At 44.1% G+C, this 114,934-nt stretch overlaps 1 protein-coding gene and 1 long non-coding RNA gene across 2 annotated transcripts; both read left to right on the top strand.

Moving 5' to 3' along the window:
* The first annotated feature begins 12,566 nt into the window (after positions 1-12,566).
* On the top strand, positions 12,567-94,923 carry LOC306826853 (cadherin-18-like). The gene is made up of 12 exons (XM_079348387.1): positions 12,567-12,722; positions 23,039-24,353; positions 53,349-53,643; positions 60,026-60,145; positions 74,289-74,456; positions 75,389-75,576; positions 78,607-78,860; positions 82,054-82,190; positions 85,402-85,526; positions 87,342-87,456; positions 93,001-93,264; positions 93,405-94,923. The coding sequence occupies exons 2-12, from the start codon at positions 23,508-23,510 to the stop codon at positions 94,067-94,069; spliced, it is 3,177 nt and encodes a 1,058-aa protein (XP_079204513.1). The 5' UTR covers positions 12,567-12,722; positions 23,039-23,507; the 3' UTR covers positions 94,070-94,923.
* A 15,574-nt stretch (positions 94,924-110,497) lies between these two features.
* LOC306826881 lies at positions 110,498-111,798 on the top strand. The gene is made up of 3 exons (XR_013779537.1): positions 110,498-111,154; positions 111,351-111,407; positions 111,503-111,798. It is a non-coding gene; the product is annotated as an uncharacterized lncRNA (long non-coding RNA).
* The last annotated feature ends 3,136 nt before the right edge of the window (positions 111,799-114,934 follow it).

Genomic DNA, 114,934 nt, shown 5'->3' with positions numbered 1-114,934 from the left:
ACAGTCGGGAGACCATTTGGTTCTTCCTTTGGAAATTGCCAAATCAATATCTGTCTATGTGCATCGAATCCATCTCTTCCTCTGCAGCAGCTGTGATGGAAAATAGATTTTGTTGATTGCTACGGCGTAAGAGATAGCTTCAGACTCTGAGGATGACCTTCACTCTATCAGCCCCGATCTCAGCGGTGACAATGGACAACAGAGATGGTCAATTCACTGCTCATTTCATTTTGATCTGGAAGGTAAATTATAGCCGCAGTATGATCGCTCCAATCAGAAGGTGTCAGGATGAGGGACAGATGGATATACGGGATGAGCAACGACTCTGGACTTAAATTGAAAGTGGAAAATCTATTTCCCAGCTGACTTCATTGAGGACTCGATGAAGAAGCACGAGGCGCTCAGCTGTGTCTTTGATGAAAAGGTGGAGGAGGGATCAAAAGTGTGTGTGTGTGTGTGTGTGTGTGTGTGTGTCTGGGAGGTGGATATGATAGATATAAAATCTGTGAGACATAGTGCATACTGTGTTCCTATCATCACTGAATGAGTTCCTTTTAGGATCCTGCTGCAGACGTTCTGATGTCCAGAAATAGTCTGGCTCTTTAAGGATTTAAGGTTGATTCTACCATGCTGTTTTTCATTAGAGGAAAATAGAGAAAAAGATCATGCCTCCAGGGAAGCAATTGTTTGCAATTGAGTGAGCAGTGACTCTTGTATATTTCTTTGATTCATTATTACAGTGAATTAGTCACCCCTAACTAAGCCTAGACTCTGTACTCATTTCCCTCGTATCACCAGTCATCTAAAGGTTACTGACGCCTGAATAATCCACAATCTGGAAGTTGGTCAAGGTCAGATATTTTGGTCCTCCTGTTAAAGGGACTGTAAATTTGTAACATGGCTGCTGTCAAGGACAAACACAAAGCATTGGATGGGACTATACCAGAGGGGAAACATCATCTCTAAGTATTCAAACAAGAATATTTAAAAGGCCAGCAGTTCTTAGGATTAGAGTTCGGGTTATTTTTATAAATCCATTATTTGATGACCAATATTAAAACTATGTTTAGAGGAATGTCGTTTAAAAATCCTGTCAGTTTGTGTTGGTGTGTGAAGGGTTAAAATAAAGAGCCCAATTTGTCATCTCATCAGAATGTTGTAACTCTGCTGTTGCTAGGCAGAAAATGCTTTAATTGGAGCAGCTGTGGCTCAGTTAGTGGAGTCATCATCTCTCAACAAGAAGATCGGGGGTTTGATCCCCAGCTCCTCCAAAAACATGTCCAATGTGTCCTTGGGCAAGACACTTAACCCCAAGCTGCTCCCACTGATTCTTCAGTGTATGAATGGATGAGTTAACACTGATGGACTCTTCACTCTGCAGCAGCCTCTACCATCAGTGTGTGAATGTGTATGAATGGATGAGTTAACACTGATGGACTCTTTACTCTGCAGCAGCCTCTACCATCAGTGTGTGAATGTGTATGAATGGATGAGTTCATACTGATGGACTCTTCACTCTGCAGCAGCCTCTACCATCAGTGTGTGAATGTGTATGAATGGATGAGTTCATACTGATGGACTCTTCACTCTGCAGCAGCCTCTACCATCAGTGTGTGAATGTGTGTGAATGGATGAGTTCATACTGATGGACTCTTTACTCTGCAGCAGCCTCTACCATCAGTGTGTGAATGTGTCTGAATGGATGAGTTCATACTGATGGATGCCTGCACACAATGTGACTAATGTGATTTAGACAACTCTCAGCTCCATAGTCCAGGCCGACCATGCATACAATTAAAAACAATCAGATGAAAAGCACAGTTTGAGGACAACAGTAATACATACAATATAACCAAGACATTCAAGGTATGAGGGGTAAATGGAACCAAAATTCAGTAATAAAAATGGATGTGATGAAATGTCAAAAACCTGATATTATAAAAGTTGAAGTGAAAAATCAGTTGACAAATGATCAAGCTATGTGATGAATTTGAAGTTGATTAGATAAAAACGGTGTTATGTGATTGATTTTGAGCCCACATATTTTTCACTTCTATATAGTATTTATCATTCACAACACAAACATGTATTTTATCATTCAAGGAAACTTACTGCAGATTAAAAGTAACAAAAATGAAAATGGATGTGATAAAATGTAACCTGAAGTGATAAGATGGAATGCAATGTGAAATTACATGACGTCATTTCACGCAAAGTGAAAAATGCTGCAATCTGAAATTACGAGTGATGATGTATATCATGGTTTGCAGCGCTGAATAATTGTTACTTCCGCTCTGAAGTGTCAATCATAAGCCACGCCCACTGAGGTCTATCCTCAAGTGCTCTCAACTTCCAGCCTGTAGCCACTGCATGTGTTTACACCCTTTGTGTTGTTAGCACGGTGTATTTTATATGGTTAAAACAGTGACAGGTCCACACCGGTACACGTTAAGTGTTTTATAGATAGACTGTGTTTGTGGGGACTTGGGACACGGAGCACAACAACTTGATCAAAGTGGGAGTTTTTCTGTCCTGCAATAATGGAGAAGAGCAAGAAACCTAGACAAATAGACTTTTCCACAAGTCGGTCTCAATGCACCCACAACACACAGCACACAAGCAGAGGATATGAAAATGAGGAACAAAAAGACAAAAGTTTATGACTGAGGGCGTTGGTAAAGTCCAATAATAATCTTTAACATACGTAACAGTCCTCTCCCAACCAACCACCTTACATGGTCTTTTCTTTGTCCTCTTCGTCTTCTCTCCTTGGTCTGAACACTGGTGTGCTCCGATGTTCTGTGTATGGTAACAAATGGAAACACACATCTGTTTCTGCCATCTCTCTGCATACACACTCGTCAGAGATGAAGCCCGTCTGCTGCAGCCAGCTGCTGCAGCCACCCTTCAGTGTGTGTGCTCTCCACCTGTTAAATCTGAAGAGTCTTTAAGTCTTTTGTGTGTGTGTGTGTGTGTGTGTGTGTGTGTGTGTGTGTGTGTGTGTGTGTGTGTGTGTGTGTGTACAAGGAAGCAGGAGGGCTTGTTTACAGATCAGTGAGAGTAAAAGACGATGGAGGAATTTGGGCCACTGAACAACGGATGAATAACACATATAGGGCAGATACACACACACACACACACACACACACACACACACACACACACATACACATACACAAAAGATGAGAGTGCCTTGGGAGGAAGAGGAGTGTGTGTGTGTGTGTGGGGGGGGGGGGGGGGGGGGGGTCTTTTAGGAGACAAAGAAGGACAGATTCACTTTGCAAATTCCCTGAGAAAGACAGACTTGTATACGCCAGCATACTAATAACATTTCACATTCACTCTTAATTCATGCATGGTTAAATGACATGGTAAAGCAAATATGAGCTTCAGCATCTTTTTTAATAAATTTGATTGAAAAGTTAAAAAAAGTTTTTTAGCATCATCTCCGCCCACAAACTCTGGAGTCATCCCAGATTCATTATATTTTACGCCCTCTACCTCTTTGAGAGCAAGAATAAAAAGGTTTCAAGAGTAACTCCTTTTTTTTTTTGAGAAAATATTTTTACACTGATAGCAAAAAAATGATATAGATATAGATTTGAGAGAAATAAAAAGTATTTTCAGAGAGATCTTTTTTTTCTCAGAAATAAAAATAATTTCTCTCAAAACGTTTTTTTATTTTTTGCTATTGGTATGAAAACTTTTTCTCTCAAACATTTTTTTTTTCTCTCTCAGATCATTTATTTTCTCACATGTAATGAAGACACAAAACTAGCTCCATAATATTGGGCCTTAAACATCTTGTTACAAAGGTCCTGTCATGATGAGTTCAGTGCTGAACTGAACATTGCTGTCAGCAGGGTGACGACACGTGATCACTTTCACTTATCATAAGTAGAAGTCGTGAGCTAACATAGTGTTCACATTGAGGTGCAGTCTTCCAGTAATGGGTAGATGGACTTGTGTGGTGCTTTTCTACTCTACTCATTGACACCTGTTCACACACAGTGATGAGTCCATGCAGGGTGGATTTGAACCAGGGCTGCCTCCGTACACGGCATGTCCACACCAACCCGCCTGCCTCCAGCACCAACGATATGACGAGTTGCTGTAAGCAGAGATTATATCTCACAAACCAGCCGCCTAAACCAAGACTGAATTTCAGACTGACTGGGCTCTGATGTGATCACAGCCATGTTATTGTTACCACACAACAAGAACTCCTGAGCTCCCAACCAGCACTTTACTGCCCAGAAAAAAAAGACAGATGGACTTAGGGCCTAACCCCTTAAATCCACCAGGTCCGTGTTCGCTCTGTCTCCGCTCCGTGATGTCAGCGGAGCTGATGGGGGCTTCCACTGTTGACGGACTCTCTACACAGCAGCCTCTACCATCAGTGTGTGAATGTGGAGGTGTAACCTTCGGTGTGAAAGTGCTTTGTCAGGTGACTAGAGCTTTACAAGCTCAAGTCCATTTTCCATTTGTTGAACAGGACTCGAGACGTGCTCTCATTTTAGCATCTTTTTCTTGAGCAACAAAAAAAAAAGAAAACTGTCAGAGAATCCTGGACTCTCTCTTCCTCACTGCCTGTTCCTCTCCCTGAGTCTCTCTCATCCCTCTCTCTGTTTGCTCTTCATCTTACCCACTCTGCTCCTCTTCGCTCATAAACCTTTCATCTCACACTCATTTCCCATATATGTGTTTGTCTGTGTGTGTGTGTGTGTGTGTGTGTGTGTGTGTGTGTGTGAAGAAGCTGTATATGTTTTAGCCTTCCTTCTGATTTGATCTACTGTCTGGGTTATCTTGACCCACAGTCTTCAGTGTAAATGGAGTATTTCTGTCATGAGCTCAAACCCTGCAGGCTGAGCTAGCTATAATACCAGTGAAGGTCTATGAAGTAAGCACCTGTTGAAGGTTCTGGTTAGAACATTATAAAGGTGACACTATGAGATGATCTCATCCTCCTAAGACAACACAAGGGAAATGATAACGATGTCGATAGTCAGGATTTCTGCTTTTTGAAGCATCACGCAGGCTGTAACGTAACACCTGAGACAGCTCGGGGCTTGGGTTATGTGCTTCGTATGTGCCTGACAAACGAGGTCGTGATCATCAGTCCTACAAAGCTGGTTATCAACCTGATCCATCAACTCAGGGTTACCAAGAGTGCGTTCAGGTAAAAGGGGCGGAGTTAGTGTCATTTAACCAATCACAATCATCACCACGTCTGCCATCAGCAGATCGTCATATCTACAAACATTATATTTACAAACACTACAAACTATATTAACGATATAAATAAGTTAAGACAAACAGGCTGCAAAGAGACACAGCTGCAGGAAGGACAAAAAAAGGAAAATGTGTGAGTAAAAACTGCAGCTTATATTTGTCCCATCGTTAGTTCACCTTAGAACTGACTCTAATAACTTCTTTCTTCTCTGAACTGAATGTGCTGCTCTGACTCTTTAAAGTGGAGTGTAGAAAAGCTTTTAGAAGTTACATGTAAACTGCAGCTTTGACCATCACAAACAGAGCAGCATGGACACATTCAACTTTAATGAAAATACAATTCAAAGCCACAAGAAAATATTTGTAATTTCTCATCTTCAACTAAAATGTTACGGTAGGATTGAAGCCAGTATCAGCGACTTCAGCTCCAGCGTGATATGAGCCAATGCAATACTGTCGATTTTTAAGTTGCCATGGTTTCCTGGACACAAACAAGCAGAGGTGTTCATGTTTCCTAGTGTAGATTGTTCCTAGTCTGTAGTGTGATTCCTTGCATCCTTGTGTCCTTCTATGTTGCCTGTAAGCTTGTTTCCTGTGTTACTTGTGTTTTCAGGTTCTTAGTTTGGTGTTTAATGTTTCTCAGTCTAGTTTTAAGTGTTTCCTGATTTATTTTGTAACATCTTGTTTAGGTTGTGTTTTCAGTGTCAGGTTTTACTTTGTGCTGCCCTCAGTGTTTCTGGTCTGGTGTTCTTTGCTCCTCTGTGTGTTTCCACCTGTCTGATTGTCCTCACCTGTGTCACCGGTCTCACTGTGTCTAGTCTGTGTGTTCATTCCCCTCTGTGTCATGTGTAGTCTGTGTGTCGTTTGTTTCCCTCTGCTCCCTGGATTTACTTTGTTTTGGATTTTCTAGATTTATTATTGACATTTTTGTTAATATTCTTTATTTTACCTGCATTGTCTTCTCCTCCCTGTTTTTCTGCTGTGTCTGTGACGCTGTCATTCAATTTCATAATATAATTAATTGAATATAGTTCAATTCAAGTTTGATAGATTTCAACTTGTCATTTCACCAACCAACCAACCAACCAACCAACCACTGGGAAACCAGGGCACTGCTGTGCCTTGAACACTAGTTAGTACCTGACATGAAAGAGATGCCTATCATGTTGCAGTGATATGTGTAGGCGGGTTTACACACAGCTGAAATGATCCTGACTCAAAGCATGGAAACACCTAATATGACATCTTTTATCCTGATAGTATTTTCTGTAATATCGCCCAGGCCGAAGCCTGCCGGCGTGTGTGTGTGTGTGTGTGTGTGTGTGTGTGTGTGTGTGTGTGTGTGTGTGTGTGTGTGTGTGTGTGTGTAATGTCAATTTTCTTCTATGTCACCTCTCCTATCATTGAAGCAGAATTCATCGTTGGGGTTTTCAGGAGTGAATACCTGACCAACGATTAGGTTGGGTTTTATAAAGTCAAATCTTTGTTGTCAAATTAACATTAATAATTAACTTTATTTAATTATTAATGTAAATCAATAATTTGTTCTTAAACTGAGTTTAATAAAACCTCGGGGCACCACCCTGTAAACAGGGAACAACCAAATATTATAAATATCAGTCTTGAAATTAATTAATTAAATACCAATATCATTAATAATTAATAATAATAATCTGTATTTAATTGAAGGTGTGAAATCCGAACACAAAGCCCTTTCACCCAGCCTGGTGAAAGGGCTTTGTGTCACAATGCAAACACACAGTAATCACAAACAACTGCTCTTTAAATTACAACAGAATTTATTTAACAAAGAAACATCAAGTTAATCAATGAAACTCAATCAAACAAACAACTGTTATAAACTAAACTACAGGTAACAAGGTATAACAAACAAGCGAGCGTGTGTGTGTGTGTGTGTGTGTGTGTGTGTCTTTAGTAATGATGTGGGGCTTGTTGTGTCGCTCAGTCCTCTGCATGGTTTATTTATATGTGTTTCTTTTGTCCCCGGAGTCTCCTGGCCAACTATTGTGACAAACAGCATGAAGTCTGAACCCACAGCTCACAGCCTCTAGCAGAGGAACATTATGAAAACCTGCTTCAACAGCAGCAGGACAGAAACAGTCCCAATAAGAAGTATGTGGGAGGATGCAGACAGCATGTCATTGGAGCTCTTTCACAGAGCTGAGCTCATGTTTGTGTTGCTTGATTAGAAAAAGAAAAGGATGATTCCACTTGTACCCTGAAAAATCAAACACATCCATCATGAGGCTGAATGATAACAAACAGCAGAGGACACATTCTGGAGATTTCAAATACTCATTCATACTGTACAGACACACCTGCAGCTTTTTATTTGATTTTTATATGAGCCTCACTTTGCTTCTATACGCCGACGACACTAAAGGCCTTTTCACGCTGAGTCCGTCTTTTAAATCCATCGTGGGAAAAAAGTGACGCACACACACCGCGCACACTGAGTCCCATATGTTTCATTTTTTCTCTTGTTCAAATGGCATTATGAGACAAAATGCCTCATATTTATCACCCAGAGTGATCGAGCAGTGAAGATGATTTTGTGGTTTCTTTATTTTTTTAAAGACAAAATACAAGGACAGGCCAACACACATCACAAATACACAACACACAGACAGTTTGCCAGAGATTACAAATGATGGTACAAAAATATAGTAATAAAATAGATTGCAGATTGTTTTACTGGATTAAAAAAACAGTGTCATGCCACCCCTGAAAACAAGACTGAGAGTCTTTCCTGGTGATCGTCCATTGTGTTTCAAGCACAGCTTTTAAGTTTCCATATGTCCTAAGAGGCAGGCAGATTTGTTGTGTTGATTAATTCTAAATTGCATGGCTCGGTGAAAAATGTAAAGAGCCTTACCTTCTCCCTCACAGGATGCAGGGATGTCCGGCTCCCTTAGTTTTGCTAACTAACAACTTCCTCCCTCGAGTCCTTCTTAAACTCTTCCCAGTGAAATTTGTTAAAGTAGTGAGGAGCTGCTGACGACGGTGGATGCTCTAAACACGCTGACACACATCTTCTTCAAGAAACAGAACAGCTCTTCCTGATGTCTGCAGGACGTTTGGGAGAACTTGTTGTTGACGTCACAGATGAGTCTAGGTGGGTCGGTGTGACCCTGATAACGATCATATCTTCTTGATGCAGAGCCTTTGGAAGTGACAGTTTGAGCATGACGCTGAACCAGGATGTGATGTTGAATCATGTCTCCTGCAGGATTCATCTGATGGATAAACGTCCTGTTCGTTTCCGCCACACTGACGACATTGACATATTTGCAGATAAAGCATAGGCTCAAAGTGATGAGCTGGAGGATATACATCTCTCCTAACAGAGTCTTCAGAGCGCTCTCCCATAATGCCAGTCCATCCAACGTTTCAGCAGCAGTAGTTCCGTCCGTAGGGATGTGGGTTGGGAAATGGAGGGTCGGACCAAATCTGTAAATTTGTCTGGTAGCTGGAGAGGCTTTGATAGTTCTTCAGTGTTTATCTCAGTTTCACACATATAAAACTAAAAGTGTGACTGCACATGCAAAGCAAGCAAATATATAAGTTATGAGCTTGACGTCTTTCATTCATCGGTCCTCTCTGGTTGTTCTCGTATTCTGTTGGTCCTTGTTTCTGTCTTTGTCTGCTGGGTTTTGTTCATGGGTGAATCATTTGAAACCCAGTAGAGACATATGAAGAGATCCTGTTTGTTTTGACTGAGAGTGCAGGACTGCTGCTGATCTTTGGCTGGGCTAAGTTTAGACAAGCGTCTGAGAGCATGAAGGAGTTTTGCACAACAAACTGAGATCTGATTAGAAGTGGACACTCGTATAACTGTCAGGTGTAAAACAGGCACTCTTGAGTTGAGTACATCATATGTGAACAGATGATCATCTCCAGTGCTGAATGCAGTTCCTTGTGTGGCCACTTGGGGCTGGCCTCTAAAGTGAGTAGATTCCCTTACAGACCAATGTGGAGACGTCAAACAGACAGCAGAATGAAACATGTTTGTAGCCTGGTACCAAGAACAGTTTGGGCTCTACAGCACATTTCCATGACAACTGTACAGGCCTGAGCTAAAAGCTCTGCAGTGTGACGCCTCCTCGTGTCAGAAACATCTCTGAACTGATATACAGACATGCATGCCGGATTAAAAGATTTGTTCATCTTATTTATGAATAAACATGACAAACTGAGCTCCAGCAGGTAAAGACAAACAAAGGATGTGTTTAAAGGCTTCATTAGTGGCTCCAGGTTTGTGTTGGAACCAGACGCTTGATGAGTATTTGTGTTGGGGATAGTGACTCGCGCTGGATGAAGGGTCTGACATCCTGAAGTGCAAAGTGATGAGAGGCTGATTGGAGACAGGTGAGGGACTATGGTGCCAACTCAGACATAGAGTCAGGCTGAAAAGTCAAGGACAAAGGGAAAGATGGACACATGGTGAAAACCTTAAACCTTAAACCTGTGACACACCCCGGATAGCCAACAGAGCTCGACTTGAAATGACACGACTGTCACAAGAATGGGATGAGGAGAAAATGTCCCCCCTTCTGAGTGTGTCTGACACCATGATATCTGGATAAATGTGCAACCAGTTTACTAAGAGGAAGGCTGGAGTATATTCACGGAGCCGCCAATCCGAAGGAGAGCTGTCACTCACCCTAAATCTTTCCTCTTTCAGCCTTCTCGTCTTCTGAACGTTTCAGCAACATCCAGATTTTCTCTCTCATAAATTATGCATAGAGGAAATAAAATGTTGGGATGTCAGGTTTGCCTAGGTCTCAAAAAGTAATGCATCCGGCATGTGCACACACTAAAGCAGTGAGAGAGGTAAAGTAAAGTAAAGCTGAAGGTAAAAATGACAGCAAAGGAAGGTCTTAAAGTTCAGGGAGTTTGACCTCAAAGAAAAAGGGTATTTATGAGTGACAACATGTCTGCACAACGATATGAATGCTGTGCTCTAACTTCATTATATGAATGCAACTGAATGTTTGATGTAATAGTGATTGGCTGTCAATACCAGTGAACATTTCACGTTCACATTCCTGCTGTCAGCAGAATGGAAGTTTGCGTGACATCCTGTTGGTTTTCAAATCTGGCCCTGGATCTCACTGAAGCTGCACGATAGAAGGTCCTTACCTACCGTGCTCCAGATCCCAGGACTCCAGGTTGTGATTGAGTCATAGATTTTTAGCCACAGATTTCCAGAATTGGAAAAAGTTGCTCAGAATAAAACTGGGAGCAGGTTAAACAGTCTGAGGACGGAAGTACCTGTGGTGTCTCTCCTTAAGACACCAGGGGGGCGGAGCCTGTCACTGAAGTACCTGTGGTGTCTCTCCTTAAGACACCAGGGGGGGCGGAGCCTGTCACTGAAGGACCTGTGGTGTCTCTCCTTAAGACACCGCGGGGGCGGAGCTTGTCACTGAAGGAGCTGCGGTAGCTCTCCTTAAGACACCACGGGGGCGGAGCCTGTCACTGAAGGACCTGTGGTGTCTCTAATTAAGACACCGGGGGGGGGCGGAGCCTGTCACTGAAGGACCTGTGGTGTCTCTCCTTAAGAGCCCAGGGGCAGCCCAGGACCTCAAAAGGGTCCAGATGGCAGCCCAGGAACTCCACAGGATCCAGAGGGCAGCCCAGGACCTCAAAAGGGTCCAGATGGCAGCCCAGGAACTCCACAGAGTCCAGAGGACTGCCCAGGACCTCCACAGGGTCCAAAAGGCAGCCCAGGTACTCTACATGGTCCAGAGGGCAGACCAGGACATCGGCAGGGTCCAGAGGGCAGCCCAGGACATCTACAGGGTCCATAGAGCAGGCCAGGACCTCCAAAGGGTCCAGATGGCAGCCCAGGAATTCTACAGGGTCCAGGGGGCAGCCCAGCACCTCCACATGGTTCAAAGCGCAGCCCAGGACCTCCACAGGGTCCAGGGGGCAGCCCAGCACCTCTACAGGGTTCAGAGGGCTGCCCAGGACCTCCACAGGGTCCAGGGGGCACCCCAGGGCCTCCACAGGGTCCAGGGGGCAGACCAGGTCCTCCACAGGGTCCAGATGGCAGCCCAGGAACTCCACAGGGTCCAGAGGGCAGCCCAGAACCTCTACAGGGTCCATAGAGCAGCCCAGGACCTCCACAGGGTCCAGAGGGCAGCCCACTAACTCCACAGGGTCCAGAGGGCAGCCCAGGACCTCAACAGGGTCTAGAGGGCAGCCCAGGACCTCAAAAGGGTCCAGAGGGCAGCCCAGGAACTCCACAGAGTCCAGGGGGCAGCCCAGGACCTCCACAGGGTTCAGGGGGCAGCCCATGACCTCTACAGGGTCCAGGGGGCAGCCCAGGACCTCTACAGGGTCCAGAGGGCAGCCCATGACTTCCACAGGGTCCAGAGGGCAGCCCAGGAACTCCACATGGTCAATGGGGCAGCCCAGCACCTCCACAGGGTTCAGAGCACAGCCCAGCACCTCCACAGGGTTCACAGGGCAGCCCAGGACCTCCACAGGGTCCAGGGGGCAGCCCAGGACCTCTACAGGGTCCAAGGGGCAGCCCTGGTCTCCTTCACCAGTTTGTTCAATCTGTTCCTGTCTGCAGCCGTGGTGCTCTCTTAAAGATAGCTGATGCCACCACTGAGTCACCAAGTCTTCAGGAGGTCTCCCTGCACTCTAATGGACCTGAGTCTCCTCAGCAGGTGAAGTCTGCTCTGGCCTTTCTTGTAGAGAGCCTGTGTGTTGTCAGTCCATTCTCATCAATAATTGTAATGAAGTTAAAACAATTAAACCAAACATGTCTGTCTGACTAAATGAACAGTACAAGTCCATGACTGACTCCACCTTAGCTCAATCAAAATGTCATTATGTCTCCTTCGGTTTATTAGTGTGTGTGTGTGTGTGTGTGTGTGTGTGTGTGTGTGTGTGCTAGCATACTGCACATACAATATATGTATGTGCATAAATGTGATACATATTTACAGTAGAGAAGAGAGGAGCTTGAACTGAGAGTTCAATCGATGTTAAAAGATATTTAGAAATAAGGAGGAAGGATGAGGGTGTAGAGAGAGAGAGACAGAGAGAGATAGACAGAGAGAGAGAGAGAGAGAGAGAGAGAGAGAGAGAGAGAGATGGAGAGACAGAGAGAGAGAGAGAGAGAGAGAGAGAGAGACAGAGAGGGACAGAGAGAGAGAGATGGAGAGAGAGAGAGATGGAGAGACAGAGCGAGGGACAGAGAGAGAGAGAGAGAGAGAGTGTCAGCCGGAACAGAGGTGCTCCTTTATTCCTCTCAGTGTTACAACCTCTGAGAGAGAGAGAGAGAGAGCGAGAGCGAGAGAGAGAAAATGACACACTTGCTTGTCCTCATTGGCGGAGCTGTAGAGAGAGCGGGCGAGTGAGGGAGCGAGCAGGATCCAGAGAGAAGGAGAAACTGATGAGAGCAGCGCAGAGTGAGGAGGGGGGAGTCCAAACTCGTTATATTGTATCTGCACAAGGTAAAGACCATCACTCCATCATCTCTCTCTTTGTTTTTCTCTCCTGTCTTTAAAACAGAACACAGCTTCTCTGTCTGTTCAAGATACGTGTGTGCACTCGGTGCAATAAGATATTTGTGTGTGTGTGAGAATGATTATACACACACTGAATGCTTTGTTAGTTTCGGTGTTTGTGTTTGAGTGTTTGTGTGTGTGTGTGTGTGTGTGTGTGGGTTTTGTGTGTTCACTGAGCTTCACACTCTGTATGAGTGTGGTTTCTGACCACACTGAACAGTCTTTATACGAGCACACATATGCTACCAGTAACACACACACACACACTCTCACTGACACTGCTCACGCCTAAATCAGACAGTGTGATGTTGACGTTTGACTCCAGGCGGGGCAGAGCTTGAAGGGAAATCATTTGCACACTGGACTTGATCAATTCTCTGCAGTCTTGCTGGTCGAGCAGGCAGCTGGATTAATGCAGATTGTGGAATCAGCCACCCTTATCTGTGGATTTTTATAAGCCTCTGAGAGGCTGATATTTTTAAGCTTTTCTGACACAGACGGGACTTCTGTGATGAGTGAAATGTGTAAATCCCTGGGTAAATCTACATTCGGCTTTTCGTGTGTAAATGTGGCCACTTTAGAGCGACTGAAAAGTTGAAGGGAGCTGAGGGAGTGCCCTGGATTAACATGATGTAGTTTTTTTGCCTCCCTATTCAGCTCATATCTGTTCAGTTTTAATTGGTATTTGTTTGTTTTGGAAACCTGCACGCTGGCCTCATATTACATTAATTTATTTTCTGTCGAGGGGTTTTGACGGGCTGCAGCTGATCAGATCTGCGCTGGGCTACTGTGGACAGGTTTTCAGTCAATCACTGGGCTGACCCAATTACACCTACGGGCGATTTAGAATCACCAATTAGTCTTTGGTGTGTAGGAGGAAGGTAGCAACACACACAGGCACAGAGAGAACAAACGTGCAAACTCTACACAAACAGATCCTGTCTTTTTATCTGTGTCTATTTGATCACCCAGCCGGGTGCTGCACCCACTTCAGGGTCACAGAGAACCCAGCCACGATCAGTTCTTTAAAGCCCCGTTTCCACTCAGTGGTCAGGTTTGGTTCAGTCCAGTTTGGTTTGGTAGGGCACAACCTGATCTTGATTGTGTTTCCACAGCCAACTCTACCCTTACATGTCACTAAATCAACGTTGTGTAAAATAGTGTAGACAGCCAAAAAAGAAGAAGAACGGGACACAGTAAATAAAAGTCAATGAATCCAATGAAGGTCTGCATCTCTCAGGTCATCCATGGGGTGTTTCTATGCGTCGACATTAGTCACAAAAAAGGCCTTGTAATTACTCTCTCCAAATTCACAACATATTTATGCATGGCGTTTTTTGTTTGTCCTTTATTACCGCTGTCACACAGGAAGTGAAGATTAATCACCAATCACCATCTAGCTTCAACTCTTTAAGGTTGGATCAGTGGACCCTTGGTACCCTAACAGAAGGGTAAAAAAGTAGGCCATTACAGGCCATGGATTATTTGGGTACCATTCCCAATTTTTGACGGTGAAAACACCAAGATCCATCCATCCATCTGTAATGTCTGACATCCCGAACTGATCTGAAGAGAAGCACTTGATGGGAACTGGGCTGAAGCATCAAATACCTATGCCTTGTCAGGACTCTCTGTGTCACAAACTGAGACACAGGTTACCCCATAGCATCTTTAAGAGACACACTAGGTTTTGTTATGACCAGTGAATGGAGGACCCAGAAACAGAGATTGATTGATTGGGAATGAGGTTTATTGCAGCAAATGGAGATGAAGATGGGTTGAAGATTTCAGAGGTTGGCAAAGTGAAGGGGAAGATGGCTGACCACAGCAGAGTGTAAGCATGGCTGGAAATCCAGAGAGCAGGTGGAGGCAGATGGATGAGCAGGAAGGCAGGTGGGTGAGTCGTGATCCAGTGTCTTGCCCAAGACACATCGAACATGTGGCTGCAGGAGCTGGGGAATCGAACCACCGACATTCCGGTTGAGAAACAACCAGGTCTAGTTGAGGCACAGCTTCCCCATTAAAGGAAAGCTACATTGCTGAAGCAAAGAAAAAACAGGATGAGAATCAAAAAAACTAAACTAGCAAAAGAAAGTTCTTTTTTTTTTAATCAAATAAATCTACCGCAGTAGATGAAACAAAGATCGGGCAATGAGTGGATGGAGAGCCAGGGTTTTTATATATATATATATATATATATACTTCTGAGTTGATGAGCTGATAGAGAGTAGGTGTGCTGGTCTGAGCTGGTGGATGGAATGAGCAACAATCTAGAGAGAGCCATGACAGGTAACAGTTTGTTTGATGGTCCAAAAGACACAGAACTTCACTTTGGACCAGGGCCACTGGTGTCATTTGACTAGCATCTTTATCATATAAAATAATGATTCAAATAAATTAAAACAGATTTTTTTCAGATTCATGTGGAACCTAGAGTTGGAATAGGATTGGGTAAACATTTGGACTTGATTCATTCAACCCACAGGCCACTGACTCCTGACCAATGACACATCTGTAGAGTTACAGACTGCACAGATGCTGACAAACTAAGTATCTCTTAACCTTTGAAAATGATCTCTTTAATTTAACATTGTGTAATAAATCAATTGATTTCTTCAATTAAATGTGCTGAAATAAATATACTTGTTATGCAATTGCAATGGTCATTCGATCTCTGGCCCCATCACTCCTCATTTAAGTGTCCCTGGGCAAATTATGCAACCATCAAAATGCTCCCAAAGTCATTGCTAGCAGTGTGTGAGTAGATGCCGAAGGGCAGGTTGGCACATATCAGCCTCTGCACCCGGTGTGAAGCGTGTGTGAAAGGGTTAATGTGACTTGTGATGTAAGGTACTTTGAAGACCAAAAGGGGACGATGTTAGCACATTTCATTGTTTCTATTTTTGTTAGGAGAGGAGGAAACCTCTCTCCAAGTAATGAACGGGACACTGAAGGAATAAAAAGCTTTCTTTGGAATAGGAAACACACTGAGCTAATGTTAGCGTGACAGGAACCTCGCCACACCCTGCAGAGAACAATGTTTTGACAACTTTATTAAAGGTGCTGTAACATAAAATACCACCTTGAAGGCGTGTGATAGACCACTGAAGCACATCTTAATTGAAGGTAATCTATTTTCAAATAAGAGTCCTGTTGTATTATTATAGTCATTCTATTTAAAGACACTATATTTAAACACCTAACAAATATTCAGAGGCCTTCAACGGGCTTAGATCTGGGATTCAGCTCCACATAGTCTTGACTGAATGTGGCACCCTGTATCTGGGGTTTGAAGGTAATAGTTCATATTCTGTGTTCAAACGTGGTTAGGATCAGAGGCGCTGCTGTTAGCCAACTGTAACATGTTTTTATCTTGGGTTGAAACATAAAGGCTCTGCATTGGTTGAACTACGATCTTTGATGTTCAAGTGTTGATGCAGTTTAGAAATAGTGGACGGACACATGTAGAATAGAATGAACTGGACACTTCGGGGCCACCGTATCATGTCTGTGCTCAGGCACGGTACACTTCCTTGGTCCTGGGCTGCTTGGAAGAGGTGGACACAACGAGATTCAAAATAAGACACAAAGTCAGTAAAGTAGCTGTCCTGTCTCTGTGTTGTTCTCAGATGTGCCTGGATTCAAACGATTCCTTTTTTTTAGGTGACAATGTTTTCAGTTTTATGTATCTGTTGGATTTGTTATTTCTACTGAAGGACCATTAAAGTCATTATAAAACGGTTTATACAGACTAACACATTCACAAAAGCCCCGTTTCCACACAGCAGTCCGGTACGGATCAGTACAGTTTGGTATAGTAGAAAATAGGAAAGACGCTTTGGGTGCAAATGGGTGAGTAATAGTAAAGCTCATGTAGTTGATGTATTGTCCAGAATTAAAAGTTTCCATTTCCATGCTGCTTTAACTTGTGTGTAGTATCTGGAGCCCTATGACGTGTTCACTTACTGTTAGCGTGTTCCTCCTCTCACAGCGAGGCGGTGCATGAGTGGTTTGAGAGGACTGCAGCAGCTTTTCACCTAAATGAGAGAGGTCATGAACGAGAGGTCAGTAAACTGAGAGACACACACACAGGTATTCTGGAAACATGTTTCCTTTAACTACATGTTTCAGTGATATGTCCATGAGAAAATGATTAGAAGTGTGTCCACCTCTGCATTGATATGCACCACGCTGAGTGCTTTCTAATACTACAACAGACAGTGAATCAGAGCTTTACGGGCTTGTCAGCATTTTGTCTGTTGTTGTGCTACAGCTGGCAGCATTAAAATATGAAATCTGCCTCACGACCTCTTGTCAAACACAACATCTGTTCTTTTGCTATGCGAACAGTCAGATAGAGTCAAATGACTGAATAAAACTGAGCAATGTAGGCGAATCATTGAGCCGTATCTCTTTGGGGTCATCCATGCATTTTGATAAAATCAGGGTTTTAATTATCCCTTTGATGCTTTAACAATTTAACAAATCACTTTGAAATTGACTTTGAGAAGTACTGATTTACTCTATCCTCACATTTGGTTTAAACTGTGTCAGAGACATTGGAGGGAGAAGGTTTATGTTGTTTGGGGGAACTTGTAGAGTGCAGCGTTTCCCACCTGGACAACTGCCCAGGTATACTTTCATGCAATCTCCCACACCCTGTACACTGTGAATAATCTTCCTCCTCCACAGGGTCATAACATTTTGAGGACCACTGCATTACGTTAATGTCTGTTTTTTTATATGTGAGTCCCGACCTGTGGACTGCTGACTTCACACCACTACACAAGCGCTACTACCCATAAAAAAGCCTGATTAAGAAGCTATGGACAGAAAGCAGAGTATTATAATAAAGCTGTTTTGGTCTTCCAGGAGGTCGTCCTTTGTTGGCGTGGTATCGATAAAGAGAACGATACAGCTTGATTTTTACTTGTATCGTATTGATGTTAAAAACTCTTGTATTGAACAACTCTACTCTTGACCCACAGTAGACCCAAGTAGGGAGAAAGATAAGACATCAAGGGGAGCACTGACACATCCAGGGGTCATAATGACATGAGGAATGGATAAAAAGTGGATTAATGGTTTGTTGAATTGATGTGTGATTGGGTGGATAGATGGTGGATTTGAAGGAAGGATGGATGGATGGATGGATGGATGGATGGATGGAAGGATGGATGGATGGATGGATGGAAGGATGGTTTGATGGATAGATGGATGGATGGATGGATGGATGGATGGATGGATGGATGGATGGATGGATGGAAGGATGGTTTGATGGATAGATGGATGGATGGATGGATGGATGGATGGATGGATGGATGGATGGATGGATGGAAGGATGGTTTGATGGATAGATGGATGGATGGATGGATGGATGGATGGATGGATGGATGGAAGGATGGATGGATGGAAGGATGGATGGATGGATGGATGGATGGATGGATGGATGGATAGATGGATGGATGGATGGATAGATGGTGGATTTGAAGGAAGGATGGATGGATGGATGGATGGATGGAAGGATGGTTTGATGGATAGATGGATGGATGGATGGATGGTTTGATGGATGGATGGATGGATGGATTGATGGATGGATGGATGGATGGATGGATGGATAGATGGATGGATGGATGGTTTGATGGATGGATGGATGGATGGATGGATGGATGGATTGATGGATGGATGGATGGATGGATGGATGGATGGATAGATGGATGGATGGATGGATGGATGGATGGATGGATGGATGGATGGTTTGATGGATGGATGGATGGATGGATGGATGGATGGATGGATGGATGGATAGATGGATGGATGGATGGATGGATGGTTTGATGGATGGATGGATGGATGGATGGTTTGATGGATAGATGGATGGATGGATGGATATAGGGGGAAAAAACAGAGAAAAATTAAAGTGAAAAAAGGAATCTCTTCAGTATTCAAAGCGCAGTCTTCAGTCAGAGATCCTCTGTGTATTTCCCTCCAATTAGCATCATAATTAGCCCCCTTGGATGCTAATCCGTGGCTAATTGGTTCTGATAGATCTCCATGAAGCAAAAGAAAGCGCAGTGCAGCCTTTGCCCTTGGGCTGATTCAGAAGGATAGTCAGACATTCTGTACTCTTTGTGGTTGTTTCAAGTGTTTGATCGATGGATAGAATCTTTTCAAATAAAGTGAAGCTAGAGAAACGTAAAACTCCAAAAGTTCACAATTCATCTGCAGTTGTATTGGTTTTATTTATTTCCACATCTCAGATATACTCTCAAGAAATCCAGGTTGGTTCACACATAAAATGTTCTGTTTGTACGGATTGATTCTCTAATTCTCGGTTCTCAGCTTTATGTAGTATACACTAACACACAGTTTGCTCTTTTTGTCCTTGTTATGTGACGTGCAGAGATGTAGGTTGTTGTATTTCGTTGAGTATTTAGAAGGCTGTAGATTAATTTTATATAGGTGAAGGTTTGGGGAAGCGAAAGGAAATGTTTCTGTCTTTAAATGACAAAAAAAAAAAACAGAAAGCTCATCCAAAACATGAAATGTCAGAAACACACTGTAACTATGGTTGAGTTTTTAAATCTTTAGCAGGAGTTTTTTCTGCCAACCCCATACTACCCACTTGTAGTCAGGGCGAGCTTATGTGTGAACGAAGCAGGTCAAGGTCAGTAAATCCATCGTGAGCACCCCCTCCCCATCCAACAGGGATGAATAGTTAATAAATAATGTGCTGATTCTCTGCTTACCTATCCTAGTTTTGGGATTCATTAACATGTATGTTAGCATAAACTGAAGCCAGGAACCATTTTCTGTTCCCTTTTCGTGTTGTCTAAGCATAGCAAACTGCATTCATTTCATAACATTCAGAATATGCTAATTATTATGTCTCACTGATGGCTTAATTTACAAGATCTGACCAGACATTGCAGATTAATGAATGCTCACCTGGCTGCATAGGTCAGCAAAGGTGACACTATATATGTCGTATGTTGAGGCAATATGCTGCTGGATTTTCTCAGCTGGAAGTTCACATGTGTTGGACATATAAGGAAGGATAAGGAAGAGTCTGTTGCTTCCAGCCTTAAAGCACAGGGAGTTGTGGGCCTTGCTGACAACCAATTGACTCAAAGTAAATGTTCTCACTCTGTCCTTAAAGTCCAAAGCTACAAGACTTTTTAAAACGTTTTCCTTGCTCCTTTTAAATTAATCATCCCCGGACATTAAACACACATGACTTATTGTCTTTTAGAGTTCATTAGGCCTCAAAGCATCAGAGTGAACGGAACGCACAGATCTAGCCCCTGAACAGTCAGACACTTTTATGTAATCGTACTTATCAAAGCGCTCGGTTCGTTCACAAAGGGAACATGTATAATGAGCTGGGACAGAGCAGCAGCCATTAAAAGGGGAATAGTATAAAATGTTGAAATTGGTAATATCTTTGAGAGATAAAATGTTCACTCGGAGAGATGGGAGAGCATGCTGATGAAGGGACGAGGAGACGTGGAGACGCTCCCTTAATCACATTTAATACATGTGCACATTCACTTTGTACCTGGCTTGTAATAGCCCCAAATGTTTTTTTTCTTCTCATTCTAAATCTAACAGTGTTCTCACAGATTACAGACAGCGTAGATAGAAAAGAGATCTCTGCAGAACTCCATCAATGATGAAACATTTATCCCCTGCATGACGTTGTAGGAGAGACGCAGGTACATCTGGCAGGTGAAGAGTTTTAGATTGAGGCGAATCCTGCAGGCATCTCGCACAAATTCAGTAGCAAGCCAAACAACGGGCTTTCTGGCTCGGATGTTCAGCTGCCACACAAACACATTCAGAGAGGCATTGGGGAATGAAGCTGGTGGTGGATCTTGTTCTTAAATTGCCTTTTCAGTTTTAAGTATGCAAATGAGGTTATTCTAACAATACCAAAAAAAAAAAAAAAAACGTGGAAAACATCACAGTGAAGTGAGATTTCATTAGAAGACCCCTAAGGTCAGTTTTACTGTAAATGATCAAGACTGTAAACACCTGTCCTTTAAATTTACAGAACATCACAGTACTTTCCTGATTTTGAAAGTTTGTTTACTTGAGACGTCTTTTACAGACTAAAACAGAGAAAAAGTCACATCGTGCTTAAAAAGTTCATAAACAGAAACAGGCTGAAGAAAAAAAGAGACTTAAGTCTTTTTCACTTAACATATGTAGATGGTTTCAGGAGGACTGCTCCTGACCCTCACAGTGGGAGACTATCTGACAGACAGGAGGGTTTCCTGAGGTAAGCTAAACATGGGGTGCCATGTAGCCTATCGGTTATGACGCACACCCCATGTGCAGAAGCAGTAGTCCTCTTCAATGCGCCCCCGTGTCTCTCACTCTCACCTCTCACATTCTCAGTCTCTCTCCAGCTGTCCTCTCCAAAGGCAGAAATGGACCAAAAAATGTAACTTTCATAAAACACATGATAGTTGGCGTAATCCCCGGACAAGGTTTCCTACTCTGAAAGAAAATATTCTGCTGATCCATACTGACATATCATGTAATAATGTTGGATGTCCATATTAAACCATTGCAAAGGTTCTTTAAAAACAGGATTTGGTTGGTTAAGAGAACTTGGCGAGACTTGGCCAGAAGATAACACCAGGTTCTGCAGTTGTATCAGAACACAGCACTGAGCACAGTTGTAGGACTGGCCCACTAAAAAGTCCACTCATATTTCCCGTCGACTGCCAACAGAGCCATAGACGTGTTTAATCAACATAAAATAAAAAAAATAAAAAACATGCAACAAATCAAAACAAAATCAAAACATCCAAGACAAATGCAAATAAAGTAGATACGAAGTCGTGGGGGTGTAAATGTGTGTGTGGTAGCATCAAGTGTGGCAGCTAAATGGAAAGTAGAAAAGAGTTAACAAAAGCAAAACTGAGGAGAGAGAAAAAAATGTGATTTATTGATTACCAGTTCTGATAGATGATTTTGTTTGGTGATAGAGAGATGAGTAGTGGGTTTCTGTGGTTATTTGTTCGGGTGATTTGTGTTGTTGTGTCTCTAAGTAAGCAAAGGGAGGGATTCTTGTTTCTATTGACTTCATGTTTTTATCTTGTGTACCTTTCTAATTAGCCTCCCCTCCGTCATCTCTTCTTGCCTTAACTATCTTCAGTGAACTTTTCTTTCCTGGTGCTTTGTTTGGACAGTGCTGTTGACCAGAAGTATGGAAACAGCAGGATACTCTGGAGGGGAAGTAACTCAAACTCACCTTTTTAGATTAGCCCATTCTGCATGACCACACATTGCTGACTGTTGTTGTTTTATTTTTAAGTAGTTGAATGTGTTTTGTTGTGTTGTTTTTATTCTTCTTGTAAGGTGACCTTGAGTGTCATGAAAGGCGCCTGTAAATAAAATGTATTATTATTATTATTAAATAACACAGCTTAAGAATTATTTATTTCAAATGTGCAATATACATAATCAAAATTAGAAGTGGAGAGTAAAAGAAAACCCATCTGTGTCATTTTGGACGGTGACAGAAACTGGCAATTAGTTCAGTGAAAACTCATGGGCTCAAGATGAATAGATGATGGACAGTTCTTAACTTTGACAGACATGAAAACATTTTTTAGAGGATCATTTATGTGAGAAGAAGAACTCTGTATCTGCTGGCTAATTCCTTCAATTTTAATGTAATCTGTCGATATTTGTTTCTTGTTTCTTGAAATGTTTCACTTTACTAAAATCTGTTGAACATAAGATGAAAGCAAAAAAAATATGGACATTGTATCACTGACATCACTCATTGGTTTCTGAAGCTCACTGCAGTTGGTAGAGTCCGTCATCTGTCAATGTCAGGGACTTGATTTTTAGCTAATGTCCAACGTGTCCTTGGAAAGACACTTAACCCCATGTTGCTCCCATTGCTTCGTCTGCGATGTGTGAATGTGTGTGAATGGGATTTGTTACTTCTTATGATCTCACTATATAGAGACCTCTATCAACAGTGTGTGAATTGTTTATGTAGTTACGATCAGGAGTGTGCAAACAACAATCCTTTTTCAGGGTGAAAGCATTGTTCCTGCAAGGGGGGGGGGGGGTGTTAGTTTGTTAGTTGTTCCCAAAAAGTCTGGATGTAAATGAATCAATCCAGGCAGAACACTGTATGTCTTGCTCGATGTTGTCTTTGTCTCTCTTTGATTTCATCAGATTTGGTTGGTTCCATAAATTCAAGATGTTTGACAGATTTTCTTTATTCTCTGTTTCAGGGAAAGAAGTCCTCTAATTATTCTCTGACCATCTGAGCTATGAGCTGGTGACCTTCTGCTTGAAAACATGAAGAACAAAGACTTGGGTTTTTGCCCATAGTGGATCCTTTATGTGCTGAGGAAGCACAGGATCACCATGGACTTTTCTCCAATAGAAGGACTTGTTCTCTGCTTTGACTCTCAGATAATTCTAATTCCTTTGTAGCTATGTGGATCATGTTGGGATTTAATGTCAAGAAGTTCAATGCAGTGAACCAGACTATGGAGGTCTTTTTGTTCATATTTCTAGAAGGAAACTATCCGCAATGATTCTTTGGATTGCATCATGTGGACCCTCCAGACTAACCTGCACTGTGAGGAGAACGGTGATCCCATGAGTCTGAGTGTACTTGTTGGACTAAATGCCCACGGCGGCATGAGAGCGTGGAAGTGAGAGAGAAAAAAAATTCTGCACCAATCTTTCTTTACAATGAGAGTTCCACCCGATGTGGCTGCAGTTTCTTGTCTTTGTCCTCTGGTTATCTTCCTATGTGTCGTCTCCCAGAGTTGTTGTGGGATCCGGGTAAGTCTGAACCCTCACATCACCTACCCAAACACCAGCCTGTACCCTCATCTGGGACCTAGAGCTCTGCCTAAAACAATCCTGCTCCCAAGCGCCAGTCCTGAAGAAGATACATCTCCACTGAGGTCCAGCCAGATCCCAAGCTCTCACCAGAACCTCTGGAGTAAGTCTCAGTTAAAACCTCGGGATCTAACCAGCAACCGCAGGTCCAACACAAACTCTCTGTCACAAATCCCCAAGACAAACTCAGACACAGGGCCCAAACCACAAGCTGTGCCCAAACAGAACTTGATTTCACAGCAAGGGCCGGCGAGAAATATCTCTAACAACCCAAAGCAATCTGCAGAACGGAAACCACGGATCAGATCCCAGCCAAGCCAAAAGCCTAAGACATTCCCAAAGTCTCCAGTAGGGACCAGACCTAACACTGAACCGGGGTCAGTTCCTGCAACTAAATTCACTTCACTATCCAGCCTTAACCACAAGTCCAACGCTTCTGGTTCTGTCAGATCCAGTATTGCCAGTCCCAGCCCAGCATCACTATTAAGACCTAAATCTAATGCCAAACTCAGATCTCCTTCACAAACAAACGCCAAGAAGATCACACACCCCAACTCAAAGTCACAAAGGAACCAGACTAAGTCAGCAGAGACCAACAAGGATCCCCCTCAGCGGCCCAGGAGAGGCTGGATCTGGAACCAGTTCTTTGTTCTGGAGGAACACATTGGACCTGAACCTCAGTACGTTGGAAAGGTAAAGAGTCCTCATTGTTGTTTGGCATGTTGGTCTGGGTTCAAACTTGAGTCATTACTCGACCAGAGACTTTTTCTGTGCCTCAGGGTGGAGGACTTTTTTTCTTTAATGTTTTGGTCTTTATCGTTAACACTGAAGAGAGAAGACAACAATACATTCTTAATTTTACTGATCAAGCTGTTTGCTCAAAAAACAAAAAACATTTCTCCTCAAAGCTTTTGTCAAAAGTTAAATGTTGTTTTTCCTGATGTTACATTTAAAAGCTAAATCATGAGGATTTAACAACATGAGCCCGATAGTCGTTTTACTGACCCTGAACTCATTGTTCCCGTATGAACTACAGGTTAGGATTCTTGGTTTTCAAATGGTCGGAGCGGGTTTGACTCCCGCTATTGGAATAGTTCCTTTGGGCAGTAGTAGCTCAGTCTGTAGGGACTTGGTTTGGAAAGGGTTTTGGGAGGGTCACTGGTTCAGATCCCAGTGCGGACCCAAGTGTGGAACTTGGTCTGTTAGCCGGACAGGTGCCAGGTCACTTCCTGAGCATTGCAGAGGTACCCTTGAGCAAGTATTAAACCCTCAACTGCTCAGGCGCTCTTAAAAGTGCAGTTGCCTCAGTCTGACATCTCTCCATTAGGCCAAAGGATCCTGCTTGTGCACGTGCAGCATGTCTCAGTGTCAAAGTAAATTCCCCTTTGAGAGATTTACACAGTATGAGTTAATCATAATGTGCCCTCGTTTAGTTAGCTAACCAGCTTTGATCAATGTTACTATGTTTGATTAACAGGACACGACACAAAGCAGAGGTGTGATTTCAACGGCTGCTTTCAGTGGAGCAGAAGCGAGACTTGACTCAGAGTTTTCAACCTGCAGATGGTCAAAGTTGCTGCATTTTGATTTAGTTTGGTTCACATGCTGACGTGCTTGTTGGCAGGCTGTTTGTGTTTTTGATGTTCATCAGATGTATGTTTAGGCAGCAGTGTTTCAATGAACAAGGCGTGACTGGTCATATATGGTTTGAATGGTTCTTATGGACCCCAGTGTTGATCCCTGTAATGGTGTACTGGTTCACTGTAGGGCTGTGTTCTAATGTAAAGACACAATCTGAGGTGTGCATATGATTGGAGAGGTAACTGAGCACTGGAAGCAGGATTTTGTCAAATGTTCCTCCATCAGGCTTAATGTGTATGCATAAAGGATCGTCCTGAAGGATTGCACCTGCATGTTGTCAGCTTCTACAAAGCACCCGACGAATAATCAAAACCTCTATGGGCCTTGTGCTCTATCTGTGTTGTTTTTACATTTGATTAATCTAAACAGGATGCTGCACACATGCTGCTTCACGCCGGTGCCTTCAGAAGGTTCATTATCCCGTTATTTTTATGATTATCAACCTTTTCTATAAGGAGCTCAAATAACTGGAAAGATGTGGATTTACATTTTTTTTTTAAAAGTGTTAAAAATTCTGCAGGAAGAAAGCAGACAGAAACCTCAGCGATCGTGAAAATCTGCCTAAGCCTATTAACTCATTCAGCTCCCTGCAGAAATCTGTTTCTTTGTGAATCTGAGGGTAGGACTCCGTCGCGCTCAAACCAAAGAAACGTGTGTTGGGCTTATCCCTGCAAATATCAGATTTCACATTATGTACTGGTAAAAAAGAAGAAGTTCAGAGCTGTAGGTGTCATGGAGTGACGGCTGAAAGTGTATCATCTGATAAACTATGACCTTTGTCTTTATATTCCTACACTGCTGCATGCTTTCACGATCGGCTGAGAGAAATCCTCGGACGTATTGTTGTGAAATGATCCCCTGAAATAACAGCCAAACTCTTTTGGGGGATAACACGCCAGCTCATGTTGGATTGCTGTTTTACGGATGGGAAGTCAATCTGATGCAGTCCACCCACAACTGTTCAGTGTGTGGGATAATCTGTGACATGCAAACCAAAGTATACAGTGAAAAGGAATGTATGTGGATAATGCAATCTAAAGGGGTTCTCTTACTGCAGATGGGACCGTATAATACATCCTCTCACACTGTTTCCTCTCCTGATGCTCTTACAGTGACTATAAAACCTCCATGTTTATGAGACCAGAAACCATGAAGACACAAAGAAAACACATGCAGCTCTTTAAAGTCATATGCTGAAGACGTGTCATCCGATTTATGTTGAAAATTATTTCTACAATACCTGTTCAATGTATTTACACACCAGCTTCTCTGTGCAGGTTGTGTGTATTTAAAGGATCCATTATGCTCATTAGGGGGCAGATTGTCTTTTTCTATGCCCCTGGGCAGAAACGTGTAATTCACAGCCACATGCAGTCCGAGTGGAGTAAAACTCCCCTTTAGAAACAGCTGCACTGTATAACTAATGAGGAACAATCAGGCAGACACTCAGTTTATAATCAGACGTGTCACTCCAACATTTGGCCAGCATCGGCAGCATCAGTGTTTACAATCAGCATGTGGGTTGAAATAATGAGCGGTGAAAGTATTGGGAGCCGTATTGAATAGCTCCAGATTTCCTTGTTTTACTTTTTACACTTTTTCTTTTTCTTTATTTGTTAGGGACAGTGCATATTAATGAACAGCTGTAGAAGATGCCAGATTATAGCAGAAGTGCTCGTCTCCATCTGTTGTCCCTGAGCAGGTATCAGAGAAAAATACATGAAGAAATAAAATACAAAAACAAAGGCACAAGTGACACAAGACAATCATAGAGGGTGAAGGTTAAAAGTGTCACAGACTTGGTGTTCTTTTATCCACTGTTTGAGGTGTTTTAAAGGTTGCATATGTTGGTGAGTCTTTTATTGTGAAAGGGAGAATATTAAAATATTTAGTTCCTTTAAATGACACATCAGTTTGTCTGTTGTGTGTCTGTGTGAGACCTCACAGTGACCGGCTGGTGCCGATCCCACCGGCAGACTTTATAAAGTCCTTCACAGGAGGAGGAGCCAGTCTGTAAAAGATTTAATATGTAAAACATGCATTTTTAAAATGAACAAAATGAAGTAAGTTATGTAAAAAGTGAAAACATTTTTATGGCCTTCTTAAAAAGAGGTTGTATTGGTTTAAATGTTGTGCCAGCAGAAAGTGACCATGTGGTTATACAGTATTCAAAATGTGAAACAAATCACGTGTAGGAACATTGGAGCAGCATTGATCAAGGTTCTTACCTGTCTATAATTGTTTATTATAACATTTACCGTCTTTGTTAACTGCTTGATGTGTTTTTTAAATGTTAATGTTGGGTCCAATGTGAGACCCAAATATTTAAACTCATTAACTCCAAGCTCAACACCATCCAGGTAAAGACGGGACAGCTGAAGGCTGGTTGGCTGTTCAGGAAGCATCACGCAGATCGTTTCACGTCAAGATGTGAATCTTTGACCCAGCTTTGCACTTGGGTCATTTGTGAAACTTCACGAGTATTTCTGAAACACTGGCATCGGCAGCATCCAGTTGAATGTTTACATTTGTACACACTTCTGGAAGGTCGTTTGTATAAACAGTAAATGAAATAGGTCCCATAATACTGCCTTGTGGGACCCCTGTTGGACAGTCAAGGTACGAGGATTTGGTACTAGAGATGGACGCGATTCAAACCACAGTAGTGCTTCCTGTGAAAAATTGTAACAAGTTAGTTGTGAGATCAGAACGTTATGATTGACGGTTTCAAAAGCTTTCTTGGGATCCAGGAATACAGTGCGGACACATGCATTCCTGTCAAGAAGGCTTTTGATTTATTCAACTCAAATGCAGTTTGCAGACTCTGTAGAATGATGGGTACAAACTCAAGCTGCATTGGATGCAGGGGTGTATGACCATTATTTAAGTCTGGATTCAGTTGTTTTGTCATTACAGGTCGGTGAGCTTCCATTTCTGTTTTATCACCAGATTTTAAACTTGGGATGATAAAGCACGACACTTTGTTTGAAGGATGAATGAAGCAAGTGTGTGAAATGAATGACTCTTTATACAATTATAAAACGTGTGTTGAGTGCAGACACATCTGTGGATCTGAGCGTTTGAGGGAGGTAATAATAATCATCACTGCAGGATTGAGATTATAAAGATTATGTTCACAGTTAGGGAAGGGAAACTGTTGTGCTATCCTGAATAGTTAACGATTTGTTCATTTCAGTGGTATACGTAGTTGAGGGATTTTACACAAGTACGTTGTAAAGTTTTATATCAAAATGATCAGCACCATTTTTGGGTTGCCGACCAATAGAATTATTATTATTACCCATATACCTTTGTTATTTCCTTTTGTATCTTGAATATGACTTTATTTCTACTTCATATCTCTGTCTGTCTGTGGTCAGATCTTTGATGCTTTACAGACATATACATATCTCTGTCTGTCTGTGGTCAGATCTTTGATGCTTTACATACATATCTCTGTCTGTCTGTGGTCAGATCTTTGATGCTTTACAGACATCTCTCTGTCATTAGTTGCATTCTTCATCTATCCAGGGCGGTGGGTTCCTTGTATGTTTTGGTTGTTTTCCCTCTCTCAGAAATGGTGACATTATTTCATTTAGTTTTAAACCAAATATTTCACAACCATCTTCTCTATGTCTCATAAGAGTTTCACTGCAGTCACTCTGTGAGAGCTGCGTCCACGCTTGGGATTTGGTTTTGTGGATTGTGAAATCTTGTTTTTGAGAGTTTTTTCGTGAGAACAAAAGATTCCTGTTGATAATCCCACTGAAAGATGAAGATGAGGAAGCCTATGAACAGCTGCTGTTTGCTCAGAGACACAGCAGAGAGCAACACAGAGAGAGCAGTGAGCTGTTGTCCCCTCCGGTGTGTGACAGGACAGAAACCAATCAGCCTTGTTCCCAGGCTTCTTCTATCTTTAATGATTGTTATTTAATCTATATATTTTCATATTCTTTAGAGAGAGAGGTGAGGCCGTGTTGCTTTACCACTTGCCTTAGTTTGATTTCATTACGACTTCATCTGCCTTGTTGTTGTATTGTGAAGTCAACACAAGGTTTATTCAGCTCTTGGGAAAACGACTTCTCCTGCGTTGTCTTCCCACCACCTCGCTCTGAATGTCCTTACGTCTCTTCAGCTTCTTGTCACTTCATCGTATTTGAACTCTTTTGGACATGATCAACATCATCTTATGTATTTTTGCTTTCACACATGAACACCTTATTAAAGATAATGCTCTCATGTCCACCCTATCCTGACATGACAGAAGCTTTTATAATGGAAGGTTATTGTTGAGCGTTAAAGCTTTTACAAACACGACGAAGACGCTGACCTGAAGACAGGAACAGGAAGTGACACGTGAAGAGGAAAAGAGAAAAGAAGCAGGAGGATTATGAGTTTGTGTGTGTGTGTGTGTGTGTGTGTGTGTGTGTGTGTGTGTGTGTGTGTGTGTGTGTGTGTACAGTAGGAACATGGTGAGTGGTTCTGGTTGGCCCATCCTATTGGTCAGCGGGGATGCATGAATGCATTGAAGCTGATGTGATTGGCTCTGACAGTGACATTACATGACATTGACACTGCTCTTTATGGAGGTGAGGACTGAGACCCCAGGGCTTCCACTGTGTGTGTGTGTGTGTGTGTGTGTGTGTGTGTGTGTGTTACATGGCTGGACACTGAAGGTGGAGACAGATGTGCTTAAGGTGCAAAAACACACACACACACACACACACACACACACACACACACACACACACACACACACACACACACACACACACACACACACACACACACACACACACAGACGGTCAGAGGGAGCTCCCCGGGGTGCACTGACTCATTGTTTTGAGGGTGCTGTGACAGCAGAGCTTTTTCTCTCTCAGATGAATCCTCGCTCTCTATTGATCGCTCTGAGCAGACCAACACGGAGGGTGAGGTGCTGGCCGGCACTCGCTTTAAAAACACATGGGCACACACACACACACACACACAGAGAGAGAGAAAGTCATATAGTGTGCACTGACGTTGACTGATGGAGCGAGCGATTCTGCTGAGGGGCAGGCTGCAGAGAAGCACAGGTGAGGTGAGGTGAGGGGAGAATATGTAGAAGAGGAGCGGAGGCTAAAAGAAGAAGAGTTGAAAGAAATCGAAGAGCTGGAAGGGTGCAAAGAATAAAACTACATCCTCAACGTTTTAAAGAAGAAGAAGAAATAATCTATCATGTGGAATCTGTGAGGAGAAAGGAGGAGATGCAAAGTTTACCTAACTTATAATATATAAATGATTTATCAACCTAGACCAACATTATAAACAAGGTCTGTGTGAATACTTGATTCTGATTGGCTGGAAGGTGTCACCTGGGTGTCCATTAATGCACTGCAGACAGTGGGCTATATAAGATGAGTAACCATGGCAACATAACACTAATCTTGTCTGGGGTTTTTTCAGGCCTATAAAACACACAGACGATGTGGAAATTTAATTTAAACTACCCTTTGTGCGAGCGTTCCCATTGGCTGATGGGCTTCACGTCCAACAGATCCATTGTGCTCACCGGCCTTTTGGTAACTAGTGTTGCACAGACTCCCCACCATCGCCCCCCTACATTTTCTTTTTCTTCTGAACACAGAGCTGTTTCGGTGTGGCTGCACCTGAAGAGGAAACAGAATGAAAGGTGAGAATTTATGAGGACAGGAGAAGGAGATATGAAGAGGAGTCTTGGGCTGACAACGAATAGCAAGGCGAGGAAAAGAAATGAGGATGAAAGGAGGGAGGATGAAAGGGGAAGCAAAGAAGGTGAGAGGAGAGTGAAGGTGATGTGAGGTGAAGAGAGAACAGTGGAGAAGAAATGATGAAAGGAGACGAGAGGGCAGGAAGCTCGGGGAGGAAGGAGGAAAGTTTAAAGCAGACTTGCAGGAAACGTGTGCGTTAAGCTTCCTTCAAGGCAGGAAATGTGAGACTGTTTCTGTGGATCGTGACTATGTGGCGCCTCACACCTTTTCCAAAGCCTAATCACGCTTTGTTTCAAACTCCATCCCCCCGTCTGTCTCACAGTTTTAACTTCCCTTTGCCTCTCACGCCAGGCTCAGCAGTGCCGGCGAATCAGTGGACACTGAATCACAGCTCCTTCACCTTTTCTGGGCAGCTCTCCCTGAAAACGCTGCCTGCTTTACTTTGACTTGATTTCATTATTTCCTCTGCTGAACGTGAAATCAGGAGGAGTTTTCTCAAGCTTTGTAAGGAGAAATAAAACACACTGACCTGACAATACGTAAGCTTCACCTTCTCCGTATACTAAACCTTCTGCTGCTTGAGACTGACCAGTGCCCAGTGTGACAACCTCTGAGCCCAGTCAGGCTCGTGTCCGTGCAAAGATAACCTGGCAGTGACATTGTGCACCCCATATGTAGAGTAGTTCTCTGTGCAGGTGGCTCACCTGGCTGCTTGGGGCCTTGGGGAGACAAAACTAAATCTCAAGAGAAAGACTCTTTGTAAGAAAAACAAGTTGTATTGATTTGTTGAGGATTTCATTGAGACGACTCAACCACTGAGCCGAAGCCGTACAACTTTACCAACTACCAAGCTGCATAAAGGCTTGAAGAGGTCAATACAAACTCTCTATATATTTGTTCATGAGCGCTGACAGGGAAGAGAGGGGCGTGTCCAACAACACATATATGACCATATTTGGTCAAGAAGTTGGAGACTAAAGGGATGGTGTAGAGTTTGCACACAGATCTGTAGGAGCATCAATGTTTGCTGTTCAGCCTAAAAGATCAATCCGAACCATTGCTCTTGAAAGGTGACGCCCATCATTGAGCTTCAAAATGTGAGGCCTGACGTCATGACGACGACGGCCATGTTTGATGCAGGAGGTGTGAATCCATAAAGATGCTTCATAACTTCTATGAGGAACATGATACAGTCTGCAGGTTCTACAAATAAAGTTGATGTCTGACACAGTATAAATATACATTTATCTAAAAGCCAACATGCATGGAGGTTCATGTCTGTCATTTAAACAATCACTTTGGTCCAAACACACTGTGAGGACAGACGGTTTAGCTGGTTTAATATTTCCTGTTGGGTTTCAGTGTCTCGTCAAACTGCAAGTACACGCTTCAAACTTCAAAGCAGGGCTAATCGTTCCTGGCCTCCGTGTTAAGAGCTCGCTGTAATTGTTCAGTCAAGAAGAAGAAATTGTCCTACTAATGGGTTCATTCATGATAACAGGGAGAGTCACTGCGAAAGTTCATGTAAATGCATTAAAATGAGAACAACAGTATAAGGAAACACATCCAGTTCACTCCACTATTAGCATCTCAGCAATTACACACACACACACACACACACACACACACACACACACACACACACACACACACACACACACACACACACACACACACACACACACACACACACACACACACACACACACACACACACACCCTCCCTACCTAATGTGGGGCGATCTCTTCACATGGCTGCAGTGCTCGAGAAGAATTGACCTTTCCATCAAGTGCTGTGCTGTAATTTGGAGTTAGTACAGCCGAGGATACAAAGGGTTTGTTCTCATCAGGATCTGCAGTGCACAGCGTCACATGCTTCAGTCGCTGGTTGTGGAGGAGGGCGAGGGACATCTGGTGTACTGGATTTAAAGGGGGGCAGTTTTCAAGCAGCCACTCAACTTCATTACAAGAACTGAAGAGTTGGCTCTAATTTCCTGAGACAGATTTTGAACCCTGAGGCCTGTGTCCACCTCGGGCTTTTTTCTGGGCAGAGAAGCTCTCAATTGGGCTGTGTGCTCAGGAGCACTGGCATGAAGTCTGTATGAAAAAAGTCTCTAAATGTCCTACAGGAGGTAGAGTCTGCAGTTATCAGACCTGCTGGTACCTACAGTCTCTAAATGTCCTACAGGAGGTAGAGTCTGCAGTTATCAGACCTGCTGGTACCTACAGTCTCTAAACTACAGGAGGTAGAGTCTTCAGTTATCAGACCTGCTGGTACCTACAGTCTCTAAACTACAGGAGGTAGAGTCTGCAGTTATCAGACCTGCTGGTACCTACAGTCTCTAAACTACAGGAGGTAGAGTCTACAGTTATCAGACCTGCTGGTACCTACAGTCTCTAAACTACAGGAGGTAGAGTCTGCAGTTATCAGACCTGCTGGTACCTACAGTCTCTAAATGTCCTACAGGAGGTAGAGTCTGCAGTTATCAGACCTGCTGGTACCTACAGTCTCTAAACTACAGGAGGTAGAGTCTGCAGTTATCAGACCTGCTGGTACCTACAGTCTCTAAACTACAGGAGGTAGAGTCTTCAGTTATCAGACCTGCTGGTACCTACAGTCTCTAAATGTCCTACAGGAGGTAGAGTCTGCAGTTATCAGACCTGCTGGTACCTACAGTCTCTAAACTACAGGAGGTAGAGTCTGCAGTTATCAGACCTGCTGGTACCTACAGTCTCTAAACTACAGGAGGTAGAGTCTGCAGTTATCAGACCTGCTGGTACCTACAGTCTCTAAACTACAGGAGGTAGAGTCTACAGTTATCAGACCTGCTGGTACCTACAGTCTCTAAATGTCCTACAGGAGGTAGAGTCTTCAGTTATCAGACCTGCTGGTACCTACAGTCTCTAAATGTCCTACAGGAGGTAGAGTCTGCAGTTATCAGACCTGCTGGTACCTACAGTCTCTAAACTACAGGAGGTAGAGTCTGCAGTTATCAGACCTGCTGGTACCTACAGTCTCTAAACTACAGGAGGTAGAGTCTTCAGTTATCAGACCTGCTGGTACCTACAGTCTCTAAACTACAGGAGGTAGAGTCTTCAGTTATCAGACCTGCTGGTACCTACAGTCTCTAAACTACAGGAGGTAGAGTCTGCAGTTATCAGACCTGCTGGTACCTACAGTCTCTAAATGTCCTACAGGAGGTAGAGTCTGCAGTTATCAGACCTGCTGGTACCTACAGTCTCTAAACTACAGGAGGTAGAGTCTGCAGTTATCAGACCTGCTGGTACCTACAGTCTCTAAATGTCCTACAGGAGGTAGAGTCTGCAGTTATCAGACCTGCTGGTACCTACAGTCTCTAAACTACAGGAGGTAGAGTCTGCAGTTATCAGACCTGCTGGTACCTACAGTCTCTAAATGTCCTACAGGAGGTAGAGTCTTCAGTTATCAGACCTGCTGGTACCTACAGTCTCTAAACTACAGGAGGTAGAGTCTTCAGTTATCAGATCATATCTTATTACTGCATGTCTATCTTTAAATGTACTAACCTCTCCTTTTTCTGGGAGCTCCTGAGCTCTCTTAGGTTCCTCTGGACATTTGGTGAGGATGGCCTGTCCAAACAACCAGCTGGGCTCTTGTAATATAACAATAAGTAAGGTCCTCTACCTGCTTTTTGTAAACATAACCGTGTTTACCTTCTCTTTTGTAATGTTTTTTTGTAAAGTGTCTTGAGATAACACCGGTTATAAATGAACACTATTCAAATAAAGATTGATTGATACAGAGAATCAGTCCAAACATTGATCCTTGAGGTACTACCTTTAGTCCAATACAGTTTGAACATGTTTCCTTTGTGAGAGATGTGATAATACTCCAAAGTTTCTCACAGGCTGACGCTTTCATTAGGTTAGGTTCTTTGTTATATTTGCTTTGTGTATCGATGGTTTTGCTTAATTCTCTAACATTTTAGTGTAAAAAAAGACTTTAATCTGCTCATGGGAAGCAGGTATCGTAGCAGTTAGTGCACACACACACACACACACACACACATCCACTTTATTACACAGCAGCATGTTCACTCCAGTGTTTAATCATGTTTTTTTTCCTGCTCTTTTGACAGCAGAGACATACGTAGTATAACAACGATCATCTCAAACTAAGAGTGCAGGATGACAGCAAGCAGCTGCAGAAACATGAAATTGACAATCTAAGAAATTTTAGTTTGAGTCTTCAAGAGCTGAAGAGCTAAACATGTTACCACCTCTCTTTGTCTGCCTCTCTTTCTGTTTCACCATGACGATCAAAATATCTTCAACATGGCAATGAATCTTGAAAAAGGCCCGAACCAAGAGGCCAAGCATCTGAATGGCCAATGACAGACAGAGTCAGTTTGCACAATGATCCTGGCGTGCATACCCAGCAGTAGAGCAACGTCATTACAGAGGATCAAACACACTGTGGTCCATCAGCTCTGTCTGAACCGCATCTCAAGAGATCATTTTAAATGTTTCTTTCTAAACCTATGGGGTCTGCGATGTGAAATATGTGTTCGGAGGCCAAATTAGACGTGACTATAACGAGTCAGCATACAGTTTACGAGAGGACAACACACGTCAAAGAACAACATGTTGTAGGGACAAGTCAGTGAGTTGGTACTGGGCCAACATGAGAATCCATCCATACCTTTTCTATACTGCTTTTCCTGTTCGGGGTCGCAGCGGTTTGGAGCCAATCCCAGCTCTCAATTGGGCGAGACACATGGTACACCCTGGACTGTTCGCCACTTAATCACAGGGCATTTCCAATAAGAATGCAGAGCAAAATAACTACCCTGAGACAGAGACAAAAGATTTAAAGACGGTCTGGATGGAGGGTAGAGTCAACAATTCAATTCACTTAGCAGATGTTTTTATCTATAGCGGAAGGATCTGTCAAGAACAGAGGGAGAAAAACAGGGAGGACGACGCAATTGCAGCAAACAAATGATTTCTTTAAACCAAAAGACCAAAACAACAAACTTACTGTTCAAAAAACCAAAATGATGAACAGTTAAAATCCAAAGAGACAGGGTACCCTACACTGACAAACTGCAATGAAGAGACTGAGGAAACACAGCGACTAAATAGGCAGGGTTAATTGGACACAGGTGAGACTAACGAGACAGGTGAGGACAATCAGGGTCATCAGACAGGACGGAAACATAAGGAACAAAGAACACAAGACCAGAACACTGAGGACAAGCACAAAGTAAAACCCAACACTGACACCACCAAAACCAGATCTACAAAATAAAACAGGAAACACTTAAAACTAGACTAAGAAACATTAAACACAAAACTAAGAACCTGGAAACACAAGTAACAGGAAGTCAAGCCCACAGACAACACAGAAGGACACAAGGATACAGGGATACACACTAAGGACTAAAGTAAACCACACCAGGAATCACAGACACACAGAACATGAGGGAAAGAACGAAAACCAAAACAAGACGAAATACAGAAACAAAACCAATCCATGACAGGATCTAGAAAAAAGGACACAATGATTTGCTTGAAGTCCGATTGGACACACAGCTGCTGACAGGAAGTGACCAGAGACAGTTCTTAAAAACTGTAACCAGCAAAGAAACCATCTTAAAAGTCACTGTTATCATACAAAACCATCGTCATTATTGCGATTCTGTTACAGACAGTAGTGCAGTCTCAGTGGAGTGGCCCCGCTTAAAGACGGAGGGATTTGGGTCAAACAGATCGTTTCTGGACAGGAACTCAAACCTTGATAAAAGACTGTGTGCTTGAGTATTTCTGACAGAAAGGGCAGAAGAGAAACTGGTCTGTAGTTTTCAATCTGGGCTGGGTTGAGTCTACAAACACATCTGGCAGATAACACTGATGAAAAGTCTAGCAGAGATGGTGCCTGGGGTTAAGACCTGACTCTGGAGGCTGTGGTTTATCATCCTTCTATCTAAGCACAAAAGGAGCCTGTGAGCTGGATGGAAGGAGCCACACGTTCTGTTACTGAACTCGTAGATTCAGCTTTTTGTGTTGTCATCTCTAAATAATATTCACATGCTTAGAGTGCACACTGTTGTATTTTAACTATTTACAGGACGAGGTTATTATTATCTCTTACATCACAACAGCATGACAGAGAGTCTGCTTATTACAGTGCACAGACTGAGAGCCTAGAACAATCTGAAGCACTGACCCCCAACATGAACTCTCTACAGTCAATGTATCGTCGGAGGGTTCAACAAAACAAAGGACTTCCAGAGTCAGACTTACAACACCTGTTCATTTAATGTAACAGCATACAGTACATGGGTATTTAGTCTGCAGAAACTCAGTCATGCATTAACAATGTGGCTTGAATTAAAAGTATTTATAAATATATAAAAAGCTCATTATAATATGAGTGAACATTCATGCCTGAGGAAACTGTAGCAACATGGCTCAGTAGCCATTAGAATATGAAATGAAGTCATAGCCTCAAAGGGCACCATTCATACTCAGTGTCAGTATGACCGTCTCCATTTTCTGGTCCTCTGATCACTCCAAGCTCTTCTTACACCGCAGGTCACTTTTACTCACAGCTGCTCACCTGCCTTCACTCAGCCAATCAGTGCTTTTCCACTCATCCTGCTCACTCTGCTAGATTATTATTTTTGCTTTCATGTACAGAAAGCCTTCACCCTTGGATTGACTGCCCAGTAGCAACTCTGCCAGCCTCTGACCACAGAGCCCGGTCCCTCTCCTGTCAGCATTGACTCCACCAGCTTTTTTGTGTTTCAGCGACTGTGTGTGTGAAAAATAGAAAAAAAGGATGAGCAATCAAGAAATGTTCCATTTAATACCGTGTGATTAACTTGTTTTCTTGTCTAAACCTTTCTGAACTTTTTAAACTGAAATTGTTGTATCAACCAAAGATAATCAGCTTAAACTGTGGTCAGTTAGTTTTAGAAACTTGTGGTAAACTAAAGGTAAAGGATTCATGCAAAACATTCACCCAGGCCAAAAGAGAGCAAAGCTGCTTCTTCAAGATAAAACCATTAAAAATTCAACATACTATTACAATGGAAAACAACGTTGAGAAGCTCATGTTGCTGATTTGAGCCTGATGTAATTATCACCAGGAGGAGGCTCAGAGGATGTGTATGTCATCCTGCTGTTAAAACCCTCTTCCCCATGTTCCTCTAACTCTAACATGTGTCTCATGTCTACAAACCCCCAATGATGAGAAAAGTCCATCCTCTCCGTCTTCTGCCTGCTCCACTGTTCAGGAAATGTGTGCTCAAACAGGCTGTTTGGAGAGTTTCCCTTCATGACCTCACAAAGGGCAGTAGCCCCTCCCCCAGGTGGGTGACACTCCCACAGCTAGGTGTTTGTTCTGCCCTCTGAGTCTGCCTTCTCACCGTAAACAATAGGACATGGAGCCAGAAAGCAGCGAGTACACCCGAGCCCTTCCAGAGAGGGGGCGTGGTCAGACACAGCTTGTTACGTTCAGAGCTGTCTAAGGCGCTCAGAAGCAACACAATTGATAAACTAAAAAATACAAACCGGGAGGGAAAAGATACAATTCAGGTAGGATTATAAACAAACTTATTTATTAACAAAGAACTCTTAACACAAAACAATCCGCTCAAAATGAGGGACGACAAGCTACTAAACTAAACGGACGATCCCACACACAGGACGACCGACTGCACGACACGGGCAGCAACCACCGCAGCACATCAGCAACGTGGAAGGCGAGAACACAGGAGAAAGAGACCACAGCAGCACACCAGCTCCTCCTTTATATCTCCCACCCTGATTGGGTGATTGCAACCCGCTGCGCGGCACCTCCGATGTGAACCTGCAACACAGACAGAGACACACACACACACTACGGCACGTAACACAGCTCATTTACATATTTAAAGCTACAGACACAGAAACAGCCTGTTCTGAGCAGGGCTGAAATAGAGGGGTTTATAGACATGATCACATACAGGATCAGAGTGGATTTACAACAACACACTTCACACACATGAAGTGAGGAAGAGGAGCTCTGACACTGATTTAACCTGAAGAGGAGGAGATGAGACGTTCATGAACTTACATCACACAAGTATAAAGTGATGGTGGTCTGGCGGCATCACAGGGATCTTCATGCATTAATTAGTCCCTCCAATTCTTTTCTCTGCATGTGACTGTCATATACTTTTCTGTTTTGATCAAGCTGTGGACGACCACAGCGAGCTAATTCTATTAAATAAAGAAAGGTTACTCTGTGGCTGTGGATCCACTCAGCACAGGTCTTCACCAGGAGGACTTCCTCTGTTTGTTTCTTTTAGCACAAAATACAGCCGTACAGCAGAGCGGCTGTCTATTAGTATCCATGGTGACCACCGTTTCCTGCCTGTGTCCCACAGTTTACCTCTTTATTTATACCTTCTGTCTTTACACTGAGAGCTCTCCAGAATAACAAGTGTGGCTCTCTTGCAGAGTGAAGTGTTTCAGAGAGGGACTGATTTGGGAAATGGCCTTCGTTTGAAGTGTTTGTTTTCAGCTCGGTCCACATCCCCTGACAAACAGTTCACAGAAATCTGAGCAAAGAGAAAGAGCCAAAGACTGGGCCACAGTTCAGGGCTTTATGCTGTACACAAATATAGGCTTATTGTATGAAAAATATCATCATAATCAGGACCTGTGCCAGATCTTGTTTGCCTGCCGGAACAAGATCTGGCACCTCCTTTTAATTGACTAAGCACCTCCTCAGTCATGATCAGACTTCCTAAAGGCCGGCCCACTTCCCAAACCTTAGTGACCACACACACAGTGATAAATAATCAGAGGTTTCACAGTTTTGGTCGTACAGTGTGCGGTGTGCGGCCACACGGCAACATCAACACACCACCCACGAACAGATCGGCCTAATTATCCTGCCGTGTGAACCAGCCTTCAATGAATTCAGAGATTTTGTTTCCTCATTGCATTTGGGTTCATGTTAACAGCATGCAAAGACACGCAGCTCCAGGGTGTTATAGTGAGCATATATCTTTAGAAAGCAGACATGTTTGTTCGTGTTTCAGAGCTCAGAGTCGTGTGCTCTGGTTGGTGATGGAGCCTTTTATTGGATGGAGTTGGTGTTGTTCTGAATGGAGTGTTTACTTCTGCAGGAGATGTGAGATGTGTGTGTGTTGTGTAGATGTTTTAGTGACGTTTCAGGAGCTTTTCATGCAAAACAGAAAACTTGTCATAACATGCATGTCACAGAGAAATGAAGCCATCTGTCGCAGACAAGAGATGGACCAGAAGTTTCTTTAGTGTGGCATCTGGTTTAGCTCACTACATGTGCAAACTTCAGAAGAATGAAAGAAGATTGTAAACAGTTTCCCATCTCTCTCAGCCGCTCAGTGTCTCCCCCTCCACCCTTCAATGATTCTTCATCTTTTTCAGGATTAATCTCAATGTCAAAGACACAAACTCGTCTCCTCCTCACTGTCCTGCTTTATTTCAATAAGGGCCGAGTGTGGGTGTGTGTGTGTGTGTGTGTGCGTGCGTGTGTGTGTGTGTGTGTGTAGCCCTGTGGCAAACATCAGTCCAAGCTATCCTGGGCCATTAGGCTGTCAAAGAATCTACATTTCCAAGGAGCAGTGAATGCATCATGTCTCAGTCTTTGTCTGTGCAGAGCGCTGACTCACGTCATGAGTGTCAGAGTGGATTTGTGAGGCCATCAGTGTATTTGTCTGCCGTCTTTATCTTTGTGTCTTTTCGCTCTGATGGTTGTTTCTTTTCACACTTCATCTTTTGTTCTCTCTGTAACTCCAGGATGTGATGCCTTTGTCGTTGGTTCGTATGTTTCGTTGCATATTTGAGAATATTTCATCAGCAGGAAATGATGTGATGCATCCTTGTTATTCACAGCCTTCAGATACACGTGTGTTGTTTCAAGGTGGACAGCAGGCTCGTCAGAGGGTTAACTCTGAGTTTAAGGTGGTTCAGATCACCATGGTAACTTATGCTGAACACCTGACCTGCTCTGCAGCCTGTAAGAAGCATCGTCTACTGACCAATCACACGTCTTGATGGAGGGCAGAGGAGGGAGACAGACTTTATCTTTCCCCAGTGATTACTGATATGAAATACACATCAGGGCTTCACTGATATCAAGACCACGCTGACAGAGACCAAGACGTACCCGAGACAGGGGTGCTTCAAGATCCAGGTGAGACCAAGACTATACCCCCCAATCACTTAGAGCCTAACACCGGGGAGGTTGTGTCCAAAACCAGGGGATACAAATCCAAACGAAATGAAGTGATGCCTTCATTTAGAAGGAAGGGCTGTCTTCACTTCTGATCACAAAAAGGAGGTTGAAAAAATAGTCTATCATGGTGGTCTCCACCCGTCCTCATTTTAAATCCAGTCTGAGACCGAGACCAGACTGATACCTTCTAGAAGTGGTCTTAACTGACCCAGTGGAGCAGGGTGCACGCACAGTCTGTGAAAACTGTCCGTTTCAAGATGGGTTTCAAGGTGGAGATGAAATTCAGAGCGCCAAGACAGAGAACATGTGTTATATTTTATTTATTCAACCAGGTAATTCACCCATTGAGATCAAGATCTCTTTCACAAGGGTGACCTGGGCCAGACCTCATTATAGTCCATGATTAAAAACAGACAACAAGTTAAGAGAAAACAGCAATTGCAAAGAACAGATCAGTTCACAGATAACGTGCAGCGTCGTGATGACAGCGTACAATCCAGACACACAGGCACTGTCTGCAGTGTTTGTCCTTTAAGATCGAGCCAAAGGCTTCAAGTGAAACGAGGTCGGCCATTTTCAAGTCGTTCTGGAGAAAGTTCCAGGTAGAGGCAGCAGCAAAACTGAACGCTCTTTATCCGAGCTCAGTGTGGACACGAGGAACAGACAGTTTAAAAACACGACAGGAAGACGAGGCCTATTGGCTCTGAAGGTACGAACACATAAGGAGGAACCAAACCAGGAAGAGCTTTGGAGATGAGATTGAGCCAGTGTAAAGACCGTCATGTACAGGTCAGAGTGGGAGGTGTCTGCAACCTGTAACAAATCTCAACGAACAGTGATACACACGGTCCAGTGACTGTAAACAGAGGCGCCCATGTAGAGCACATCGCCATAATCCAACAAAGGAAGGTAGACGAAACAAGACGTTTCCTCTCCCTGAGTGAAAAGCAGGATTTATTTCTGGAACAAAATCCAAACTTCACCTTGAGTTTGAAAGCCAGATTGGTGATGTGTGCTTTCAAAGACCCGGGTACTTTTAAAGCTCGCTTGTGTTTCCTTGGGAAGTTAAGATCAAAGGCACATTTGTTGGTACGTCACTTAAATGTAAAAAAAACATGAGCTTTATTTATCATTCCAACGTCTCTGATTGAGATCCATCATGTTTGTGCTCGTTCTGCTGTTGTTCTGATGCTAACTGTGTTTGACTCGTCAACACTTGAAGAGTCTTCTGCTTGAATTTCAAGAGATGAAAAGAAACTACACACTCTTATCTGTCCGCTCTTCATTGCAGCTTGCATTATTTCAAACGATCCCCTGAGGACGCTCCACGTTTCCTCCAGCTCAAGCTCTGAAGGGTTTATAATAATGAATATGATACAAAGCTGCAGGAAGTTAAAGTGAGGTCATTAACAACCTGAAGCACGGCGGTGACATTAAGAGGCAGAGAGCGAAGGAAACAGAAGAAAAGGTTTCAGGATGATCATCTTTAATGAGGCGATTACCAAGATCATTTACACTTACAGAGGAAGACTTCATAATGATATCAGAGTCTCAGCGGGGGGAGACTATTATCTGTTGGTAAATATAACTGTGTGTGTGTGTGTGGACGAGCTTGTGTATGTGTGCGTGTGTGTGTAACCCCATTTATACAACACAGTTTCTTCAAGGCAAGATATTGTTTTATGAAGAGCTATGAAAACAGAAAATAAACAAATGTCATTTAATGAGATAGACTTAAATGTTTGTTTGTTTTTAAAGATTTATTTTTGGGCATTTTTTAGCCTTTATGATTAGAGGAAGGGGGATAAGGGCGGAGACACAGGCTGGACGTGAACCCGGGCCGCCCACACAAGGACTATAGCCTCCATACATGGGAACGCACGCACTGCCCCCCTAATAGACTTAAATGCTGATATGAAATAAAGAGTGCAGGTCAACACAAACCCTACAGAGCAATTTGAAGGAGATGTCACATTGACATCAGTCCCTCTGTCGCCCTTTATTTGTTGAGGTGCACAGGTCGATAACACTGGCTTATGTCCTGACCACTGACAGTGCAGAACGCAGGTGGTTCAGAAGCAAGAAACATCTGACACCTGTCAGTGTTCATGTCCTGGTCATCAGCATGAAGGGTCACCACTGTGAGCGTCACACAACTTGTCTTAAACATAAAACCAAGATGTTGATTCTGAATCCACTGACCGGCTAACGGTTAGCTCGTCACTTTAAGACAATCCATTCAAATAAAGGGAGCAGCACTTTCTGACGCTGCCGCCAGCCAACCTTCTGCCCTACCGTGTACAAGCGCATAAATCCTCCACACACGTGGCTCGGAGCTCGACGGATCTTTAGCAGTGTTGTGTTAGCGAAAGTAAATAAAGCTTCACTACTCGATTAATAAAACAGCTCAGCTACACTGTAGAGACATTTGATCCAGAAAACAGTGACGTTTCCACCAAGCTGCTGAAAATGTAGTTTCAAGCTGAAGTCACTATTTGTAGTGATGTGAGTGCTGAGGCACTCTTCACCACAGGCGATGTCCATATTTGTTCTTAATGTTACTGTTAGCTGACATGAGCTGCTGAATATCACACCAAGGCTTTGCATATCATTTCCAGGTCCTTAATAACCTTTGAGCCTGCTGAAAGAGATCGTTCTTGATGCTGTGCATATCAGCCAGCTCAGGGTCTCTGAGTCCTTTCACTGAGATCTGTCTTTATGCAACCACTGCTGTCAGTGTCAAAGTGGAATTTTAATTGCATGAACAATCTCGACCTGGAAACATAAAGACACGCACGAGGGACTGTGCAGCATGATCCCGGTGCTACAGTAAAATAAGGTCAGTCAGACTCTGTGTGAGAGCAGAGAGAGGTGTTTTTTTAAAGTCCCAGTCAGTGACTGAATCTGTGTGCTTTAAAGCCGCTGCTGATCACCACATTTCACCATATGACCGCTTCATAATGAAAGCAACTCAACAGTGTAAAAGTTTGGACTTTTACCTTGAAAAACACAGCAGTTTAAAACTGTACAGCCACAGCAGGCTTCACGAGACAAGCACACCTCTCAGCAGGTCGACCTGTGGAAACGTTAATGTGTTCCAGTACGTAGCCTGTGTCAAAGCTCCGGAGACAGAAAGAGAGGACACCAAATGTTTCTGCTATTTGATCAAACTTGGAGAGGGGGGGATACAGGCTTCCCTGATAGATGTGACACAAATGACTTTCATTCACTGACACAAGGAGGAGGCGGGGTCAAAGGCATGCCTTGTACACTAGCATGACTAGCATGTGTTTGTTTCCCTACGCCGTGGTGACAGGAGGCTGTGCTGTCATGGCGTCGGAGCAGCCCTGCATGTCGTGTACTACGGCCCGCCTGACGACACGCAAGTGTGAACACAAAAAGACCTGAGCGGGATAATAAAACAATGACTCTCATCATTATCTGAATTGGAACACAGCAAACAAAGTATGAGTTTGAAAACAGCCGAAGAAACGAGGAAACACGTCGACGCTGTCAGAGAATCTGGATCTGTGCTCGTTTGTTTGTTGGAGCCTCCACTCATGGCTCCAAGCCACAAGTCCCTGGAAGAGACTGAATAATAAGAGCTGCAGCCGAGATGAAGGGCAGCTCTGCATCCCTTCACACACCTACTCAGCATATGTGTGTGTGTGTGTGTGTGTGTGTGTGTGTGTGTTAAAGAGATCAGTTAACTAATCGCACCCTGTTTAGGGAATACTATCTCTGCCAAGAATTTAGGAGTACTTCAGCCAGTTTGAGTGCACGCTTGTTTGTGTGTGCTTGATGTCTTGCCAAGCGAGTGTGTGTGTGTGTGTGTGTGTGTGTGTGTGTGTGTGTGTAAACAGCATGTGTGTTGTCTTCCATGATTGTGTGTTGTCTTGGTAAAGCCGCACAGTAGCCACAAATTAGAGTGACGTCTGACATGCTGGTGGCAGCTGATGTCTGTTTGATGAATCAGAATCAAAATCGTTTTTTATTGCCAAGAATATATAAAAAAAAAAAATTCTGATTCTGAAAAATTAAACATCATGATTTGCATTTATTTGTACTCACATAAGACACACACTCACAGCTGGGACCATCCTGTCTGTGCAGCACGAGCGTGTTTCTGCTTTTTAGAGGGGTCTCAGACGTGTGCTGTTCAAAAAGACCTGATTTTAGTTTCTGCTTTCAGCATTTCTTTTCTTTTTATTTCTCTTCTAATCTTAATCGTTTTCATCTTTTCCATAGAAATGATAAACCTAGCACTTACTTTGGGTGACATCCACCTGGAAACTCGACCACCTTGTTACTGAAGCTTGTGTTATTTTTAGTTGCACTGGTTTCTAACTAAAGGCTCTGCAAAAGGGTTTAGAGTCATATCACGGTGTGTGTGTTTTTTAAGGGCTCCGTGTAACACAACGCCTCTGCTGAACATCTTATGGCGATCGTCTTCCTCTCTCTTTGTGTGTGCTTGTGTGATCAGAGAAAACGCTCCACTTGTTTTCAAAGCGACCCCTACACCCTCCCCCTCCCTCTCTCCGTGAAGGAGTCACACTGAAGTCTCCTTCATCCAGGTGGAGGTAGAAATAAAGCAACAGGCTTTGAGAAGATCTCTCTCTCAGGTGGACACAGGAAGTGTGTGTCAGTTATTTTCATGCATGAAGTTTTTTTTGTTTTCAGTGTACGGTCACCATGACCTGTCGCTGTGGTTTCTATGGGGATGCTTATTCTGGCAAGTGAAAAAAGGGTTCTATGAACAGGACAGTGTTCAGGTTGCCTTGGCAGCAGAGGTCGTTTATTTTCTGTCCTTTACTGAATGTTTTTAACCATAACAGAAACATTTGAAGGCCGTCGTTCATTTTGATAGATAAGAAAACTGAGAGTGATCAGTTCATCATCCCACTATATATTCATTAGAAGCTTTAATCCACGGTGACGAACATCACAGAGAAAGAACAACACAGGCGAGGATCTAAAGAGGAGGAAACAACGTCAGGTGATGAGGTGATGACAGAAGGTGATCAGAGGAGCTGACAGGAAGGGCCTTGGATGGGTTACACCGGGTAACCCATCCAAGGCCCCAGGACCCGACGGCATCCCAGCAAGGGTGTTGAAGACCTGTGCCACAGAACTGGCTCCTATTGCCCACTCCCTCTTCTGTGAGTCATATCTGACTGCTACAATACCCCTCCTCTGGAAAAGCGCAACAATAATCCCGGTACCCAAGAAACCACGACCCTCCGACCTCAATCACTACCGCCCCATTGCCCTCACACCCATACTTATGAAATGCCTGGAAAAACTGCTGCTGAAGGTCATCCTCCCATTAGTGAAACCTCATCTGGACCCTCTCCAATTCGCCTACAGGGAAAAAAGGGGCACAGAGGACGCTGTGGCCTGCCTGCTACATCTTGTCCTCCAGCACCTCGATTCCAGAGGCACCTTCGCGAGGATCCTCTTCGTGGACTTCAGTTCCGCTTTCAATACAATCCAAAGGCACCTGCTCATCCAGAAGCTCCATAAACTCAACACTCCACCCATTCTGATCCACCTCCTGCACAACTTCCTCAGCGACAGACGGCAAGCTGTTCGGGTAGGCACATCTACATCACCCCCACTCATCACCAACACCGGAGCCCCCCAGGGCTGTGTGCTAAGCCCCTTCCTCTACACCCTGTACACCAACGACTGCACCAGCCCCTCTCCCACCACCACCTACCTCAAATACTCTGACGACACTGCCATCCTCGCCCTCTTATCAGACAGTGACTCCACTACAGACTACCACAACACTGTCACTCACTTCTCACACTGGTGTAAGCTTAACTTCCTCCATCTCAACGTAAACAAAACAAAAGAAATAATAATAGGCACCCCATCACCCCAGCCCCCCACCCTCATCAACAATGACACAGTTGAAACTGTTGACAGCTTTAGATACCTCGGACTCACACTAGACAACAATCTCACCTTCGACCAGCACACAACACACGACATTCAAAAAAGGAGCCACCAAAGACTGCACGCCATCCGGAAACTTAAAGGACTATATGTCGCCCCCCATCTCCTCCTCCTGTTGTACCAAAACATCGTCCAGCCCATCCTGCTCTACTGTTCCACCTGCTTCTTCAACATGCTCACTGTCAAAAACCGAACAAAACTCACCCGTGTCACAAACATTGCAGCCAAATTAATCGGTCTCCCCACTCCCACCCTGTCAGAACTCAACTCAAAGGCCATCACACGCATCGCACACACAATAGCACTGGACACCACCCACCCTCTCAACTGCCACCTCACCATCATGCCCTCCGGACGCAGGTACAGGTCCCTGCTGTGCAGAAAGGCGCGATACGGCAGAAGCCTGGTGCCTGCAGTCATCTCAGCCCTCAATAAAAATCCTCCTCAGTCCCAATCCCCGGTCCCCCCATAACCATATGCACCGTATGCCCTGTCACTGTATGCCCTGTCACTGTATGTTCTGTCACTGTATGTTCTGTCACTGTATGCCCTATCACTGTCTGTCCTGATGCTCCACATGTATGTCCTGTTGTCTCTCATGTATCTCCCTGTGCCTGTGTCCACCCCCTGTAGGCGTGCTGCCCTTAAAACTGTACACTGTGAAAAAGAATTTCCCCTCGGGGACAATGAAATAAAAAGTCTAAAAGTCTAAAAGTCTAGGTGATGACAGGAGGTGATCAGAGGTGATGACAGGAAGTGATCAGAGGTGATGACAGGAAGTGATCAGAGGTGATGACAGGAAGTGATCAGGGGCAGGATACAACATCAACAGCTGTTCTTGATAGTTCTAATCAGCATCAGAACCATCTGAAATATCACAATCATCATCTTTAAGATCTAGGTTCCGAAAGAGCTGAACTTTTACTTGAAGGGAGAGGGAGCAACATGTTCCTCATAAATATTTCATCCAGTCTCTGTGTAAATGTGTGTGTGAGTCCTGACTGTCTCCAGTGAGGGAGAAGCTGGAGTCCTGCTGGCTGTGTTGTTGTCAGAGCTGTGTTTACATGGACGGCTCCTCCCCTCGTGTATGACAGCTGTTTTAGTCAAAGACCAGAGAGAAGAAGAAGAACATATACTCTGATTATTTGGATGAAGAGGTTTTAGATCACAGTCATTCTGTGTGAGTTTACACATGAAGCTACAAGCTAAATAAAGAGCGCTTGCGAACATGCTAACTCAACAATGCAGGACACAGGTGACTGAAGCTGGAGAAAAGGACACATTTGTCAATTGTCATTTTGTTCAATGGTGCTTCATTATGGTGCGTACTGATTCCAGACTCCTTCGTGCAAACACGAGTGGAGAGGGGTTGGATGTGTGTCCCAGCTTAATATTTCCATTTCTCCAAGTGTGCAGTGAATGAGGGAAGCGGCTGACAACGACTCACAGTACCTAGCTTTAGCACACACACCACCCTCATGTTTCTACCACTAAACGCCGATTGACATTTGTTACGTCTATTCAAAACAATAACAACAACAACAAGGCCACTTGTATTATCTAGCTGAGGGTTCAAGCTGTGTATGCCAATGCTTATGTGACCTGAATCTTATCATAGACTAAGCTAACGGACTCCTTTTATAGGCCAACGATGGGGCAAGCTAAAGGTACCATAACTGTGCTAGCATACATATAACACAGTAACTATGTAGCTTGATCAGCACAACAAACTGTTGGCCACACTGAAATGATGGTGAGAGTACAAAGAGTGACCATAATAAGGAAAACGCATTGAGGGCAAAAATCAGCAAGTAAGAAAACCTTAGACTGTAAATCTAAATGGACGAAGCAACAGAGTCCCCCATGTGACGCTATAATGAGAAAATGTGTCCTTCTATCAATGCATATCAATGTATATTGTGTGTATAGAGTCTATGCACCGTGCAGCATAGACTCTATGCGTACATAAACGTCACCCTGCCTCCTAGGTGAATTCTCATTAGAATATCCTGCTTCAACCCCCATGTGTCCTTGAGTAAGACACTTAACCCCAAGCTTCCTCAAAGGCGTCTCCTTGGTCTGATGGTGACTTTACACAGCAGCCTCTGCCATCAGTGTGTGCATGTGTAGGCGTGACCTGAGTGTCAAAGTGCTGTGAGTAGTCAACAATAACATGAAAGCACTATACAAGCTCAAGCCCATTCACCGTCTACATACAAAGAGCAGGGTAGAACTATGCTGCAACAGTGTTTTCCTATAGGTGGGAACAACATGTTGACTTTGCACAAGCATTAAATCCATGTAGTGACCAAGAGTTTGTCTCCTCTACAGTAACAATGTGCAGACAGGAGATAGGGCTGCAGTGGGTGAGGTTACTTTAAGACATACGTCCTCCAAAGGGAGAACTGTACAGTCACTTCACCTGATCTCTCTAAACTTCCTCTCGTGCTCTGTGTCCTTCACTCTTACAGAACCTCATGCCGACCGTTTCAACATCAATAACTCCCCTTCATCCGTTTGTCCGATGAAATATCTCAATCATGTTTTTGGACGTCAGAAGTCACAAAACATGTGACAGAACAAAGAAACCAAACACGACAAACGTGTTTTAAATGTGATTCATAGACTTTTTTTCCCAGGCACACATTTCACCAGTTGAGAAGCACTCACTGTTTGTGGTTTGTTGAAACAGAGAGCGAGACAGGCATGTGGACACATACATTCACTTGAGACATACCCTGGTTATTCACGGCCCTTTTACCTTCTGATTTGATCAGACTGAGACTGAACAGCTCACTGCACTCATCTCTCTATCCAGTCCCACATCCCTCCTCCTCATCTGACCTTCACATTCCTTTAGGATCAGCGCACAGCCACGGGACACTGCCTGGGGACCAAGTCCAGGTCTGACGGCCGACTGCTCAAGGGCAAATGGCAGGAGAAAAACCCACTCGACCCTGAACTGAAAATGGTCTCCGCACTGTGTTGACAGCATGATGCACTGATGTTACATAAACAGGATGAAGTACGTCGAATCAGAGTGAAGCCGCCTTATCATGTCTCCACTCGGTACGGTTAGAGACGGAGCTTAGTGCAATGTGTCCTGGAAATCCCACAAGAAGGGAATTAACCTGTTTAAATTAATAAGCGTGGCTTCCTGCCCGCCCACGCTCTCTTTGATTCATATTTCACACCCTCGCGCTCTTTTGTTCCTCCTGCTGCAGAGACGTGAACATGGGGGGGGACCATTTCAGCCTCTCCTCTCCAGCTGCTGTGAGACTCACGCTTGTTTCCACGCTGCTGTATTTTTAACCTCCCCCTCTTTCGTTGTCTCCTCCTGTCTCTTCTTTTTGGTTTCAATGTTTTATTTTGTGCCAGGGCGATGGAATTTCTTTGTCTGCACGCCGCAGCGTGGTTGAAGCTCATACTGGCAGAGTCTTTCTCTCGCTGCAGCTTATTGTGTCATCTTGTCTCCTTCTGTTTCATTTCATGTTGCTGTCGGTGTTGAGCTTCGCCTCTTTTTCTTCTCTTCTGTGGTATCCTTTGCGCTCGCTGTGAGAGACATGCAGGTCGTTTGCATATTCAGCATGCTCCTGAAGGCCTCGTGATTATTAAAAATCCATGCTCTCAAAGAGGGAAGTTTTAGTCACCGGGGACCGGAACCTTTGAAGGATTTGTTTTTGTTGCTGAGTATTTTTTGAGTAAGCTAACAGCGTGCAGCTGTGCTAACTATTTCGACTCTGAATACCGACAAGTAAATGTAGCTCAAGTTCAGGTCCTCAGGATAAAGTTGACATAACCAAACAAAAGGCAAACATGTTGACCTACTCACCTTCACCTGATCAGGGAGAACATTGCAGGACTTACAAAGTCACAGGTGTTTAAGAAGGAAGCTTCACACTGCTTAAAAAACCTCATGATGTTCATAAATCTACAGAAACTTCAGTTTCATTTGAGGGGATCATGTGAAAAATGTGTCTGTGATCTGTGATGCATATTATATTAAAAACACAACAGGACAATTGATGCTCTTGCGAGGTATGAATATATGAGGGAGGGACATTTATCATTGCAATATCGTTTTGTATGTTTTTTAGCTTGCTTTGTTTTGTTCCCACCTTGGTATTGTTATGTTGTTGTAATCTGTGTGTGTGTGTGTGTGTGTGTGTGTGTGTGTGTGTGTGTGTGAGGACGGGTTGTGTGTGAGTTGACATAAAAAAAATGGTTTCCTTACTAATCATCATGACACCTATTGAAATAATGAAGAGATTTTTTTTTTAAATGAGAACCCACAATCCTGTTTTCAAATCTCACATCAAAACAGATGAAGGAGGAATTCTAAAGCCCGATTTAGACTGCCACAATATTTACGTTTCGCCTTCAGTCTGAATGTTGCAGAGGCGTGAGATGGGGACGACATGATGGCTCATTTGTGCGGTCTTTAGAGGATATAAGAGAAGTGATACGGGTTCAATGGAGGCAGCAGGAGAACTGTGTTTGTGTGCACGTCTGAGGACGAGGAGCTCCTGCTGTACCGTGAAGTCACAGACTGGGACACTAATATGAATCCTTCACTGTTTGAAAGTAGGAAGACCTGATGAGGGCTGAGCTTAGTTACGGTGTTTGCAGGGAAAAAGCAGCTGAAGACATTAAAAGATCCTGTGAGCGTTTTTACATATTTGAAAAAGTTGTTTAGACAAAACATTAAATATGTCCTCCATTAAAGGTTCTTCTGTTCTCGTGAGTCAGTCAGTGACGATGAGTTTATTTTTGGCAGGAGTAGCTCAGAATGTGAGGACGGTTTTAGCGAGTTGGTTGTCAGCAGATCGTCACATTTTACAGTGATATTTACAAAAAAGGCTGAAGTAAAACACATGACGCAAAACACAAAAAAAGTATCTGACAGTGAACACACAAACGAAGGCTTTTAGTGTCACTTAGACCACAAAACATCCGAATCTAATAACCGCTGTTTCTCCCCTTAAACTAATGATGAGGACCATAAATACGGAGTTAAAACCTCGACCACTGAGCCACAGCTGTATTTCTGTGGAGAAGACTTCAGCGCTTGGTTCAGTCTCATATCTGTACAGCTTTAATCATATATTTCAAATGAATCACAGCATGTCTGTCGCACTCTCCCACCTCCACTCTCACGGCTGTGGATCAGTGGTAGAACCGTCGTCTCTCAGCTGGAAGCTTTGGGGTTCGATCCCCAACTGCTGCAGCTACAGCTCAGCCCGCTGTAGTTACCACTGATGCTGTGTGAGTAGTAAGAAAAGTGCCACATTAAGTCATGTCCATCGATACAGAGATCTGATTGGTCAGTAAACAGGAGTTTCATACAGAATGATTTTGAACATTATTGGGATAAGTTACCGTGGTAATCTACCCCTAGTAAGAAGTCACCAAATCTATTATATTTGTGGGTCGAGTGATAAAGACTATCAATCAATCAATCAGTCAATCATTATTTGTATAGCGCCAAGTCATAACAATAGGTTTTATGTGGAGATACTTGACAAAAGAGCGTGTGGGACAATGTGCAGGGAGGATTTCTCCTTTGTTTTCATTATGTCAACACTTCCTTGCCGGAGCAGGCCGTGCATGGATGTCGACAGCGGTGGTTGTGGGGCCAACACAGTCTGATGGTCTGGGACGTCAGGTAGTCAGATGGCCTCGCTGAAGGTCTGCGGGAAGTCCGTCTACTCGAGTCCGCTAGCAGTAAACCGTCCCCACCAACACTCTCGAGGATCCGACAAGACCGTAGAGCTCAGGAGCTTCCAGGGAAAGATGTGGTCAGAAAGGAAGATTGATAGGCGGCGATATGCCCGTGCAACGCTCAGTTTTCACTTTGTCTTAGTGAAACGCAGGTTGGACTCCACGCTCATGAACGTGTAACTTGTTTCAGGGTCTTTTGTCCAGTCTGTCACACCCCGTCTCCCATCACTCCTGCTTCTCCTCTTCTGATTGGATGGCTGGTCCTCTCCTCACCATTAACTGACTACTCGTCCTGACACTATTAATCTGTATTACAATCTCGTCAGACGCTTCACCGCTCCCTTCCTCACTCACTCACTCTCTCTGTCCTTCTTCCATCTCCAGCTGCACTCCAACTCTGACAAGGCCGATGGTTCCGTGAGGTACATCCTTTCCGGTGAGGGGGCCGGGTCCATCTTCATCATTGACGAGACATCGGGTGACATTCACGCTGCCCAGAGCCTGGACCGAGAGAGGAAGTCTCAGTATGTGCTACATGCGAGGGCCATCGACAGGCGAACAAACCGCTCGCTGGAGGCGGAGTCAGAGTTCATCATCAAGGTTCAGGATGTCAACGACAACGCTCCGACATTTCCTGACGGACCATCTTCAGCATCCGTGCCTGAGATGTCTGACGTTGGTAAGCAGCGAGCCTTTAACACCTTTTCCTGACAAACTAACAGGAAGTTATCCCAAACACGAAGGTCAGCACGTGAGCCAGCATGAGCTGCTCGTAACGCCAACAAATAAAAAAAGGCTTTTGTGAATATTTTGTATGTTTTCTACGTTTGTAAATATATTAAAACCACAAAAAAACAAGTCTTGTAAAATTAGCAAAGAGATGAGAGGTTCTGCTTGATCCACGGGGGGGCGCCAAAACCGAGCTACTGAAAACTTTCCCGCAGGAGCTTTAAAAAGTAGCATCCAACATGAGTCAGTGAAAGCGACCTCTGTTTAGATCAGGGCTCTCCATTCATTCTTCATCTGAGAGCTACTTTGACAAAATGAAAGTGGCCAAGAGCTTCTTGAATCACATCAGCTGAATGAAGAAACTGTTTGTAAACTTCAATAATCCAATTATCAATAATCTTAAATTCTTCTTCACATATCACAGAGTCTGAAACATCACATCAGTGTCCAAGAAGACATGACAGCTTTACTCTTGTATTTACTGTCCTTGGTTTGATTTTTCAGTCAGCCTGGAAATGAGCTACTAGGAACCTGTTCACAAGCTGCCAGTAGCTTCTGAGCTACCTGTTGGAGACCCCTGGTCACCTCGAGTTCGCTCTGTTAGTGTCCCCACATTTTCTAAATCATAAAACCTCAGACTTCCTAAACATCAACTCTTCATTAAAAAGAAAATGCCATGCCATTTCTAAAGTTTGGCATGGCACCATCAATGAAGCAGAGGCAACCCTGAGACAACTGCACATGTGCAGTGATCCTGTCTCTGAAGACAATTATGTCAAGTTACTGTGAACTCAACAATACAGGCACCTGCTGAGAAGCTCGGCCCAGAGTGGAGAGGGCAAAAACTCAGCAAACAGCTGCAGAAGTTTTCTCTCTCTTCAACCGTCTCCCTCTGCATCTCTGATTCATCTTCATCTGCACTTTGCATCACTTAAACTGTTTCACACCCAGCAAGTCGGTGCTATGATCCGTCTCACAGCTCACAGGAACAATCTGACGACAGAGTGGGGCTCCAGTGTGATTTCACGCCGACGTCAACACTCCATAGAGAAGTGATGGTGCTGTGAGTACCACGAGACGTAACAACGAGGTGAGATTCAACATGGTGACACGCAGTCACTGCGTCTAAGAAAACTCCAACAAAACACATAATATCCGACACCACAGGCCGCACAACATAAATCGGAATACTTCTTGTAGTTCAAAATCCCCAGAGTCTCCAGAGAATCTCTCAGGTCGGTAATAGGAGGTCCAGAGGCTGTTAATGGCGGCGAAATCTCTACAACAGCTTCAGGCGGAGACGCGGCGACAACAGGAGCATCGCAGCCGTGCACAGTCAACTCTTGCATCATCCGAAACATCGAGTTGATCTGTGATCCGAAGCTGGACATCACGGATTCCTGCCTCTCAGCTAATTCTTTTACCGGATGGCAGCGGACGCTGATTTGATTGTCCTGATGGGCAATCCTTTCACCCTGCGCTTGGATAGCGCCACAAACAGGGTCTGAGTCGGCTGGGTCCATTTCTGGTCAGTTCGTACTGTCACGATCAGATTGAGGAGACCCAAGCACACAATTCATAAGCAAAGACAGTTTCAAATCCTTTTATTGAAGCAGGGGTTCGGTACACGGCAATCCAAAAACAACCCAGGCAAACAAATCCAAAACAATAGGCAAAAAACGAGGTCAGAACAAGACAGGGTCAGAATCAGAAAAGACAAAAAGTGCTGGAACGCTGAACAAATGAACAAGACGCACTGGCACAGAGTGAGGGGAACACAGACACTATATACTGAAAGGGGCTGTGGAGTTAATAAGACATAGTACAGTGTTTTATTGGAGTGTTGCAGGATCTCTTCCTGGATCCTGTAAGAGTCGTTCTTTCCTTAAAAAGGTGAGCTGGCACTTTTAAAAAACTGGAGGCCAGTGGCTTTGCTCTGTGCAGATTATAAAATCCTCTCTCCAGTCCTGTCCAATGGACTCAAGGACGCTCTGGAACAACTTATTGTGTTCAGGACAGGACTATGATGGACCATGTTTTTCTTGTGAGAGATGTTACTGAGTTGTCTGAAATCTGTAATATAAATGTTGGCATTGTGTGACTGGATCAAGCGTGGATCAGTTTTAATTGTTTTCTGCACTGAGGTCGTTAGGTTTTTTGTCATTGATATGTTTGTTGTACGAGGGTGCACAGTGTTTGGTGAAGATGGGGGCGGGGTTGAATCGGCCAATCCCTGTACGGCGAGGGATCAGACCAGGTTGTCCCATCTCTGGCCAGCTGTACAGCTTGGCAAAGGAGAAAGTGTGAGCCTGGTGAGTGGGGATTCAGATAATTGTTGGTTTTGTTGATATTGTGATTTGTCTTACACTTTTAGGAAATTATTTATTTATTTTATTATTATTTCTTTTCTTGACCTAAGTTGATAATGTGACGGTTTCATAATTTTTCAAAGTGGAAAATAAAAGGATTTTGAAAACCAAAACCTTTCCCACTGCCTGCTCCTATACTAAAAACCTCCATTAAACACTAGATAGATAGATAGAAACTAGTGTTGTTTGTGCATGTACAGAGGTGTTTGAGGTAGTGCCAGAGGTGTGAGTACAGTCGTTAAACAGTCAATGCAGGGATGCAGACTGGGCCAATTAAAGTGCTCAGCAACATAAAGGAGCAGTGATTAGCATTAAGTGTCCAAAACAATAGGGTGAAACCAGGAGTGATTAGGGTGATTGTCATTAAAGTACCCAAATATTGAGGAGCAGATTAGCATTAAGTGTCAAAGACAATAGAGTGAAACTTGACCTAGTTAGGGTGATCATGTCAACCATTACAGATATTGTTCACTTTTTTTTTCTCACTCCTCATCTGCACTGCTGACCTCAGAGTCAGCCTCCAGTTGGACACTTTAATGCATATTGATAGCACTGGTCACTTTCATGATAATCACTCTAATCATGTCTGGTTTCATCCTACTGTTGTGTTATGCTACATCTGTAAGGGTTGACATGATCACTCTAACTAGGTCAAGTTTCACTCTATTGTCTTCAACACTTAATGCTAATCTGTTCCTCAATAGTTGGGTACTTTAATGGCAATCACCCTAAGCACTCCTGGTTTCACCTTATTGTTTTGGACACTTAATGCAAATCACTGCTCCTTTATGTTGCTGAGCCCAATTTGCATCCCTGCATTGACTGTTTAACGACTGTACTCACACCTCTGGCACTACCTCAAATACCACCGTACATGCACATGTAACTAGTTTCTAGAAGGTCAGCACTTTGTTTCTAAGGCCCTTTAACTGTTTACAGGTCTCTCTCTTTTAATCAGCACATGTTTTTTTCTCCTCACAGGTTATGTACATACTATGTAAGTTTTAATGCCAATGCTAACTGCACAGGTTTAACCTTTACTCTTAGTCACATAGGGGCTGCTAAATCTTGTTTGGGGGATTATTGTATTGTATACAGAGGGGAGGGGGGACAACGGGTGTGTATTGTAACCGATGTCTTGTGTCCTGCCTGTCTGTATACTGCTACTGGATGCCCTGAATTTCCCTCGGGATCAATAAAGTATCTATCTATCTATCTATCTATCTATCTATCTATCTATCTATCTATCTATCTATCTATCTATCTATCTATCTATCTATCTATCTATCTATCTATCTATCTATCTATCTATCTATCTATCTATCTATCTATCTATCTATCTATCTATCTATCTATCTATCTATCTCAGATGTAGCATAACAAAACACTAGGATGAAACCAGACATGATTAGGGTGATTATCATTAAATTGACCAGTGCTCAGTAAGGTGACTATCAATATGCATTAAAGTGTCCAACTGGAGGCTGACTCTGAGGTCAGCAGTGCAGATGAGGAGTGAGAAAAAAAAAGTGAACAATATCTGTAATGGTTGACATGATCACCCTAACTAGGTCAAGTTTCACTCTATTGTCTTTGACACTTAATGCTAATCTGCTCCTCAATAGTTGGGTACTTTAATGACAATCACCCTAATCACTACTGGTTTCACCCTATGGTTTTGGACACTTAATGCTAATCACTGCTCCTTTATGTTGCTGAGCACTTTAATTGGCCCAGTCTGCATCCCTGCATTGACTGTTTAACGACTGTACTCACACCTCTGGCACTACCTCAAACACCTCTGTACATGCACAAACAACACTAGTTTCTATCTATCTATCTAGTGTTTAATGGAGGTTTTTAGTATAGGAGCAGGCAGTGGGAAAGGTTTTGGTTTTCAAAATCCTTTTATTTTCCACTTTGAAAAATTATGAAACCGTCACATTATCAACTTAGGTCAAGAAAAGAAATAATAATAAAATAAATAAATAATTTCCTAAAAGTGTAAGACAAATCTTGAGAAAAAAAGTGAAAAATTAGTCCAGGGTTCACTGTGAGCTTCTTCCCTGCCGTGACAGTGAAGTGTTGTACAGTCTTATGGCCTATAGGGGGACAAAAGAGTTCTTGAGTCTGTCCGTGGAGCACGACTGTGACAGCAGTCTGTCACTGAACATGCTCCTCTGCCCGCTGAAGGTGCTGTGCAGAGGGTGGTGTGTGTTGTCCATGATGGAGAGCATTTTGTCCAGAGTCCTCCTCTCTACCACTGTAACCAGTGTCTCATACCACTGTCACCACAAGGCATTAAACAGTGCCTCAAGCAAACACAGTGCGGTTCAAGGTGATGAATGAAATGGATTAAAGCTTTGGCCTCTCCTGTCCGCTACTACATGCTCAGGCTAATGGGCTGTGGCTCTCAACCGATGCACTGCTGACAACACACTCTGTTTTAATGTGGCTCTTTGTTCCCAGAGAGAAGGAGCAACAAGTCGTCATTTACAACACCGATCACTTTAGGCCGGTGCCTCGATCATGTTTTTAGCTTGTGTTTTGATTCTTAAAATGAGAGAAATAATCCGGACCAGAGCAACAAAAAGAATTCAGCAGTTCTAATTCAAGCTATTTTTCAGATGAGAAGAACAAATGCTGTTTTCAAAATGCGTGGACGTGTTGTGATCGGGGTTGCTCTACCTCCCCCTGCTCCCTCATTTTATCACAGAATACATGAATGGTTTTCTGCGACCATTATTTTGGCCCCCAACTAGCACTACTCCTCCTTCTCCAGATCCATTCACTGGCTTCATCTGACGTGTCCTATACTGTCTTTCACAAACTCCTGCACTCCCAGCTCTCCCAGTAATGAAGCAGCTGATCGTGCCCTCTACGTCCCACTGGACCAACCTGAACCATCCTCGTCGTTCAGCTTCAGCCCCTAAACCTGCATATCTCAACTGTTTCCTTGCACATACTTCCTCTGCAGAGTCCTCGCAGGGACCTGTCACTTCAATAGAAATAAATGTCCATAATATTGTGTCAGGCCTCAGGTTAGTGCAACTAACAGGACATCTCCTGATCATTAGCGCTCTTTAAAGACCTGACTGGATGTCTGCAGAAAGATTTCTGTTCCTCCAGACAAACTGAATGGCTCCACTCTTTTCGTTCTTAATTTACCTGATGTCTTTTACTTTCAATTCCTGCTGCTAAGCTTTTCAGCACCTGGTTATTTGGTCATGCATCCGAACCCTTAGACAGACTAATCTTATCACAGCTTACAGTGGCTCAAATTCTCTAAAAGTTAAGGAGAGGTGGCTCAATGCTTCCTTTATAACCTCCTTTAGGAAACACTGGACCATCCTTTACCAAAGGAGATAAGAAAGTGCCGCCCCACAATCCCTTGCGGCCGCAACTTTTAAAGCGACTTGCTCATCCGACTGTTCAGGAAATGTTCAGGAGGAGAAATGTGGAGACTATCTGAATTTGGTTTCTACATTCATTTGACTTCTAATTAGTTTCCAATGTATGGATTTTACTTATTTTTATTGAGTGTGAAGAAGGTGAACATTGCTTTTAGACATTCTTGTTTCATGTTTGTGGAGATGCTTTGCTGTTTCATGTCGTTGATTTAATACGAGAAATTAAAATATAAAACCTTGTTAATGAAAAAGACAAGAGACACAGAAGTTCATACTGCAATAATTTGTCTTAAATAACCTTTGAACAATTAAATCCAGAGGTGAACTCCTAATGTGGTGCTGAAAACCTTCATGCACAGAAGATTGTAAACAATCATCACAAATGACCTGTACAAAGTTCCAACAATATCTCATTTTAGATCCTCATTACTACATCCTTTAATTGCAAATGTTACATGCACATGTTCTGTATTTATTCTTCAGTATGGGTCAGTTCATATGATTTGATGTCCTTAAACTGATCACGACTCTCGACTCTCCCCCTCCTCTTCAGGAACATCAGTATTCCAGGTGACAGCCTCAGACGCAGATGACCCAACCTACGGGAACAGCGCCAAGATCGTTTACAGCATGGTGGAGGGACAGCCGTACTTCTCTGTGGACCCAAAGACAGGTACGGCTGCTGCGTCGTCTGAGTGCACACCTCGTTCATGTTGGACAGGTGTGTGTAACAGGAGTTTAGAGGACAACCCCCCCACGCCTTGCTCCATGCTTGTTTCTGGCGTTCTTGAGCTGGTTGTCACAGGATTTCTGTTTTTCAGTAAATTGTCACGTTGTCCTCAGGAAAGGACAAATACCTGCATCACAGTTGTCTTAAATCTAATTTAATAGACTTCCAAAGTGATGATGTATTTTAATCCTATCCTATTTTCAGTGGATTTTGGATGATTGCAGAAAATAATCTCTGTGTCAAACACACGTTTCTGATGTGTAGCTGTTTAGTTCAGCTGGATAATCTTTACAGATGAACATCATTTATATGAAGTTAGAAGAGTTAATGCAGCCGAGAGAAGTAAAAAGCTAACGTTATGCTAAAAGCTAACTACACCGCGGTCGGTTGATTTTGACAAACGTTAGCTTAATAAGTTGTTTATGAACCTAATATTTACAAGAGCTCTGAAAAACATGACTAGAGGAGGATTAGGGACAGAGTTCCTGGCGTGATGACGTTTAATGTCTCCATGACAACCACTGTAGTTTCAGTTAGCTACTCGTTAGCAACCGCCATCTAAAGTATGTGTAAAAAACAAATCATAAGTGGGGGTCTAAGCTAACGTAGTTTATCTCGTCTAACAAAACATCACCATCTCTTCAGCTTGTGTTAACCACAGACCTTATTTCAGGCGTCTAAACACAAACACATTCAAAATCCACATCGACTTTTAGAGTTTAGGACCCATGGAGCTAAAATGCTAACTCACTTCTTGGTTTTTGGACTCATTACCGTGCTAGTCTATTAATGACCAGTATGGCAGAATGTCAAATATCTTTGTTCAGTTAAAACGTGTTAAGTTAGTTTCTTAGCATCTCTACAATCTGAAACTCTACAGTTGTGTCTTTGGTCAAAGGTCGGTAACTTCTGGGCTCAATGAGTTTAACCCACATGATCAGCCAATCAGGGGGTCATGACACCTGTCAATCATTTACACTTCTCATTCATCAGGGCCGTGGTAAATCGAAGCTTGATCCAAAGGGAACTGGACTCAGATGAAGATCTTATAGATGTTTGAGCTCTAACTAACGGGTGGAAGGAACAAGCTATTTGACCTGGTGTTAGCCTCGTTGTTTGAGCGTCAGCTAAAAAACAATCCGTTGTAATCATTTTTAGAATAAATGTGTCATCTTCATGGTGAAAGAAAAAAGGAGGGTTTATCCAAGTTATCCCATCTTTAGCAGCCGCCCCTGAAGATGTCAGTACTCGTACAAAGGATAAAATGTGATTTAAATTTAGCAAACAGCAGAATTCTTGTTGAGTGGTTCTTTCAGCACTAAATAAAACGTTTAAAGACAGACTCCTGATTGAGACACATTTGAAACATAATTAATAATAACTAAGCTGACATCCTGTCCTGCTGTATCAAACACAAAGCAGAAAGCTGTAGTGTCTCTCTTTCACTCGGAGAAAAGACTCCTCCGACTCGACACAAATATATAATACATTTCTGAAGCAGAGTTGTTTTAATAACTTCTAATGAATCTTTAAGTATTTATCATGAAAGCTGCTTTCCCTCATCTGGGCACTACTCCCCCTTTTCCCTCAGCTCAAATCTAAATCTTTGCTTTGCAGTCTCACAGGACACACTGTGAGTTTTAATTGGTATGTCTTCGCACTCAGCATCAGTAAACACAGAGCGATCTGCCGAAAGAACGGCGGCTGCTGATGTCAGAGCGGATAGAAGCCAGAGAAGAGGAGAGAAGATCTTTGTCCCCTCCTCGCCTCCTCTCGGCCTCCCCCAAACAAAGGCTCGAGCAGACATCAGATGAGTCCGTTAACCACAGCAGAGAGAAGGAGGTGGAAACAGTGTGCAGAGGATATCAGTGTGTCTTCAGTCAGAGTGCTTTTCAAAACCTTTTGTGCATCAATGTGAAGGGAATGAACTAGAGACAGAAAAAACAGGTTTCAGTACACAAGCAGCCCCATCTGTGGGACTGTGTGTGTGTGTGTGTGTGTGTGCGTGTGTGTGTGTGTGTGTGTGTGTGTGTGACTGTGTGTTTGTTTGGGTGCGTGACTGTCTGTGTGTGTGTGTGTGTGTGTGTGTGTGTGTGTGTGTGGGACTGTGTGTGTTTGGTTGTGTGCGTGACTGTGTGTGTGTGTGGGACTATGTGTGTTTGTGTGTGTGATTGTGTGTTTGGTGGTATGCATGACTGTGTGTGCATGAGACTGTGTGTGTGTGTGTGTGTGAGACTGTGTGTGAGACTGTGTGTGTGTGTTTGTGTGTGTGAGACTGTGTGTGTTTGTGTGTGTGTGAGACTGTGTGTGTGTGTTTGTTTTTGTGTGCGTGAGAATGTGTGTGTGTGTGTGTGTGTGTGTGTGTGTGTTTGTTTGCGTGTGTGTGAGACTGTGTGTGTGTGTTTGTGTGTGTGTGAGACTGTGTGTGTGTGTTTGTTTTTGTGTGCGTGAGAATGTGTGTGTGTGTGTGTGTGTGTGTGTGTGTTTGTTTGCGTGTGTGTGAGACTGTGTGTGTGTGTTTGTGTGTGTGTGACTGACTGTGTGTTTGTGTGTGTGTGAGACTGTGTGTGTGTGTTTGTGTGTGTGTTTGTGTGTGTGTGTGAGACTGTGTGTGTGTGTGAGACTGTGTGTGTGTGTTTGTGTGTGTGTTTGTGTGTGTGTGTGAGACTGTGTGTGTGTGTGAGACTGTGTGTGTGTGACTGTGTGTGTGTGTGAGACTGACTGTGTGCCTGTGCGTGAGTGAGTGTGTTGGTGTGTGTTTGTGTGTGTGTGTGTGTTTCCTGCAAACAAAGACAGCCTCACAATAAGACAGCATTACAGAGAACATTTGACAGAACTTGATTTAAATTGGGCCGTGAGCGGTTGGATGATATGTCTATTTACTCGCTGTGCTGTAAGTGAACGTGATAAATAACACAGCAGCCTTTGACTGATGAACACACTCAGTGCACAGCGGTGTACTTTGAGGTTGTCATGTTGAATTCACTCCTCGTCGTCAGCATTAACGCCGAGTTAAACCAGTGTTTCTTTCTGAAATGTAAAAGTAAAAACGTGTCGCTCAGCTTGGTGTTTCATCAAAAGTGTTCCTGGAAGTGGACAAAGTTTTCCCTCCACAACCATACAAAATAACATCTGTAATGTCAGGACAGAAAACTCAGGCCTGTGTGTGTGTGTTTACATTCTCCCATGATGCATCTGTGCTGATGTTAGTGTAACCTCGTCTGCTGCCTGTGTGCTTTGGGCGCTTTTACGTTTCTGAAATGGTGAAAGTCTATGTTGAACTGAAAAAAGGAAGTAGATCCACAACAAGTAGAAGTGGAGTGACTCTGAACTCAATCTACACATCCTGAAGAAATGACCGAAGATGACTAGTGTCATGTCCTCCAAGCAGGCTCTCGTATTTGGAGAAGAAAACACAAGGTCTTCCTGTTGTTTGGAGTAGAAGACGAAGGAGAAGGATTACAACTTTTTCTCTGAATTCATTCAAATCCCAACAACACAAGGACTGAGTGTGTTGTGACCTTTGTGGATATTTTAGACACGTTCAACCTGTTCTGGGTTTATGGTGTCCTCCACATACCTCAGAACACGACTGAGTTCATCGTGTTCCAGTTACGAGTTGGCAACATGGCCGCCTCCAAGAGTACTTCTGCTTTCTTAGCTAATAGCAGGCGACAACAACACGCTATGTGATAGTTTGTGTCACATGAAAGAAAGAACCTTCAAAACTATCAGTGTGGTTGGTTTAATTACACAACACAAGACTAAGGTGCTAATTAACACGATTGTGACTACCGTCTCTTCTGGACTATCAGTCACACTTTTTTTTTATAATTGCGACTTATTTATCAAAATATAAGCTACTGACTGACATGAACTAAGGAGTAAACATTGCCTAGAGGGCGCTCTAGGCTTGTGATAACTATACAGCTCCGCTGAAGAAGAGATGAAGAACTTCCTTTGGAGTTGTTCGGCAGCGAACAACTCCAAAGGACGAAGACTTGAATAGATTCAGTGATGTGGAAGGACATCGAGATCTGAATAACTTGCCTTTTCAGATTAAATGTCTGATAATGAGCTTAGATTTTGTGAAAGACATTTCTGAATAAATGCCACTTAGCTATAGACTGAAAAATGAAATATATATATTTTATTTAGCATCACCATGGATTCTATGAGAATTCACCTCTGGGATTTTTGCATTGCACTTTCGGGTTTTGGGACTCACCCCTGTGCCAGTCAGTCAGCTGCAATTTACATATGTTTTTATCCTCTTCATGACACATATTTTGACTGATGTGACTTAAACTGCGGAGCAACATATATATATATAACACATATGGAAAATACGCTACCTAAATGATGGCGCCCATGTTATATTTTATTTTGGGCTACTGGAGCTCCCCTATGTTTTCAGATCTCCCTCTTGACGAGGGGCTCCTGGTGATGTGTCAGACTGGTAACTTGGATTTAAAATCAAATGAAACGCACCATTGTGACTGCATCTGTGCTAAAAACTTCTTCTTAATGATCCAACCACAGGAACAGGAAGAACACAGCAGTAGACAACACAACACACCCCGACAAACCACAAGCATCTGTGTTCCTTCCAAGTATTTAAAATTCCCCTGATGGGACGTTAGATAATAAAAACAGAGACAGAATGAGCACAGCTAACCTTCTTTTCAAACACTCTATTTCTCCTTCTCCTCCCCCCTTTATTCTCCCTGCTCTGCTGTCTCCTCACCTGCACAGCTCTGCTTCCCACCTCCACAGCTTTGGAGATTCTTCTCCCTTATACAATTTAAAGTAAAAACAAACAAAAAAACAGAGAGGCTGTACGAGTCCAGAGCAAAGTCAGACACAGTTAATGTCCTCATCTGGATGGTCTGCAGAGACTCCCAGCAGGCAGGTCCAGCTGCAGAGCACATGCCCACCAGCACTGAGGACCTCCAGGAGGAACTCTCCAACATGCACAGGAATGCTCGTTTTATTCACTGAAGTGGGAACGTCCTGCATTTCTCATGGCGTTTCTATCAAACGAATATGTATATATGAGGAGACATGGGAGACATTAGTCTCAGCTCTGGTTAGGAAAGACTTGCACTGATGTGATGTCACAAACACTCTTTTTACATAAGTCATGGATAACAAGAAAAGGCAAGAAGTCCTCCTGCATGGAGCGACACGCAGACGTGGTTCGAGTCACGTGATTTCCTTTACAAGCCTTAAAGGGATACTTCAGGTTTTCTGCATTGGGCTGTACGAGGTACTTTCCAATGAGGTGTTTTAACCACATAAGATGCTGGCCAGCGTGGCCGCTTCAAGGAGTGATAGGTCAGTGTGCCAGCATAGAAGCTAAGATCTATGCAGGCAAGGCCATTTGCACCATGCACATTTCTAATTGGAAGTAAAACAAGCTCAATAACAATGTTGGGGATCAAATTCACAGCACCTCACTTTAGCACTACACTGAACACATGGTCCTTCTTCTGAAACACACTGATCAGCTGTTCAGATCTTCAGCAGTTACATGAATTGTGCATAAATAATTTATATAATTATTTTAAGAATTCTGATATTACTGCATCTTTGAGACAATTTTGAGCGACATATCTTCAAAGCTTGTTTTCAACATTCTGATCCTGTATTTGATCATGTCTATAAACCCCTCTATTTCAGCCCTGCTCAGAACAGGCTGTTTCTGTGTCTGTCGCTTTAAATATGTAAATGAGCTGTGCCTGACCACGCCCCCTCTCTGGAAGGGCTCGGGTGTACTCGGTGCTTTCTTGGTCCATGTCCTATTGTTTACAGTGAGAAGGCAGACTAAGGCCCCGTTTACACGGAGACGCTGTGACAGAAACGCATCAAAATGACTCCACTCTGGATTCAAACTACAGACCGTCTACACGGCAGCCTTGCCTGAGTGAAAACGATGTAGTTCTCACGCCCGGCCAGTAGTGGGCAGTGGAACTTTACAACGCGACGCACGTGACACTCAGCAGTACAACCACTTCCTCCACAACATCCTCTTTAGCGGCTAGTTCTCCCAAGTCTTACCTAGATGCTGCGTATGGTCGCCCTGTGCTCGGGTAAAGGTTGAACTATTTGCTGCAGGTGTTCGATGCTCTTTGGGCGGCGACAAACACAATGTGTCATATCAAGGTTCTGTTTTAAGAGTGTGAAGGAGCGGCTCCATCACTGAGTGCAGGCGCACACACCAACACACACGCTGACACGTACACTGAGTGTGTGTCATACATTTATATCAACTTTCAGCGCACTCACCATTCAGGACGTTGGATACACACTCCGCAGCGTCCCGTTCTGATGCAAACAGAGGCGGTACATTTCCGCCAGGTAAATAGGCGGACGTGGCGCCGAATTACAATCACATGATATTATTGATTGCTGAAATGTTTGTTTTAAATATATCGACAGAAATGTGGCTGTCTGGCGATTAAAATGTTCAGTTAAAAAAGGGTAAGTTAGTGGTGAGGCATCCACAGGGAGGTACATGTGAAAACTCCATTCATTTATAAGGAAATGTAACAGTTTAGAAATATGCAAATCATAATGCCCGGTGGGCGGGGCTTTTTGTTTAAAAGGAAGGCTGTTTGAGACCTTCGGCTGAGTGAAGTCAAGTTACAGAGGAGGTAACAGCTTGAGGAGGAAAAGTTTGTTTGCTCACTACTCATGTTGGAGTTTTGTTTTGTAAATATTTTTTTCTATTTTTTTTGGTTTGGATTTTTCACATTTTTTGTAAATATTGTGCACTTGTGGAGGCCGGTGAAAAATAAATCCACCAATCACAGTCTTCGACTACGCCTGTGTGTTTTTCAAACTTTTTTTGGGGGTGTTTAATGAGAGAACCCCACCACAAAGAGACCGAGTTGCCGCAAGTATTCGATGCTCTGTTTATACAACGGGAATAGCTGCTGAAGCACATAGCACAAGCGAATCCGCCGCCATTGTTGTTTATGTTTGTTCTGGACTACTGCGCATGTCCAAATGTATGGGGGGAGGTGTGGTGAGGTCATCGCAGGCAGAGAGTTCGCTCCGTTTCGTTCACATGGCTGCGATACGCCCCGTATCAGTTTCACTCCACCCTGGAGGTCGAATTCAAAAGCTTGCGTCTTCAGCCCCGTGAAACACCGACGCCGTGTGAACGAAAGGCCAATCAGATACTCAACTGTTTCCTTTTACTGTCACAGCGTCTCCATGTAAACGGGACCTCAGAGGGCAGAACAAACACCTAGCTGTGGGAGTGTCACCCACCTGGGGGAGGGGCTACTGCCCTTTGTGATGTCATGAAGGGAAACTCTCCAAACAGTCTGTTCGAGCACACATCTGAACAGTGGAGCAGGCAGAAGACGGAGAGGATGGACTTTTCTCATCATTGGGGGTTTGTAGACATCAGACACATGTTGGAGTTAGAGGAACACGGTGATGTGGATTTTAAAGAATATGTGACCTTAAAAGATTATTGTGCTGACAAAGTCCAGTAATGACTAAAACGTTATTTCTGCTTTTTCTAGTAATCTGAAAATTGAAAAAAGGTCCATGAAACATTGTTGACCAGTCTCTCCTTAAAGAGGCCGAGATGAGCGTCATCTCACGTGGCTAATGAACGTACTATGAACAAGTACCTCAAACAACCACACTGCAGAAACACCAACCTATCCCTTTAATCTGATGCCTTGATTTCCGCAGCAGCTTTCAGTATCCTGAACCTGACTCAGGCTTGGTGATGGCATGCTCATCAGAAAGAAGAGAGAGCGTGTTGTTAAGAAAGATGCAGCAGCACTGCATGAGAGGACCGGTGGACTTTTATATTAACATTTTACACACAGCTTTATTTTACAAGTTACATACCCACCTGCGTGTACAGAGCACACACACACGCACAGACACACACAAACACACGCCGGTGCTGAGCGTGAAAGTAATTCTCCGCTCTGGTCCCACTCAGCAGCAGATTGTCCTGGAGCTGAATGCTAAAGGCTTGTTTAACATGTTGCCCGGGATCTCAGGCGGCTGACAGATGACGTTAGCGGTGCAGGCAGATCGGAGCCGAACACAACGTGTGCGCTGGAATTTACCTGACGTGAGTTTGAGAGTGAGACGGGGGAGGCAGGGAAATAAAGACGAGACAGGGAAGTGTAAAAAGTGGGCAGGAAGTCGTGATAAGACGGGTGAAGGATGAAGAGAAGATCATTAGTCTTGTTGTTGTTCCAGGACTGAATCATAAGACGACACAAAGAATCTCTATATTAAATAAAACCGTAGAAGATTTTGTAAACGTTCAGGCTGCTCCTAAAGCCCCTTTATCAATCCAAATTCAACTAAAAGTCCCAAACAAACCAAATATGCAATGTGATCTATGAAAGCTCTGTTTAAATTGTGTTTTTAGTCCACAGAAAACGAATCCGCTGACGTGGTCGTTCACTCATCTGAAACAAACTCAGTCCATCCAAAAAAAAAGCAAAAAAAGCGACCCAACAGAGGAAGTGGATCGATAACTGCTAAACCAGAATGAAAAAGAAGCCATCTCACCGGGTTAGGAGGATGAATAACCCGGTCAGTCAGACAGTTTGTTTCTCAGACATGGGTGAGGAGACGTGGAGGGAATCTTGGGTCTATCCATCAGACACTATCACAGGCGTCCAGCGCTCTTTTCTTTCATTATCAGAAACTTTTCAACCAAACAGACTGAACGTATCAGCAGCTGCAGGAACGTTTTCACTGTTCGTCATTTTCTCTGATTCTCCTCTTTTACACAGCGCCACATCCTGCCTTTATAACCTCGGCCATGTTCATCATAACACCGGCTGATTGCCCACACTCAGGCCTACATTTGGATTTTGATTTTATTGATTTTTTTTTTTTAGGATGTTGCGTGCTGGATCGGGCTGTAATTATTTTGTTCATGATTATAGCCAACCTTCAATTATATTTTATTTTTTATTAGCAAAACACAAAACTTATTCCTTGTTTGTTTTTTGCCTGTTCGTCACTTGGCTGAGGTGTTGGCTGTGCTGTCAGAAACCCAGTGAGGAGTACAAACGCCACAGTATCCTGTTTTCTTTCCGAGTTCTTCGGGTAGCAAAATCGGGTTTCTCAAAATCGGGATAAGTGCGTATCTCTGTTTCTGAAATCAGGATCTGTAGTTTACATGCACAAATACAAAAAGGTGAAACTTGAAACCCCAGGATACTCAAGGTCATGTAAACACACTCAATAAAGCACTTTCATGATGGAGATAGCACACGTCGTTGTCCCCACCCCGTCCTCACCGAACATCTCCTGCTGCGTTCTCGCATCAGCTACCCCCAACTTTATCTGTTTTCAGTTTTACCCCTGGTGAGCAGCCCGCTTGGAGCACAACAGCCTCTGCACATGGGCGTGAGCAGTTTCATGAAATATGTGCCTGTGAGTACGAGTGCCAGTGGGGCCTTTTAAGTACGTTTGTAAAATAGTTTCCGTGGTTAAAAAAATGTGATGTAAAACTAAAATATGTTGCATGGTCAGTGTAAAAATCCCCCCTTTGGAGAGCAACGCAGCAGCAGCTAATTAGCCCACAACAAAATAAAATGCAAAACCTCATAAATGGGACGGTGGCCTGTCGGGGCGTCGGCTCGGCGACATATGAAACGACGTACATTTAAACAAGCCGGCAGCCGATTCAGAAACACTTTTAAAAAACAAAAGCTAACATCCTAAACAAACGGAGACAGGAAAGAAGTCAAAAGCACGTTGCTGAGCCTACGCGCCGACCGGCCTGCTGCACATACACTCTGTATGATGAACAGAATGATACACAGAGGAGATTGTTTGTGTTTGGCTGATGTGACCCACTCTTCATTAGAGTAACAATCATATCTTTTTGAATCATCTGTGTCTTGGAGCAGGTGCACCGCCTCACTGTTTGTCTCCAGAAACACAGTCTGTGAATGTTACCGTCAAACATCCATTCACGCTCGCTCTTATCTGAGCCCTGCTGATACCAGTCAGTCATTTCCTCTCCGCGCCTGTCTCTGCTGGCCTTGGAGAGGCGCCTCTCTGCCTTCACGCCCGTATAAGCGCATGAATTATCAGGAGAGAAAGATGGCTCACCTTTTACTTTGTCAAGTGGAGAGAATCAAAGGAGAAGAGCCAAATACTCGCCGACTGACTGTGGGGGTCTCAGCTTTGATTTCTTGACTTCCTCCTTCTCCTGTTTCCTGGGAAACAAACATGTGCAGCAGAACGTCTCCTCAGGTCTTCTGAGGAGACGTTCTGCTGCACATGTTTGCAGTGCATAAAGCGGGATCCGAGATGGAAAAGGTACAATCTGAAGTGTTTTCCTCACTGCCACATTCATCATGGTGATGTTAGCGCTCAGCAGGCTGTCATGGTAACCCATTTTAAAAATGAAAGTATGTTATCTTTGAGCAACACAGACAGGCTGAGACATTGAAAGGGACGAGCAGTGGTGTGAGGAGCAGGGTTTAAACATGTAGTGAGCATGTGACCTTTGACCTCTCAGCCTGTAATAAATGATCTTCAGCTGGTTCCTGGAGCTCAGGTGCATCATGTACACAACATGGAGGATCAGAGAGCAGAGTCTGACGTGAGTCACCGCCTCTGCGTCTCTGCAGAGCTGTGCGACACAGGACTGTGTTTGGAGCTGGAGGATTGGTTGGATTCATTTCCTCACCTTAATGTCGAATAAAGCTTCAGCTTATTAACATCGTCTTCATGACCCTCTGTGGAATCACCACGGCGGTCCAGTCTGGACTCAAACAGCACTGACTCTGTGTCACAGAAAGAAATGAAGCTTTCAAAGGAGAAAGTCCATCAAACATACAACTGTTCAAATCACAACGTGGTAGTTTAAGAAGCGTTTTTATCTTCCCATTCATTCACTTTCAATAACAGTCAGCAGAAGGTGAGGTGTATTCAGGTGCATGTTCTGCATGATGGGAGTCTTTAGCGTTTTCCTTTGTAGAGTCTGTGTCAGGAGCGTTGAAAAAAGGAAAAGAGGGAGCCACGAGGAAACCGGATCAACACTGACAAACTACAAAGAAGTGACACAGAAGGAAATCAAACACAGAGGTTGTCTTCTCCACCTGCTGCTGTTAGTGTGTACTGTTCAGACATCTGTTCCTCCTTTCATTCATTCAGTATCGTAGTGACGTCAGTCAGACGGTTTTTAGCTTTATTGAGGATGAACTTGCACATATACAGTCAGATAAACAAAAACAACATCTTAATGTAAATATAGTTAAAAAACAATGTGAATAATAAAACAACATATGGAAGTCATTATGTTAACAGAAATGTTTTATGGTCATGCACACATTAGTTACATTTGTTGTTGTTTATTAAAAAGTGATTTTAGTAGGGACATATATGATCGTTCATCATTCATGCTCGATTGATTTGACTTGGAGGCGCACGTGAAGTGGCGTTTTACGGTTCATTTCGCACAGCATTGTGGGTGGTGAAATACAGTTCATTTCCTGTATCAAAGCAGGAAGTTAGAGTCCATACTGAGATGGATATGATGTCCAGTATTAGGCTGCTGTGAGTGATGTGTTCAAGTTCAGAGGCAGATCTGTGTTACTGAACGTTTGCTCCTTCTATGCAGTCGATGGTGAAATATCCTTGACAGTAGTCATCTTATGAAAGTGATAATAATAACTCAGTCACTGAAGTCACCTGGACGGCTCGATGTTTCCCTCCTGATGCTTGAAGGTGCAGGACACTGTGATCTAATATGTGCAGACGTCTTCTATCACATGGAGAACGTCAGTTCACCTCTTCTATCAACACTACACTTCTCTCTTTCTGTTTCCTGTCGTCGTCTCCTCGCCCTCCTCTCCCCCGTGTTACAGTGAAGAACGACACCAGAGCACGCCACAGAAAGCTGCCTTTAGAGTGTCCAGAGAGCTCTCTGTGCTGGACTACAGTCATCAGCTCAAACCCAGGTCCACCCTTCTGATTGGCCACCCCAAAACCCAGAACTATATGGTTGGCTTTTGACCTTGTTAGAGGCGGGGCTTATCTTAAAATCAACCGTCGTGACCAATTCAAAGAAAATCATTCAAGTGTAAAAGTCACTTGAGGGACGTTACATGTTGTTCAGCTCAAAGGGAAAAATCACAAAACCTTTATTAACACCATTCTCAATAACGTCAACACGGGATGCAAAGCGACATCCCACTGCGTCCACAAACAAAAACAAACAAACACATTGGACAGGCTGAGTCTAATAAACACCCACAGGCTGACACGGTTAGCATTCATTGAATCACCTGTCTGCTGTCCGCCTGCTCCTGCTGCACTGTCCTACATTCACATGGAAGTGCAGCGCCACCTCTGCATTAGTCAGAGCTCCAGGTTGGCCCCACGCTCTGAGAGGTCTGGCATCGCCTTGGCCAAAAGTAGGATGGATTATAGGAAGCCCAGATACATCACTCTCAATCCTCATGCGGTCAGCCGATCAAAGACTGAACCTCCACTTCATTATTATTACTCATTCTTTTTCAGTCCTGTCCACATTCAAAGACGTTGTTTTCATGTTTTCATGTTAGTAGCCTGTGTGCAGCTTTGTGCCTGGCTCAGGATGCAGCGCTGCCTCCACCCCCAACACAAGCTGAGTTCCTTCAGTCCCTCCGGCCTTTTTCCCTCTCACAGTCCTTTCCACTCATTTCAAACACTCCCAGCTTCCTTTTGTCCTCCATGTTGCTCTCACACATCCCCCGCTCTGTCACTCTGTCAGAGTGTGTGTGTGTGTGTGCTGCGCTGGCTGAGATACAGGTGCATAATGTGTGCTGCCTGTCCGGTCCAGGCTGCACGCCGTCGCTCTGCTCAGTCTAAAGGGGCTGATAAGGCCAGATGGCTCTCTGCTTTGTTGGCCTCTGAAGCGAGTAATGCAGTGGAGCAGAGCCTCCGGGCTAAACACTGTCTGCATCTCATGTGGGAGGTGTGTGTGTGTGTGTGTGTGTGTGTGTGTGTGTGTGCGTGTGCGTGTGCGTGTGCGCTTGTTAGAAGCAGTCCTGGTTCAGAGTCAGGTTCAGGTCGTCTTGACGAGTCTCTCAGGCTTCTTTTGGCACAGATTGTTCTAAATGATCGTTTCTGAACACAGCCACATGTTTAAGGGCGTGTGTGTGTGTGTGTGTGTGTGTGTGTGTGTGTGTGTTTAAACAGGAGCAGTGTCTCTGCTGCTTCCACTCACTTTACCCACGATGCTGGGACTGTTTCACGAGAGGAATGCAAAGTTTTTACGTCTTCTACAATTTCCTGACCTCGTTTCATAAAATGATCCAATCGTTAAACACACAACTAGACACTCTTACCCCAAAACAAAACAAGGACACCGGTCGGTCGACACAGAGGACTTTACACTTCGTGGATGATGTTTGACCATAAACTGAAGAAAAATCCAAATAAGCTGTAACATGAAACAGCCTCCGGGCTGGAGATGAGAGGGCTCATCTTTTCACTGAGAGACATCAGGAGACCTCGATCTGATCCCATCAAACACTGAAGACAGAAAACTCAAAAAGGAATAAAGAGAATGTAGGAGGATCAAACCAGCCAGTCATCGTGGGGCTGGTATTTGATTTTAAAGACAGCTCCCTGTGAAACAGAGTTTCTGTTGTCAGACTTCAGCAGACCACAGACACAGGGCCTTCATGTCACATCGGGTGTCAGTAGACTCTCAGGTTGTTCAAAAACACTGGACATGTAGACTGTTTCAGAATATTTCCCCTTCAGAAAGTAAACTCGATAAAACTAGAACAGAAAATCATTCTTCTCTTCATGGCTTTTTATTTGGTGAAGAGAGCGAATGACTCATTAAGGACTCGAAAATACAAAGGTTAGGACTTCTGACTCGACTTGTGACCTGTCCTTACTGGTGACTTGAGACCAAAGACTGTGACTTTGTCCAGCAGAAGGTCTGCTTCACTTCCAAGTTCAGTAAGAGAAGAAGTCCACTTCAAGTCAAGCGTGTTGTGACTGAGCTCATCAGAGTGATGTAACATGTTAAACACACATTAAACACATGAACGTCTCTCTCTCCTCATACCGTCCGCAGGTATCATCCGCACTGCCATGTCCAACCTGGACCGAGAGACCAGAGACCTGTACCCCGTGGTGATCCAGGCCAAAGACATGGCCGGCTCAGTGGGGGGACTGTCTGGATCCACGACCGTCAACATCACAATCACCGACGTCAACGACAACCCTCCAAAGTTTGCCCAGAGTGAGTGATCGTGACCTGTGTGTGTCTGTGAGCAGGTGTGAGTTCTTATCAGAGAGGATTAGCATGACACACTCACATCCACTGAATGAGAGCCAACACTGAAACCAGCTGGGGCTTCTCATTGAGGTCTTCAGACAAACAACAAGCACAACAAGGATCAGACGGACGCCTGTGAGTGTGGCAGGAGGAAAGGTTGATGCTATGATACAATAAGAAGACATCTACCGGATCCTTCTTCACCTCTTGTTGGTGAAACACAAAGTCAGCCCGCTGCTGGCAGCAGAGTTTCAGCACGTCACCTTTCCATCCAGCCCTTTTGGTGGAGGTCATTTATTATGCAGAGAGTCTGGTGCGTGGTGCGGACTGCAGCCATGTGAGCCGCAGGTGTCCTCTGATGTCACTCAGCTCACACATCTGCACCACCAGGTGACCACACACACACACACACACACACACACACACACACACACCCCGCTCTCTGTCAGACATGTATCCTCTTGTGTCCTGGTTGAGTGTCTCTGTTTGTGTTGCTTTGAGCAGCTGAGAGGAGCTGAGAGTGTTGGTGATATATCTGGACCCCTCTGCAGCCATGTAGAGCACACATGGACTTGAGGGACCCTCTTATGAGTCTTCTCCTGGTTCTGGTTACGTCATCACACGTGTCCTGCATCAGGATTAATCGTCTTATCTGTGATGTTTTTTGATAACAATAAAACCGCAGCATCTTAGAGATCTGAGAAGAAGTGTCTGAAACACCAACACGGCGTCGCAGATATGACGATTCTCATTTCTAGTAATGAGAGGAGGGAGTGACAGCAGACGTGACACATGTCCTCACCTCTGACTGGTGTCCGCCTGTCACTGCAGAAGGAGCGAGCGACGGGAGAAGAGAGGCTGGTCGTTCCTTCATGTGTCGTCATGGTGTGTTTCAGAGAGCTACCAGCTGTACGTCCCGGAGCTGGCTGAGGTGGGGAAGGCTGTGGGTCGGATCAGAGCCAACGATGAGGATGAAGGTCACAACGCTGAGATGACCTACAGAATCACCAACACAGAGGGGGCGGCCATCTTCTCCATGGCCACCGACGCTGAGCGCAGGGAGGGGGTCATCTCCGTCAAACAGGTAGGACTCAGTGTCACACAGGAGACATCGCTGTGAGAAAGGACGATGAGCTTACACTGTGAGAGAGGGAGAACAAGCTTCATTAGATCTTTATCATGCAGCTCTGAAGCTCACAGCGGGGCGTCGATGTTAGTCACTCTGTGTGTGTGAGCTTTAGGCCCCATTTACACGGAGACGCTGTGACAAGGAAACAGTTGAGTATCTGATTGGCCTTTCGTTCACACGGCGTCGGTGTTTCACGGGGCTGAAGACGCAAGCTTTTGAATTCGACCTCCAGGGTGGAGTGAAACTGATACAGGGCTTATCGCAGCCATGTGAACGAAACGGAGCGAACTCTCTGGCTGCGATGACCTCACCACACCTCCCCCCATACATTTGGACATGCGCAGTAGTCCAGAACAAACATAAACAACAATGGCGGCAGATTCGCTTGTGCTATGTGCTTCAGCAGCTATTCCCGTTGTACAAACAGAACCTTGATATGATACATCGTGTATGTCGCCGCCCAAAGAGCAACGAATACTTACGGCAACTTGTTCAACCTTTACCCGAGCACAGGGCGACCATACGCAGCATCTAGGTAAGACTTGGGAGAACTAGCCGCTAAAGAGGATGTTGTGGAGGAAGTGGTTATACTGGTGAGTGTCACGCGTGTCGCGTTGTAAAGTTCCACTGCCCACTACTGGCCGGGCGTGAGAACGACATCGTTTTCACTCAGACAAGACTGCCGTGTAGACGGTCTGTAGTTTGAATCCGGAGTGGAGTCGTTTCGATGCAAACGGGGCCTTACACAGCTGAAACAGTGGAAAGGTTCGTACGAAGGTCACACAGTGGCTGCCAGGCTTTAGACGTGAGCTGATGTGGCGGCGGGCTGTTGTCAAAGTCAGCTTCATAAAAAGCCTGAGACACACTGAATATCTCTCACAGTTCAGATGAATGGCATTCATGGCCTTTTCCAGAGCTGGCTCAGCTTCAGACACAAAGATAGATTCAGTTTATCTTGGCACGCACACAGGACGAGATGGCACCAAATGACTCAGAAGTGACTGAAGCCAAATGTGGAGGATGAGTCTTCCTCTGAGACGTGACCCGACGGGGCGGAAGAGTTCATTCATAAAGGAAACACTTGACTGAATGGTCACCTTTATTATAACAGGAGTAAAGATGTGACTTTGATCTGTTTGGTTGTCACTTTCATGTCTCAGGCCTCGTCCACACATCGGCAGATATTTTACTAAACGTAGCTCTTCCTGCATTCTGAGTCTCCTAAAACCTTGAATCAAACTGCTCCCAGGGGGAAGATGTTCACAGGCTCTGTGTCGAAGGAGACAGCTGAGTTGTATTCCTGTAACGTCGCGTTGTTGACGTCATCGTGCGACCTTGTCACCTCTTGACATGCAGGCGTAACCAAACTAGCGCTGATGCTAACGTTGCTAACTGGACTTTTAACATCCTCACACATACAGACACAGTTAGTCTCCCACTATGTTGACGAGCAGAGAAGCCTGATTGGACGACGGAGGTCACTGCTGCTTCATACACACACCCCAACACGTGTGTCACATGGTTCTGAACCCAGTCAGACTTTGAGTTGGTGAATGGACGAGGACACAGTCGATGACTTGGTGACAAAGATGGTTTTAGGAATTGAGGATGTGTGGACAGGATTGTTTTTTGAAACAGGAGGAAACATTAGTGTCAAAAGAAAGCCGCCTCAGTGTGGACGATACAACACGTTCCAAATTATTATGCATATGAAATGTTTCTCTTATTTTCCTAGATAGTCGATGCAAATGACAGCCAGTATAATTCTCAAGTCATCAACTGTTAGAGTGTAAGTAAAATGTTATTGACCAAACCTCCCAATGATGACAGACTAGAAGTTGTAAAGAACTTAAAAAAAGATGATTTGTTAAATGTGCAGTATTAAATCCAAAAGCTATGTCAAACACATCTTAACAGGCCAAGTTCCATGTTCATGTAGGATCCCTTCTTTCTTATCACCTTCACTGCTTGAATTTCTAAGCAGGATGTCAGATTAGTTTCAGTGCTCTTCTGATGCCTCCCACCCTCACAGAGCTTTTGCTTGCGGATGCTCCAAAGGTTGTCAGTAGGGTTGAGGTCAGGGGAGGACGGGGGCCACACCATGAGTGTCTCTTCTTCTATGACGCAGTGATATTCTTTGCAGCATGACATGGTGCATTGTCATGCACGAAGATGATTTTACTACGGAAGGCACGGTTCTTTTTTTTGTACCATGGAAGAAAGTGGTCAGTCAGAAACTCTACTTATCCTTCAGGGACCCTAAAGGGGCCGACCAGCTCTTTCTCCATGACTCCATGAATCCATCCAGGGTTACACAGCACTCATCAGTAAACAACGCTGTTTAAGAATTAGCCTTCTTATCATTTCTGGGCCTGCTTGTGAGCATTGGTTCGGGGTGGTCGAATTGTAGGTTTATGCACAACTGCAAACCTCTGGAGGATCCTCCACCTTCAGCTTCACAGGACTCCAGAGGCACCAGCAGCTTAAAAAACCTGTTTGCTGCTTTGCAATGGGATTTAAGCAGCTGCTCTCTTAATCTGATGAATTTGTCTGGCAGAAACCTTCCTCATTAGGCCTTTATCTGCACGAACCCGTCTGTGCTCTGAGTCAGCCTTCACAGTACGATGATCACGCTTAAGTTTTCAGTGAAACGTCCCATTTTTTCATACCTTGTCCAAGACATTGTACTATTAGACGCTTTTCGACAGCAGAGAAATGCTTTCTCTTTCCCATATGGCTTGAAACCTGTGGCCTGCTTCATCATCTGGAACGTCCTTCTTAAGTAGTTTTCCTTTAATTGGGCTCACCTGGCAAACTAATTATCAAAGAAGTCTCAGATTGGTTTAGTGATGTAAAGAGCCCTGAGACATATATACCATCCATGAGTTTAATTGAAAAACTAAAAAATACATGTTTGTGACACTTAAATCCAATTTGTATAATCATTAGGAACGTGGTGTCACAAGGCTTTCTGTCTTTCTGCAGACTCTCAACTATGAAAAGAGAAAAGTTCACACACTCAACATCGAAGCGTCCAACACTTACTTGGACCCCCACTTCTCCCACCTGGGGCCGTTTAAGGACTCCACGTCGCTGCGGGTCATTGTGGGCGACGTGGACGAGCCCCCTGTCTTCTCCATGGATTACTACATCATGGACGTGTATGAGAACTCACCTGCTGGCACGCAGGTCGGCACTGTGACCGCCGTGGACCCTGACAGCACCAACAGTGGAGTCAGGTAACAAAGAGAAAGTGCTCAATGATGAGATGTGTGTGTCTGGTTTTATGAGGATGAAAATGAGTCACAGCTGTGTTTACATTTGCAAAATACATATAATAATCTGGGATTCCAACTTCACTGTTTTGCAAATAAAATGAGCCAATAATGACGTGTATGTACACGCGTCCGGCATTAAATCCAAATCAAACCATTGTGACATGCACAGAGCTGTTTGCAGCGTGTCTGAGCTATTTGCAATCAGCAGAAGAAGACGTTGTTTCTTCCTGTTAACATAAAAACTCTGAGATAAACTGAACTCTGGTCTTTGGTACATTAGTAATGTGTTTAAGTCAACGGGTGTGTTTTGATAAAGTCTAGCCCTATGTAAACACGCCACAGACAACAAACAAGTTGACTCCGCCTCTCTCTGCATGTCTCCAGGTGTTTCTCTTCTGCTCTCCCCGTCACAGAGCTTTCATTCCCCATGTCTCTGACTTTGGATATCTGTATCTATTTGAACCTGTCTCTAACTTGTTTCTTCTTCTCTTACAAAGGCATCAGTGTATACACAGCTCGTGTGTGTAAGGGGCATGTACGTATCTGCTGAAAGGATGTGCAGCTTTGTAAAAGACCTGCATGTTCAAAACTCGCAATTTATAGGCTTCAGTGCATACACACACAAATCGAGTTTAAAATTGTGGAAATACAATATCCACTATTTCACAACTTGGGATCAATAAAGTACATCCATCCATCTGCAAGCTTTACATGAGCACTGAATGTATAACTTTACATTCTAATACACTGTAATATAGGAAAGCATTTAATCTAAGCCAGACCTGTGACTATGTTGTTCAGAAAAGCTTACGTCTATGTAAAGCATGTAAACATCAAAGTTTATTCATAAAGGCCACATATGATGTAAAATCCAACTCCTCTCCGTCTTCTGCCTGCTCCACTGTTCAGAAAATGTGTGCTCAAACAGGCTGTGTGGAGATGTTCCCTTCATGACATCACAAAGGGCAGTAGCCCCTCCCCCAGGTGGGTGACACTCCCACAGCTAGGTGTTTGTTCTGCCCTCTGAGTCTGCCTTCTCACCGTAAACAATAGGACATGGAGCGAGAAAGCAGCGAGTACACCCGAGCCCTTCCAGAGAGGGGGCGTGGTCAGACACAGCTCATTTACATATTTAAAGCTACAGACACAGAAACAGCCTGTTCTGAGCAGGGCTGAAATATAGGGGTTTATAGACATGATCAAATACAGGATCAGAGTGGATTTACAACAACACACTTCACACACATGATGAAGAGGAGCTCTGAGACCTGAAGAGGAGGAGATGAGATCTTTAAGACTTTTAAACTGTATTATTAGATTAATACAAACCTTGGTTGGGCTTGGTGGCCAAAAGAAAACAAGCTCAATTGTTTCAAATGTGGAATGTATTTACTTTTACATATTAGAAAAATAGGACCAGATATGAGGCTGCTGATTGCTGACAGTGGGCTTCAGAGTGTTCAGAGGCAGGCAGGCAAAATGCAGGTTATTACACAGAGCTGCTTCATGCCTCAATAAGTCAACTCATCTGCTCTGTGTCTGCACACTGCTAGTGTTTACTAACCAGCAGAGCAGAACTAAGTCAAATCTGCTCTTTGTTACAGTCTTTATCTTATGTTCTCATAAAAAGTCACATCAACAAACCAAGTAAGAGCACCAATGAGGCATCCATCTCTTTTTCAGTCTGTCCATCTTACAGACATCAGCACAAAGCTCCCTACAAAATCGCCTCAGCCGTCTCCCCAGCTGGATTCCAGAGATACTCTGAGTCACTAAAGTCCTGTAAACTGCACGAGAAACCAAAGCAAATCAGATCATTTTCTAAACGTTTCTCAGTTTAGTTTGAAAGAGCTCCAGCTGCCCGTCACGAAATTTTGTCCATGCAGAAAATGAAGCCTCTTTTCCCAGACAGAAGCCTGAGCACCCTCTGAATCTCCACCTCTTTACTCTCATCCAGGGAACAGGCTGTTTTTGTGGACAGTGCTCGGTGTTCGCTCAGTGACTCTCACTTCTGTCAGCTTCACGCTTTGGTGGAGAATGGATGAGTTTGGGGACATCAGACGGAGGTTTTTGTGATGGAGCAGAGCTAAAAAAATAAATAAATCTGAAAAGCCCGTTTGATTCTGGCCTGGCTCTGGAAAAGGATCAGTGGGAAGGGGCCACAGTGCAGATGAGACTTTCTGTCCTCAGCCGGCAGCTGGCCACACAATCCCTGACAGCTCTGAGTGAAGCTGCAGCTCTGCTGCGCTCTGATTGGATGACTGAACTCTGTGACTGGATGTTAAACCTGCAGGACCTTTATAATGAGACCTGGGAGAGAGCAGCGGCACACACTCTTTTCACACAGATAGTGTACACAGCAGGAGCACAGCAGAATGATGCTGGCCTCAGTGAAGACCTTCGTTATGGTTCCTCCTGTCAGATTCATATCAGACTTCTTCTCCCTACTCAGGGTCAAGAGGTTTATAATGAGTCATTAGTTGTTTGATTGGCCTCTTTGAAATATTCAATGGGAACGCCTGTGGCTCTGAGGTAGAGTCGTTGGGTCGAGGGCACGAACCCCAGCTCCTGCTTAGACATGTCCGATGTGTCCTCGGGCAAGACACTTAATTGCTCTTGCTGCTTCGATGGTGTGTGAATGTGTATGAATGCATTAATTACCTCTGATGCACTCTTCACTCAGCAGCCTCTACCATCAACATGTGAATGAGTAGGTGTGGCTCAGCTGTAGCTCAGTTGGTAGAGTCGTCGTTTCTCAGGGTTCAATCCCCATCTCCTGCAAGCAGCATGTCCTTTGTGTCCTTGGGCAAGACACTCAACCCTGAATTGAGGGGCGTACTGGGTTTACCCCATAGACTGTAGTGGACCAAGTCTGAGTGACGTCACCCATTGGTTTCTGAAGGGCAGTTATGCTGACTCAGTCAGAGGGCTGAGAGCTGGAGGCGGGTCTTAAGCCTCCTCATAAATCAGTCACACCACTAGTTATGCTTGTCACCTTCATTATCACATAACGGGTTATGGAAACATTCGTCCCCGTACAGTGTGTGCTGACGAAGACGTGAACTTGAAAATCACTGTTTGTACCGGGCTGTAAACATGTTGACTTCTGCTGTTGTTCGTTCAGCATCTCGTGTCTGTGCTCTCTTTGTCACAGGTTCTTCATAGAGAACAAGGAGGAGACACTTTTGTCTTTCACCATCGGCGTGAACAGCGGCATCATCAGGACAACTCAGGTTCTGGATCGGGAGGTGAACGCGTGGCACAACATCACTGTGGTGGCTGCAGAGGTTGGTAAGTTCTAGAGACAGTAGACCTGTTTCATTGAACACAGTACTGGTCCCATTACCAGAACTGGGCTCCAGTACCCAATGCTCATTAGGTCTGACCCCTAGTGTTTAAAATGTGTACTGCAGTCTGAACTCTAATCATCACAGAGAGCTGTCTGGCTCCGCCCCCTCCTCTCACACAGGTCAGCATGTGGTGGACACTGTAGCTTCAGTGTTTAGCCAGCTCTGCATGTGGTGGACACTGTAGCTTCAGTGTTTAGCCAGCTCTGCATGGGTCTGTAAAGCTTTCTGCGTTCTAACCTCTCTCCATGTTTCAAAAGCATCTCCAACATTGATCCTAGTTTGAGCAGCTTTCTGCTGCTGGAGCTTATTAGAAACATGCAGAGGCTTTTTAGCTCGGGTACAATCACTTCTATCTGAAGCAGTTCCACTGCCTGCTTCCATCGCTTCCAGGCCCTATTTCTCGGTTTATTCTCGTAAAATTGCCTTCTCAAACTTAACAGAGTATATCTCTGCAGCCACAAGGTCTATCAGAATAATAAACTTAGTATCATAATAAAGATAACTCTTTAGAGATATCCTCAGAATAATAATATTATAAGTTACTGTGTCGGAGTAAAGACAGATGGAACTTAGCATAAATGTCGGCTTTTATGTCCGCCTACATTTGTTTTCTACTTTCAGTCTAAATATTAGCAGCCTCTGTAGCTCTGCTGAAATCCATAACCCAACATCCTGACATTACCAGTGCAGAGTTTGAGCCAAATAAAGTGAAGCAGAATAGAACTACAGTCGTTTTAGTACAAGCAGGGTCAGGCGGAGTCTATCTGTGCCATTTCAACTGTTTCAGGTTTCAAACTGGAAAACTGATTTTATATTTTCTGAGATGTTTTTGTAGATATGTAGTCGATGTAAAATGTAACTTAGGTTACCCTTCTTTTGAAATCATACTAGTTGGAATTGACATAAAACCATACAAAACAAATACAATGGAGTTTGAATCGAAATGGATTCATGTAAAATGTAACAAATGTACAAAGATAAAATACAAACTGTGAAAGAATGGAATATTTTAACAAAACGTAGATCATTTGTACAGTGAAAACTCATTTCAAAGGTCATTTCACTTCCTGCCCTATGTGATGAAAGTAGAGGTTGAAAGGCTTGAATAGTCTCAAACTGAGTGGGAGAGTTTTTACTATCCATCACATGTGGATTCATTTGACCAGGACAATGTTTGATTTGAAAAACAACAAAGTTAAAACTGAATTTTTACTTGTCATCTGCAATAATCTGTTGTCTGCTGTATCTCTGAGATTGGTTGAAGAGTGAAACAAGATATGCTGTCACAATCTGTGGAGTGTCACCTCTCTGTAAGGCCATTTGTGGGTTTGAGTTGTATTATGTTTTGGTGGAATTGGTTTTGCTTGCTAGTTAGCTTAGCGTCTTTGGAATACAGTGATATGTCATGTGACTTGTTTACATAACATTTAATTGGTTTTCTTCTGGGGAGGCAGAGTGTCACAAACAGGTTTCAAATATGGCCTGTTTTTTAAACTACATTTGTTTATTGGTGTGATAGTGTGACAGACATGACAAACAAAAGAGACAGAGACCATCAAAGAAAGGAGAATCACTTTTCAGACTTCTGCTGAATCAGCTCTCATACTTGAGATAAGCTGAAGCGACGATCGGCTCCTCCAGCACTTTCAGAATGTAAATAATTTAGAGCTGATTAAATAAGGTTTATCCTCACTAATTACATATCAGTGCCTTCAGTTATACCTCCTCTGTAAGATCCAAGTATTGAATATCACAACAAGCCATATCTGGGCTGAAACGTGGATGGATCTGTGGATCTAGGTCTTCTCTCTGTCTCTCCACATACAGCACTGGAATATATGTCTGTATATGTCAAGGATTTCTGCTGAAAGACATGAGACATAAATCAGCTGCTCGTGTCCTTTCTTGAAGCTCTGTTGACACTTTACCTTCAGTAATTATAATTCAACATGTGTCAGGGAAAGACTCAACAATGTCAGACTCATCCCCTTCATGATGATCTGGATACAGACTCACTGTTTTTCATTTATCTCCGACTGATGCAAAAACAACTTTTACCTAACTAAGTGTTGGTCTGTGTCCCTCCGTGTCCCTCGTCCTACACAGGAGGTCTATGTCCCTCTGTGTCCCTCGTCCTCCACAGGAGGTCTATGTCCCTCTGTGTCCCCCTACAGGAGGTCTGTGTCCCTCTGTGTCCCCCCTACAGGAGATCCATGTCCCTCTGTGTCCCCCCCTACAGGAGGTCTCCCTACTACTGACATCCTGTGTCCCCCCTACACAGGAGGTCTGTGTCCCCCCTACAGGAGGTCCATGTCCCTCTGTGTCCCCCCTACAGGAGGTCTCTGTCCTTCGTTCTACACAGGAGGTCCATGTCCCTCTGTGTCCCTCCTACAGGAGGTGTGTGTCCCTCTGTGTCCCCCCTACAGGAGATCCATGTCCCTCTGTGTCCCCCCCTACAGGAGGTGTGTGTCCCTCTGTGTCCCCCCTACAGGAGGTCCATGTCCCTCTGTGTCCCCCCCCTACAGGAGGTGTGTGTCCCTCTGTGTCCCCCCTACTGGTGGTGTGTGTCCCTCTGTGTCCCCCCTACTGGAGGTGACTGGCAGTTCTGAATGTCTCTGCTCAGTCCATCACTCAGGCTTTAGGGCAGTAAAGGGTGAGAGAGTGGTCAGAAATGAGAGGGGAGGATCCAGAGGAAAGACGTGAAGGACTGTTCCTCAGATGACTCCAGCAGAGACAAATGTGTCCCATGTGTGCACAGTCATGTCTCCAAGGTTTTACAGAGTCAAACATCAAACTGAATATGAAGGAGATGTGTTTGGTGTGCTTTGGCGCCCACCAGGGGCCTCTGAATGCACCGCACTTTCACAGTGTATGAAGCTAACCAACCATGTGGCGTGACAAGGTTCAGTCATATCACCTCTGACTCTGCCTGAGCTGCTTGTTTTAAAGCTGTGGGCATCCGACTGTTACCATGACAACTATCGGCTGGGGCTATATGTCTGCTTTGAAGAGAATCATTTATTGCATGCGAGTTGAGATAAGTTGCTTCCTGTCGCCTGCCTGACATTCAGAGTGTGTTATCAGTCATGTTGACTGCCTGAAGGAGAAAAGAATAATGATGTTTTTAATTAGTTACTCTTTGACACCCTCAGATAACCCTCGCATGGTGAGTCACGTCCCGGTCACCATCCAGGTTCTGGACGTCAACGACAACGTTCCAGCCATCTCCGGGGGCAACCATGTCGTCATAGTGTGTGAAAACACCAAAAGTGGACAGGTGAGTGTGAGACGCTGGCGCTCAGAAGACGAGGCGAGGACGAGTAATCTTTCCTACATCAGAGGTTGATGTGATGAATTGATCCTAAAGTCATTTCAGAGATGTTTCATTGAAGTATTAACAGTTTATACTTTCTATGAGTTCATGACTGGGTGGAGATGTGTTTTCTGTATTCACTGCTGTACCAGCACATACAAAACACACTAATATATGCACAACTGAAAGCATGCACAAAAATATATCCTCTCTTTCTCACACACACACACATACATGCACACACACACACACACACACACACACACACATGCACACACACACACACACATGCACACACACACACACATGCACACACACACACACACACATGCACACACACACACACATGCACACACACACACACGCACGTTCATGTTGATCTGTAGCCTTTGTGTTGTGTCTGACACCATCAGCGGGGGATTTATCAGCTGAGCTGCAGACTCTGCAGCTTCTTGAACCTATAAATTATTCAGACTGCAGAGCGTGCCGATTGTGGCGCTGCCGGGCCAGAAAGCAGCCTCTCTCTCTCGTCCACCACCACACTGACAGCTCTGAACCAGGGAGCATAAAAAGTCTTCTTATTGGAGGGAAGCAGGAATAGAGCCTGGATCTGCATGACAGAAACAGCTCCCCTCTTATGTGCACAGAAATCAAACACACTGGCTCTGTTTCATTATGTTTACTCTGTGTTGTGCCCTCTCTTATCTGTCCACCGCTCTCTGCTTTTTATGCTAATGAAAGTGTGTGTGTTCATTTATCCCACAGACAACACATGCCCGCACAGTCAGTGTCAGGGGAGGCTCTGTTGTTTTCATATTGCTGGCATTGCAATAAATTGATGCTGTGGAGTTGTCATGCATGGCACGTCTGTTTGGCGTGACAACCTTTCTCTGCTGCGTTGGGCGACTCCGTTGTGTACTCCATTTGCATAATTGATTGCAAAACGATGAGACTGCTGTTTAGGTTGGGGGGCACACTGTATATTTCAGACTCATCTCTTGTTTGCTGTGTTGAACACATGGAGACCAGTGTTGCATACGAGCCTGAGGGCCTTGTGCAATTTGCACGCTTGTATTGTGTCATTTGTTGCTGTGGGGACAGATTCAGAGAGGGCTGTGGAGGAACGTGAGAGCATTGAGTCAGTGGCAAGGTAGGAGTTAGAGAAATAGATCTAATAGGGCGATTCTATCGTTTCTTAAACCGAATATAAAGGGTGTAAAAAATCAAGCAGGTCTGTGTATTTTAGTCGTCAACAGAGAAACACGCTGCAAACAATTCCTGCTGCAAATCAAGCCGCAACCTCAGATAAAGCATAATGCTGCAGTACCCCGAATGTCCACTAGAGGCTGCTTGCAGAAACACAGGAAGTCACATACACACACATTCAATAAAGCCTGCTTTTAAAGCAGACAGTAAGGAGTGTTACGCTGCTCCAGCTAAAAGCTAAAAGCTAGCCTGAAGCCGGTCACCTCGTGCTGCTTTCACCTGTCTCACCTGAATGTATGCTGTACTGTCCTGTTTGTTAAAGAGGTGCATGTGGGCCACTCCCTCATTCATTCCACGACCAGCACACTCAGACAGGAAGCTTTGGTCTGTCTTTTCAAAATAAAGTATAAAAAGAAACCCCTGAGAGTTGATCAGGTAAGAACGTGTCCTGCTTTTAACATTTAAGGCTTGTAATATTTGTATTCTTGTGACGTGTGGACAGGTACTTCCTGTCATGTAACAGGATGTAAACGCCTGTTTCTGTGTTCTTACCTGTTTTTAATTCTCCATCAGGTGGTTCAGACCATCCGGGCAGCAGATCTCGACAACTTTGCAAACGGGAAGTTTTCCTTCTACGTGCCTGCTGATTATCCAGCCAATCCAAACTTCACAGTGAGGGACAACGGAGGTAAGAGCATTTGTTTAACAGGACATACAGAGGATTTTATGCTAGCAGAGGCAGAAACACATTCTTTGTGATTGGGACACAAACATCAGTGGGATCAGTCTTCATGTTGTAGAACACATCCAAGCTTTTCATCAGAAGAGCTCTGTCCAATCTGACCACAAGCAGACACAATACAGCTGGAGGCTTAAGCTCCGCCCCCTAGACTGACCAAACTTAAATTGAGAAAGTATTCCCACTGTGGCGTCCACCATCGTTGGGCTTCACAAAGACAGCGAGAGAGACCACCAGGTAGTGACTGAGTCATGTTCTCTCCCATGATGCTTCCTGTTGGTGTTTCAGGAACACTCAGGTCCACTTCAGCTTCGTGCTCGGCTTTGATTTATCATTTGGGGTTTGTTTTGCTCAAACAGAACCAAAGAAGAAGGTCATTGTCAAAGCCTTTTGAAAAGTGAAACACACACACCTGTTCATGCAGAGCTTATAGTGTCGACGTCAGTCATTGTCTTTACACTCAGCACCGTGTCCCTTTAAAGATACACTCAATAATAAACTACCACCTGACAAACAACAGTTTGAATGAGCTGATAGTTGGAGTGAAGGCTTCTTCACACTGTGAGATCATTTGGACCTTTTTCTTGTTTTGTTTCTGTCAAGACGAGAAAAGTCCTGATTGTTTTTATGTTTCTAAAGATTATCTCATGACAGTTTTTTCATGTGCATTAAAAGTGATCTTACTTCTTCTGCTTCGCCAATTGAGAGCTGTGAAAACCAGAGTTAAAACAAAAACCAAACAAATTCTTCTCATCTAATTGAACTTATTTATTATTTAGCTGAGTCTCAAACACAAAGCTCCTTCCTGTGCTCAGTTTGCTTCCTCTCCACTCTTCTGCTCTCACTCGTCTTATTCTACAACAGATCAACAGCAGATTATATTATTGTCCTCTCATGGTTATCTAATCACACATTACACCTTCACCAACAGCACTCACACTTTGGTGGTCTTCAACCTAACCTCAGTTAAAGCTTACAAAAGAAATGGCTTCACACAACTGAACACAGCCACCGAGCTCTGGATATTCTGGGATCTGTTCATTTTGAACTTTTGTCTCTCTCATTTAAATCAGGGACATTTTTGGGGACACTTTTGACAGGTCGGCCTAATCGATGACGTCTGGTCGTCATCTTACTTTAAGGCGACTCCATTTGCAAAATTCAACACAAAGATGATTCATTCAAACGTCAAACTAATATTTTGAACGCCCAGTTTCACGCTGCTTCAGTCTGACCTTATTTCACTAGCAAGGACCACGCTGTATCCAGACAGGTTGAAGATATGATATTTAATGACAGATGGTATGAATGATGAGGGAGATGAAGGTATAAGGTAATGATGGTGATGAAGGAGACTCAGGGTGCAGGAAGCGTCTCAGGCCTAGTTCTGCTGATCATCGCCCCCAAAAGAGTTCGATGTAAATGTAGCTGAGCGAAGTGAGCGGTTGTTGGAGTTGGAGTGATTTGCCTGAGATGACCAGTGGCTACTTTAATTGTTTGTTTTTAAAGTTATATTTTCGGGCTTTTTTGAGCCTTTATTGTAGGGAGAGAGGAGGGTGGAAAGGGTCGGGAAGGTCTGCCACAGGACGGACACGAACCCAGGCCGCCCGCGCGAGGACTGTGCCTCAGCACATGGGGGACGCGCGCGGTGCCACTGCGCTACCAGCGACCCTGCTATGGACTTTTACTAAGGTGCTTTAATTGTGATGGATCAACCATGTCTTTGTACTGAAGATTGAACTTAACTGTAGTCGAGCTTGTGTGGAAGGTTGAAAGGAGGGTAGAGGAAAGGGATGAAGGATGCAAGTGCTCAGGGATTGGTGGAGGAGAGGATTGGTTACAGGTGCCGTGGATACCTGTGGTTTCTCCGGTTGGGTTAGAGAAGAGGCCGAGGGCCCGCTGGGAGGTGGTGAGATTATTTGGGGAGGTTTGAAGGGTTGGAGGAGCGGCATGCTGGACACGGCTGTAACACAGATTTACTAAATACTGAACTGCTGTCTGGACTGTTCTCTGGCTGACGTGCAGGTCGTTACGGAGTCGTACGACTAGTATTCAGGATCCGTGGTGAGTAAGCTGTTTCGTTGTTTCGATGCGGTCAGCGTGAGTCGGCTGGTCGAGTGATTGGAGGTGTGCTCCTGCTCCCGAACCTCAGTTAATACATTCTGTGTTCAGAGCGTGGTCAGGCTGTGAGCCAGCCTGTGCGTGGCTTCATGGTGGTACTGACACTTCTACCACGTAGGACACTGAGAAGCACAGACACATGGAGCGTGTGCAGATATATTCAGTGTGAATACTTCTCTCTCTCCATCAGAAGCTCGTTGATGGGTGCGTGTACGATGGTTAGCTCTTCATCCTCTGTGAATGGGACCTTGAGAGCAGGAAAGTGATCCTTCATTTCTGGTGCTGGGAGTAGCACTCGTGAAGACACCTGATTCTCTGTTCCTCCTTTGTGCTCAGTTAGCAGCTGTGATTGAAGTTAATGGGGCTTAAAACACAGCGTGCGGGTCTCTTAATGCATGCACGACCTCCGCTCCTCTGCCAATATGCTTTGTGCTCACAGAGGAGAGACCTCATTAAAGGCCAGGTATTATCTGCACTGAGGTCATGAATCCTGCCTCGGACTCTCTGCTCTGTCGTCTTTCTCCCTGCTGCCGTCGTTAGCACTCCTGTCTCTTTGCTGGAGCAGGCACCACCACAGCCCCCCCACTCAGGTCTGCTTTTATGTCCTTGAAGAAAGAAAAAATGGGTGCTGTTGCTATGGCAACCCAGCAGCTGTTGCTTTCCTTTTTGTTTCTTGTCCTCATTTAGCTTCAGATGTTTGACTAAAGTGGGGGGGCGCAGGTCGTCCCTCAGTGCTCAGGTATGTGTCAGCTGGTGTGATGTTCGCCCAGCTCCCAGCTCTCCTGTCGTTTCATCTCCTCCTCTGCTCCTCCATCAGTCTGTCTCACCTTCTCTCCGTCAACTTCTATTTTCTTTCTCCCTCGTCTCCTGTCTCCTCCGTCTCTCCTGGTGTCAACGCGCTGCTTTCTGCAGACACACGAGGGGAGCTGACAGCCGTCTCTTTAATGAGACACAGTGACAGGACTCGGACGGCGGTCTGGGAGCTTGTGGCTGCAGGCGCTTTGTGCTGTTGTTGTTGTTTACTTGTTCTTCCAGAGGAGTACTGGTTCATTGCAGGTCCTTTTAGTGTGTCGTTAAAGTGATTTGTATCTGTTGATTCGGATCACAGAAGTGTAACAAATACTATTCTAAAGTCGTATCATTAAAGGAGTGTGAGCTTCACAGGCAGACGTGCTTCAAACATCATAACGTGGATACATCTCATAAGAGCCAAGGAAAACAGGGCTCCATGAGCTGAGATGAACTTTCCCTCTGGATCAATACAGTATCTATCCATCTTCATTTAAAGACACAAACACATCGGATGGTGGGTCACAAACTGACAGTGAAAAAGCGTGGTGTGCTGTGAGTTCTCCCTGAGTGGAGGGACGAGCAGGAGAGGGAGCTAACACTGTGTCCTAATGTGAGACAGTCTGCTGCATCACACTGGTCTGTTAAATACATGATCCTTTGCTTCATTTCCCCGACGCACAATATCACATTTAATGCTTTTATGTTGAAATGTGGTGATTTTATTTTGAAGGTGGGCAAACTGAATTGTTGTACTTTGTATAAAGAGGAGATATTCTGCTCTGGCCCTTACTTCCTCCTTCTCCATCCGCCTACAAGAGCGACAGAGGGGATGTAGAGCCGGGGCGTCCGGCTAGAAATGACACGCATTGTCACGCCGCATGGCGTGCGAGCAGAGAGGGCGCTCCGAAAGAAAACCAGAGAACCAATCAGAGTTTGTCGCTGACGCTCGCTCGCTGTTAGGACAGACTGAAAGATAAACAAACAGAGATCTTCAGAAAAACAAACCACACACACACAGTCAATCACACCCACACACACACACACACACACACACGCACAGTCAGACACACACACACACACAGTCAGTCACAAACAGACAGACACACACACAGACACACACACAGTCAGTCACAAACAGACAGACACACACACACACACACACAGTCAGTCACAAACAGACAGACACACACACACACACAGTCAGTCACACACAGACACACACACAGTCAGTCACACACACACACACACACACACAGTCAGTCACACACACACACACACACACACACACAGTCACACACAGTCACACACACACACAGTCAGTCTCACACACACACACACACACACAGTCAGTCAGTCAGTCACACACACACAAACACAGTCATTCACACACAGTCATACACACACACACAGTCATTCACACACAGTCACACACACACACACACACAGTCACACACAGTCACACACACACACAGTCAGTCTCACACACACACACACACAGTCAGTCACACACACACACAGTCAGTCAGTCACACACACACACACAAACACAGTCATTCACACACAGTCATACACACACACACAGTCATTCACACACAGTCACACACACACACACATACAGTCACACACACACACACACACACACAGTCACACACACACACACACACACACACACAGTCACACACACACACACACACACACACAGTCACACACACACACACACACACACAGTCACACACACACACACACACACACACAGTCACACACACACACACAGTCACACACACACACACACACACAGTCACACACACAGTCACACACACACACACACAGTCACACACACACACACACACACACACACAGTCACACACACACACACACACACAGTCACACACACACACACACACACACACAGTCACACACACAGTCACACACACACACACTTGGTGTAACCTGTGTGTGTGTGTGAAAGCAGGTGTAGTCTGTAACGTCTGTGTTTGAGCCGACAGAGTTTGTCCTGACTTCATGAAGAATCTTGTTCAGGTCCACCGTCAGTGAAAGAAGGAGGCATCACTTCCTGTAGACGTGTATGTTCAGAGAAGGCTCCTCCTGGTGGTCAGCTCAGAAGAGAGTGTTCAGGGTCTCAGGGCGGGGACGTTCAAATCAGTCTGATGTCCACACAATAAAGACATGTGGAAATGTTGAGCTGAAGTAAAAACCTTGATGAGTGCAGGAGAACAAGTACGATCTGTGTGTTTGGAGGTTTGCTTCAGGTTTTTAGGCTTTGTGCAGATTTATTCAGATTACGGCCCGGACACATCAAGCAGACGGAAAGAAACAATGGCAGTGTGCAGTGTAGTGTGTAAAAGAGGAAACAGGAAGAGGACGAGTTTAACGTGTTGGTGACCATCACTCACCGCTGACGCTCTCCTCGGTGTGTCGAAGCCTTCAAACCTCCTGTGAGAGAGGAGAGACTCCTCCTGCTGGACACTGATGGGACATGTCTTACATACACCATCATTTCATACCTGTTGTTTTTTAAAGTGCTTCTCTTTGTCCCCCCCCCATGCTCCATGTTCCCAGACAACAGTGCCAGTATAGTGTCTCGTCGGCGTGACGGCTTCAGCCAGGACATGGACCAGGAGTTGTTCCACTTGGTGCTGGTGGTGGCTGACGGTGGGGAGCCTCCGCTCAGCAGCACTGCTACCATCTCCCTCAGGGTGTGTGAGTGTCAGAGGAACACCAGGGGGCGTAACAACGTGTGCCAGGCCCAGGCCTTCCTGTCCTCAGCTGGCCTCAGCACGGGGGCGTTTGTGGCCATCCTGCTCTGCATTGTTATACTGCTAGGTATGAACAAGTCTTTGTCTTGTGTTCCCCCGACCTACGCACTGACACAAGGAGGGTTAAATGTGAAAAGAACCTTTGCATATTATGTCTTTGGTTTGCATTTCTCTGTCTGTGTAACGCTCTCTTCTCATCGCCTGCAGCCATAGTGATGCTGTTCACACAGCTACGGAACAAGAAAGCCAGCAAAGAGCCTTTGATTCTGTCTGAGGAGGACATCAGAGAGAACGTGGTGACCTACGATGATGAGGGGGGCGGCGAGGAGGACACTGAGGCCTTTGACATCGCTGCACTTAGAAATCCCAAAGCCTCGGAGCCTCGCCGGAAGCTCCACGCCTACCTCAGCTGTGGACCGAGCCCCTACGAGGAGGAGGAGGAGGAAGAGGAGGAGGAGGAGGAGGAGGGGAGGTTTGTGGTGTGGAAGAGGAGGAAATCACAGGAGATGGATTACATAAACTACAGCCCAGACTCAGATCCTGGCTGGTTTGTCATTGACAGTATTCCTCGAGAGCTTAGCCAGTCAGCGCCCTCGGTACTGCTTGAGGGTCATGACATCATCCAGCAGATCCTGCAGCAGAAGGTGGCCAAAGCAGACTTAGACACTCGAGGTCCACCATATGACTCACTCCAAACGTACGCTTACGAAGGCCGTGGGTCCTTAGCCGGCTCGGTCAGCTCTTTGGGCTTAACTGGGGCAGTGCCCGAACTAAACTATGCAGACTTGGAAGACTGGGAGCCAGACCAGCAAACACTGGAACGAATTGTTGGAGAGCAGCTGGCCACAAGCCCGGCTAACTCCGACTCATAAGGATTAGCATCCCAAGGTTTTGTTTGGAACTTGTTTTGTAACTTTGTTCGGATCTTCAAAGACAGATCACTTTTGCCATGGGAACAATGATGCAGAAGTACTGCCCCACAACGCTGGCCATTTGAAACTGTGACCTTATATAAAATCAGAGGATTAGAAAAGCCATGTGAAAAAATAGCAAACAGAAGGCTGGCTGATTTTGCTGTGTGCTTTTCTGAAATGAGAGAAAAAACAGGATGTCGGCGTTCAAATTGTTACGTGTGTCACCCTCGACCTTCACTGCTGCTGTGACTCCAAAGCCCCGGGTCAGAGTGCTGGTGTGACCTTAGCTCCCCATCATCCATCCTGTGAGCTCATGTTGACTTCTTTACTGATCAGACAGTCCAAAGAAGTTGGAAGAGAAATGGAATATTAGATGTCCTATAGGTTATAAGGCCCTCCAAAGAAAAAGAATAAATGGTTCTGATAATGTAAGTCATGGCATTCTAAATATCTTTGCATGCAAAGTGTGACAGCAGGTACGCTTCATCTTCCCACGTTAGCATCACCTCTGACCTCTGCTGACACCTGCTCTTCCATTTCCTCTAAAATGGTTTTAAAGTAAAGTGAATGCAGTCATGTCATTGTCACAGCTGCTACTCACACATGCATCACACAGGTAATATCATCAGGCAGCGTCACATGAACAATCACTGCTATGCAGATGATATTGTGTTTTATGTTTGTGTTACAAAATGACCTGAAAGGCTGTGCTCAGACTATGGGTGTCATGGTACCACTCTATGTAGATGCATTCTGGGGCTTGTTATGCCTTCATGGAGATCAGACAGGGGATAGAGCTGGGCTTTTTTTTTTTTTTTTTTTTGGGGGGGGGGGGGGATGACGGCTGCCTGCTTCCAGGACAACAGCCTCTTTACTGGGGGCATGCAAACTAACATCTCGACCACCTAATTCCAAATGTTTAAATACAAAAATAGAATTAAAGAATATGGGGTATAAAAAAATTCCTTACCAATAGATTTCATCACAAACGTGTTCATGAAGGTGTCTAATAACACAAATAAAAACATTTAAATCCAACTCTTATGGGAAAATCCGTGAGAGCGGCTCAAAGTCGGGGTACCTGGAATAGTAATTTATTGGTACGATATACTTATTGGGGAAAATGTTAACCTTTGCTTTTGATAGACTGTGAGAGGTCAAACTAGGGGTTCTTTAGGATTCTGAATCCATTGCAAACATTTGTTTTCCAAAAATCCACTCCTTGGTGGAGAAATGGCCACGGCCACTTTTACATGTAAATTTACAGTAGCTCTATATGTTGATTTTAATATCTTGAATACTAGTTAAACATATACTGCACCACATTGCTTAATGTATTAGGGGTCCAGGTCTGAGCTTTCTTCACACTCTACTGTTCTTAAAGTGGGGACTGAGACCCCCTGGGGGCTTGTGAGACACTGAGAGGGGGGTCACGAGATGCTTTCCATCACCAAATACAAAAAGATGAATGATCTAAAATTTCATATCTTACCCATTATGGTGGAAAAAAAATTAAAAAATATTAGTTGACTTTTATACAGTGGCAAAGTAATTTTGCTGAAATGAAGTTCATGGTTACAAAATTAATTGAAGTATTCACATACAGTATAGGAATATAGGTGCTGTGAATATTTGCTGCCTGCAATTGAAAACACACAGACATCACCTGAGTGTCTGTTTGTTAAATGTCCACTCAGTCCTACAGTTTACACACACAGATTACTTATGTCCTGCTGACTTTGAGCCGCTCTCACAGATTTTCCTCCAGGAGTTGGATTTATTTATTCCCAGATTTTTTTGCACTATTCCCATACGAGCAGCAACATGTCCGATGTGTCCTTTAAGTGCCCTGTGAGTGACATATGAATGGGATTACATCATTCTGATGATCTCCCTACATAGCAGCCTCTACCATCAGGCTGTAATATCACACCCACATTCCAGTGTGGCACTTGGTAATCCAGCACAGACCACATCGATCTAATATTTGAATGGATGTGCAGGAATGAGGAGACATGGAGGGTCTTTTTGATGTTATTTCAAGCATTTTGTTGGACCCTCATTTATATTTGAATACTTTTTTTTTGAGTATGATGCACATCTGCCATGAATTAACATTTAATGAGTTGTTATGCAGTTATGTTACCGTTACTTTAATACCTGGTAAAAAAGGTTTTGCTACAATCTCACCATGTGTCAGACAGATGAAATCAGTCTGTGTGTGATCACTTATCGGACGATCATGTGAAGAAATGTACGACGTCTTAAATATTCCCGTGATACTTCTTACCTTGACTTATCCTCCTTCTATTCGTCCTCTCCCCTGGCTGTCGTGGCAGATAAAGTGAGACTGAAAGCTGAGGGAGAAGAAACAGATCATCTGGAGAAGGTGTAAAACAGGGAGTCTGAAATCAGAACAACGATGGTTTCCTACAGTCATGTCTTCTCGTAGGTCGATTTGAAATGTTTCATCCATAAAAGAGACTCATCCTTGTGATTCTCTTCTCTATAGTTTTGTAATGTTTTTTTATACAGTGTTCTGCAGTGATTTGTATTCATCCTCAACACTGACCACACCTTGGCTTGGTCAGCAGTAAGAGTCATGTTTTTACTGGTTGGTGTAAGTCATGAGATAATTATGTTACTTTGCTTCATGTGGGTTTATGTAGCTCTGGACAAAATTAAGAGACAGCTGGTCTGAAGATGTGTGCGTGTGTGTGTGTGTGTATGTGTGTGTGTGTGCGTGTGTGTGTGTGTGACTCTTTACACAGCAGGGGGTCAATGTGTAGCTGTGACCTTCCAGAACAACTAAACAGTCCATCTACCATTTCCAACTGTAAACAACAATCTTTTCATGACTGTATAATGTTTGAGTTTACAGGTCACATGTGTCACTCTGTTTAAAATGGGTACTACAGTCTAAATTAGAGACACCCTCTTCGGCAGAGTGATTGGTAAATATAGATGATTTACACGGACACAGATGTGACTCACATGCAGGGATGGACATTTCAAACATCTTTGGAGTGGTCTCTTCATTTTGTCCAGAGCTGTGAACGGCAGTATGCCGCTGATTTCCTGAACAGGACTCAACAAAAGACTCTGTGAGGGAAGGAAGAAGCCATCGTCATGACTTCTTTTCACTTGTGATGAATGATGTTTCTGTTGTGAATTTCCCGCCCAGGATGTGAAATATCTATATCCAGGTTGTGAGCAGTGACAAGCTGACCCAGCTCGCTCTCCTTCCTGTCTCCTGATCTCCTTCTCACTTTGCTGTCTTCTTTGGATTAATGAAAGTGTGTAATTCATCGCTCTGTTTGAAAACGAGTGGATCAGTGAACAGATGGACAAAATAAAGCACACGGTTGTATATTTTTTGAATGAATAAACAGACAGATGATTTAAGACATTTATATTCTCTGGTATGCTTTGATTACTTTAAAGGCGCGGTCACACTGACCATCCGCAGCGTGCCCGAGCACGCTTCAACCTTCAAGTCTGAAGTCATGCTGGAGTACGGCACGGTACGGATGGCCAGTGTGACCACGCCCTGAACAGTGTTACTCTTTATGTGAACAAACTTTAGGTCCAGTCCGGAGAGTTTGGACTCCATCATGATGACTCCATGTAGACCCAGTGTAGACCCAGGTGGTACCTGTAGAGCAGGTGAGCCCCAGCTGTTTTAAGGTTCTGTTTCTGTGTTAAATGAACAAAAAGAACATCATGAAACAGACTGTGGATTATTAGATATCCACAGTTAGATTTATTTAGCTGAGGCCAAACATACGCTCAAACATGCTTAACCAAGACTTCACAATAACTAACACATGCTCTCACCTTCTGCTTGACTCGTACATGTCAGACAGAAACTCTTTCAGCAGACAGCTGGCTCCAACCTAAAGAAAACTGCTGCTAGCATGAGATTTTACACATCTGTATGACAGCTTCACAAACCTACAAGAAGAATTATTCTGAGATGGTTGACACAATTCAAAGATATATGATGATGATGATGGAGGTGAATGACTCCATGAAAATACAACAAGTTGTGAAGAACAGATCCACAGCTGGCCACGCCCACCTCCTCTGGTTACTTTGTTTATGAGCTTGCATTGTCGTCTGTGATGTCTGCCAGCGGGATAGGATGGGGGAGGTGATGAAGTATGCAGGACGTGATGAGGACTGGACAAACATGGACACTGATGGCTGGTTGGAGGAGAGTCTCACATATCAAACTGACGAGGAACGAGAGGAGAACAGATTTTAAAATTGAACAACAGCAGGATGAATGGTGGAGACACTCCTTCACATGTTGTGAAAACGGTGTTTCTCTACAGGCTCTCGTGTTTGCTATCGAGAGGAACAACTATTTTCACTATTTTTACTATTTTCTTTCCAGCTCTTTCCATCTGCTTGTCCAGTGTCCTAACTGGTATAATGGGAAAATAAATCCCTAAGAAAAAGAGCCTGAAAAGTTTTTAATTGGCAGCCCAGAAGGATTCAATGTGTAATAATCGGCTTCATAGTGCTTGAAGTTCTTCATTAACAACCAGTGAGGGACTCGTATATCTGTCCTGCTGTCTCTGGAGGTCCAATAAAGAACATAAATGAATCAGCGTTGGAGTCCTTTGTAAACCTTTTTCCACAAATTCACACGACCTCTCCTACAGGAGCGTTACTTTAACAGCTTAACGTGGAGGTAGTGTATGCAGCTATAATACACAATATATACAGTATATATATATCATTAGTGCTCCATAATGAAACTAAATACAAAGGTGTAATTGTGTCCATGCTGAAAACACGTTCTTACCCTTCACTTTCTAAACCCCATGCCGATTTGCCACAGTTTCACAAACATACAATTGTCACGCTTTGAGGCTGAACGTGTCACACAGTGTTTGTTCAAATCCATCGAAAACTACGGAGCTTCTGATCTTAATAGCCAACAACGCAGGATGACTGGACAGCTTGTAATGTCCAGGCATAGTGACATAAACAGAGACAGTTAAAGTCATGGGTTTAAAAGGACCACTGTTGTGTGGTGAGAGGAGAGAGCAGTCTTGTGACGCCGGGTCTGTACGACCATGTGAGAAACAATGAGTTTCCTCTCGAGCTTTAAAGGATGATGTGAAACTTCAGTTCAGTCAGAGAGAAATACAGTTTAAAGAAAAGCATCATCCATATTTAACTCTGCAGCAGGGAACATGTAAGATGTGTTTTCACTGGTTTTATTGGCTAACAAAGCTTCTAAACCATCTTCATGCAATTATGAAGCTCAAGACTGCCCTCTGCTGGGTGTGAGGTGAAATGACACCCATGACAGACCAGCAAAGATAAAATACTGGGACAGATTGAAATGATGTGATGTTACATTTCAGATGGTTTACAAATGGTCAGAAACTTAAGAAACACATCCAATGGACATAGCATTGAGCTGCAGATGAGATGACACAAAGACTGCAGGAAATCTGCCCCATGATTTCATCCTGTCATTGTCAAAAGTTAAAAGGAGGGCAGGTGAGGGCAGGTAAGTCTTGACGAGGAGCTGACGAGGTGACAACAATAATCTGGCACCGGCTGCATGGAGAGAGCCGGCTTAAATACAGGAGCTGATGAGCTGATGAGATGATCCACACCTGTGAGCGCACCTGCAACCACTCTAATCAAGGGGGGAAGGGAGAACGCAGGAGGAGCAGACAGACAGGGAAAACTAACAAACACACGTGGAAAACACACTAACAATCACAATCACACTAACCAGATCATAACATGTCCTACCCTAAAACATTGACTCCATGATGATCAGCAGCAATGTCTCTGCCTCTGGAACCATCAGCAGCGCCATGACAGCTTCTGTTGGTCCTACTATTTAATCCACATCATCAACGTGTGCTGCTGCCCTCTTGGCCAGGTCACCCTTGGGAAAGAGATATTGATCTCAATGGGTTCATTACCTGGTTAAATAAAGGTTAAATAAAAAAAAATAAACTTACAATGTGGCCTTAACTCTGAACAAAGAGGATTAGAGAGATTCAATTAAAAAAAAAAGAAGCTTTATTTGTCCCGGAGGGCATTTCCAAGGCACACAGAGCAGTAAATGAATGACAGTGCAGTTATACAAAAAACGTAACCAACAATAAAGAGTCAACTAAAGAATAAAGTGTATAAAAGTACAAAGTTAAAAAAAGTCCAAATTAAAAATAAAAAAGAAAGACACAGACATACTGTATGTAGTGAACAGATGTAAACATAACAATAGTGCAGTAAATAGGAAATAAATGTACATATGGAGCTGTGTGCAAGTAGGCAGATACTAAATAATACAGTGATAGTGATAATAGAACAACAGACTCAATATATGAACTTCATTAATCTCTTGAGAAGGTTCCAGAAGCAGGTAGCACCAAAAACAGGAAAAGCACTACATACAGGGATACAAACACGTTTTATATATATATATATATATATATATATATACTGTACACAATAGCAGTATATGAACGACCTGAAGTTCAAAGCTTTACCTCTTGTTTTTGTAACCTTTGACGTGTGTTCTCTCTGTGCAATCTTCATTTACCTTTAGTCAGAAATACATGCAACTTTTCTGTGCACTCTCTTCCCTTTGGTAAAATGTTCTTGCAATATCTCATGTGCATTTTTTGTACCTTATTCACTTTCTCAACAAATGTCATGCAAAGCTGCTGTACCTTGTTAGCAATATTTTTTACCATTAAAGTGGCCTTGAACTAAGTTCTTTTTGCTTGATAAGTGTCTTACCTGAAAACATTGACTCCATGTTGGTAGAGCTGGTGTTCTGCTGGATTGGATCAAAGATGGCTGCCAGCTCAGACGTGAACTCGATTTCTCAGCCTCTGGAACCATCAGCAGCGCCACGACAGCTCCCATGGCTCACCACCTCAGCTGCTCCTCCTGCTCTAAATGCTGCTTCACCTGTGGAGACACAGATCAAACTGTTTACTCTTAATGATGCCAAAAAGAACAGGTTCAGCCTATACTCTTTTCTATTCTATGTATAGAGAGCCAACATGAACCCACCATGAGCCATCTCTTGACATCCTCTCCTCATGGTGAGCAGTCATTCACCTCGACTGTGTTGGACTTAAAGTCTACTACAGAGCTAAAACCTCCTGCTATTTAGTCCAGACCATCAAAACAACTCTTACACTTACAATCTGACATTACTGTAAACTAAGAGGATTACTTTAAGAATCTGGACTAATCAATCTCATCACAGCAGCTCAATTTGTGACTGAAAAATTAAGACAAGATACATCGGTACAAACGTTTGACGGATCATTCAAAACACCAAACAATGAACAACACAAAGGAACAGTAGATGATTGAATATGTAGGACATCAGAAGCACTGTCTCAAATGCTTTTTTAGTTGACAATTCGAGACAGAGGGAGCAACAAGTGGGAGGAAGATGTCAAGACTTCTTCACAGCACTCCGATACCAAAGGAGAAGTTCAAGTGATGTACAGACACTCAGCCTGTCATCGGGGATAGGGCCGAGGTGTCCCTGCAAAGATTCCATCCAACACGAGAGAAGACTGCATGTCCCGACAGATGCTCCTCGTCGTCTGCAACAGGGACATCAAGACACACGATGTGTGTCACGTGGCCCTACCCTGCAAAGCGTCAGTGAATCGTCCCTCATGCCCCATCAGAGCAACATTCTGGGGGTTGTGATGCTTCTTGAAGATTTTGGAGGTGAGAGGGAAAAAAAAGATCCACTCTGAGGCTGAGGAGAAAGAGTAAGAGGAACAGATGAGTAGGAAGGGAAGGAGAAAAGCATAATAGTATAGAAAGAGGTATATGAAGAGAAAGACCAAAGAAGGGAGGAATGAGAAAGAGGAGGAAGAAGAGCGAGAGGAAGAGTAAGAGGAGGCAGAGGAGAAAGAAAGATGGAGAGGAGGAGGAAGGCAGGAGACAGAGGAAGAGAAGGAACAACAAAAGAGGCAGAGGAGATAAGAGATAATGAGATGGGGAAAGGAAATGGTGAGAAAGGTGAGGAAGAGGGGGAATACACTATACAGAGAGAGCCACTGAGAAGAAAAGAGAACGAGGGAAAGGAGCAAGAGGGAATCAGATGGGGAGAAAGAAGGGGCTACTCAGAAAGAGGAAGAGATATATCAAAAAGTCTGAGGAGGAAGAAAATGATTTAGAGGAGAAGGAGGAAAAACATGAGGAGAAAGATAGATACAGAGGTAAAGGGAGACAGAAAGATCAGAAACATTCGGAGGAAAAAGAAATAGAATCAGGAATAGGACACGCAGGGAGCTATATGGAGAGAAAGAAGAAAGAGCCAGCAAGCTGAGAAGAGAAATATCCAGGAGACAGAGGAAGATAAAGAAAAGGGGGAGTAAGAGGAAAGCGATGTGGGAACAAGATGCCAAATAAAAAGATAAGGAGAAAGATGGAGAAGGCAACTCAGGCAGAGGACAATTTTTTTATTTTTTTTTTAAAAAGACAGAAGCAGGCAAGGAAGAAAAAAGAGGAAGTAGAGGAGAGGGAACATATGGGACAGGTGGAGAAGAAGAGAAGAAGAAGAAAGGACCAGATGAGGACATGGTAGAAAGGGGAAGTAGCAAAGCTCAGCTGATCAGCAGCACTGAGACTAATATACTTAAGAGATGAAGCAGATGAAGAGGAGCACGTTTTAATTCACTATTCTTTATCAAAGAAAGGCTAACCTGTCGCACTCTCGTCTACTCTTCCAACTTCTGGAGTTCTAAATGTGCCACTGGAGCTCCAGTGTAGGACACATGGTGGACGTCTTTTGCTCTTCCTGTCTTCAGGGAGGAAAGCGGCGCGGGCCTCTTCAAAAGGTGTTTGTGCCAAAATGTATCCATAATGACTAATGCAAGAGGAGGTTGGCAGTGAAGCGACTATCCAAGATACCAACCAACCTTTAAACTGGCGCCAACATAAACCTGTACGTGGAGGCATCTTCTCCGAAGAGGACTGATTTAAAAACTTAATTTTATGAATATTTTTGAGTGATATAAGCATATGAAGCTTTGTGCGTTTCTTACTACCTGCATGAAGATGGATTAGTTCTATCTCTGTGGACTTTGGTTGGCTATAGGGCAGGCTATCACATTGTGACTGATCAGGCCATTTGTTATCGTTGTCTGTGTCAGTTATCCTAACTGGATACCTTACATGTGACAACCTGTAGTGAAAATAAAATAAAATTCAGCAAAAGGCCTAAATAATCAAAACTATGACGCACACTGCATTCACCAATGAAAACAAGTAGGCTACACATGATCTTGTAATCATCAACGTACCCCCATTTTAATTGTTTGTAAATCACTGTTATTGTGCATTAATGCCTCTTATCATGAGTTGATTTTTTTTTTTGTTACTGAAAAAGACAAAGTTATGAGCCACAGTATTTTTGGAGAAAGCGCTTCAGATAATATATTATGTTCAACCAAGCGGCTGAGACACCTTTTATTGCAGATGTTTGGAATGTTTGCTTACTATAATGACCTTTATTAAACATTACACTTGTGTTGCTTTCCAGTGTGACAGACATATTGTCCTCTTTGCTCTCCCACCAGGCTGTTGAAGGTTTGATCCCAAGATGAAGTGTGAACACACTGTGCAAATGTAACTTCAAACTGTTTAATGGTAATAAATTGTATTATAAGCTTTTAGAATAATATTGATCTTTTAGTCTTTTTAGTGTATGTTTTGTAACGGGTCTTGTCTTAAAAGAAGGGGTGCCAGTCAGAGTCAGTCTGACAAATAATATGTTAAACTTGAACCAATATATATATTAACCCGCACAACAAACATGCATAAACAACAGGTTGAAAACAATTTTACAATAAATATATACAACAGACATTTTTTAGTTTTTGTATTTTGAAATTCCATGAGGACAATCCATTCCATATTCCACCACCCGTTCAGTCATTCCTTTCCGATCCACTGAATAAAAGATCCAGTCCGGGTTTTACCACGGATTCCCACCCTACAAACAACCCGGAAACAACAATGTAACTTTTTGGAACACACCAAATCATTTTCAACTTTACTAAATAATAAGTCACTGTACCTCCCGTCAGTAGTCTGAGATGTCAGGGATGACACGGCTGTAATGAAGCTCGTTATTCTGCGGAATTTATAAAAGTACGAGTTTAAACAGAGAACGTTAACGGACAGAATGTTATTGATGCTAACTTTCTTTTAGCTCTTACCAAGAGGCAGCGATCAAAGGTTTCAACAGCAGATACTTCCGCAAGCAGGTAAGAGTAATTTAGTTTTTTATATGGTTTGAGGTGTGTCTCTTCAGTAGTCCTGAACGCGAGTGTTTGGAGGGGTGGTTTTAAATCGTGTGTTATTGGATGATTGGTGCTAGGTGGGCGTGAACGGCTGGATTGGTGAATGAATGAACTGGTTGATGAATGAGTGATGTCAGTACAGCTGAATCGCTACACTCTTCCCCCCTTCGCCAAAGCCGCCAAAGGTGAGACGTTATTGTTAGCTTCTTGTCCTCCTGCAGGTCTATCCAACTCAGTCAGCAGGACAGTGGTTATCGAAGAACCCCATGAAATCCTCTTCATCCGAGTCCTCCAGAAAAATGTCTAAAACACGCTGCTATTCCCGCTTCTCCAGCTCTTGTGCAGTGGGATAGCAGGGCTTCAGCCGGGCAATGTGTACAATCCTCAGGTCCTGCCCAGAATCCTCCAGAACCACTTGGTAGTTCACTGGTCCTACCTGTTCAACCACTCGATAGGGCCCTTGCCATTTAGGGGCTAGCTTGGCAGTAAAGGATTTTTTGGCTTTGGAGAGGGGATGGGCTCGGACCCAAACTGTGTCTTGTGTCTCGAACTCCATGTCTCGTCGGGTTTTGTCATAGTGTTTTTTCTGTCTACGCTGTGCTGAATCTATGTTTTTATTGACAAAGGAACTCAGGTCTTCCAGCTGGGCCACCTTGTTATAAGCAGGGGTGTTTGGCACAGACTCTCTGGGTTGCAGCATGACATCCAGGGGTCCCCTTAGTGGGCGACGGAGATTCAGCTCTGCAGGAGAAACTCCAGTGGTCTCCTGAACGGCGGAATTGATAGTGAAGCGGAACTCGGATAGATATTTGTCCCAGTGTTTGTGCTGATTCCCAACATAGGAAGCGATCATGGATTTTAAGGTATGATTCACTCTCTCGGTCAAATTGGTCTGGGGATGATAAGCTGAGGTCATTTTGTGTCCCACATTCCAGGTTCTGACTACCCGGTAGATGAGATCTTCCATTATGCAAAGGGAAGTATTTGAGTTTATGATTACCTTTTCATTGTCGACAACCTTTTTATAAAGGACCTGGCACTCAGGATCCTCCTGCTGCGCCTTCCATAAGGCCTCAATGGATAGAGGGAGTTCGTTTGTTAGGCCTGAGGAATCCGACATGACGGTAGCACATACAGGTAGAGAGGGATGATTCCCTGTTGTGGCTCGTGAAAGAGCATCAGGCACGGTGTTATATTTCCCTTTCCTCTACAGGTAAAAACTTCACCTCCGTCTGAGCGGCCCCTTCTAAATTATTATACACCAGATGGGCTTTTTCCTTTTCACTCAAGGGTTTAGTGTTCACAAAATTGTCCATCTCGTCGATCCATTCCTCAACGGTGAGAGAGTCTGGTCTGTCCAACTTTCCTGAAAACTTTGGTACCTTGCGGTCCTGTTGTACATAAACCACCTCCCTTCTCTCTCCTCCCGCTGTCGTGGGCCTGACAGGATCAGCACTAGAGGACCCAGCTGCCGTCAGTCCTTTTAGTTGATGCTTCAATTCACGGATTTCGTCCTTCATCTGGTCCACGGTGGGTTCCATTCTGGTCTCGGTATGTAGAGCAGACTTTAATATAACCGTCCCCAGATCCGACCAATCACGTCTCACTGGTTCCCCCCACTGCTCTTACTGTGCTAATAACAAACGGTGTTGATAAAAGGAAAAAAAAAATCTAAATAACACGCCGTCCGCCACTTCCTACAATATGTTAAATATGTTTACTCGCTTGGCACCAATCCAAAACAAGAGAAAACGGGATCCTGCCGACAACGCCAAAATGTAACACCCCCCTCTCAGGTGCTATCAGGTTTACACTGAAATCCCCGGCAGGGGTCAAATCAATGACCAAACAAAAAAAGAAACTGAGACGAAATTAGAAAAGAAACGTGCCAAACGTTTATTAACAATAATATAAAATCCCTGTGTCGCCACACAATAGTCGGCTCAATTATTGTTGGGTCCACGGGAGCTGCACTGAGGAAGTGGCAGGACCGACAAAACAAACAAAACCCCAAAAAAACTAGAAACAAAACTAACCCCAAAACAACACCAAAAGGGGGGGAAATCTGCCCGTCCCTAAAACAGAAATAAAAACATTAGTTTCCCAACCAAAACCCCATATACAATATAAATTAAAACTTACAAAACATGTCGGCTTACCGGTCCTCCCAAACTCAGGACAAACAAAAAGAAAACAGCCGGCGTGGTCGAGGGTGTGCACCTTCCCTCTCCTCCCGGCTGGAAACCAACACGCTCCCTCTCTGTTCCTGCCCCCCCCGCTTTACACCTAGCAGGGAACAGCAGCGTTTCCGGTGCCACCAGCTACATGTCATTTTGTCTCTGAGTTGTGCGTTTGGTTCCCAGTCCATTCTGAATCGTAACAGAATAATCTGGCCAAACATGGAACCAGCCGACCCAGAGACAGAAGCTAGTTTTTTGCGAAACGCCATTTCGTCTCAGGGAATTATGCTTGGCCATCACGACCAGACTCTCCGTGGGTTATCGGAGTCACTTCATGTGATTTCCGCCAGTCTGAATCGGGTTGAGAATCAGCTGTTAGTTGCTCAGGCAGCTCCTGTCACTCACACTAATCCTGTCATCTCCGCCCCCAGCTCTGTCCAGCCTCGTGAGCCCTTTGTTCCAGCCCCGGAGAGGTTTTGTGGTAAACTTGGAGACTGTAAGTCATTTTTGTTTCAATGTACCGTAAATTCCGGACTATAAGCCGCTACTTTTTTCTCACACTTCGAGCACTGCGGCTTCTACTCCGGTGCGGCTAATGCATGGATTTTTTATGGGGGACAATGAGCTTCTGCCGCAAAAACATTTGACTTCGTCACGTCGGATCTTAATATCAGTCATTTTGCGCTTCATGCACGCACCCTCATCATGGAAAACACACGAGAAATACATATGATGCAGCTTTCAAGTTAAAGGCGATCGACCTGGCTGTCAAAGAAGCTAACAGAGCTGCTGCACGTTAAGATGACACTGACAGCGACAACAGAGACTGAGGAAGTGAGTAATGAAGTCATTCTGAGGCAGTGAATGGATGGACTTTTTCTTGTGAAATATATTACGGTCATCTTTTTCATCAGCCGTGTTACAGACACCGTCGGCTAGGCTTCGTATTGTAACGGTTCATGTTGTAAAGTCAGTAGTTGATAATGTGATCATAATTCCGATTATGTGGAGAGTCAGTGAATGCACCAGCGAGAACGTGTTGAGTGGCTGTATGAGAGAACGCTGGGTGAGAGAGTTGGATTGTTACGGCAAGTAATGTGTTGCTCTCGTCGTCCTTTAACGCCCGTACAGACGCTACAGTATTTGCGGATGTTACCGGTAGCCTACGTCTGTGTAAATACCTCTTGTTATAGCGTGGACACCTGCGGCTTATAATCAAGTGCGGCTTACATATGTACAAATACATTTATTTACTTATTTTTAGCCGGTGCGGCTAATATCCAGGTGCGCTCAATAGTACGGAATTTACGGTACTCTCATTTTCGAAACACAGCCGTTAACGTATGCCGCGGACAAATCTAAAATCGCGTATGTGCTGGGGTTACTTTCGGGCAGAGCGAGGACTTGGGGTACAGCTTATTGGAACAACCCACTTAATGATAACGTGCAGTTTAAAGAGTTTGCTGAAGTAATGACGTCAGTGTTTGATCATCCGGTGGCTAATAAGGATTCGGGAAATAAACTGCTTAGTTTACGTCAGGGTGCCCTCAGCGTAGCAGAATTTTCTATTGAATTTCAGACTCTTGCCATGGAACTGGGGTGGGAAGATCCAGCCTTACAGGGAATTTTCTTGAAGGGGTTAAATGAGACGGTCAAAGACGGGTTAGTGGGACGCAACGAAACTAACAATCTTCAAGAATTGATTACACTGGCTATTCGCATTGATAATCGCGTCCGGGAGAGAATTAAAGGCAGTTTTCAGTCAGCGAATCAAGGGGAGTTTTCCGGTCGGGCAGAGGTTGATTAACAACGTGCATCCTCATTGTATCCATCCAGATTGAACCACCTTGCACCGCAGTTCGTGGGGTCGAACCCATGCAGTTGGGTCGGAGCCGATTAACTCCAGCGGAACGTAATAGACGGTTCTCACTTAGACTCTGCATTTATTGCGGTGAGGGCGGACATCGGTTAATAAATTGCCCCATTCGTTTAAACTTGCCCGCTTATCAGTAGCAGCAGGGGTGCTGGTGAGCAGAGTTGAGGTAATCAATTCCCCTCGTAAACGTCTCAATTTGGAAGCCAGTTTTTTAGTTAATGGTAAACCCTTTACCGTGCTTGCCTTGGTGGACTCTGGGGCCGATTCTAACTTTATAGATTCGGAATTGGTGAAACAGGCTGAGATATTGAGTCAACCCACATTGATTCCTCTCAAAGTGGACGCTTTGAACGGTCAACTGATTGCTCGCATTGAGTCCGAGACGTCACCGTTATCACTGACAGTAGCGGGTAATCACAGAGAGGAGATCACGTTTAACATTATGCCATCATCTCACGCTCCCCTAGTGTTAGGTCTTCCTTGGCTTCAGCGCCATAATCCGCAGATTGATTGGTCCGCGGGTCGGATCACAGGATGGAGTGACTATTGTCATGCTATTGTCTTTCTTCGGCTATCTCCTCGTGTAAATTAGCTCCTCGTGCTCACTCCGTTTCCTCCGCGGATTTATCTGCAGTACCTCCTGTTTACCACAACCTCAGTGAAGTGTTCAGTAAGGAAAGAGCTCTATCCTTACCCCCTCACAGACCGTATGATTGTGCGATTGATTTGCTTCCAGGGGCCCCCTTACCGTCTAGTCGTTTATTCAACCTTTCTAATCCTGAGAAAGTGGCCATGGATAAGTACATCACAGAGTCACTAAATTCTGGAATTATTCGGCCATCTTCCTCGCCCCTTGGTGCCGGATTTTTCTTTGTCGATAAGAAAGACAAGTCTTTGCGGCCGTGTATTGACTTTAGGGGATTGAACAATATCGCAATCAAGAATAAGTACCCACTACCACTCATCAGTTCGGCGTTTGAACCTCTGCATGGAGCTACAGTTTTTACTAAGCTGGACTTACGGAACGCCTACCATCTTGTGCGCATTCGAAAGGGGGATGAGTGAACAATGGCGTTCAACACTCCTCTGGGTCACATTGAATATCTGTTGATGCCGTTTGGATTAACCAATGCCCCGGCCATTTTTCAGGCTCTCATCAATGATGTGCTCAGGGACTTTTTGAACCACTCCGTTTTTGTTTATTTGGACGACATTCTTATTTTTTCTAAAGACATGGACGAGCACATAGTCATGGTCAGAAAGGTGCTCCAAAGATTACTTGAAAACAGACTGTTCGTGAAAGCGGAGAAGTGTGTTTTTCATGCTGCATCAGTATCTTTTCTAGGCTACATTCTAGAGGGCGGACAAGTAAGGACGGACCCGGCAAAGGTGAAAGCAGTGCTGGAGTGGGACACTCCTACTTCGAGAAAGCAACTTCAGAGATTCCTGGGTTTCGCCAACTTTTACCGCCGGTTCATTAGAAACTACAGTCAGGTGGTCGCACCACTCACAAGGCTAACATCTCTCACTGTTCCTTTTGTTTGGTCACCAGCTGCGGAGAAGGCGTTCGGGGATCTCAAGGAGAGATTCTCATCGGCACCTATCCTGGTGCAGCCGGACTAAGCAGTTCATAGTGGAGGTGGATGCGTCTGACATTGGGGTAGGGGCGGTATTATCTCAAAGAGATACTAGTGACAATAAGATTCATCCATGTGCTTTCTATTCCCGGAAACTCTCTCCAGCTGAAAAGAACTATGACGTCGGCAATAAGGAGTTGCTGGCAGTGAAATTGGCATTGGAGGAATGGCGTCATTGGCTGGAGGGAGCGGAGATGCCGTTTGTGGTCTGGTCGGACCACAAGAATCTCTCATATATACAGACAGCGAAGAGACTGAATTCGAGGCAGGCCCGGTGGGTGTTGTTTTTTACGAGGTTCTGTTTCACCGTTACCTATCGTCCGGGTAATAAAAACATTAACTCATTCCCCGCCATTGACGGAAATTTCCGTCATTTGGAACCCAACCATTACCCGCCATTGACGGAAATTTCCGTCAATTGGTGTTTTCAGTGTAATACGATAGGGGGCGCTCTGACGGATGTTGTGAAAAAGTTACAGGACTGTGGGGTCAAAAACCAACAAACAAGACCACCCGCGGGAAAGTAGAGAGAAAAAAAACAAACATTTTCTTCGTCCTTATTTTCCAGCGGGCGGAGTTCTATCAGTCTGTATGTGAGTTTGACGCGCGTCAAAAAGTCAACATTAGCCGTATAGATATGAGATAAAAGCTCTTGAACAGTACAAACATGCCGGCGCCAGCAAGGAGATATTCGGCTGCGGAAACTACAGAGTTAATTATCGATACAGACTCTGATAATTCATTTTTTGACCTCCGTGAAACTGATCTGAATGAAGGCAGCAGCGGAGGGATTCAGGACGTGTAAGAGGTAAGATATGATCACGTTATTTTTTGATTCACCGTGATAGCATATGCATCTGATAATTCATGAGATAACGTGACGTCGAAATAACATATCTCTCATTTCTGTACATAAACTATGTACCAAACGAATTTTTGACGGACTTTTTATTGTAATTTCCAGACACAGAGTCCAGGTCTCCAAGATCCAGGTCTCCAAGGTCCAGACATACACGTAGGTGCAAGAGGTGAGTCATGATAACATATTTTATTTAGTTTGATAGTATGTTACTTGGATTTTATGATTATTAGATACTACAAGACAAGAGCATCTGCTAATTTGTGAGAGAAGATAAAAAAAGAAATAATTTAGCTTTCATTTTGTACACAAACTATTTACCAAATGAATATTTGTTTGACATGTTACTGTCATTTTACACACAGAGTCCAGGGATTCAAGGCCCAGGTCTCCTTTATACAGAACTACCCAAGGTGAAAGAGGTAAGATATGATATGAAGAGGCCGAAAAATAACGTTCCTCTCTTTGTGCACATCACACTGTTGAATAAAAAAATTGTCTTTCTAATTATTTACAGGTCGATCACAGCAAAGAGGCAGAGGTCGGACCTGTGGATCTTATGGGTGTGGTGGAGGTCAAGTACCTGGTGACCAAGCAAGAGGGTCTGTAAACCAGCCAGGTGCAGGTCCTGGTCCAGGTAATCTGATGTGGAAAGAAATGAACTGGCAGCCAAAAGACTTTCCTTTCACTGAGAATCCTGGACCTCTAAATGATGCTGCTGCTCTTGATCATATCATTCGTAAGCCTGACCTTGAAATGTACTGGTCTACAGATGACATTTTGGTCACCCCCTACTTCAACAAGGTCATGTCCCGCAACCGTTTGAAATCATATGGAGATTTCTACACTCCAATGATTATGAATCAAGGCCAGCAAATAGCACTGACAGGTTGTACAAAGTCCGCCCTGTCTTATATGACCTTATATCTAAATTCAGTCAAATGTATCAACCTAACACCAACATTTGCATTGATGAGGTTATGCTTCTGTGGCGTGGATGGCTAGCGTTCAGGGTATACAATCCCCAAAAACCAGTCAAATATGGGTTCAATTCCTACATCCTTTGCGATTCTGACACAGGCGTTACAACATGAAACCCTATTGAGGAGAAGGCACTTCCGTCTCTCTTCTTGATCAGGTTTTTGTTCAACTAATGTTTTATTATTGAAAATAATAATGATATTTAAGTGTTTGTAAAAACAAAGTATTTCTGAGTGTATAAGAGAAGAAAAATGTATAATATAGTTTGTAAATGTTGTAGTGCTACACTATTCAAAGAAAATTTATAATTTTATGTAATCATTTTTATTTATTTTAGTTATTTATTTTAAAATATAACTGTAGTTGTCAAATGAAAGTAAAAATAATCCAAATGTAAACTTAAAATCACTTTTTTTTCTTGAAAATAAATAAAGTGTTTTACAAAAGTGCTGTTTTCTCAACTTTTTGTCCGGAATGTTGTTTTTTTGTGAAAATGGCCGATATTCAAGTGCTGATAAAAAAAGATTGAATGAAGTTTGAATAAAATAGTTTTTTGTGTATGAAAGCAGAGGCTCTGATCTTTCTTTTGATGTATTCAATATTTACATATTCAAAGAAAAAAAAATTCTGTGAGTCTTGAAAGATTGGTGAAAATGGTGAAAAAGGCTGGCGCTGGCTGGCAAACATTCTAGAATTCTCTGGCGGGGAAAGAGTTAAACCGTGTTGGCATGTTCGGTTTGTGCGAGGGGCAAGACATCTCATCGGCCGCCAGCGGGTCTGCTGCATCCCCTTCCGGTGCCGAGACGTCCCTGGTCTCATGTGGCATTGGATTTTATCACGGGTCTTCCGGACTCCGAAGGTAACACGGTAGTAATGACAATTGTGGATCGTTTTTCTAAGACTGCTCATTTCATTGCCCTACCTAAATTGCCCTCTGCTGCTGAGACCGCTGAACTGATGACGGTTCACGTGTTTCGGCTACATGGCATCCCTGTTGACATTGTCTCCGACAGAGGGCCACAGTTTACTTCGCAGGTGTGGAGAGCGTTCGTTCAAGCGCTGGGAGCCACAGTCAGCTTGTCATCCGGTTATCACCCTCAATCAAACGGACAAACTGAGCGGGCCAACCAGGACCTTAAGGCCATGCTGCGTCTGTGCGCAGAGACCCCGCAGCTGGAGCCAACATCTGGCATGGGTGGAATACGCCCACAATTCATTAACCTCTTCCGCGACAGGTATGGCTCCTTTTTATGTGCTCGTTGGGATACTTACCCCCGTTGTTCCCCAGTCAGGAGGAGGAGATCGCCGTTCCGTCCGTCCAGAATAACCTGCGACGGATCCGCAGGACCTGGAGGGAGGCTCGTTCTGCACTTATGAGGACTAAGGAACGGAATCAGAGTTTGGCTGACCGGCGCAGGATTCAAGCACCAACTTATGTTCCGGGCAGAAGGTTTGGCTGAACGCGAAAGACATTCCGCTCAGTGTAGAGTCCAAAAAACTGGCCCCCCGGTTCATCGGTCCTTACAAGATCGAAAGGATTATTAACCCCTCTGCAGTTCGTCTCAGACTTCCTTCGTCTCTTAAGATTCACCCTACTTTTCATGTCTCTCAGGTGAAACCAGTTGTCACAAGTGTTCTGAGCCCTCCGGCCGTTGCCCCTCCACCCCCCCGGCTCATCGACGGCCATCCGGCCTTTACAGTCGACAGGATCATGGATGTTCGCTGCAGAGGTCGGGGGTTCCAGTTCCTAGTCGACTGGGTGGGGTACGGTCCGGAGGAGAGGAGCTGGATTTCCAGAAAACTTATATTAGATCACTCCTTGATCCGGGATTTTTATAGACAGTTCCCAGGGAAACCTGGCGGTCATTGGGGGGGGGGGGGGGGGTACTGTTATGTTTTGGGTTTTGTGTGTCTTTCCATGTGTGTTTGTTTTGGTTTTTTCCCTGTCTGTCACTCCCTCTGTGTTCTCCCTGCTCCCTCTAATTACCAATTGCTTTCAGGTTAGTGCACAGGTGCGGTCACTTGTAATCAGCTCATTATTTAAGCCGGCTCCTCCCACACTGCCGGCGCCAGATTATTGTTCTTCCCTCAGTGGTTCGTACTCTCCGTGTCTTTACCAGTATTTAGTGCTCTGTGATTACTTGTATTATTCCCTGTCGTGTTTTATTAACCCTTCGTGTTTGTTTTCCCTCTCGCCTAGTTCCCAGTCCTGCCCGTCCTGTATCCTGTGCTTCTCGTCGTTTGTTCGTCTTCATCTGGCTTCCCCACGCATGTTTTCGAGTCACATTATATTTCTTGTCACACAGTTAGAGTCACTTAGTTTCCTTGTTTCACATAGTTGAGAGTCACGTAATTACCTGTACACATTTTGAGTCACTTTAGATTTATGCTTCACATTAGTGTCACTCACATTTCATATTGTATTGTGTTCCACTGTGTCACCCGTTGTTTAATAAATTTTTATTTTGTCATTTTGTCTCTGAGTTGTGCGTTTGGTTCCCAGTCCATTTTGAATCGTAACACAAGGCCCTCAAAACAGGCTTCACCTTTGTCGAGCGCAAAGGAAAGGCTGCAGGGTACCTAGTACTCTTACACATTACGGTCAACAAGAAACTACTTCCACTTTTACTCTTTGGCAGAGGACCAACACCATCCACAATCAAGTACTCAAATGGGTTCTCCACAACAGCAATTGGGCACAAAGGAGCTGGCCTGACCTTCTGGTTGGACTTGCCAGCCAGCTGACACGTATGACACATCTTACAATACAGAGATACATCCCTCTTCAACAATGACCATAAGAAATGACGAAGCACCCGGTCATAAATCTTCTTAATCCCCAAATGTCCTGCAACTCCATCATGTGAGCTGCTCAACACCAGTTTCCTGAATGCAGAAGGCACCACCACATGACCTGATCGACATTCACATCATCCACTCTCCGTGTCCACTTCCTGAGTAGCACCCC

Source organism: Symphodus melops (assembly GCF_947650265.1).
Source record: "Symphodus melops genome assembly, chromosome: 7".
NCBI classification, from domain to species: domain Eukaryota; kingdom Metazoa; phylum Chordata; class Actinopteri; order Labriformes; family Labridae; genus Symphodus; species Symphodus melops.
Note: the sequence above shows the minus strand (reverse complement) of the source record. Positions and strands in the feature narration are given on the sequence as shown.

Coding starts and splice junctions, on each gene's coding strand:
- LOC306826853 (XM_079348387.1), top strand. CDS start 23,508: ATGAGAGTTCCACCCGATGTGGCTGCAGTTTCTTGTCTTTGTCCTCTG. Junction 60,146..74,288: donor CTCTGTGGACCCAAAGACAG/GTACGGCTGCTG, acceptor TACCGTCCGCAG/GTATCATCCGCACTGCCATG. Junction 78,861..82,053: donor AGCACCAACAGTGGAGTCAG/GTAACAAAGAGA, acceptor TCTTTGTCACAG/GTTCTTCATAGAGAACAAGG.